Below are 135753 nucleotides of genomic sequence, written 5' to 3' on the forward strand. Positions count from 1 at the left end.
TTTGAGGTTTATGTGACTTTATACTTCTTGTCCACTGCATCCCAGAGGGAAATGTACTTTTTACATAGAATATTTGAGAGCTTACTTTTTTGCTTCAGATTTTACATTGTTAAAAAACCATAACCTTATATGACACAATGCAGAGTTAAAGATTAAACCAACCTTTTTATTGATCTTACAGAAAAGCAGCGTCTAGCTCAGGCCCTTTGCCCCCGTCAGATGTCTGTGAATGGTTTTCATTACTTTCACCTCTAAACTTTACAAACAGGCCAAACTAAAACTCCAATATTTCACAAATATTAGACAAAGCAGAACAAATTTTTCATGTCCACTATCTCACTAATCACCACACAACCCCTCAGATTGACCTGTGACCCTTTGGAGGGAGGCTGTCCCAAGGGTTGAGAGCCGCTGGATTAAACTACCAAACCGTGTATAAAGTAGTTAAAACCATTTTTCTGCAGTATAATCACTTAAACTTTTCTTACTCAAAGTGATTACACTTTTAAGTAGGATTTTGAACACAGGACTTTTACATGTAATGAAGTATTTTTACATAGTTGTACTTTTACTGCCTCCATCAATGATTATGTTAAGATGTGCTCAACACACATATGGTGTAAAATAATGATTAAAACAACAACTGTGCAGCCTAATCCATTGTTCTTGTGATAAATAACAACATTTTGATGGTGAACATTAGATGTCTTTAACTTTCTGTCACAGAGTTAATGCAGCCCTGCGGTAATTCTTGTGTTTCTTCATCATTTGCTTCCAGATCAGACTGAAAAGAGTTGTTTTTCCTTCTGCAAAGTCTCTGTTAACCCACAGTGTGTCCATATTTTCAGTCTGGCGAGGTGGAGGCACCCAGAGCCTCCAACAGATGGCGCTAACCTCTCTCTCCTCATCAGGAGTTGGGTGATAATTCAACAGTTATGTCATTAGGTGTACCGCTACCTCAGCGAGGAAAGCTGTCATCAGCGTGGTGTTCACTGCTGCAGACCCGTCCTCTGCATCATTACCCCCCCACACACACACGTTAGCAGCCTGCTGTTCTCTGACACCAAAATGATTTCATTTGCATCTTTCAGATTGTCTGCGGAAAGAGTTTATTAGCCAGTTGTCACTTTGCTCGCAGTTTCTTATCCGCGTAGGCTGACGAGGAAAAACTCTTCCGTACCTCCAAGATGCACCTGAATAGGTGAGGCGCGCATCCGCGCAGGGGAGGCTTCACCCGAAACTCAAAGAGCGCGTCTTTCTCTCCGGGTGTCCACTCCTTTTTGGGCAGATCACCCTCCGATGCAATTAACCCAGGAAGACGACTCAGTCAAGGGGGACTCAACGCCGACCACCGCAGCTCTCCAGTCCGACGGCAGCGCCGGATCTCCGGCCAAAATGTGCAGTGAATGTTACGTGAATCAGACGTTTGTGAACGACGATGGGACCGTGAACGACCACAAGCCACGGTAAGAGAGGCACGCAGCAGCGGCAGGGGCAAGTAAGGCAAAGTTTAGGTTTCAGACGTGGAGATTATGATGAATAACTTTTGATTATCGCTGCTCACATTTCTCAGTCTTCACATCCACAGTCACTGATGATGAGGGATTTGTTTTGAATAAAAGATATGACATTTTTGAATTGGTGACTATTTTGTTTTGTGTATGCTGTGCGTAAACCAGCTGAGCTCCATCCATCCACTGTCCACCTGTCAGCACTGATGTGTGTTCACCTGCTCCCCAACCAGCTGTCAGCTTTCACCATCACAGCCTGGATGTTATCTGCATCACTAGAACTGATGATAAACACGTTAAATAATGTTAGAATGAACTGCACGGTGCGTCTGCGTGTCCTCTTTGGAGCATCCGTGTAAGTATTTGACCAAAATGTGCTTAAAAAGATGTGTTGACGCACGAGCTCGACGATCAATGAAAGTTCTCACTCTCTGTGTTTTGTTCTCTGCTCTGAGGAGCTCTTTGTGTTTTGTTTGGTTAAGTTAGTTGGATGGATTTCAGACAAACCACATGGGAAATATACCCTTCATCTATTATGCAATAAGTTTGACAAGCTTAATGGAGGAGTACAGCAAACAGACAGAAACAGGAATGGACAGAGCGGGCTGAGAGGTTTAAGGCTCCTCTCACAGAGCTGCTTCTTCAGCCATCTGTTTGCAAGAGGCTGAAAAACAGCAGCCGCCTTCAGTCAAGAGGGTTTCACACCAAACCATTTACACTTCATTTGAATCGTGAAATGCATCTCTTACGTCTGCCTGCAATGACTAATTATAATGGAAGGACGTTGTGTTAACCAGGGAGATAATGTGCTAAAACTTCCAGTATGTGATGCTTTTAATTTCTCAAAAAGACCCAGACCTGCAGTGTGATACCAGAACTGTGTAAAATATCAAAATTTAGGGTTTTAGTCCATCTCATTCTTGTAAGTAACTGACATCAGTTGATCACCCTCTACCCTGTTTCAAACATAACATCCCTGCTCTGTACTCCTCCTTTGCACGCCACTCAGGCTCCCGGGCTGCGATTGAACAAGGCGCGAGCTGGGAGAGGTCACTCAACGTCTGCAGGCATGATGGCAGAAACTGTGCTCTTCATCCAGCTAGCCAGATGTTTCTGTCCTTTTACGTTTTATGATTTGATATCAAGATGAATCTGTGATTATTGGATTGGATTACTGATGTGTGCCTCAAGATGAGTGACGGCAGGAGTTGAAAGCAGAGATTCTCTGATCCTCAATACGAGCCAGCAGGAATCGAAATAAAGAATCGAAATAAAGAATCAAAAGTGCTCATTCTGCAAAAAAAAATGTCTGTTGTGACTGAAAATATTCTTGATTACATTGTTAGATTGTTAATACTCGTGCAACATTGTGTAAGCAGCATTTTATTGCTGTAGCTGGTTAAGGTGGAGCTTCTACAGTTAGATAAATAAGGCTCACACAGGAGATGACATGATTAACAAGGCAGGTGAGAAGAAAAACAAAGTTCAGCTGCGCAAATTAGTACATTTTTTTTTACTTAAGTGAATATACATAATATATATATATATAATATACTGGTTGAAACCTGCCCACACCAAAACAACTGGTGGCGGTTGACTTTAAGTCTGCTCTGAATCCTCTATTTCTGGCAGCTGGAACAGATTTGTTTTTCCATGTTAGAGAAATATCAGCATGCACACAGTGTTCTTCTAAAAAACCAATTAAGTGCTTCTATTAATAAAGTTAATCCCATAAAATGAAGTTGTGGCCTGTCAGACTCGGTTCACTCCATCGTCTTCAGCACATCTAAACTTCACCCGAATGCTTGTGAATCTCTGCTTCTGCTCTTTGTGCTGAGACGACAGATGGATGCTTGCAGCCACAGCAGCCTCGTTCTCGGCCTGCGTCTGCAGGGTGGTGCGGCAGTTAGTGTGCTTGTTGTCTGGCTTTATTGTCTGTGTGATCTCAGGATGCTGTTTGAACAGCTCATCGTACAGAACGAACTGCAAACACACAAAAGAGAGAGAGGCTAAAACATGTAAACGCCAAAGCTCAGAGTGGAGATTTGGACCGAGATACTCTCTATCAATCAGTTTGTGACCGAGTCTTTTTTCTCTCCTTTCTGCATTCCTGTATCAGTCCACCACCTGCACTTTCCATCCCATGTTTCCTTTCCTTGCTTCCTCTCCTCTCCTTGTTGCTTTTCAACACTGCCCGTCCTTCCAGCACTCTTCCTCTCCCTTCATTCCCCTTTACTGTTCTCCTCTCCCTCCTCCAGCTCCTCTCCAGCGCCACTCCAGACCAACACCAACAGCAGCGGGGTTATCTTAGACATCTCCACCCTTAAGATGGAGCAGCAGGAGAGCGAGGTTCCTCCGCTGCCGCCCCGCTTCCGCTTCAGAGACCTGCTGCTCGGGGACCAGAGCTTCCAGAACGACGACAGGTAGGCAGCAGCGTGAAGGAACAGGAAGTAGTTTGAGCAGATTGTTTCGTGTTTATGGCCAAAAGTGGAAAAAAAAGTGTGAAACTGTGAGCGATACCAGATTTTAACCATCAGATAAAGACAACACTACTACTTTAAAGCTGAAAGTCAATAAACTCTGCTCTCTTGCTGACTAGTTGCATGCACTGCCAACATGTGGTGTTCAGGTGTTACACCTAACTCAAATAGTGGATAAAGTTTTTTATTAAAGTTATAATTTGCAGTTTTTGTTTTCACTGTCTTCTGCCAACTATGGACCAAAAGGATTAATTGAGCTAAAGAAGCAGATTCATTGATAATGAAAATGATGGCAGGTTGCAGTTCAAAAACATGTGGAAACAGACAACTTTTCAACCCCCATCCAGCGTTTCCAAGTGGTTTCACTGCTGGCGGCGCTGTTGTAAACACAAGCGGATGGCTTCCTGTTTCCATCAGAGCTGCAGCTGCCGGACACACGGGGCCCACAGCATTTGCTTCCAAATTTCCATGAAGAAACGATCAGCACCGCTTTGAAAATGAGAGAGAAGAAAGAAGCACGTTCACTGAAGAGGTCAAGTGAAATTGTCAGAATGTTATCTGCAGTGAGTTTGATTAGTGCTTCTTGGAAACAAGTAACTACAACAGGTGTTGGTGTCAGGGTGGTAGAAGAAAGCGGGAGAGAAAGCTTGAGTTCATTCATTCAGTTAGTCCATAATGGAGACATCAAAAAGCAAACAAACGGTGCGAATCGACCGGATCGCCAGTCAGCCTTCATTTCCCCCGAAGCGCAGAAAAGGCAGAGAAAGGGAGGCTTATCGGGAACCAAGCTAATGATGTCATTATTCCACAGCCATTACACTGAGCAACATTTACTTCATAATGATAAGTTAAAGCAAAAAATTGCCAGTTTGAAATGACTGAATAAATAAGATATTGTTACAAGGAAGGAACATATTAGGCTGTAAGCAAATTAGTCTGGCAGCCTAGTATTTATCAGCCAAACCTCTTTACTTGTTCATTATGTTCATCCTGATGGATTTCAAGTTATTCTCCATATTTTGATGCTCTTTGTCTGCATCTGCCATATATTCCTAGTTCCTCTTTCATACGTGAAAAGCACTTTTATTCTGGCCAGCGGCTCAGATTATTTGTCCCCATCGCAGCTGTGTTGCAGCTGATTGCCAGGCCTCTTTTTTTGCAGCTGACACATTCTCCTAAATGGCATTCAAACGCCACTTGACACACCTTTGCGGCAGTGTTTGCACTTGTTTTGAAGTTACATCAGTTGTTGCTGTGCATGAAGTGTTTACCTTGTCTACCCCCCACAGTCTGAGCATACACAACAACAGTGCAGTCTGAAGGGGGCTCTGACCCCGTCGGCGAGGGGTGGTTGTGCTTTGGATTTTTGGGGCGCTGTCCGTGGTGCTGAAAAGAAAATGTTTCTGGCTGTTGAGAAGAAGTAGGCTAGGTGTGTGTGTGTGTGTGTGTGTGTGTGTGTGTGTGTGTGTGTGTGTGTGTGTGTGTGTGTGTGTGTGTGTGTGCGTGTTTGATCCGTTCTCCCAAGAATTTATATGAAACTTAAAAGTGCACGACTTGAAACGTGCTTCTTAGCAACAACGCTGTGGCCTAATTCACAAGGAGAATTTTAAAATGAGATCTCACCATCAGTCCCTCTGTTATCTGTCCTCCCTCATCCACACTTTCTCCTCCTTTACCTGCTTGTGCTCTGCTGCAGCATCTGAGCTCGACAGATGAGATCAGTAGCAGCCTTTTTCGCCCCGAGATACAAAACAGTGCTACAGCAAGGATTTAGATAGACTCTGCTTCAAAAGTCTGAAACAAAGAGTCAGAAAATAACTTGAAAAACACGTCCCTTTCTCTGTTATTGCAGCAGGCTTTTAGAGGCCTGAGTTAAACAATCTGGAGCAGGGAGTTAGAAGCTCAGATTTGTAGTTCTTAAAGGTATTTATTCAGCATATATATTCTGGTGTTTGACCTCGAGAGCATGGTGATGAAATGTAATTTCAGATGTGATTACAGCAGCAGTCCTTCCAGACCGCAGTGCTGTTTGTAATATTTGACAAATCCATTTGACGAGCAAAAACAACAAGCTCTGCCAATGCTTTCAGCCAAAGGCGACCTTTCCCCAGCTGTCCTTGCAGCAACCGCTCTTTCCTCCTCAATTAAGCTGTCCACGTTTTCTGCTCCTGTTTAGTCAGTTGGTAGCATTTTTCCTGTTGCTTCCCTGCGAACGAGCCCGTCCTCTGTCCCCGGCAGATAGTGTCGTCAGAGGTGAGTGATGGGAGGCGAGATTTTCAGTGGTCATCCTCCAGGCTCGTGTACAGCAGCTGTCTGTGAACTCCCAAATGTCAGTGGTCGCATCTGCCTGGGGACCATCAATCACTCAAAAGGTTGCTTTCTCAAAGGCAGGCGTGCATGAGAAGACAAGCGCGTACGATGCACAGTATTGTCAAACTATCAGCCTTATTTGTGCTGCCTCTCTTCTGTCTTCTTTCATCTGTTTGTCTGACTTCTGTCTTTTTCAATTTTTAGTTTTTATCAGATTTTTTTGCATTTTAAATGTCATCATCATTCCAACATGAGTGACCTCCTTCTGAGCTAAACTTAGCGACCTTTACATGAAATGCGCGAGTGTATATGTCACATATTTCACAGGTAGGACTCGTGTTAGTGTCTTCTTAACTTGGAAAGCCACAGCGAGTGGCTTTACAGTGACAGTGTGGGCGAAGGGGGTTCAAGTGGAGTGGCCTCTTCTGGTATTTTCAAAAGCAGTGAGTCACGGAGGAGGTCATCTATAAATTACTACTTCAGACTCTTCAAATTAAGAGAAGACAAAAAGGCGGGAGGAGGGACGCAGAAGAGAGAGAGCAGAGCAGAAAGCATCCATCTTTCTGTTGATGTGGCAGTCGTCTGTCACTGATGATGCCCAAACCTCCACATCAGCAGAGCCGAGAGAGCCTCCCCGCCTCGTGCTGCTTTGTCCTGACAGAAGAGCAAAAGCGAGGAGGCAGACGGCGCATGCTTTTGGGCTTTGTTGGCTGTAAGTCATGAGGGCTTCATTCAAAAGCCTTCAAAGACACTCCAGATAGTGGCATGCTGCAGCTGATTATGCCACCTGCGAAAAAGGAGACAAATCAGTGTTTGTCTGCGGCTCCAGCATGTCACGCTGAATGTTTACAGCTTTGTCAGGGGCTGCAGTGCTGCTGGAGAGGAACATGCATCAGTGAGGGTTATTCCAGTCATGGCAACGTTGCTGTGGCAACAGGCCCGCGCACGAGAGAGAGAAAGAGAGAGAGATTGTATACATTTCTAAAAATACTCCAACAAGCACTTCACATTCCTCCAAATAAATGAGTAATCATACACTGCTTTGTCTGATCTTTTTTAGATTCTTTTTGTAATTGGTGTCTTTTATTTATTTATTTATTTTTTGGCCACCAATGCTCAAAAAGAACTACTTTTCCGACAAATAGTGCTGCGTTGTTTTAGAGCTGCGGGGAGGCGCGCTGGTCAAGAGGCTTTTACACTGTAGGGATTAAGACTGAGTGCACGACGCAGCCACAGGTGTTAATGCACAATGGATCCGAATATCGTCTTCCCAGCCTGGCTCAATGCGACCGTGGGCACTTGGAGGTCGGACCCGTTTGGTGATGCCGGGCAGAGGTAGGGCCGCGCGGGGCACGGAGCGCTCCTCTGAAGTGCGCACGGTGTCCAGGTGTCAGCGGAGGCTAGCTGCATGCGCTGAATGGGAAGAGAGGGTAGCACCTTGTGGGACGTTTTTATTTGTATTTGTTATTTTTCAGCCGAGGCAAATTGCAGTCGTGCAGGTGAGCGACGGAGGAGGCGAACAACGTGCGCTCCCTCTCAGCAATTTGATAAGCGCGCCCAAAAACTGCTGAGATGCACAGAAACGCCTGCGCCCTAATGTATTTATTGTCTGAAGACCGTGGAAGTCGAAAAGGCTGTGATGGGAGGCAGAGCTCATCTAACGCTCTTCATCATCCATTCGTTATTTTCTGATCGTTTGATCTTTTTGTGCAACCAATATTTTAAAAAGAACAGCGACTTTTTGGTAGTTTTTGCTTAAGAAGTGACTTAAATGGATTTTTTAAACCGGCGAGTTGCCAATAACTTTTCTATTCGTCAAGATATTCAGTTTATTATCACATAAGGCAAAGAATACCCGGATATACTTGAGAGCCACAGCCGGGGAGTCATTACCGATTACTTTTCTACCAATTGATTAATCGATATTTCAGCTCCAGTATAAAGTTTAAATACCAGGGCTGCAATTAACGATTATTTTCATTATCACATGTGCCAAGTCAATTTAATGCTAAAGTTTGCTCCATGAAATGCCAGTGAAAAAGAATCAAAAGATATTCAGTTCACTTTCACACAATACAAAGAAAACCAGAGGAATATTCATATTTTTGAGCCACAGCTGGTGAAATTTTATCATTTCATTGCTTGTTTTGTCTGACCAACAGCCTAAAGCTCAAATATGTATTAAGTTTACTGCCACTAAAAGCAAAGAACAGCAGCCAAAAGCTCACAATCGAGCAGCTGGAGGTTGGTTACAGCAGGTTTCTTCCGGCAGCTGATCAACACCTTCGGGTGAACTGATTTGATGAAAGCAGGCCTGTTTCAGAGCTCATTGAAACTTGCCGAACTTGCTGAGCCCCAATCAATCGTTTTAAAGGATCAGATTTCTCCCAGAGCTGCACGTCTTATTGCCTGAAACTCAGATGTGACACCGCAGTATGACTAATGTCAGACCACTTCAGCTTGTAATTGTGTGCTCAACAGGAGCTGATTATGGGTCATTACTTGCACCATTGCGTGTGTGTGTGGGGGCTGGGTGGGTGGATGTGTGGGTGTGTGGAGGGGTGAGGCACAGTCAGATAGACAGGGAGCAATCTGGAGGACCCTCATATGCGACAGCAAATTCTCATTTGCCTCAAGAGTCCATCTCTGCCCTGCTGCTGGCCAGATGTGACAGCTGTTCGCAGATCTCATTGCGGAAGACTTCTCTTTTCATTGTTCCGCCTCTGAAAGGTTTTCTCCACTCAGTGGTGCAGTTTCATCTTTGTGCAGACCTGAAATAGCTGTTGCAGAGCACGCCGAAGGGATGTCGGTGCATCCAGCAGCCCACACTGTCTTTTCCTTCCCACTGTGAACCTTTCAGCCACGAGGCAAAATTTGGGATGACTGCAGCAGCACCGCCTCACAAGCTTTCAACCTTCCTCGAACTCTTCTATCTCATCTCTCTGGCTTGCACTCTGTCTTTTCATTTTTCCCCCGTCTGCACTCTCTTCTGTCAGGATTATGCATTAACAGTGTAAACCGTGTGTTGCCAAGTTACCTACAGTATGAGTCGTGCTTATTCTCTCTGACTCGCTCTGTGCTTTGTCTTTGAAATTCACATCCAACGTGTACAAGACAGATGCTCCTGATGGCAGACTAGGACATAAGAAGAGCATCAGCTGCATGTGGTGGAGCATCAGTGGACAGAAAGTCATGATGCATTTATGATGAAACAGTCCCAGGCTGTGGTTAAGATTAAAATTGTTTTATTATGTGACTCAGATTTGAAGTATGACTGCAACACCTCCGTAATGAAAACACACCAGGAACCACCACCTATCTAACCATTTAGAGGCACGAAGAGGCGATCTTAATTTTCTAGCATTTATGGCTTCACAGAGGGAACTGCATGGTGATTTCTGGATTGTGAGGGCACCCATTAGTGCACCGTGTCCCGTCCTCTAATGTTTTATGTACCATAGGGGCATCTGAGAGGTCAATAACTGTAAGTTTTTTCCCAACATGGGGGCATCAGGGGCAGCGATCACCTCCCCTGATGATGTTTCTTAATGAAAACCTATTTTTTCTTTATTCTTTATTCCAACAGTAAAGTTTGCAGTCATAGTTTATATAGTTTTAAATCCAAACCGGAAAATAGGAAAGCTTGGATTGAAAATTGTAACTGGAAAAGGAAAATTGAGACATATATAAGAACGTTTAAAGAGAAAATGAATTACTAAGATATAAAGTAGCTCTGTCTTTTCAAACTGTATGTAAATGAGGCGTGTTGTCTTATATTTAATTTCCTTTTTGTTTCATTTAATTATGGCTGATTATCTTGCGTACTAAAATAATAAGAATATATACTATTTTCTCTTTTAATTTTCCATTTTGCCTTATAATTTTAATTCTTACGGATTCTTCTAATGATCTCCCGTACTGTGACAGCTGCTCTGTGCCTCCTTTTGGATTGAGCTACGTCTCCTAGAGTAACCCTCTCATGTAATTTGGAACAAAATCAGAGACAGATAATTACCAAACCCTCCTCGGGCATATGATTAGAAAAACAACATAATGAATATTCATGCTGTGTGAAATTACATACTTTAAAAACAGCTTTGCAAAACATCTGCGTGGCTCCTGTGTTTGTGCTGCCTTTCTTTGTGTGACAGTTGCTCTCCTCTCTTCCCTGATAGGGTGCAGGTAGAGTTTTATGTGAATGAAAACACATTCAAGGAGCGCCTGAAGCTTTTCTTCATCAAAAACCAAAGATCAAGTAAGTGGACGGTGCGGTCTGTCTTCTCACGCCCTTCAATTGGCATAAATGAGAGGATCCATTAAAGGACAACACAATAACAACAACACCCACAGATTCATGCCTAATGAGACCCAGATGCATATAGAAAAATGTGACAGCACTGGAAACCCCACAAGTTTCTTGTTTAGCAGCCATAGAGCTAAAGGGAATTACCACTGTGCTGCACATACAGTAAATCTACACACACATAAGCACATCTACACACTGCTTATGTTTGTTGCAGTGTTATAGTGTTGTTGTTATAGAGTCCTTCTCTCGCCTTTAGGTCTTAGGATTCGTGTGTTCAACTTCTGCCTGAAGCTGCTCACCTGTCTGCTGTACATCATCCGAGTGGCGACAGACAACCCCGGTCAGGGCGCCGGGGCCAATCACAGCGCAGGACAGCAGAACGCTCCCAGTGGCAACAACAAATGGTTTGTTCTCTCTGAGCATCGTCACATGGAAGCGTCTCAGATCTTTACTTCAGTAAAAGTACTAATACTACACTGGAGAAATACTTTAATACAAGTAAAAGCTCTGAAGTAAACTTTAAAGTATTAAAAGTACTGTTGTACTTATTATTATCACTCTGGATTAATCTGCTGATTATTTCCTCCATAATCAGTTGATTGGCTCATTTATAAAACATCAGAAAATGGATGAAAATATGCCGTCACAGTCATTCAGAGCCCCAAGTGATGCCTTCACAATAATTGATTTTGCATGAAAAAAGACAGAAATTACTGTGAAAGCAGTTGCTAATTAATTTTCTATTGATCGACTAATTGTTTCAGCTGTGTTTTTTATGTTTTTTTGTGAAAAAATATTAGCAACTAATCAGTAAAGCTGTCAAATAATCATGATGAAGTAAAAAGTGAAATATTACAAATAATGAAAAGAAATGGAAGTACTACAGTTACCTCAAATTTGTACTTAATTACAGTCCTTGAGTAAATGTAATTAGTTACATTCCACCACTGATCAATACACAAAGAACTGTGACAACAATAGAAAAACCAACAAACAGTACAAATGTTAGATTATTAAAATAAGAACTATAAAAATTAGAGATACAGCATTGAAACAAAGGCAGCAAAATGCCTACAAACAGGTGTTTTCACCGTTTTGCTCTGAGAAATTACACAACCACCAGCATCAATTCCTTTAAATAAATATGTATCTTTGGTTCTGCAAAAAGCAATTAAGTTTTTTTCTGTATTGAACTTAAAAACATGAGAAGACGGTCTTCATTAAAAACTAATTTGAGACAGGCGGGCGAGCATGAAGATTTAAGACACTGATGGATTCACTGGCGAGTGTAAAATCTAATAAAAAGCTCCGTTTAAAATGCAAATAACCTGCGCAGTCGCATTCATTTTTCATTCTGTATCGTTTTGCTCTCTTTTCCTCACCGTCATCTGCTCTGCAGTGTTGACTGCCAGTGGAACGGATCAGTGCAGGACAGAGAAATTAACTGGTAAGCAGCAGAACGAGTGATTTCTGTTAAGATGGTAAGATTAGTGGGAAATTATTATGTAGCCTGTTGTAAGAGCATTATTCTGTGTGTGCTCTTTCAGCTCATTTACTGCACTCACCTTATTAACCAGGCATGATATCAGTGTTTTTATTGTGAAATCAATGTTGGGCATTGTTAATTGGACAGACTGTCATATCTATATCTCTATTAATACACATCTAAAGAGATAGTATCTGACAGCCTGGTCATCCACAAGTCCTAGTTTCACTGTATTTATCTCACTGATGGCGTAAAAACAGGTAAAAATGCTTTCTGGCTTGGATGTAAAGGATTTTTATTGTTAATTGTTGGTGTGTGCTCCGTCTGACAGGGAGTTGATCTTCTGGGTGGATAGAAAGGTTCCTGTCTGGGCCATTCAAGTGAGTCACAACAAAATATAGACACAGATTTAAATAAGCAAAAGTTTTATGAGCTAAAACACAGGTCTAAAACACAGATGCTTGACCACCTAAACAAATGAGAAACCACCGAACTCCTGGTTTATGTGTTTGTTATTTCCTATTTTGGTTTGCACAGGTGATTGTGGCCATCATTAGCTTCCTGGAGACTATGCTACTGATGTATCTGAGCTACAAGGTAAGACACACACGCACAAAGTACATACAGACAGACTTCAAGCACATCAGTATGATTACAGAATTCAGTCTGTACAATTAGTCACTTACAGTCTGCGAGATTGACAGTACATAAGTGGCGTAATTAGCCCAAGTCATTTGTCACAGCTACATTAAGGATAGACGGTAATTACAGGATCTGGTTGAGGTGAAGGATTAAGTGGTCGTGGAAAGTGACAGACTACAATTAAGGAATGTATCTGTGCAGTGACTCACTGTCTATTGTGTGCTTACAGGTAAAACTGTTAAAAGCGTCTGTGCATGTTTGTGATTTTAGGGGAACATTTGGGAGCAGATCTTCCAGGTGTCTTATCTTCTGGAGATGATCAACACGGTTCCCTTCATCATTACGGTAAAACTATTACCATGAAATGCTCGTTCGCTTAACTCTTCCATTAGTAAGCTACAAGTTTACTACTACTTGCTACAACTTTACTTTTTTGCAATCTTAGCCTTCAAGCATAGAGGCCATATGAATTATTGAGAGTCAAACTTACCTTAATGGACACAGAAAAGGGAATTATACACTTTGAGATAGCTAGAAACCACAGACTCTGCATCTCTCTGCATCACAGTTGTCATAGCAGGTGTTTTTTTTACAGGTGAAACATCGAAGCCACAGCACATATTTCACATTCGTGTAGCAGTTTTAGCCATGCCAGCGCTGTGGCTGCTGGCAGTCTACCATTGTGGTCCAGACTGTCACAACAACTACTGGATGGATTGCCATAAAATTCTGCAAATTTCCAATTAATCCAGTACTTTGGTTTATGACCAAATACCTGCAAAATTGTTGACATTCCCATCAGCCTCAGCTTTTCTGTATGTTAAGTGCTAGTTAGTGAATAATAACATGCTACCATGCTGAAGGTAGACATGCTAAACATTTTACCTGCTAACCAGCATGTTGGTATTGCCAATGTGAGCATGTCACAGTAGCATGCTGACATTAGCATGCAGCTCAAAGTTGTGCCATCACAGATTCATTAGCTTTGCTGATATGATAGCAGCCATATCAGTGTTGTAAGTCAGACTGAGCATTGGGATAGAGCATATAGTGTGGTGTGCAGTTTTTAATGTGTGATGGAAGTGGTTGAAGAAACTCTGCAATGTTATCCATTAATTAATCTAAATGTGCCACTCTCGCCTCAGATTTTCTGGCCCTCAATAAGGAACATCTTCATCCCCGTGTTTCTCAACTGCTGGCTGGCAAAGTGTGCTTTGGAGAACATGATTGTGAGTCAACAAAAGCATTAACTTAATTGTATCTGGTAATGACTTGTTTTTAATCAACATTTTAATGACTTTGTTTAGGCAAGACGCTCTGAGTCACACTATGCTCGGTCATCTGACAGCCAGTCAGTCGCAGCCATTACATTTCGCTGCGTTGATTTGTACAAGACTTCATGTTCACAATAATTTGTACTGTTGCTGCAACAACGGATCTTTCTGCAGCTTTGGTTCTGCTCTGAGTGTACACACCCTGGAGGGCTTCCACTGAGAGATAATTTGCAAACGTGTCTGCATTTTATCATGTTGTCCTGTGTTTCATTCTGTTCAGCTGTACTGCTGCAGCAGGGAGCATCCAAGAGCAGAGCCATAATGTCATCTCCATTTGCAATGAATAGCTAAACTAATGGTGTGAGTGATTCCTGACAGAAGTGACACAGAAGATCAGAGAAAACATTTCATAGATGCAAGTCTACTATATATGAGTAGAGTTGAGTTTTTAGCTTCAAATGTTAAAGCATGCTGTTGTTTTTGGGTAGAACGATGTCCACAGAGCGATCCAGAGGACCAACTCAGCCATGTTCAACCAGGTCCTCATTCTCATCTGCACCCTGCTCTGCCTGGTCTTCACTGGGTGAGGCTGCTTCTTTTTTGGCTCTTTGAAAGGTCCTTCTGCCGTCCTTCAGTGTGAATGACTGATTTCACTGCTCTGTGTGTATAAATGTATATTCCCAATCATGATACTATCACCTGTTACCAATGAACCTGTTTACCTGTGGAACGTTCCAAACAGGTGTTTTTGAAAAATTGTTTCTACAGGCAAACAGTAATTGTAATGTAATGAATAGATATTTATTTGGGTTTGAAAAGAGCAGCTCTAAAGGGAATTGCTCTGAAAATGAATTAGAAACTCAACACAACAAAATGAAATTACTAATATAACAGTCTCAGGACTTTGTCTCTATTTTCCCTGTGATTGGTTCTGAATTATATGGTTCTTTGCAGGAAACTTTCAAGAAACATTAAGTAAATAATGGCCCTCGTAAATGAAAATAGGGAATAGACGAGCCATTTGTGTAATCCAAAAAGAGGAAAACAGTGCAGTTGAGAATATAATTGTCAAGCAAAATAAAAACAATCGTAAAAACAAATCCAGTTTTATTATCAAGCGCTTGTAGATAGATCTTTTAATTTGCTTTTGCAATGAATTTGAACTGTGCAAATCAAACTCATTTATTGACTATATTACTTTTGGCTCATCAGATAGCCGTTTACTGCTTTATCTACGCCGAGTTCATAGGGAATAACTCATGGTCATAATAAATGTTTCTCTAAACTGTCCTACACAGCACATGTGGAATCCAGCACCTGGAGCGAGCAGGCAAAAATCTCTCCCTGTTCAATTCCTTCTACTTCTGCATCGTCACCTTCTCCACCGTGGGCTTTGGAGACGTCACGCCCCGCATATGGCCATCACAGCTGCTGGTGGTCATCATGATCTGTGTGGCTCTGGTGGTGCTGCCGCTGCAGGTAGGAAGATGTTGGAACGATCTTTGTTAACTTCTTAATGTTCCTGTGTGAGCTGTAGTTTCACTCCTCTCTTTGTGTGTCAGTTTGAGGAGCTGATGTACCTGTGGATGGAGAGACAGAAGTCTGGAGGGAATTACAGCCGCCACAGAGCGCAGACAGAGAAACATGTTGTGCTTTGTGTTAGCGCACTGAAGATAGACCTGCTCATGGATTTTCTTAATGAATTCTACGCCCATCCCAGACTGCAGGTACCAAACAACACAAGATAAGCATTTTTATATTGTGGGGTACACATACAGTAGAGGATGTGATAATATTTCTGCATTCCAGTAGACTCCACTAGACACTAAAGTGATTCTTGTGTGATCTTAAAGGATTACTATGTGGTGATCCTGTGCCCAACTGAAATGGACATCCAGGTGCGGAGAGTGCTGCAGATCCCTCTGTGGTCTCAAAGGGTCATATATCTGCAAGGATCTGTTCTCAAAGACCAGGACCTGCTAAGAGCAAAGTAAGTGGCCAATACTGAAACCTCTGAGAGTATATGATGCTTCCATTAAGCACTGAGTACTACAAATTCAGTAAATTCAGGGTCAAATTGATATGAGACCCAATAAAATTTATATAGAAATATATAGCTCTGCACACACTGGCAGGTACATGCACATGTAGAGAGTTTTTAATTTGAAAAAACTAATACTGTAAAAGGAGGAAAAGAGGGGGAAAGAAAATAGTAATAATGAGAAAAGAAAAATATAGAATAAAAATGATAATAAAAACAGGAAAACAAATTGAATTTAAGGTCATGGGGTTATGGCTTCCTTTCATATTTGACTCTTTGTGTATAGTTAAACTGAAGAGACAGTTTTTGCAGGACAGGGAACTAAATCTGATCAAGGCTAGCAACTGTTCCTCACTTCTTTGCTAACCTCACAAAATACAGTACATCCTGAGTCCAGCAAGTGCTAGAGGGGCAGATATATCAGACATCTTGCAATAAAGGAGAGCAATAAGATAGAATTTATGGGTAGAGCTGTTGCCTCAGGGAGCACCCTAAAGAGAGCAGTGATGGTAGAAATATGGATATGATTCAAAAACAGACTTCCAATACAGAGTCACTGAAGGACAGGATCAGAACAGAACATATGGTAAAGGACCACCCGGCCCCAACATACATACAGCCAGGCAAGATGTGACCAGCACTCAGAACATTTGTCAGGGATGCAAACTCCAAAATATGTAATCTCATGCAAATAGTTCTTAAATGGTATTGACTTTGTAAGGTGTATAATGTATAAAAGGAGGTCATCTGCATATAATGAGATTTTCTGGCCAGTTCCACTTCTAGTAATGTAAGATTTTGATTGCTCTTCAGGAGATGGCCAAAAGTTCAATAGCTCCCACAACCAGTAACACAACGTGGGCATCCCTGCCTTGTGCTACGAGAGGGAAATATTTAGAGCAGTTATTAATGTTGGGGCTTGCAAGCATGTGCTGTAGATTAAAAAAGTTTTATTCAAGTCGATAAGTTTTTTTTCTAAATTTGCAAATTTGAAATCTTAAAGCCTGCTCAACTCAATCAAAAAAGTTTTTCGTTTTTTTGGCTAAAAATCTGTGAATTAATCATTAGTTACTGTGTTATAGGGCCAGCTGTTGTACCATTGTACCATTACAGGGAAATGTCCATTGACATCACAGCATGGTCAGAGTTATTTATGAATAAGACGATGTATCCTATTGACTTTTTGATTGATTTTTGACCTCCAGCACCACCAGCAGCAAGTTGTAATTTGTGATTTTGAGGGAGTTTCAATAGCAGTCAGCAGATTGCCATTAAATTGGGTACAGACAGATCGTGTTCCCTGATGATTTGCAATGTGACTTTTCTTTCCCACTCAAATCCAGCTGCTCTGGGAAATTACACTGATTTGTCTAATTGCTATAATTAAAGGTGAAACAAATCATCTAATTTTGATATCACCATTACCAGTAGCCTTGAAGGATGACAGAGCTTAGTAATTGGCCTGGAAAGTGTCTTCATCATTTTTAGGGAGGAACGGGTGTGAGAATTATTTAATTGCATTATGATGATGTCCCTGATGCTATGGGAAAATAAAGACAACTTCAGATCAAATTATCTATAGTGGATGCTAACATTTTATATTTTGCATTTTATATGAGGTGCAAATAATTGCTGCAAACAATCAATGGGATATAAATCTTAATTATTCTTCCCTTCCTTAGTGTCACACAGATATCATCTCAGTCCTTTCTCTATTCTCTCATTACTTTCTCAGTAAATAGACTTGTAAGAGCTGTTGTCTTGCCTCATACTCATTTTTCAGGCTCAGCTGTTACCCTTTTCTCTAATGAAAGCAAACATCGGATCTGTCTCTGTCTCCCATTTTTCAGATAATTGTAAGTCATGAAAGTGTTATGAAGGAGACTACTAGGAAAGTGGCAACAGCATTTTTTAGAAACTGTACATTTTGTACATATACATAGACTCGTGCAATTCAATGCTCTTTTTATGCAACAAGCACAATTTCAACATATGGCATTGGTAGTTTCTCTCATAAGGATATTGGCAATAGTATTTTTATGGGCAGTTGTATTTTTTATGTAAATTAGCCTTTTTATAATCTGTCCATAATGCTCATATACATATTTTTTTTTTATTCTGTAGCCTTTATACTATTTATCTTGACCCTTCTGTGCCACTATTTATGCTGTTTTTGCTGTAAATACGTGCTGGCTGTAACGACTTAATTTCCCCGGCGTGGGATCTTATCTTACATGGAAAATTTTAACACTGATGAAAGGACAGAAAAACCTTCTGTCAATCTGCGTGTCAAGTCAAGTTTATTTTCATAGCCTTAATCACACACATGCAAGTACTGAACAGAGATACAGCAAAGACTAATGGGTAAATCCTACAGATTTTACACATACAGGTCAGTTCATTTGTCACTGGTAGTGGTACGCTGTACATGCCCTGTGGAAATGGTTGATATTGTATGTGGCTCTGGAGAATTCTTCTGTAGTCTAGTGTGAAATACTAAAACATCAAAAAGCGAAGATAAAGACACATGTCAAGAACACATTGTCCTGTGCAACAGTTGCACCATAAAATAAGGAAAACCTTACACCAAACCCCAAAGTATGATTTTGATGAAATAGTCTATAACTTCACTGCGTACATTTGGCAGGGTTCTGATCAGCAATTAGAAGTAGAGGACTGGGTGTGTGTCGAGCTCACATCCTGCATCTGGCACCATTTCAAATCCTCCCACACTTGTTTTGCATTCTCCTGGCTATGTTAATCATATGCAAAAACAGTTCCACATTCACAGCACATATACAGTGTAGAGCTTTTCAGCTTTCTCTTTGTGTGTTTGTCTATATGTTCTGGAGGCAGGCTGTTACATTAAAGTTTGAATCATAAAGGTGTCATCTCCTTCAACTGGTCAGCAGTCATTCCGGTTGAGTTTTGATCGGCTGACTCTTTTGTGGCAGGGTTTGTGATTTTGTCCCCTGCTGTTAGCTTTTCATGTATTTTGACTTTGTTCTATTATTTGTCAACTTGTCTTGGTGCTGCAGAATGGATGACGCAGAGGCTTGTTTCATTTTAAGTAGCCGTAACGAGGTGGATCGCATGGCAGCGGTAAGATAACAGCAGAGATTGAGCTCTCGGTCGTCCATGTCAGTTATGAGCTGTCATTCATTTTGTTTACAGAATCACAAGTCATTAATGCTGTCAATCATGAAGACAATTGCTGATTAATTAAAGGAGATTAATTAGAGAATGAAAGAGTGAAAATGCATCATCTTTGGCTGTTTTCCCTCAGGACCATCAGACCATCCTGAGAGCCTGGGCAGTGAAGGACTTTGCTCCAAATTGCCCCCTTTATGTCCAGATACTCAAACCTGAAAATAAGTTTCATGTAAAATTTGCAGGTGAGAGTGTCTAAACTGTCAGTGAATGCTTATTTACATTGTGGCTGAGAGTTATGTGTTCAGAAGAGCAGCTTAATGATGGATCACATGACTTCCTGTATGTGAAATCAGTCAGTCGGTGACAGTATATCAGTATTGTGTTTCCAGTTTGTTCCACTTCCCCCAGATGGCCAAAAAATCAAGCAGGATTAAATATAAAGCTAGAGCTAGGAGTCAGTTTGGGTTTGTGTGTCTTTTAGTCATTTGATTTTCATTTCAGAAATGGATATAAAAAACAAAAAAAGGAGTGTTTATTTGATTTTAACACAAAATAGAGCAGCAACGACTGCACTAGTAAGTCTAATTTTTAAGTTTGGAGAGAGTTAGTCTAGCATAAAATAATATAAAATGATCTTAAGCTAAGCTAATCAACGCTCAGATCCAGCTAGCTTCATACGTAACAGACGGATTAGAGAGAGGTAGCGACCAGAAAGCAAATAAGCGTATTTCCCCAAATGTTAAAGTAGTTTTTTCACTTATAAATCACCTTTCCAGCGTAACACATATAACGTCTACTTCTCATGGACTCCTTTTCAGATCATGTTGTGTGCGAGGAGGAGTTCAAGTATGCCATGTTGGCTCTAAACTGCGTGTGTCCTGCCACCTCCACCTTGGTCACGCTCCTTGTACACACCTCCCGTGGACGGTCAGTCATCTTGTATAAAAAGGAGCCTCCTCAGGCTCTTTGATTTCTCCTCAGTCTGATTGCAAAGTTCAAATTTGTTCCCGTGTCTGCTGATGTATATATTCTGTGAAACAGGCACAGAGAGGTGAAAGACAAGCAAAGACAAAAGTCTCCATTCGTTGTGTAAAACGGCAGGAAGTCAAGAAAGTGCATTAAAGCAAAAAAATTGATTTTTTAGTGTGAAAAGCTCTGCGGTAGAAAATGATTTTTCACAGCATGCACACAGATCACTTTTAAAAGTTGATGTCAGCGGCTGAGGGAAACCACATTAAAGGGGAATCAATGGGCTGCAGCACTTACTGTGTTCCTGACAACTCTTTTGAAAGTGAAGCTTTGTGTGTTTTTATTCGACAAAGGCGGACAGGCTTTGAGGTTGCACACAATAGCCACAAAGATGTACATCAATGTGTATTCAAGTTGTATGATTGTGTATGAGGGAGTTTGTGTATGCAATTTACGTTTTTGTGTCTATTTGCATTGCATGTGTGGGCGTCTTTGAGTGCACGCGATCAATTTAGAGACATGCAGCTCATCAAGGTGGGAAATAAGTTTAAAATGAACCAGGAGCTATTGATAATTATTCTCTAATCATGGGTAACAGTACGGAAGCCATAAAACGTCAAATATGATTTATAAGTCATCTTATGTAAATATTTATAAGTACTAAGAAACAAGTATGTAAACTGCTACCTTGGGGTTGTTTTGAGCATCTCTCGTTGCCCATTAAACTCCGTCAAGTGCTTGAGCAATTACTGCAATTACAGGAAGTCATTACAAAGGGCAGAGCCAAGCAGATGGATCAAGCTGTCGGCTTTCAACAGAGAAAAATTTACTTTATGATTGATCCTATATAGATGGTTTATCAAGATTTCATCTAAATGAGCATATGTGATGATAAAAAATAGCGATCAGGTTTACTGACCCTCTGTGTTTGATCATGTTTTCCCCGACAGAGAAGGACAGCAGTCTCCGGAGCAGTGGCAGAGGATGTATGGGTGTTGCTCCGGCAACGAGGTCTACCACATCCGACTGTGTGACAGCAAGTTCTTTGGAGAGTATAACGGCAAAAGCTTCACATACGCGTCCTTTCATGCTCACAAGAAGTGAGTTGACATGTAAGCTAAAGCATCTCCTTCGGATGCTGACAAGTTGAACACATACCAAAACATTTACAAGGGTTCTTCCGTATTTTGTTTGGTTGTCTGAACTGGAGCATTAATGCGCTGCTATTTTGTCTAATCCAAGTTTAATATGGATATTATACAGATAAATAGATGGTTTCTACAAAATTTGAATTCCAGAGAACGCTTCTGGTGTTATTCAAAGAAATGGCAGTTCAACATTTCATGCTTAATTGCCTTTTTGCTGAGAGATGAGAAGATTGATTGATTACACACAAAGCTACATGCACCAATCAGTTAGCTAAGCCTATCATTAAGACTGAAAACAGGAGGAAACAGCTAACGTTAAGCTAAGCCTGGCTCTGTCCACATCTCCCTACCAGCACCTGTAGCACTCACTAATTAACACGTCTCTCAAGTTTAAAAATGGCAAGTTGTGTTCTTTTTACCGCTGTAACTATTTTGGAAAAACACTTGTGCTATCTGAGCAAGGGTAAGATCAATACCATTGCAATGCCTGTATGCTATATGCCACAAGCAGCAGTTAGCTTAGCTTAGCTTAATGTAAAGACTGGAAACGGGAGAATAGCTAGGCCGTTTAACAAAATCTTTAAAAGCTAAATTTAAAAGCCCAAAAGACCACCAGCCACAATATTAGTCACTGTCATTATCGTAACGTCAAAAAAAAAAAATGTTATCTATGAAAAATTAACATAGCTAATGTTAGCTATATGCTAGCTTTTCACCTACAGTATGAGTAACCAGTGTGCTTGCAGAGGTTAGAAGAGGAGTTTTTAAAGTGTATAAGGTGTAAACATAAATGTCGTGAAGTAAAAAGTAGATTATTAACTCCAAAATATACTTGATTTAAGAGAAGTACAGTTTAAAAAAGGGGAGCATGAAAAGTATTCGTTCTTTGTTAATTTGTGAGCTTTAGGTGGTGGACAAACCCTGGCTAGCTGTTTCCCTGTCTCCATTCTTTATGCTAAGCTAAACTAAGCTAACTCTAAGCAAGACAATGAGTACTGGTAAACCTGTTACCCAAAATGTCGCACAATTCCTTTAAGCCTCAAGTATAATTTCTTAGCTATGCAGTCAATGACAAGACATAGTATGCTAACAGCAGGTGTGTGACGTACAGGTACGGCGTGTGCCTGATCGGTATAAAGAGGGAAGACAACAAGAGCATTCTGCTGAACCCTGGCCCACATCACATCATGGCTGCCACAGACACCTGCTACTACATCAACATCACCAAGGAGGAGAACTCAGCCTTCATCTTCAACCAGGAGGAGAGGAAGGGCCGCCCTGCCGGGGGGATCTATGACGGACCCTCACAGCTTCCAGTGCACAGCATCATTGCTAGCATGGGTGAGAGAGGATAGAGTGCCATAAACTGCTCTGTCTGGATTGACTGTGGAGACACTGGTTCCTTTTATGTGATTTAAAGCTCAGTTGAATATATTTTACAGGCACTGTTGCCATGGATCTTCAGAATACCAGTCCACCCGACCCCTCAGGTGGTAAACTGGTCCCACCGACAGTAAATGGAACAGGGGGCCGCCGGCCCAGCATCGCTCCAGTTCAGGAGATTGCTGACTCGTCCTCAATTCTGCCGTGTGACCTCCTCAGTGACCAATCAGAAGATGACTCCGTCTTCACAGATGAGAAAGGCCACTCGTCCACTGAGTAAGATTTCTGTTTCTCTGTGTGTACATAAGCTCCCGACTTGAATATTGCTCTGGTTGAAGTTAGATTTCTTGTGCCGAAAACAACATTTTATAAAGTAAAACTTCAATTGTCGTTTGAGTCACTTTCTTCTGGTTTTAATGTGATTCAATCACATCTTGTACTCCTACTTCAGTACATTTCAGAGTAAAATACTGTGGTTTTACTCCACTGCTTTTACTCAACAGCTATAGTTACTTGTTACTTTGCAGTTAAAGATTTTACACACAGCTTTAGATCAGTTTATAAAACATGACTGCAGTAACATCCGTAACATCCTTATTGATGCGTCTTAATTGAACATATAATCATATATCCTTCATAGAGAGCCATTTCTCTGCATAGTTACACTTCTAAGTGAATGTTATTGATAGTACACACATACTGAGTACAGTACTTTTGCATATATAATTGGGTATTTATTTATTCTTTATACAGTTTAAAGTTACAGGGACAGAGCACATTAAAAGACATTCAACAGGCAGGTGTAATGACAGCTATAAAAGCCACATAAAATACAGTAAAACAGGAACAGTAGACTGTACATAAAGCTGAGCACACTTCATGTTAAACCTGCAAAATACAAATAAATACAAATCAAGCAAACAATCACACATTATCCAGTTGAGTCCTCCGACTTTCACAAATATCTGACCAAAGCACAGCAGAACATTTTCCTTACCTGTTAGCATTTTGTGAGTAATTTACCCAGCATGCAGTTGAACCTGAATGTTAATTTCCACGGTAACATGAATACATTAATGAGTTCTGCGTCGTCTGAAGATTGCCTCTAAATGCTCCCTTCGCTTTCAAATGTCTAACATTGGACACCAGCCTCACCTTTTTTGTCAGAACAAGAATGAGAAAACCTGATTTTAGCACAGTACGTTTCCATGAAATGTGTCATTCATGCTTTTTGGATTTGTTGGCAGGTATGTGAAAGGTTATCCCCCTAACTCTCCGTACATTGGGAGCTCGCCCACCTTGTGCCATCTGTTGGCTGAAAAAGCCCCGTTTTGCTGCCTACGACTCGACCAGGTGGGCAGTCGCTGTTCCTCCAACTTAGTCACTCAATTACTTACTGCCTCCATCACTCCTTCCATTCTCTCTCTGTCCTTCACAGCAAACTGAAAATACCTGTCCTTCACAGCTAACCTAGAATATCTCTTCTTCTTTTTTTTTGCTCCCAACGCAGGGTTGCAGGCACAACAGCTTCGAGGATGCTAAGGCTTATGGTTTTAAAAACAAGCTCATCATCGTGTCTGCTGAGACTGCAGGCAACGGTCTCTATAACTTCATTGTGCCTCTCCGAGCTTATTACAGACCCAGGAAAGAGCTCAACCCCATTGTCTTGCTGCTGGATAACCCGTGAGTTCACCTTAACACACACACATAAACACACACGTCCTTCCTCTCCCTCCTCTTCACTCTGTCCTTCACCATGTCACACTGGCAAGCATTATGTATGCTAAATGCTCACGTCACTTGCACTTAGGACAAGGCTGTGGAGGTGGCACTCCATTGTCGGGCTTGATGTTAGGTTCCTGCCGCTGCTCGCAGTGACGGTGTGTTTTGAGCGACAAAGAAAATAAAAAAAACGCCGCACTTGGTAGCTCCAGATGGTAACCATAGCAACTTGCTTCGCCTTGAACCTGAATGATATATATTGCTACAAGGGGAGAAAAAGATGAAGAAAATTATTTCTTTGGAGAACACCAAGCAGGCTTTCATTGACAACCCTGATGTGTCCCTTTTCAGCCCCCACATGCGAGCTCTCAGGACTCTCATAGAAACGCGCACATAACAATAAACTCTCGCTCCGTGCAGCTCTCTCTCCCACCGTTCCTATCGCTGTTGCACACACACAAATACAAACACCCACACACTTGGATACGCAATTCAAGCACTTACGACAGCCTTGGGTCTCTAGTCGGCAGGACTGGGCAGATGCATAGAGCAGTGTTTTGTCAGGGGTTCTGGTGCTGGTGGTGGTGGAGGAGAGGCAGAAATAAAGCAAGTGAATGTCTCTGAGAGCGCTCAGCAGCAGACGGACCAACCCTCAGCCTAAAGACACACTGAGCGAGGACATCAGTCATCACTTTGTATTTACATTTACTGTACATTGCAGGCAGAGTGTGTTTTTGAGCTGAATTTCAAATAACCAAATAGCAGAATAAAGAAAAGAAGCAGGACTAAAATTCAGCTAATACAGCCTCATTAACACCTTTTTTATTCATCCTCGAGGCTTTTCTCCAAGTTAGCGGTTAATTTAAATGTTTCTAGTCACTTTCTGCATCTGTCTAGTTCTTTTTTTTTTTTTTTATTTTGCAAATGTATTGTGTGGTTTTGAGTAAAAAGTGCAACAGAAAACCAAACTGAGTCATCATATGTTTCATGTAGGCCAGATAATCACTTTCTGGAGGCCATCTGCTGTTTTCCTATGGTATACTACATGGCTGGAACCATAGACAAGTAAGCCTGTCATACTGCTCTCCATTATAATCTTATTTTATGTTACATTTATTTTCTCATTAAAATAGACTGAAGAGTGTTAAGTGGATGTGCAGTACGCTCCAGGTAAATTGCTGTCGTCGGCCTCATTGTTCTGTGCATTTCAGTCTGGACAGCCTGCTGCAGTGTGGCATTATCTACGCCGATAATTTGGTTGTTGTGGATAAAGAGAGCACAATGAGTGCCGAGGAGGACTACATGGCTGATGCCAAAACTATTGTCAATGTACAGACGATGTTCAGGTAATTAATCAGATTTTATCAGGATGTTCATCATTCATTATTCACGACATGGGCTTCAATTTAACATCACTTTATCATGAAGTTTTTGAACCTGCATTGGACTCACAGTAGTATTGCCAAAATGAGTCTACCACTCTCTCTAATGGAGCACCCGTCTCTCTTCTTCAGGCTGTTTCCCAGTCTCAGTATTATCACAGAGCTTACTCATCCATCCAACATGAGATTCATGCAGTTCAGAGCAAAGGACTGCTACTCACTGGCCCTTTCCAAGCTGGAGAAGGTAAGATGTAACGGCAGGGCTTACAGTGAAGTGTGTAGTGTGAATTATGAAGATGATTTGTAAAGAGAAGGTGGAGAGTTTGCTCAGTCTTCACGTCGTTCTCATGTGTTTGCCATTCCCATGTGACCGTCTGCCTGGCTCTCCCCCACAGAAAGAGCGTGACAAAGGCTCCAACTTGGCCTTCATGTTTCGCCTACCCTTCGCTGCAGGCAGAGTGTTCAGCATTAGCATGCTGGACACCCTGCTGTATCAGGTTGGTGCACACCTACAGCTAAGAACCTCTGATGACTCTGAAATACCAGGTGACAGAAAGGAATGTGTCTTATGTGACAGCAGAGAAACATATCACCTGAGGAAGCCGAGCAGCACTGCCATCGTAAAGCTAAAGTGCCCTCTTGTGTTCAGTCATTGATAGAAAACTTACTCATCTTTCTTAATGCTTTTAGCTGTAATGATATTTAAGTTATAAAGGTGTTTTTCTGTGTCAGTCTTTCGTGAAGGACTACATGATCCTTATTGCAAGGCTGCTGTTGGGACTGGACACTACTCCAGGATCAGGATACCTCTGTGCTGTGAGTTAGATAAAAGAACGATAAAAGATAGATCTGACAGTGTCACAGTATCAAACTAATAGCATATCGCTTGTTCCAGATGAAAGTAACCGAGGAAGATCTGTGGATTAGTACTTACGGCAGACTGTTCCAGAAACTCTGCTCCTCTAGTGCCGAAATTCCCATTGGGATCTATCGGACAGAATCCCACATTTTCTCAACTTCGGAGGTGAGATCTCAGATACTGTAAGTTTTACCAAGCTAAATTTCTCAATGGCAAGAACACGTTTAGTAAAAATACACTTGTGATTTCTAGTTTGTAGTAGAGTCTTGACACATACTGTCAATAGTGAGTGCTACATTAAAACAAGAGTAAGAGTCTACAGCTATGCAAGTGACTTTGTGAGGTTGTACATAGACACAGCAGTGCTTTGAGCTAAATGCTAACGTGCTAACTTGCCGACATTGACATCTTTATTTATTTTTTATCTTTCTATGAACTTTCGATCAGCCATAATGGTAACTTCCTTTCTCCCCAGTCACAGGTGTCAGTCAGTGTTGATGACTGCGAGGACACCAAAGACAGGGGGGACGAATCTCGCAGCAATGACCAATCAGATCACCCGCTGCTGAGGAAGAAGAGCATGCAGTGGGCACGGCGTCTGAGTAAGAAAAGCGTGAGGTGGCAGTCAGTGAGCCGCGACTCGAGCAAGGACCACGCCCAGCGCATCGCTCAGCAGCGTCTCAACCTCTACCGACGCTCTGAGAGGGAAGAGCTGTCAGAGCTGGTTCGCAACCGCATGAGGCACCTGGGCCTCCCCACCTCCGGATATGGTGAGGACGGACACGTCGTTAACTGATCCAACTGCTCAGGGCTTTACCTTCCCAAACTTTCATGTCTTCCTCTGCTTTAAAGTTGGTCTGTTTCTGCTTCTAACTGCTGTTTGTAGAAGACCTGACTAATCTGACAGCCAGTGATGTGATGAACAGAGTCAATCTGGGATACCTGCAAGGTGAGCATCAAAGCTACAGTCCGACGGCAGGTACACATTAGATCCTAGCGCCATCATGCAGATGTGAGTATCTGCTGACTGGGAGATGTTTTTTGTTTCAGATGAGCAGAATGATCACCAAAACACCCTGTCCTACGTCCTGATTAACCCTTCTCCCGACACCAGGCTGGAGCTCAATGATATTGTGTAAGCATTGCTCATCATGTTGCTCCAGTTCTCCGCGTTTCTTTGTGTGCTGTTTAGAACAAATGGAAATCTGGTTTTGTCTCTCTGATCTGTTTTATAATCAACAGACCTGAAAAACTTCAATCCATTTTTTTGCCTGCATGAAGGTTAATTTGACATGCATCACCGCTGCTGTTTATTTTGCAGCTTTCTCTGAGCAGGTTTTATTTGTGGATGTTTTTGCATGTGTGTTACTGTGAACATTTTGTCCAAAATCAATCCAAGTGATAACCAAAGCAAAACAGTTTGATGCACAAAACAGTAAAACACTGTTTTTTCAAAGTGGATTTTAATAAAATGCCTCAATAGTGAAGTGAAAATGAAAACAAACACGTAGCTTTGTAACTATAAATTTATCTTACACTACCTGCCCAGCACCAAGTTTGCATCCAGCTGTTGAATATAATGAGCATCTGGCAGCTAAAGAGTCAGATATTTCCCTCTGGAGTTGGTGGAGGCCAAAACAGAGCGCGAAGGTTAGAGGTGCTGTGGCCAAACACGACTCCAAATGACAGCAGGGTCGCTCTGTGTTTCCTGGACGTGCAAACAGGAAGTTATTTGATGACACATTCAACACGAGAGCTTTATGGGGTGATAATATGTCAACTTGTTCACAGATTGCTCCGCTTCCCCCTAAACATCACACATTACTGCTTTACAAAAGAACAGATCCCTGCCTGCTCTGTGTTATTTCGTCTTATTTTGGAGATGATATGCAGTTACAGGGAAACATGAATTATAACACAACAGCTGAGCAAACAAGGCACCTATCAGTATCCATGACAACGGCTGTTTCCTGTTCGTGGCGAGTGCATCCCACAGTTTACTTGTTTATTGAGCTCCTCTTTAATGCAGAGTGCCTTTCATGGCTAAGAGTGTGCTCAGGGAGGGCTCAGTTTAAGAAAGTGCCTGAATACCGAGCTCCAGTGTGGCATCAACTGATGCACATGTTTGTCTCATCTGCCCTCTTGCTCTCTCTCTCAGGTACCTGATTCGTTCAGACCCTCTGGCTCACGTCCCAGAGGAGCCTCCGGTCCACAGCAGCAGCCTGAAAGAGAGACGTGAGTCCAGCATAGACACCAGGGAGGACACCCAGCTCTGAGACCATGTTGACTGTCACTGGTACACTCCTTCATAATCACCCCGTTAAGCTCTCATGGGGGTGAGGTTGGCGTCCAATCAGGTCCAATCTGAGGACAATTTGTGCTACAATGTTCCAGCACTGCAGTGTACAACTGTATTACTGTCTATGAGTGCCTACTGTTTGGTAGATGACATTTGTCATCTGTGACATTTTCATCCTCTTGCTACAGACATTGTATGTAAGAATAGTGTAGTCTGTCTGTGGAGGCGCTCTCAGATGAGCAGTCATGGACCAGCTTGTTAACAAATTATTTTAGCTGGCTGAAGGGATCTCAGTTAGGCCCATCACAGCTGCAGCATCTCCTTTGGTTAGACTTAATCTGATTCATCAAACTAACAGGGATCACGGGGCCACTTTATGACTTTTAATGTAACCTCCTGAATTTCAGAGTGAGTTCTAGACTTTGTCTCTGGGTTTTGGCCCCCTCAGGAAAATTGTAAATTGAATATCAAGATCAGATATTTTCAATGCAGTGGTTGGTGGATTTCCTTTTGAAATGACCAAAAATCAAATGCACATATTTGACAATTTCCCTGCGCCTTACGCTTACAACTGTTTACCACCAATGCCATAAAATCAAGCATAACGTTCAGCACCATGTGACTTATATAAAATATGTGGATTAAAGCTTTCCTTTAAGGCTTTCAAGGCTTAATTTTTGTAGCTGAACCATAGAAGTAGTTATTCAGTGGTGTAGAGGTATTAATTAGTAAGTTATGTACAAACAGTGATGTTATTTATATGTTCGCTGCAGTACATTTCTTAGTCTAGATAAGGTTTTTGCACTACAATAGCTTAGGTTAACCCTTTAAACAGGACGTGCCATATATTCAATACATAAAGGATTTATTTGATTTGTACTATATTAGTAATCAGAAAACCTAATTTTACTTTCAGCACTGCTCAATGAAAGAATTTGCTTATTCATTCACATATGTGTGGCTGTTTGGTCAAGGTATTCTAAAATGCTTCATCCTGTACGCAGGACTTTTTGACTCTGACTCTTTGACTTCATACATATTTAAATGTTGAAAATATTTGTACTTGAGTTTCATTTTATCTTAATTTGCACATTAAAGTGCTATATTACGAAAAAAAGTACATTGAAACTGCTGTGAGTTGTCTAATAATTGAGCCTTGGTATTGCTGCGTGTTGAGCCGAGGAACGCCAAATGAAGGGAATAGCTTGACATTTGGGGAATGTGCTGAGATTTAGATAGAAGATCAATATCACTCTGCATACCAAATTAATTTAGGATATTTCTAGTTCAGGGACATTTCCAATGTTTAGAAGTGAAGCAGCTTTCTGGAAACAGTTAAAATACAATGAAAAAGTAAATTTCAATGCCTCACCTCCCACATGTTTGCATGGAGTGATGTGAGCATAAACCATGTGAATTTCCTGCTGTTTAAATGCTAAAAGATTGGAAAAAAGATGAGAAAGATGAGAACTTCCCTCATTTTGGTTTATATAATAATGTCACGTATGAAAATCCTGCTGTTTGCTCAAAATGTGATAGACACTAACTGAAGTGAAGTGAAACTGTACACATTTCAAACAGAACTGATCTGACAGCTTTGTTTTTGCTCTTTCATGTACTGATGTCTGTGGCCTGTGTAAGTCATGACCTACAGTCTATGGTCATGATCGGTCAGCGTATTTTGCCACATAACATAGGAAAGAAAGGCAGTGAGGATTTGTCACAGTTAACAGCTTAAATGGAAAGCAGAACGGGACAAAGGTCTGTATGAAAGACATTTCTGTAGTGAAATACCCTGTATGAAAAATAACAAAATAAATGGTGCAATAATTGATGAAAGAAAAAGTGTTAATGGAAAATGGGAGGGAGAAACAAAGAGGGGAGATGTGATGCAAGGAGGGAGCTGCGCGATTGAAGCAGAGAAGAAGTGTGATCACACAACTCAAAACACCTGAACTGTTTAACTGCGGGTCTCCGGCTTGATTGGATGTGTAGAAATAAATAGCAAGTGGTTTCAGTGTGACCTGAACGAGTAGGCTGCGTCTGAACCAGCCATTTAATATAGTGCACCATTTACAGTCTCCCACTGAGTGTGAAATTTATGCTCTATATTTCTACGTTGGAAGGTTCTTTCTGCTTTCTGCTGTACTTTCTGTTCCACTGAAGTGCTGGGACACTTCGTGGTTAAAGCCACTCAGCTTTATGGAGCTTTACACAATTTCAGCTCACTGCGACTTTACTGTTTTGGTTCACTTTCACCGATCTCAGGCAGCTGTTTTCAGTAAAAAACAACAAAAAAAACTCTGTAATCCACCCTAAACTACCGCCTCAGCACCAAACGGCAGATGTAGTTATCCTCTAATAGTTGGTGGACACAGTGTGCATTTAGCAGTTGCCAGATCTATTCTTTCTTTATTGGGAGTCATGGCAAATTAACCCAACTGCAAATTAACGTTACATCTTAACTGCTTCATGGGCAAATATATGCTGTTTCCCCATATCAATTTAAAATGTGTTTGGTCTTTTGCTGTAACTAAGTGGCCAAAAAAAAAAAAAAAAAAAAAAAAATTCAGTCAAAGATTTAAAGAATCAGGTTTAAAGAAAGAGTTGACATGCTTATCCTTCGTTTTGGAAATTTTCTTGGAATTGTTTTCTACATACAAGCACCAGTGTTACAACCCCAGAGTGGCCTTCAGTGACCAGCCCGAGGCACACCTGTGCAGTAATCATGCTGTTTAATCAGTGTGTGGATGTGCCGCACCTGTCAGGTGGACTCTTGACAAAGGAGAGGTGCTCACTAACATGGATTTTAACACATGCGGGAACAAAATTTGAGAGAAATAAGCGTTTTGTGTGCATGTAAAAGGGTTTCACCTCGGATTTAGTGTAAATTAGTGAGCTCTTGTGGTGATAGGTGATAGTTACACCAGTGCTTTTCCTGAAACAGGCGTATACTGGAGTTAACTGTGTAGTAGAAATGATTTACAGCCCAAACAGAAGAGTGACCGAGTGTGTCATTGTGCAGAACAGTGTACAGTAATTTATATGTGAAAGAAAGCATTGTTTATTCCGTAAACAGCCTTACAGACCTTTCATAAACACCCTCTTCACCTCGACCATATCTGGAAGAGACAAACGAGGAATATCGAGCAGCAGAGAAAAAGAAAGAGACAGGAAGGCAGATGGTCAAGGAAAGGAAATGGGAGCGGGAGGGAACAGATGCAGACTGTATACAATCAAAATGCAGACACATTTCTTCAGAAAACATACCTAGTTACATTTTATTATATCTCTTCAAAATAAATAAAACATAGAACACCACAACATAAGACTCATAACATCTCTGAAAGCCTGTAACAGAATAAACTTCAAAATAGTGCCTGCTTTTTAGTAAACATAACTTGTACATAATGTACAAAAAATACTACTCAAAAATGTACAAAATGCAGCAAACAAATATCAAGTATTGTGCAGTTCCCCCCCACATTGTAGTCAGTCAGTCATTGCAGGGAAATTACTAGTGTTGAGCGCCAGAAGCTACGTTAAAATCGTACATCTCTCCACAATCCTGTGAGCAGATAATGAGCGGCGAAAAAGCTCAGTGGCATAGCTCAGTTCGTTTTGGTTCAGCAATATGAGCCCGTCAGGGATCTCAGGTGGCTCATAAGGGAGGAGGAATATAAGTATGAAGTTAATACAATATAATGCACTACTGAAAGGTATAATGCACTGAGTCTCACAAGCGCTTCCTGTTTGGAATAAATACTAGTACAATTTCCCTCACAGTAAAAACAACATTATTTCTGTCCCACTGTGTCAGCAGCACACAGCTTCCAAACTAACAAAAAAATGTTTTGTTGCTTTGCTCCATTGCTCTGTTGCATGAACAGAAAGTTTAAAGGATAATCAAGAGAGTGAGAAAACACATTCAGAGCTGGACGCTCAGGCAGTGCGCTCAGCTCTCCCCTTCCCCGACACAAAGACTCACACACTTCGCCAAACACACTAAATAGCAAATTACCACTCACTAACATCCATTCCATACATACGTTATAAAAGTTTCTTCAAAGCTCCCTCCTCGTAAAAGCACTGACCAGTAGTAGATACAGGTGAATAACAGGGGCTGTGTATGTGGAGCCTGGATTAATCACAGCGGTAGGGTATTTTTTGCCGTGCTGAAGTAGCTTTAACTTTACGAGACACGATCAAGTGAATGTTCACCTCTGCCTGTCTGTAGGAGCACTTGGTATCAGTAGTATGCTTGCTACTGTAAGTAGATCCAGTGGTGTTCATCTCTTCACTGCTACATAAGAATCAGTCCATCATTAACGGTGCCTAATTAACACAGATGTACCCACAAATGAAAACATAAACGTGTGACATGCAGAATAAAAAGCTAACGAGACAAAAAAAAGGAAATTAGAGCTTTCAGTTGGCAGGTGATTCACTCTCGACCTGCCCCAGGCTGACATCTCCAGTAATAAGAGCATCTAACGCTCCCGTCTAATGACACGTTAGTCACACGATCACATTTCAGTCACCTCAGAGATCATTGGGTCCTGCCCAACAGTAGTAGATAAAACAGAGACTATAACAAGTGTTTTCTTTCCCTCCTCCTCTTCCTCACTTCCTACGTGCGCTCCCTGGTCTCTTGACCTGCCAGAGGTGATTGTGGATGGTCAGGGCGTCCACGCTGACCGACACAGACTTGGCGGGGATGACGGTGAACTGCTTGCGGTCTGAGCTGTATTTGTAGAGCTTGTCGATCATCTTCCGGCTGATGGTCCGCGGTCCTGTGCCCGTGAACTTGACGATCTCCTCGGTGTCCGGCGAGTACGAGTAAATGGCGCGGAACTGGCACCCGCCGTCGCGGAAGAGGATGATCAGGTGATTGGAGTCGCACTTTTCCAGCTCCTGTGTTCAGTGAGACACACACAAAACATTTCTGAATATGGCAATGAGCAAAAAATGGAACTGTGAGAGTAATAAATACAAAAAAACAAACAAACAAACCTACTTTTGGCACAAATGTAACACTGAGCTATACGGACACGGCTACAATAAATAATCACCTTCAATAAATTGATTAAGTGATCATACTGACCTCCAGAATAGCATTCTTCTGGGTCTCATTAACCCTCCCGGCCAGACAGCAGTGAGCGATGGCATTGATGATGATTGGCTTGTTGGACTTGGAGCTCGGCTCTTTGAAGAGTTTAGGACCTTACAGACAGACAAAACATAAAAAGATTAGTAAGTAAGGAGTAAGATAAGTAAGACGAAAGTGTAAAAGTCTTTAATATGTTTTATCTTCAGCCTTGGTTTGAAAATGTTCTGCATTGCTTTGTGATGGTGATGGTTAAATAAATAAATAAATAAATACATACATACATACATAGTCTTGTTTCTGCATTTCTACCCACCATTGTACTCCACTGAAGTGATGGAAGAGGCTATGGAGCCATTCTCCCAGTCCCTCTCCATGTTCCTGCTCGACGCCCTGCTCAGCATGGGGAACGACTCCACAGAGCACACAGATCCAGCCCTTGAAAACACACATAGAGGTCAATCCGATGGGAAGAGATGATCTCCTCCGCATTTAACACACAATTCAGGAAGTCTCACCTCTGTGACTCCGCCCCTCCAGAGATGACACTGTCTGCCTCGGTCGCCAAAGAGAGCGTCGAACCTTGATGACTGCAGCTCAGATCAGCTGAGAATGACAGCGACAGAGGGATTTAGCTACTGCTGTTTGTCCATTCCACACCTGTTTTACTGTATTTTCACACGACAAGCAGTGACCCAAATTACAATGTAATGTTACTCTAAATACTAACAGTTTGTATCCCTGCCATTCAAACAAGGGACAGAAGCTGCATGACAAGCAACTAAATGACAAACAGATCACAAATAAGTCAGAGTTAGCAACTCTAAATGCACAGCTGACTCCCCAAGCGTGGAGTCCGGTGAAGTATTTTAATGGGCTGTGTATGGTTGATGTCACGTCATGCAGAGCAGGTTAGAAGGTTCACCTCCCCTGCAGCCTGCTGCTGAGCCCTTCGCTTTGATCAACATCGACACCTTCAGAGAATTACCTGCATAACACACATGTACACACTCAGAGGATGACGACGAATGTACACAAGTGAACTAGACTGAAACTACACGTGCACAGACGGCCTATCAGATGACACAACAGCATGTAGGCCGACGCATTACTCTGAGCTGACAATGAATAAAACATGGAGCACTAGACAAAAATGAGCGCTGTTTAAGTGCCAAAGGTGTTCTTACGAGTGGTGGATCCTTTGGAGAGGCTGCTGGACTCGTCACGGTGCAGTGATTTAGGCCTATTCCTGCGGGATTTAGTCCGTGGGCGAGGCTTGACCAGGCCCTGCTCTTCCATCAACGCTTGCTGCTTCCTCCGCAGGTATTCCTGCTTAATAAGCTCTCGTCGTGCCTTCTCCTCCTCCTTACGAACACGGTCCTCTTCTGCCTTGCGCCTTGAAGGAAGGAAAGGAGAGTTAAGACGGGCAGGATTTATTTATCTGCACGAAAAAGGTGCACCCCTGCCCACATCCCTGCTGACAGTTCCTGACAGTTCGATTTTTGAGCGTGTGGAATGTAAACTTACCTGGCCTCATCACGTTTGAGCTCACTCTCAGCTTCTTGCTGTAGCTTGCGCAGTCTCGTCTCCTCGGCTTTGCGTTGCTGTTTGAGGAGGAAGGCAGCACGGCGTTTCGCCATTTCATCCTCTGCTTTCTCGTCGTCCTGGAAGATAAAAAATTATGCTTCCTAGGTTGTACTCTTGGTATTCCAAATCACGATTCACACACACGGTGCACACATGAAAATGCAGAAATGCTGAATTACCTTGAAGAAGAAGCCTAGCACATTCTTCTGCTCGCTGTCTGTAGCGCCATCTGCACTTCCATCTTCCAGCGGACCTTTAAGCTCTGATAGGTCGACCTCAACCAGTTGACTCTTGACCCTGGTATTCTCATCTTCACCCACATCCTCTTTTCCTGAGTTGGCAACATTGTTCTCCTCTTGTTCTGCAGCCTGTGAAGGACACACTGATGTACTGGAAAAGACTTCTGGGTCCTTTGCTTGCATTTTGTCCGAGGAGCCGCCCATGCCCTCTCTGCTGCTGTGCTGGTTAGAGTCATCACGGACTCTGAAGGTTGTGTTTCTCTGAAGGCTTTTCTCCTGCCTGGAGCTCTCAGCGATACTCCCTGCCTTCTGGTCTCCACCAGAACTTTCTTTAGGGGACTGAGCATTAGACTTGACAGAAGCCATCTTGCTGTTGTCTTTACTCTGTTTCTGCTCCGAGGCTTTGCTGCGTTGGCTGGAGCTAAGCTTGGGAGGACGGCGAGCAGGGGCAGAGTTGTTGCCACTGATATCTACAAAGTGAAGTGCAAAGCTTTTGGAGTCTGAGGTAGGGGATGTTGATTGTGTCGTGTTCGGGGTTGTGCTGGGGCCTGATTCTACACGTTCTGGAGGTGACACCACACGCTTCATTAGCAGGTCTTGCTGTAAAGAGAGCTGCATCATCTGGTGCTGAATGGAACTAATAGCTTCATTGAGTAGATCTATGGAGTGGGAACACTCATTCAAATCAGGTTCAGCCTCGTTATCCTGGGACAGGGTGTTCAACCTGTTGTCCCTTTTCATCTGTCCTGCCTCCGTTTGACCTGCCTTTGCCTGGACCTTCAGAGCATCGAGACAGGAGTCGTCCTTGCAGGACTGGGTCTTCACCCTACTCCTGGTTAGTTCTGCAGATTCTGAGTGTTTCAGGGGCAGGGGAAGTGTGTCACTCTTCCCTCCACCCTTCTTAACGATGTTCAAGAACGCAGCTTTCCCTAGCTTTAGTCGCTGCCTCGCTGACAGGGTCTCCATCTTCTTCTTCTGAAACTCAATAGCACGTCTTTGCTCTTCAAGCTGCATGTGAAGCTGCAGCAGCTCTGAAGGCACAGGCGGGGGACTCACCACCATATTCTTCCCCAACATAGGGAAAGGCTCCTTCCCTATCCAGCCGGAGGTGCAGTCACTCCTTAGTTGCCAGGGGGGGCAGGGGGTAACCTCAGAGCCATCTGGTGTGGTCTTCTGAGAGCTGCTGGTGCTTGAGAATCCATCACGGAGGCCAAGTTTAAGGAGCTTTCTCTCTGCAAAGCTGGTCATTTTGACACTGGTGCTGCCTGAAGCGCTGCAGCTGCTCGCCCAGGATATGGTGCTGAGGCAAGGGCTTGAGCGTCCACTCAAGTCTTCCTTATCGTCCCGCTCACTAATCTTCAAGTCTTCTCTCAGTTTGGCCGACTCACCATCTCCCTCCACAAATTCACACACTTCTCCCTCCTCTAAGTATTGTCCCTTTCCTCTCCTCATCACCACTTTAGTCAGCTCCAACTGATCGTCGTCCTCCTCATCTTCCTCAAGGTCTGCAATGTCCGAGTCAGAGTCGTGCCCTGCCTCCAGCGCAGTGGAGGAAGGACTGTGGTGCTCTGGCTCTCCTGACAAATGAAGGAAAAAGCCTTGGGGCTGTTTCTTCCCAGCCTGAGAGATGCCTATCGACCCCTCTGTGGGTGGCCTGAGTGAGCCCGGGGCTGATTCCATCACGGGTATGGGTGTGAAGGTACTTCTGCTGGACTCAACCACAGACGCCTTCCTCTGTGAGGTGCTTGGGACACTGGTGGCTGCTTTCCTTGGAGCTGCGGCTGCTCTACAACGACTCTCACCACTCTCCTCCTCCTTGTTCAGGCTGATGCTCTTCTCTTTGGCTGGTTTAGGGACAGCAGGCATCAAAGGCTCCAGATAGTAGCTGTCTGCCTGGTGGTCGGGAGCAAAGGGAGTCATGTCAAGGCGGGGAGAGCAACGAGTATTAGTAACCCTTGAGGTGGGGGTCACGCTCTGGATTTCCAGCTCGTCTTGCTCCATGTCACTCCCAAGTCGATGTCGAGAAAATGCAGAAGGGTGGATTACAGCAACCAGTTCCTCCTCTTCTATTTCCTCCTCCTCATCCTCTATGCGCATGTGACTCAGCAAGCTTTGACCACTGAGCCTGTGTTGAGGCATTTGAGGACCTGACCCGAGCATATGTTTGGGGGTGATGCACATTATATTGGAGGCCAAGCTGTCTTTGCTGATGGAGCGAGCAAGGCTTATACTGTCTGCATCATCCTCCAGGGGACAATGCAGGGCGTAGGGCACCGGCTGGGATAAAGGCCTGGACATGGAGAGAGGGAATAATATGATTAATGTGAGCTTAGGATAATGAATCATGGAGCAACAACTGTCTGTTCTATCTGCACCTTGTGGTACATTAAATTGAATTACTGGTCAGAACAGTAATTGTGAAGGTTGTAATCGCGCTGCTCACCTCGGCCTCCTCTCTGGCCAGGCCAGTATTGAGCCCTGATGCAACCCATCTGTACGTGTCATAGAGTTGGGCCTATTTCTCACCTCTGTACAGAGAAAATGTTATCTATATTACAAAAAGGACTTCTCAAACATGCAACAGTAAGTGTGGATAAACGTTCCAGTGAAATGCTTTAACAGCTAATCAAATACTGTTTGTTTTGTTAGAAGTGGACATTCAAATAAGGAAGGATACAAGAACACAACTTGGGTACATTTCTCCTTCAAAGAACGAAGAAGAACTTTGTGACTCGAGGAGCCTGGGTACGTTTATTTTTGTATTACCTGAAGTGTTCTCCTCAGCCGCTTTGTGCTGTCTCTGTCTCAGCGGCAGTAAAGAGTGAGATGGGCTTAATGAGCTTGGTTTAGTGCTGTAAAGGAAAGACAGAGAGGTTTGGGTTTTCAAGTTAAATCTGGTTTGATTTTAGACAATGAAATGTTTAAAAGTTTATTATATGGAGAAAGCTTTTCTGAAAAAAATCATAGTATCCAAAATAACTCTGATGTAGTGTCTCTTTGTTGTTGATGTGAAAAGCAGAGGCACTTTAAATCTAATTTAATTACAGTTAAAGTGCTGCAGTAATGAACTGTGGGAATGGCCAAAAATCAGAAAATTACCAAAGTACTTCTCCAAATTGAAATGCATGTCACCCATTTTGGTTGTTTATATTTCTGACTTTCACCATACCAGATAATGTGTGCGTAGTAAGAATGTATCATAGAATTCCCTTAAGCGCTGTGTTCAATGGTAAATTTTATATTACAAGCACGCAAATATGCACACATCAAGAAGAAGAAGAGAATAAAGGTTTAGGCATGCGGCCTTTCTCAGAACTCTAACGTGAACACAACTTGAAAGCAGAACTGTATCTGAGTGATGTTACTGGAAAACACAGTTACTGGATAATACCTGAGGTCAGGGCTCGGGGGCGTGGTCAAGGTGTCAGCCGAGTTCGATGATGTCAGGAAACTACGTTTGGTGACGCTGGAGATGGCAACATGGGGTCGTGAACTCTTGGGCTGCAGCAGCAATCTCACTACAAAAATGGTAGAAGGGGATTTCAACCATTAGAACAGATCCTATAAAATAGTGCACCTCTGTTTAAGAGCCATTAGAAGTTCAGTAAATGACAAAAACTACATCGAAGTAGAAGGTGTGTTATACCATCTCTGATCTCCTGAAGGTCCCTGGGCTGTACAAACTCTGGCTTCACACACTCAAACCACCAGAAGAGCTCAGCAATGAAGACCATCACATTATTCTGCAAGACACAATGATCAAGTTTAAGGTCAACAGGACGACATCACAATGTCACTGGAGCCAGTTTGTGCAGTATTTTCTTGTCGTTCAGTACTTTGGGACTGACCTTTAGTACAGGTGGTGAATACAACATGTCCTCGGGCCTCAGATAGAAACATTTGTTCAGGTATTCATTAGAAAACTCCTTCAGTAGCTGGATGTTGTACACGCTGTCTGCTATGGAGGGAACCTCCTTCAGACAGATATCTGCACAGAATAGGAGAGCAGTGGCAGAGCACTTTTTAAACCTATTTCTTGTGGGACACCTTAACAGAATATGTTTACCATTTTGGGAAATAAGTTCCACATTTGTTGTCTTGCTGATAGTTAGATGAGAGGTTAGATAGTTAGATGAGTTAATGTGGTACGCTAAGTATGAGGCAGCAGGCATTATCTTAGCTTAGCATAAACGCCTAAACCTGGGGAAATCAGCTAGTCTGGCCTCTGTCTAAGAGAGGTATACAAAACGCAGCCATTATGTTTTAATGACTGCATTTATAAGTGAACTTTAGAGGTGCTAGTAAGATTATTTGCTTACCTTACCTATCCAGGCTAGCTGCGTTCCCCCTGCTTCCAGTCTTAATGCTAAGCTAAGCTAATACTTTCTTGGCTCTAGCTTCACATATAGCATCCAGACATCAGGGTGGCATCAATCTACTTATCTAACTTCCATCAATAAAGCAAATAAGTGTATTTCCCAAACTGTTAAAAAAGATTATGACATCTTAAACAGAGTGGTGGACTGTGTATCCAGGGCGTGAACAAACTGTAGTATCTTGTACCTTTCAGCTACGGATCTCACAGTCCAGTGTTACCGTACCTTCCAGTCTTATGAGTTCTGGGCAGTAGAAGTGGATCACAGCCAGCAGAGCCGTGCCGTCACACACATCCTTCAACAGGTCGTCCAACAGAGGGAAGTGCTGAAGTGTCCGACCTGCCAGGTGATCTCTGCGGTAACGCACCTGCACAGCAAGAGAGGGAACAAGTTTAAAGAGAGCACACAAATTTATCTGATCTGAACACTGCGTCTCATGCTCACTTGTCACGCACAAACACACCATATCTCACTTTCTCACTAAATTATTATCCGGCTCTCTTAAACACATGTACTGTACAGCAGGTGTCTGTAACTGGCATCCAGTGCTTGATGGTCCTCATTTATCAGATTAGGTCAGGTGAAGTTTTTTAGAGGAGCAACTTGTGTATCTCACCTGTCATGTGGTACAACAACGTGTGCCTTCATTAACAGGCATGTTAACCACTTTCAGGTATAGTAATTTAACCAAGCCTAAGGTGAGTTTAGTAAATGGTTTGTGTGATGAACGATAGAAAGGGCTAAAACAATAAAGGTCAGGGTGAAATTAAGAAAAAGGTCAATGGTGGGTACATTACCACACGAGAGAATTCCACAGGCTCCAATAAGCAGTGTGCCAGAGCATGCAATATATCGGGCTGATGAGGGAAGAAAGACAAGATTTGGTAGGAAGTTAATGAAATGAGGCGAGCAGTGACTGGGTGAGTGGACTTCAGCACTTTAAACACTGGACCCCACACAAGTTGCTTTATGGCAGTAATGAGCTACAGCCCAGGATTTCACTTCAGCTGTGCAGGATAAAAAGAAATGAGAAAGCACAGCGTGTTGACATTTAGGGGAGGGAAGGTGATGAATGTGAAAGCTCGGCTGAAAAGTGAAGGAAGTGCAAAAGGGTTTCATGCAAAGCAAAAGCAAACGAGTAGGGAAGAGTCTCATGTTGCTGCTGTTTCTTCCTTTGCCACCGAGGGGCACTGTGCCACCTGCACGGCACACATCAGTGGTTTTATGTCATGTTGGCCTTTTTTTTCTGTGTATCTCATGAGCTGTTATTTTTAGTTTGGCTTCAGCTGTCTGATCTCACACACACACACACACACACACACACACACACACACACACACACACACACACACACACACACACACACACACACACACACCTCATACAGACACACATACACACTCACACAGGAGAATGCTAGCGGTTGCACTTACAGGTACAAGCTTCCAGTACCATTTGGAGGGAGACTAGTATCCAAGAGGCAGGAGGGGGAGGAAAGTTTGGGGAGACACAAAGAGGAAGAGCAGCAGACAAGTCAAGGGTCGTATACAGTGAATCAGATCCCCTGATTCACAGATCTGATTTTAAAGACAACTGGAAAGGGTTAGGCAGAGAGAGTCAACAACGAGTAGTTTTACAGAGGAGGAAACAGACTGGAGGAGTTTGTGTATATTGTAATTAAAATGTCAATGATTTCACTTTGCGTTGTCACATAATCTCAGACAACCCCATGCAAGCCCATTACCCTCTAAAGAAGCAGCCCAGCAAGTCTTATACCAACATGCCTTCACTGGTTGATAGGAACCAAGGCTGATAAACAAAGTGCAGAGTGTTTCAAACTGTGAGGCGTGCCTCCCCATGGAGGCGTGGGAGAGTTAAAGAGGGAATGAGGAGTCATAACTCAGTCAAACATGAATGCAGAGTGTCCATAAATATGTTCACAAATCATAGAAAAATTATTACTCCAGAACTTAATGGAGAATCATCATGTTTTTAAGCTTTCTTCAGTATTAAAACAATCCAGTGATACTCGTCTGCTCATCCATGCCACAGTGTACACAGGAACTGCTAGTAACTAATTCAGCAAAATGTATACAAATACAGGCCACAACAGTTCAGACACTATCCTCTATCCAGTAATATTTTGCCCTGTGTCTCAACAAGAAGGGGGGAGGGGGCACAGAGTCAGGCCTTGAAAGCTGCTGACGTAGAGTGTGTCTGAATGTGTGATCTGAGGTTGATGTTGGGTGCTCATCAGATCACAGCCAGAAGGACAATAAACAAAGGCAACAACATCTCCAAAGAAAGACGCTATTCAACAGAGAGGAAGTGTTTTTCTGAGGCAGTGAGGGAGAAAGACAAAGTTTGAGACGCAGGAATAACGCAGAGACACACAGGGTTTTACCTTCTGGTGACTGGGTGACTCCAGCAGATGCTGCTTCATTTTCAGCTCTTTTTCGATGATCTCCCTCATCTTTATGTTGACCTGTAGGAACAAAGATGCTGTAGGTCAACGCAGGCTGACCAACGCTCAAGTACAAATGTTAACCCCGTCGTCTGCTTCTCACCTTGTTGATCCAAAAGACCATTGCGTCTTCCAGGTCAAAAGGCAGCTCCTTGGAGGCACTGAAGCTGGAAAACCGCTTGACACTGGTCACCACCTTCTCTATGCTGATCATCTCCACAACATAGGCCATCATCAGGGCATCAATGAGGTGGATGTGGGAGCTCTGGAAGAACACAGATTGTGAGTTGTCTTTGAATGTCACAACAGAAACATAATTATGGATCTAGCATGCATTTAAAAATGGTATTTGTGACATGTTATGATAATCAATCCCTGCATTAAGAAGTATTTCTGATGTGTTCACTGTAAAGCTGTCTGCACTGCATGCCATTGTTGCACTGCATCATTAATGGCACTACAGACAGTTTGTGTGCTTTTCTGTCGACAGTGGAGACAAAGCTGATTTCGTCAAGAGATCCTCCATCACTGAGTTGCCAGGGAAACAGCGCAGAACTTCCTGACTGAAACATGGAGAGTTCAGCAACAGCCTACGTGTGAGACGATCACTGTCATTACTGTATGACTCACACACAGTTTTTATTGGTGCAAGAAGATGCACAAAATGAAAGTTAGAGTTGCTGTGAGCCCAGCACGTGCATTTCTTGTGATTATGAGGGTGATTTCATTATAACAACAGAGACAGATGATGCCAGATCAACTCATTCCCTTTAGTGTCTCCACGTGAGCTTAAAATGACTTTATATAGATTATACTCATATAGTGACACCTAAACACAGCATAAACTGCTGCTTCTTAGCCAGCTTGTTGCCTTTTGTGTTTTCACACTTGCGGGATGTGAATAATACCCCCAAAGTGTGGGTTCACAATAAATGATAAATGCTAAACCTTTGGTTCATTTTGCCTCATGAATATTTTAGCTACGTGCACTAAAACCTGCAAAATGCTCACATCCACTGGTGCATTATTTATTCCAATACTCTTGGCTCATATTTGGCTCTGGAAAGCAAAGTCGCATTAGCTTGTTACCAGATGGCAAGTGTGGGTTGCCAGTTCACTAGGTTAAACTACCGCAGAGCATGTACCCATAGTTACATAGAAGCAATCATTTTGCCACATGGGGCAAGTCAAACAAGCTGTTAACTCAACATATTATCACCTTATCAAGTTGTTACAGTGAATGTGTTATCAAACTTTGCTTGTACACATTCAGCAGAACTACAGTAGCATTTATTGGAATTCTGTTTGATCATGTGATGAATGTTGATTAATATTAGGAGCCAAAGCTTCACTGAACTTCTCACAAAGTGACTGAGGTTCCTCGATTATGTACAGCCTGGTTATATTTAACCATGTTTGTTGATTAACCAATTGTTAACACTGATGCTCATTATCTGAGTGACCTCTTGAAGCACACAAGACTAAATGCAGAAGCTTCGTACATCGATGTGCGTACAGGTCAAATATAGACAGGTAATACACAGATTGCAGGATTCAGAATACACGAGGCTGGGCTCGAGCAAAAGTCTAACATTGGTCTATAAGCAGACATGAAGGTGAGCTACCCACCATCTTGATGGGAGTCGAGCTGAGGTCCAGATCAGACACAGGTGAACTGTCTGTCTGCAGGACATAGATGCCTTTCCTGGACAGGGCCTGGATGACGGACTGGTGGCTTTGGAGTGAGGCGGCCTGCTCAGCGTGCAGGATGAGCCCACACACTCGACAGTAAAGCTCTCCAGACAGCAGCAGGTGGATGATGGGGGGCTTGATGTGCTCCTGCTCATACTGGTCGGTATAGAAGGGGTCCCGCAGGTCTGCAGGGATGTGATCTGAAAAGAATGACAATCATACGTGCATTATTAAATGAACGTGCACTTGATGAGACATTCAGGGTTAAATAGTGAGGTTTTTTTCACTTATCAAGGTTGTATTAAGTCACACATCACGCCACGCATTCACACACAAACTATGTCTGTGGAGACACGTGTCCAACAATGCCACACCATGTTACATAACAGAGAAGCTCCCAGGACGCCGACTGTCAAGGTATTAGGCTGTCTACGAAGAAACCACGGTAAGAGGAGAGCACTGAGACAAAGTCAGTGGTTAAACAGCATGCCAGGCAGCAACCCTGAGGGCCTATAGGTGGACCAGAGGCTTTAAACCAATGAGCTAACAGGATTTAGTGGTGACACTTAAGCTGATGGTGCTGTCCCAGCCTCCCTGGTGTTTTTCTGCTCATGGACACAGACATGGGGCAGCTATTTTTATATGCCTTGCACATGTTAATCCAGAGCTAAGGCCTGGAGCACTCACGAAATTTATCTTCCAGCACTTTCTGGGTAGATTCAGACAGGAATAAACAGGGCTGCCTGATAAAGTAAGAAAGTATGGCTATGCATATGATGAGGAAAAAAGAAAAAAAAATCAGCCTAACCCAGCTGAATTTTCTCCTTTACAGGAGATATAACTATTCATTTGACCACAGAGTGAGCCACATACGAAGCCAGCCATTAGACTGCGTCGTGCTATTCTTTGGCGCTTTGTCACAAGTCTCAAGATCACAGCAATGACGCACATTAATAAAATTATAACTTAAAAGATGCAAATCTGAGAAAATAAGAAACCAGCTGAGGAGCCAAATGCAGATACTTGCATCCAATATTCTACCACTTAAAAATAACACCTTCTCTCATTTTGCATCACATTATAATCCAGCTGACTGAGATGAACTGGCAAAATGAAACATCCATTAGTGGAAAACACACACACACACACACACACACACACACACACACACACACACACACACACACACACACACACACACACACACACACACACACACACACACACACAGCTCAGATGAGAGCTGCAGCACTCTGTGAAAACCTTAGCTGTGTCTTTCATGACAGACTGCTTGCTTGGCACAGTCTATCTACAGTATCTATCTCACTCTCTGCTGGTGTGTGGCACAGCCATATGGGCATGAGGATCCAGATCATGTGACAAACTGCTTGTTATACATCCCTCCAGGTCTGTCTTCATCTGCCTCATTTGTGTTTTTCACTCACACGAACATCCCTCCAGGTCTGTCTTCATCTGCCTCATTTGTGTTTTTCACTCACACGAAAGCGAACCTGGCATATCTTCCTTCGGCAGATTCACAAACACATCACTCTTCACCCCGCCACTTCCTCAGCCTCAGCTGTCCCAGAATGCTCCCACATCCTCCCTGGTTGCCGTGGAGATGGGGATGGGGATGCCAGCATGGCCGGAGGTGGGGGGTGGGTTGCTGTCCCTCTTCCTCACCATGGCCTGCTCGCTGAATCGTTTTATGGTCCCTGACATCAGGAGAGGTGAGTGTGGGTGTATGTGTGAGTGGCGTGGAGAATCAGAGGGGGAAGCAGGAGCTGCTCTCTAATCCCAGATGCTAATACCACTTAGATATTTATTATCCACCTGATCCAAGGGTTAAAGCCCACCCTGCCTGTGTGTGTGTGTGAAATCAAGAGGAGGGGGTGCACAGAAAGCCTTTGTTCCTATTCTATCAGACACAAGGTCAGATTGATCAGCAGAGATCTTGCTGACAGAGGGCAGCGCTGTCAGACTCTGCAGGCTCTGCAGGGGAAAGACACAACTATTCTCTGCAATAAGAAGGCTTAATGGAGAATCATCCACAAGGCAGTATGCTGGGAACACGTAGCCTTTAAGCCGATGCACCCTGTGGCACACATGGAGGTCTGACCCTGCAGAGAGAACGAAAAAGCTGGTGTATGCAACCAATCTGCCAACTGTTTAACGTGTGCTCTTGAACACTCACTGGTTTCACATGGTGTCCACCAACACTAACTGTAAAGAAATATCTCGTAGTGTGTATATGATGTGTGACAATCACTGTACACATGCTCAGTTAACAGTATGTTGAGCAACATCTGCAGTTCTGCAACTATTGTTTAAATCCTATAATATAATTACAGCCAACATCCACCCACAGGCCACTTTATTAAGTACACGTGTTCAACTGCTCTTTAGCACAAATAGCTATTCAGCCAATCACGTGGCAGCAACTCAGTGCATTTATGCATGCAGATGTGGTGAAAACGATGTGCTGAAGTTCAATCCAAGCACCCGAATTTCAGTGACTTTGAGCGTGGCGCAGAAACTGCTGATTCACTGGCATTTTCACACACAAACGTCTGTAGTGTTTACTGTAGAGAGTGGATTGAAAAAGAGAAAATATCCAGTTATTCTAAATGGACTACATTCCTATGGCGGTTTTCTAGTCTTACTGACAACTCACAGTGCTTTACAACACAAGTCAGCATTCACCTATTCACACACAGTCATACATGGGTGGCAGAGACAGCAGCGATGGCCACTCACACACCGACAGCACAGCATCGGGAGCAATATGGGGTTTCTTGCCCAAGAGCACTTGGACATGTAAACTGCAACAGCCTGGGATTGAACAGGTAAATATATGTAGTCAACTAGGAAATATACTGTGTATTACAAAAAATACCGTACATACATTCATCAACCATGACGCAGGTTCACAAAATACTTTCTCAGTACTGTGCATTTCATCCTCCAGTGTTGCTTTATAAATCTCTATGCTTCATATTTTAGCTAATGGTGTGGTTACTATTCCTGCATTAAATAATAATTCTAAAACATAATTTGTGGAAGAGGAAAGATTGGCAATGGCTGGCTGATGGAGCTTGTCAGAAATAAATTAAATAAAAATGTGATGAGCCTGGTTTCCTGTAGTAACATTTCGAAAAGATTTGGAGGTTTCTCCGAAGGCCATCAATGAAACTGTCGTGAGCGCAAACAAACAGGCTGTGTTGGACAACGACAAAGCCTTCAGGTCCAATCCCATTAAACACTTAACCATGTGACTGGCTGTGCTGACTTTCACACCAGCACACTGACTACACAGTCCTCGCAGCACCGCCGTGTTGGTTGCTTTGCGCTCTAATCTGATAAAAGTGTTTTGGTTTGTGTGACCTCCACACTGACTATCAATGGACTGGGACTGTATCACAGAAAACAAACACAGACACACTGCATTAGAGATATGGTTATAAAATGCAATCCGTGATTCGGTGCATTAGGAGGATTTTTCCAAAATGCTGCATGGTTCCAGGTGTTTGCATTACGACTATTACTGCTATTACCACATATTTAAGTGCTCGGATTGGTACTTGCATCAGCAGATATCCTGGGTTGAGGAATTGCATAAGTATTAGGAGACAACAAGCTGGATTACAGCATAGAAAAACAGCATTACAGCCTTACGTATATGTACGGTATATGTACAGTAATATGGTAATTGTCAGATTCATTGATAATAATAACGACTGATAGTCGCATTCTTAGACAACATTGAGCTCAGCAGACAAAAAGCCTGACTCATCACTGGCACCACCAAAGAACATAAGGGTGAACTGAGGACTGTGAATAAATGGGATGTGTGTGAAGCAGGAAGGGTGGTACAGCTGATTGTTTTATTCCCTTCAGTTAAGTGAAAATGTAGAATGTTAATGGTTATCTTATATCTAAACTGTTAAAATGGTTAAGCTACAGTTGAAATGAGCAGAACTACATGTACTGTACCATCTCTACTGTCTGAACTTGTTCAAGTCGTGATAACTGTCATATCACAAACTTGTTCTGTCCATTCTGCGTGAAAGGAGAGTAAAGGGCTCCTAGGTGTCCCTGGCACACTGACGTCAGGAGGAGCCGATCAGATTAAAGGAAGCAGGAAGCTTGACGGTGGAAAGGGTGATTGTTTATTATGGGCATCTGATCTCTGCCCTGGGACAACAGTGTTGGGTAACAGAGAGGTAAATCTTTGACCAGCAGGACGAGAGATTGGCTGGTTGAAGATTCATGTGATATCAATCATGCTGATGTGGTACAAAATGTCTCTGAATGTGTTCACATATTTGGAACGTAATGAAGCATTCCTCACTTTCATTTTTATCCATCTGTACGATCTGCCGCTGTTTACCTCACCACACATCGGGTGCTTTGAATTTTAGGGTTTTGTTCCCCTCTCAGTCAATTTACTGAGTCATCCGCTGCAACACAGGAGACAGCAGTGCAGGGCAGGAAACACTTAAACTACAGTGTGGCTGGATAATAAAATGAATATGATGACAGAGAGTTTTCCTGCGCTGACTGACCGGCTGTGTGTCTTCTTCCAAATGCCTCATTGTCAAACTGATCATAAAATCACAGAGACTAGCAGGCTCGCATGAACAGCACAGCTGACCTCCTGCTCACACTCCCCAGAGAGCCATCAGCGAGTGACACAAAAACCCACATCCAAGGAGTAATTTCCAGACATTTACTTACAGCCTGGCGATGTGGAGCAATCATTTTTAATGTTTTAGTAGACCTCGTCAGAGCGGGCGAGGCTAGTGACCTGTGTATAAAAAGACTGGCTGATCATGAGACATGGCCGAAGTCTTTGCTCACGAGCGTGAAGGTCTGGACTGCTGCTACGCTGTCACCATATAAAATCTTTTTCTCAGGGTATTTCTTCACACTTCTGACAGTGAAAAGAACCAGACAACAAAGCAAACAACCTGAATAATACTCAATGAGTGTGATGCTAAATCTGCAAACAGGAAGGCTGTCAACACATGCATACTTGGGCACTGGAGATCTAGATGTATTCTTATTGTCTTTTTGGACCAAATATTGATCTAAGGACAGCACTTTTTCTAAATCCTTTTATGCATTGTCATGTATTTGACTACATTCATGAATTTCTACTGCAATTTTTTTTCCACTGACACCAAACAGATGTTGATAGCTGCAGTGTTTTATAGCAGTGGTGGGCCACCTCACCTTAACCGCTGCATGAGTGTTCTTTAGCTTTTATGAGAGAGCACAGATGCGCAATTCCACTGAGCAAATTGTATATTTAACGAGTGTGACTATTGTGAGGGCTGTCGTCTACTAACTAAATCGATCTCCAGATGAGACGCTGAGAGATGAGACAGATATGGGTGGCTTACTGCCTTGGCTAAACAATTTCCAGGGTTAAACGCTAGATAGGCCTTTAGTGCATCAGCTAGTAATATCAGCACTCTGCAATAAGGCTGCAAGGATAATTTCCATTATCAATCCATCTGCTGATTGCTTTCTGGATTGATTGATGTTGACATGATTTTGGTCCATGGTCCATAAAATGACAGAAAATGGCAAACAGTCCACTGTAAACTGTCTAATAAAAGCCAGAAAACACAAAACATAAAGATGACGCCATCTCTCTGTCCTCTCATGCACAGATCATTTCAGTACATGTGACTACATTATTAGGTTTAGAGTATATGAGCAGATAATACAAGTACTGTAATATCCTCTTTGACAAACATGTAAAGAGACGTTGTTAAAAACTGTTATTTTGTCCTTGACCTAACCTTATAAAGGTGTGTCGTTTTTGTTGCTCTCCAAGACAGTGTCAGAAAGTGGACATATGCAACTGTTCAGGCTCAATTAACAGGATTTGCATCCAGCAAACTGCCCATGCAGCTACAGTAGAAAGTCTATATTGTACAAATAACATCTGAATTGCATAACATGTGCAGCTGCTAATATGTAAGCAGGAAATACATAATTACCCTGGGCTACAAAGCTGGAATAAACAATCTGCCTGAATTCAGTTCATGCACATTGGATGTATCTCCAACAAATAAACAAGGGAATAAAAACAAACCACTGCATGACGTGATTCAAGGTGTCAACTGTGAGAGGACACAGAGGCAGCCTTACCTATACCATAAGCTTTGGCAAACAGCCAGCGGAGATTTGCGTCTATTTTGGCTCTTGCAGAGTCGTACAGCTCCAGCGGCATGACCTGAGCCTCCATGCCTCCCCCTCCGACATCATCTGCTGCTGCTGCTCTCCTCCAGGTGCTGTCCCTGCCAGCACTCACCTCCACATCCATCCTGCACGGAGAGACACGGACACATCACTGCCAGCCGACTGCATTACATCATCGACGGGAAGAACAACAAGCAGGGCCTGGCTCTGTGACAGCACCTGCTCTGGGGATGATGTGAAAAACTACACATGCGCTCACCTTGTTTAACCTGCTCCTACCGCAGGTGTCTCAGCCGTTAAGTCACTATGGCTCGTATGCTAGGAGCGTATCTTTGAAATCCCGCTAAAACATCGTTTATTTGCGTACTGTTTGAGCTGTCAATCAGATGACGTGTTAGGTTGGAGTGAAACAGAAACGCGGCACTTGTGGACATGAATGAGAGCTGCTCTGGGTTTATTAGAGACCAAAAATTAAACGAAGTACTAGTATCTTTGACAGCTGCTGTTAGCTAGTTTTTAGCTAGTCGGGGCTGGTCATGGTGACCAGTGGATGACCTGACATTAACGCAGCATCATTGAGTTCAGGGTATCGACGTTAGCTGGTTAGCTAGCTAAACTGCCCACACCCCGAAATTTACAAAGACATACGCAACAAATACTGACCTCTAAGAGTGCATTGGGTCCTCTAGCCAGCTTTGTCTTTGAGGTGGACGTGTTGTTAAAACGCCAACATGCTCGCCTGGCTTCGGCTAACGGTGAATAACAGGACTCCTCCCTGCCCGGCGACACAAATCTCCGGCCTCTCAGGATAAAGCTGCGGCTGGCGGCTGATGGCTGATGGTCGTTAATCCAATAATAAAAAAATCTGTTTGGCAGCCATCCGGAAGCCTGTTTTCGAGGAAATTATTAATGTCCAAAAGCCGGACGTTTCATATCGAGGCTGTCATTGCCTCAGAGGCAGACTAACGGTGACCAGGCAGCCCTGTTGTCGGAGCCTGTCTCTATGGGGACGGCTGTTGTCTTCCGCCAGCTCGGCTGCAGCACAGCTGTTCACCTGCTGGGGGCGCTGCGGGCCCGTATATGAGTGGACATGGAGGATGCTGCAACGCTGGTATGAAGGGAACGGATGACTCCCTCAAAGTGTTTTCTATTAAATAAAGAAGACAGTGTGACATCAATAATCAATAATGAAGAGATTATAGAACCAATTGTTATATATATATAAAAAATAAAAATTGAACAATTCAATTTAATTTTAAGAATGTTGACTTCAGAGTCTGTTTTAATTCATAATGGCATTTTTCCAAATAGTTTTTTATAATACCCTAAAGTTTCTTCATCAATTTTATTTTATTTATTGGTAAAGAAAGTAACCAATACCAAAGTACAGGCATTTCATCTGTACAAAACATACAGGAACAAAAGCAAATACAAGAAAAAATAAATCACTAAAACAAACAAACAAACAAACAAACAAACAAACAAACAAAAAACTTACAAAAACAGCATATGGACAAATAGTAATAGAAAAAGCAAAACGAGAGAGCACAGAAAAAAATCGAGGTGTTTACACAAACTATATTACTTCCATATTACTGCTCTTTAATACTATTTGCATTTATTTCATAATGCACAAGTCAAAGGGTAGGCGCCACAGTTTAACAGCACATATAGCACAGAACTCTGCTGTGTGCATGTGCAAGAGGTTTATACACTCTGAAGCCTTGTAGCTCAAATGCTATCTGTCAGGGGAAAAAAGGGAACCTTGTTTTTTTCAGTGTCAAAGGATTTTTGCTCTGAATAGATTCAAGACTGTTCAGTTTCAGCTGAGTACAAACAGGTTTTTCATGCTCATGAGTCAACGTGGCTTTAATCCATTGATAACAATGCAGCCGCAGACAAATTTGAAATGCCTATACACTAGGTATTCCAGGTAATCTAAATGTAGTGTAGCAAAATGATCATGCATGCATATGAAGAATAGCTCACTTCAAGTGCAGAATGAATCCCATTCTAGCATTTATTGTTTTCCAGATTAGTCTGAAATTCTGTCTTTTTCCAAAGATCCAGCACACATCTGCTTTAACAGGTAGATCATGTAGGCAAACAATCGCATAAAGCATCTGTTATTGGTAAACTGCCAAGTTTTTTGTGGTTGCATCCACACACATCAAGTCTAAAATCTTTCAACATCAGCAGTGAAGTTGCCTTTATTGTTGCGCTATCACCACTAGAGGGCGTCAGACACCCACACCTGTGGTAACCTCTGGTATTAATGTAATGGACGCTACATTGAAGAAGTACAGATGAGGCGGCCACATGATGTTTCAGAAAATCAAGTTAAAACAGCAACGGAGGCCATACGTTAACGCTTAACAGCAGCTTTTATTGAATCAAGACAATTTGTACAAAACATTTTTAATCAGGAAATACTTCTTTGCAAACTACAACTTTGCATGAACATTGATTTTGAATTACATCTTTTCTTAAAACATCTTTATCTCTGAATTAGTTTATAAAACATGACATTTAGACACCTTAAACCACACTCCTTTACAAAGTGCAGGTGATGTCGTTCAACACAGAGAGGTCCCATTTCTTTGACAAACAATGTTCTCCACCTTGAAGACACTTTTTTTAGAAGAAATCTCACAAATACGTTGCTTTTCTTAGGAAAAACAAAAATCACACTGGCACTATTTTAAACTGTGTAACATTTCCTACAACAGGTCTGCATTTTAACACTCAACAGGTTAAACATGGTAACCATTATCACTGATTTGCGATAAAATATGAAATGGCAAACAGTCTTTGCATCATAAATGATCACAAATCAATCACTCAGCTCCAGCCCAGATCATTACTCAATAAAAATAGCCTCAGGTTGATTTAGATGCATTTCCACTCATTTAGAAAAGCATCTCTCAACTGATAAGGGATATATGCTCTGTGTTTTAGGTCCCAAATCTCCAAAGTAAATGACATAATCTGTGTTTACTCAGCTTTGTTACTCATTTTGCCAAGAGAGGACAGCGTAGCAAGCAACATTATGAAAGGTGACACTTTGTATATATATTTGATCATCTAACACAGACTCAGTGGTAAGACTTAGTGAAATGTAGTTCAGTAACAAAACCTGTGTCACTTAAAGACAAAGGAGGTTAAAATATAATTAATACTGAAAATTTTAAAATAATCTATAAAAGCTGAAAAAAATCTGTACAGACATAACGCAATGCAAATCCCAAAAATAAATTTTATGAAGGCTGACGCATCAAAAGATTAAAATAAATCCAGTGAATATAGCAACACAAGACACAAATAAATAGCCAGTGTACACATCTAGGAGTCTTTTTTCTGATATACACTCCCTTAAAAATGGATTCTAATCTTCCCATACATAACAGAACAAAAAAAACATAAAAAAGCATAAATATAAAAGCATCTTCTTTATATTTCAGGTCAAAAAAAAAGCACATAAATAAATACAAAATTACTAAAACTGTCCTTATCGTTAGTATAAAAACTGAAAATAAAAAAGGAGCATGTTCAGTCTTGAGACAGGTTTGTCGCTCTCTTTCTGTATCAACTTACTTACGTATATTTTTTTGTCCATTTTACAAGTCTCTACTTAAACTGGTCTGGGATCAGATTCATCTGCGAATGGATACTTGTAGGCGGGCTGGAGATGCCTTCCGACCAGTCGGACATGTTGGAATGTGGGGACGAGCTGGACCACTGGTCAGGGGAGCCAGGGGAGGGAGTTAGAAACGGATGGTCAGGCACCTGCAGCTGGTGGTTAGGTGTGTTGTCCATAGGGCCAGAATAGCTGTGCTGGGAGGGAGGGGTGAGAAACTGGGTGCCGAGGATCTGTGTCTCCTGGGGCATTACAGTGTGGATGGGCATAGAGCGACCCGAGCTGTTGTTTTGCTGCATGTCGGAGCCGTTCAGCTCGATATTTGGGAAGCTCTGGTTGTGGGGCTGCCCGGCTGTGGCAGAGTTGGAGTTTTGGTGTTGGAGCTGCCGCGAGTGAGCCTGCTGCATCATGTGTGCAGATGAGCCGAGGTGGCTCGTCTGCAGATTCTGGTAGCCCATGATCTGAGACAGGGTGGCAGTGCTGACACCTTGCAGAGCACCCATCATATTGTGGGACATGGGTGGTGCCTGGGTGAAGTTTCCTTGCTGGCCTACACCTGGGTGCATCCTGGTGACCCAGTCACACTGGCCTCCTCTGCTGCCACCTATGGATGTTGTGCCCTGACTGTTGGGGCTGGACACAGGCAGGTGGGACAGACGGGGCGGGTTAGGATCAAAAGACATACAGCCCATGTCCTTACCCATGCTCATCTGGCCCATATGGTCTCCGTTGCCTTGTAGGTGATTTAGAGACATAGGTGGGGACTGCTGGAAGGGGGATGTCATGGGAGGAGAGGCCACGTCAGACAGATAGCCATGTGGTGACTCGAGGGAATCAACCGGGGATAGGACAGCTGATGTGTCCAACAAGTTACCCTTCCCATCCAGCGACTTTTTCTTCTTCATTCTACTATCTTTGCCCCCATCCTTCCCTCCTTTTCCACCCGAGCTAAGTTTGCGAACCTTCTTAACTGACACAGTGGGCTTGATGTTGCTAAGGTAGTCGCTGGGGGAGGAGAGAGGTGGCGAGAGGCTGGAGGTGCTTAAGGGGGCACTGTGAAGCCCCGGACTCCTAACCACATTGTACTCATCCAGAAGGCGGACGATGTCATGGTGCATGCGTTCCTGGGCGATATCTCTGGGTAGCTGGTCGAGATGGTCAGTGATCTCACGATTGGCAAAGTGCTCCAGAAGAACTTTGGCTGTCTCGAAGCTGCCTTCACGGGCTGCAAGAAAGAGTGGTGTTTCCTCCTACAAGGCAAACAAAAAAGACAGTTAATACACTTGGTACACTATTATGAATGGAACAGTGTAAATACTTGTCAAATACCTCCATCACAGTCATATCATTTCACTTACCTTGTTGTCTTGCATGTCTTTGTTGGCACCATTCTTCAGCAGCACCATAGCAGCCTCCACATTGTTTACAGCCGCGGCCCAGTGAAGAGCAGATTTACCTGCAGAAAGAGTGAAAGTAGAGAGGGTTGGTAATCATGACAGCCCTGCACATTAAAGGATCTTTATGGCCTGTGGAGGTGATAGGTTGATAAAGCATTAGCTACCAGAGTCATCTGTGGCGTTAGCATCGGCGTGACAGTTGATAAGCTCTTCCACCATGCCATCAACTGCCAATCGGGCTGCCAGAATCAGCGGTGTTGTTCCGTCATGCATGCGGGCGTCAAGATCAGTGGCGCGGTTTCGGATTAAAATCTGCAAGAACACAGACTTGTTTGGTTAAGTGCTTTCGAGCTGCAGGACAAACTTTATCAGAAATCAAAGCCTGGAGAGATATGAGACCCCAGTAGAGGAAGCCATTACCTGGAACACTCCCTGTGCATCTGCAGCTACAGCAGCGTGAAGCGGAGTACGGCCCATGTTGTCCTGAACGTTGGCGTCGGCGCTGGACTCCAGGAGGCGTTTGGCAGCATCAGAACGGGCGTATCGAGCGGCCAGGTGGAGGGCAGTCTCGCCTGTGCGGTCGGTCTGGTTGTGAAGGTTGGCGCCCTGATAAATGAAGTCAGAGATGATTTCTGCTGAAGGATCCTCTTCCTCTTCACTGTTGCCAGTCTCCAAACCTCCACCGCTGCAGGAGGCGATCATCAGGGGAGTAAAACCATCTGAAACAGGAAGGTAGGGGATTATAATGAGTAATGAGTGTTTTCATGCTGACAAATTATTCTGTAAGTCATCCAATGACAAGTGTACACACCTGGTCCTCTGACGTTCACATCCATGCAGTCATTCTCTATCTCTCCCTGAGGAGGGGTCGGAGCAATGGAAGCAATACGCAGGTCAGCTGCATCCAGATGCTGCTGTGTCCATTTCCTGTGGTCAGTATGGTCACTCAAATCCAACATGGCCTGCTCCTCAAACTGAGAGAGACATCACAACGTTAGCATCAGCAGGGCACATGAAAACAGTACAGAATAGAATCAGTTTAGATGTTTATGTAGGCAAGAGGAGACTTATTAGTCTTACCCTGAAGCGCCTGCAGTCTGGATCGTCATCATCCCATTCATTTTGATTGTCATCCATAAGATTTATGTCAGAGTTTTTCATAGGCCTGTTGAAAAGAGGAGGCAGGTTAGACAAGTTACATGACATCATATAGAAAAGTTGCTGCTGACGGTCAAGGCTAAGGCTGCAGGTAGAATTTAAAGCATAGCTGGCTACATATTCCACTTCAAAAGTCTGCTTACTTCAGTCCTACAGAATCCTCTCCCAGTGGCTCTCTGCGTTTCTTTTTGCTGGGCTCTGACACTTTGAATCCCTCTGGAAACCAGAGCTGACCGTGCTCTCTTCGCCGCTTACGGGACACCAGAACACCGAGGCAGATGAAACCCAAAGCAGCCAAACCAAGGAAAACAACGTACATGGGGTAGAGCTCTGAACGGGAGGGAGTCGGTCTCACACCTGGAAAGACAGTCAAAATCACTGAGTGTCACTTTGGATTTCAACTTGATTCCCATTTGTAATATAACACGTTGAATATACTGTAAATACATGAAAGGGGTGCAGATCAGTTACATACTGGTGACAGCTTCAATATAGGGAACGTTGAGGTTCCCACTGGAGGCCAGAGCTCCAAGGAATGCAGCTACATCTGTGGCACTCTGGAAGCATTCAGTAGACTGCTGGTAGCACTGACGGTTGTCAATCTCCAGGTACACCACAGATCTATGAGCAGAAATGGGTAGAAACATTGCTGTTCAACACTTTTCTGTATTCCAAATAGAAATCATTCTGTCATTTAAAATATTGTAGATATGTTCTGTTCATGAAAATACACAAGAGGAGTTGAGATTTCTTTGTGGTGCTTACCCTTTGACCTGCACAGGATCGAGCTCTCTACGTTTCCGAGGGCTGACCATGGCGGACATGCTTTCCTTCACTTGACCTAAAACATTGGCTGGCATGGAAGCCCATTCAGGCCAGCCATCTGCGGAGCGCTTCAACACATTATGCTTCACAAGGTCCTGTTCATTGCCATAGTAAGGGAAGATCATTGGTTCTCCTTTGGCATCACGGCGGAACACCACATTGGTGTGGAGGACGCTGCTGAGGTCTCTGAGGAAAGCTGAAGAATGGTTTTTGAGCTGTTCTGGGGGGATGTGGACCACCAGAACTAAGTGGCCATCTGCCAGTTTCTCTGGCATGTTGTTGGCACAGTCCAAGCCATCCCATTCACATTCTGCATTATTGCAGCCCTGATCACAGTGACCGTCTGCATAGTGGTCTTTGCAGTACTGGTCATAGAGCGGGCTGGAAGAATAAAAGGAGACAGGGTTAGCATTCTCATTAGCATTTCTGCAAGAATGAATGCAAGAAAACAGAAGACAAATACCAAAATGTTTGCTTTGTTTTCTAGACTTACTTGCATTGTCCTTCCTGTCCCTGACAGTCAAAGCCATCATAGAGGCACCCAGGGCTGTTGCACTGGCCATCACACTTCCCATCGTTGAAGTAGCGCCAGCACTGCAGGGCCGCGGAGCAGTTTTGCCAAGGATCGTCAAAATTAAGCGAGCAGTCTCCTCCATCCCAGCCGCAGGCATGGTTGTTGCACAGGGAGTCGCAGATGTGGTTCCCCGCCCACTCGTCACACTGAGGAATCTCGCAGCTCACCTCCACTTCCGGAGGTGGGGTGATGTCCCGGCCAAAGCCTCCTACAAAGGAATAGTCCAGGATGTGGCACAGCAGGCCATTGAAATTGCTGGGGCAGCTGCACTGGAAGAAAGGCACATCTGGGGTGATCTGGCAAGTGCCTCCATTGTAGCAGGGGTTGGAGATGCAGAGGCTGTCGGTGGGGGTCTGGCACTCAGGACCAGTGAAGGTTGCTGGACAGAGGCAGCGTGGGCCGAGGTGACCTGACACACATGTACCTCCATTCCTGCAATTCAGGCTCCCACAGGAGCGAGAATCATACTCGCAGGAAGAGCCAGTGAAGCCCTGCAGGAAAAGAAATGGAGGTTATGATCACTGTGCTACACTTGAGAAAAAAGTCAAAGTATCTTTAAAGAGGCAGTGGTCTATCATAGCTGTACTCACAGGTGGACACTTGCAGATGAAACCATGAGGTGTGTTACTGGCAACAGCACACGTTCCTCCATTCCTGCAGGGTCTTCCTTTGCAGCCATCAAACACTTTGTCACAGCGCTGACCTGGAGAGCAGAAGCAAAATGTCACCACTCATACACCATTTAGACACTGCACTCAGGCACGCTGACGTCTTGTTATGTGCTGCTCGATGCACATCAGTACCTGTATATCCAGTGCGGCATTCACAGCGGTAGCTGTTGGTGAGCTGGATGCAGTTGTAGGACCCTCTGGGGTCACAGGGGTCTGACAAACACTCGTTAACATCACCCTCACAGCGCTCGCCTACGTAGCCTGGTGGGCACATACACTGGTAGCCCCCGATGCGGTCCACACACTTGCCATTGTTGAAGCACTTGGGCTCGTTGGTCAGTGGGTCAGTGGAGGGGGTGCAGTCATCCAAATTAATCTCACAGTGGACACCTATGGCAGACAAAAAACGCTGAGTTAGACAATATCCCTACCCTCATTTATGTGGTCCTAAATGTTTGTCAAATTAGATTTTTGTCAATATATGGATGTAAGTAATGCAAGAACATACCTTGTGTTCCTCTGGGACAGGAGCACTTGTATGTGTTGATGAGGTCGATGCAGGTGCCTCCATTCTGACAGGGCTGTGACTGACATTCATTGATCTCTTTGGAGCAGTTTACACCGTGGTAGCCGGGGACACACTGACAGAGACAAAGAAAAATCATTATGAGAATAATTTGCCATTTATTTTCTATGATAAAATGTTGTACAATAACTCTCAATTGTCCAATTATCTCCATTTGTATCTGTAGCTTTCCATGTTATTTATTTCATTCTAATTTAAATCAACCTACATCACAACTGTAGCCTCCCAGATAATCAGTGCAGGAGGCTCCATTCTGGCAAGGATTTGGCGAGCACTCGTCCACTTGTTCCTGGCAGTAACTCCCAGTGTAGCCGGCCTGGCAGCGGCAGTAATGTGTGTTTCCAGCATCCAGACACTGGCCTGAGTTCCTGCACAGGTGAGCCACCTCCACCCCTGAAATCACAGCAGATGGAGTTAGAATATAACGGTGACACATAAGATTTGTTGATTCGACAAGTTTAATATAAAAGGCTACATCCCATGATGGAATCATCGTACCTTGCTGTTTGGCTGCGACCTCACAAGACACACTGGGGATGTCACAATAGAGACCAGTCCATCCAGTCTGACACTGGCAGGTGTAAGAGGCTCCTTGCTGCCAGCAAGATCCTCCATTTTTACAGGGGAAGGAATCACACCAGCGCACAAGATTCTAACAGGGAAGCAAAGACAGGAAAAACTTAATAAACTGTATGAATGGAGGCAAAGCCTGAAACCACCGCAGAGCCCTCCAAAATTAGCCAGAGAGAAGGTGATTTCACCCTACCTGACAGTTGACCCCTGTGTAGCCATGAGCACAGGTGCACTTGTATGTCCCATAACTGTCAAGGCATGTGCCTCCATTGAGGCACGGCTTGGAGTCACATTCATTGATGTCGTATTGGCAGTAGCTGCCAGTGAATCCAGGTAGACACAGGCAGGTGAACGCATTAATTCCATCCACACAGGTGCCACCGTTGAAGCAAGAGCTGTGGAAACGCAAGAAAATCAAAATGTGAAAACATTGCCAGACTTGCTTTGGGTTGATTATTCAGGAAAGCTTAATGGTTAAATAAATACAGACAAAATTTTGAAAGGTTGACCTACCTGTCAGTGCAGTCGTTGGTGTTGATCTCACAGTTGATGCCACTGAAGCCAGGCGGGCAGGTGCAGGTGTAGCTGTTGACACAATCGGTGCAGTTTGCGCCATTCCTACAGGGGTTACTCTCACACTCGTTTATGTCCTGCTCACATCTGCCACCACGAAACCCGGGCAGACAGGTGCACGTGAAAGTGTTAATGCCATCCCGGCACAGACCACCGTTACTGCAGGGGTCTGAAACACAGAAGAGAGGATTAAAATCACTGTCTGATAGTGATGTTTTGAAATATGAAGATGAAAAAACAAATCTATTCTTTACTTGGTTTGCAGTCATCAGTGTCTGTCTCACACTTCTGGCCAGTGTAACCAGGCTGGCACTTGCACTGGTACCCGCCCATAGTGTTATGGCAAATAGCACCATTGCGACATGGGCTCTTCACACATTCGTTGATATCAATCTCACATGTTTGACCTTGAGGTAAAAGATAGTTGAAGGAAAGTTAATCACATTGTCCAGTGGATAGATAGATTTATGGTCAGGTATGCATGACTAGGTGAAACAGAGATGGACGGATGGATACCTTGCCATCCTTCAGGGCAGATGCAAGAGAAGCTCTGATAGTCTTCAGACTCTTTACATACTCCACCATTTTTGCAGGGTCTGGGGCTGCAGGGTGCCAGCAGAGTCTCACAGTTTTCACCTGGTGGCAGAGAATAGACAACATCAGTTTTTGCATTGCACTGACAATGTGGAGCAACTGCTTTAGACTCCAAACACCAAATCACAAAACAAATATTACATTTCTATATGTTACAAGACTCCTGTGAAATTTTTAAGAGTGACATAAATCCCAGTTTACATCCCACTTCCTTATCCATTTCCATGACGACTTACTCAAACAGGAAGGGCCTTCCTGTTTCCTGCTATTGTGCGATCACAGACAGGAAACAGGAACTGGGAATAGGGCTTGGAGCAGGCTCCAGTCCTCCCCTTATATTAGCTGTTGTGGCATGTTATTCCAAAACACACACATACTGTTATCCCTGCATAGCAGACAGGCAGATCTTTCCACAAAGAGATGCCAAAAACAGACATCCCTGTTAGTGGTCATTGGCTGATGTTTTCTCTAATAACATGAGCCATAGCTGGATAAGCCTTCTGTGTGGAAAGTGGAAGATTATCTTTCTATCTTCAAACCTGAACAAACAGCTGAGTCAGCAGTTAACTAAATTAAACAACCCAGGTAGTAGTCTGATCCTTTGTGTGAAGAAAAAGCAGCTACGTGTCATACCAGTGTAGGGCAGCAAGCAGTTGCACTTGTATCCAGCCACATCATCGATGCAGGTGCCCTGGTTGAGGCAGGGGTTGGAGGCACACTCGTTGATGTTAGTTTGGCAGTTAGGTCCTACATGGCAGGATTAGAGAACACACTTGGGTTAGGAGTAGGCTAACAGGGCACACACCCACTCTCAATGAGCAAAAGAAAAGGAAGGGCGTGATGGGAAGTGATAAGGGTTGTAACTGACCAGTGAAGCCAGCTCTGCACGTGCAGTGGTATCCGCTGGTCATGTCCTTGCAGGTTCCCCCATTCATGCATGGGTTGGACTCACACTCGTTGTTATTGATGTCACAGTTTGGGCCGCTCCAGCCGGAGTCACAGGTGCATTTGTAGCTTCAATGCAAAGGAAATGTCAGTCAGTGGTGTTTTTAAATTTTTATTTAATGAGATTTATTCAGGCCAATTTTTGCTGCTCGTTCATCTTAAAACTGGATCTGTGCTCACCCATTGATGAGGTCCTGGCATCGGCCGTGGATGCAGGGGTTGCTGCCGCACTCATCCACCTGAGACAGACAGGTGGCGTCATTGTAGCCCTCTGGGCACAGGCAGGTGAAGCTGTTGATGCCATCAACGCACGTGCCGCCGTTGTGACAGGGGTTGATGGCACACTCGTCGATGTTGATGTTACACATTGCTCCTGAAAGACAATGGGATGCGATTTAGGACAATGCAGCATATATTCTCTTTGAAACATGTGACATGATAAATAACTACACTAGTCATTATGAATGCCCCACTGCTGGACACTTTGCTCTCTGGTGTGGTATTCTTTGAGCCTTTATAAGCTGCTTGCTGAGTGTAATGTGTGGCTTTTGGACAATAGAGACAGCTAACACTAAAGACTCCCTAAGCATTCAACAGGCAGAAGCTGTAGCAGCTCCAATGTGTGCCTAGCCTGGCGGCCCCTGGAGGCCCCTTTGCCTCTCCTCCATTGATTGAATGGGGTCCTGTTGAATAGGCAGAAGGAGGATTTCAGCTGGATCTGAGAGGGGGAGGTGCTGCCAGGAGAGAGGGGGTGTGGGTGCTGTAGCTACTCTGCCTATTCACACCCACACCACCCCCCCATCCAGGGAGAACTAACCTCACCCAGGGCTGTTTACAGGGACAGAAGGCCAGACCATTTCACACACAGCCGAGTAACAATTAAACCCCCCTCTGATCCCCTACCCGGCTCCCTCCTCCTCTGCTCCTCATCAATCAGGAGGGGAGGGCCCAACTGCCTGATCTTCAGTTACAATAGTCCTCTGTCCCTCTGTGTCTCAGTCCCGCCGTGCCCTCCACACTCACCCCGTCAGCACAAAAAGATGGAGGGGAGGAAGAGGAGGAGGGATGCACAGAAGCCGGCACACACACTTGTTCCTCCCTGCCCCCTTTCTAGCATAATCACACGGCCACCACCAGTCAGAACCGGCTCGGCTGGGCCATGAAAGAGGAGGAAGGAAGACAAGAGTGGTCCACTTGTTGGGATAAGCCTTTGTCATTAAAGTTACTAGAACACTACAGGTGGACAAGTAAATGAAGGGGGAAACGGATCAATTTGAGATGTTTATGGGATTTGTCATACAGTTACACACTAGTAAACATCAGCTATGCCATTAAAGGCCAAGCTGTTTTCCTTTTAAAGTATCATGTTACAGACTCTTTCCAGGCTCAACGTCACAGCCTTTTCAAGTGGCAAACAAAGTTAGTGCATTGTGTGTATATGTGTGTGTGCATGTGTGTGTGTGTGTGTGTGTGTGTGTGTGTGTGTGTGTGTGTGTGTGTGTGTGTGTGTGTGTGTGTGTGTGTGTCAGGTTGGGGACTGTGTTCTTTTCTCTACCCCCTACCCCCACCCCCATCCCACACAGGGAATCTGACACCATTGTTCTGTAGGAGTGGACCCGCCAGCCACCTGTCCTACCTGCCCCTCCCAAAGCTCAGGGGAACAACCCCCTGCACCTGTACACTCCATCCAGCGCTCACCTGTGTAGCCGGGCTCGCATGCGCACTCATAGCCGTTGATTTTGTCGATGCACCTCCCGTAGTCGCACGGTTTGCTCTTACAGTCGTCCAGGTTCACCTCACAATTGAAACCTGTAGATTGGAAGACGTGTAAGCAGGGGAAGTGAGGAAAATCTCCACATGTAAACTGGGAGAATCTGACCTATTTGAATGTTGTTGCAAAGTCTCACCTGCAGTGCCTTTGGGGCAGGCACAAATATATGTGTTCTCCCTGTCCTGACAGGTGCCACCATTCTTGCAGGGCTGGCTTAGACACTCGTTGATGTTGGTCTCACACAGGCGGCCAGTGTAGCCAGGGCGGCAGTAGCAGGTGAAGGAAGCCAGGCCGTCCTTGCAGGTGCCGTAATGGCAGGGGTCAGAGTAGCACTCGTTGATGTCAGTCTCACAGTGCTGCCCTGTGTAACCTGGACAGGATAAAAGGAAGTGTTTAATAGAGTAATGCAAATTTTCATTAAGAGGGAAACTAGACAAAAAAAATGGAAGAATTCAGAAAAAACAATTGGTTTACCTTCAGCACATTCACAGGTGTACTTGTTGGGCCCATCGGTACATTTAGCTCCATTCTTGCATGGGGTGCTGGCACACTCGTCAATATCCACCTGACAGAGACTCCCTGAAAAACCTGCATATGAAATGAGAAAATACAGTATTAAAATTTTCACCAGCTTTTTTGCTTAAATGTGTGAAATTCCAAAAAATCACATTGCTCGTTATAGTCTGTCTATCATGTGCATAATGCAAAAATGGATGAAAGAAAAGCTAATTTGCATCTGAAGTAGGTCTGCAGGACACTGAGGGTCCTAACGGACCGTTCCACAACACTCCTTCCGCCTCCACCCCCCTTCCTCTGCTCTTACTGTGCAGTGAAATCTTTCTTTCAAACCACAACACAATGGCCTCCAGCTTACCATCCATAAACCAGTCCCTGCCCCCTAATTTTGGCGCTAAGCTCCAACACAAACTCTCATGCCCGCCAAATATGCTAATGTGTCTGCAACCTGGTCTGTTCACCGGAAAACCCTTCAGTGATACTACGAGAAGAAGTAAATCATTTATTCAATCTGTGAACCATGAATGGTGTGCTATACTCATTGACAGCTAAAGTAAAGATCCACCTTTTTATAGCCTCCTCTGTGCTCCCATTGCCTGAACAAGAAATGGTTAAAAGACACTCAAAGGAACCGAGAACCTGTTCCTTTCACTCTATTAACTCTTTCACATCCCCTGATATCTTCTCACCTTTGGGGCACTCGCAGTGGAAGGAGTTGATCTTGTCGATGCACTTGCCATTGTTGAGACAGGGTTGGCTGGCACACTCATCTGTGTTGATGTGGCAGAACACACCCTCGTATCCTGAAATCCCACAGAAGAGTTAACACAGATACATACATTTAACTTCCCCTTCTCCCTCTCCATGCATTATAAACCGCTCTTACCTGGCATACAAATGCAGTGGAACCCTCCAATCTGGTCCAGGCAGGTGGCATCATTATGGCAAGGATTAGACATGCATTCGTTGACGTCCATCTCGCAACGAGGTCCTTCATATCCTTGAAGACACTTACACTGGAAAGAGCCTTTGGTGTTGAGGCAGCGACCACCATGTTCACAAGGGTTGGCACCTACAGCATTTAAGATACAAGCTGTCAGGCATATGCAGTAATTTGAGCATAATGACTGTAAAGGATTTCATTTATTGACTACAGCAGAAGAAAGAAACTGTTGACTTACCGAGGGAGCACTCATCAATGTCCAGGTTGCAGGCTGACCCTGTATAACCTGGGGGACAGGTGCAGATTGCCTTGCCATTCACTGGGTTGGTGTCACAGTTGGAACCCTTTTGACATGGGTTGCTGATGCAGGCGTCATCAAGGTGGCACAGCAAACCTGTGAGCACCACAAGAGCAAATGTCATCAAACTGCATTATCACCTTTAATCACTTCATTGAGATCATAACCTATGGGTGCAGTATTTCTGCAACAGCCGCTGAGAGTTGTACCTGTGCGCCCATGAGGACACTCGCAGAAGAAGGAGGCCACGCGGTCGTGGCAGGTGGCCCCGTGGTAACAAGCTGCACTGGCGCAATCGTCAATGTTCTCACTGCAGTCATCACCCGTCCACCCGTTGACGCAGACGCAGTGGTAGCTGCCATGGGTGTCGTGGCACGTTCCTCCATTCTGGCACGCATTGGGCATCAACTCACACTCGTCCACATTTTCAGTGCAGTATTGACCTGAAAGAGTTTATAAAGAAAAATATGGGAGGTTTCTAAATGTTTTCTTTGTTAGACAAAAAAGGTCCATGGTTATTCTTTTAATGAAAGGTCACCTGTGTAATGAGGTGGGCACTGGCAATTGTAGGTGTTCACTCCATCCACACACACACCACCATTCTGGCAGCTGTGGCCTGGACAGTCATCAATGTTGTGCTCACAGTGCTGACCTGTGAATCCTGGTGAACCGGGAGAGAACAAGGCAAAAGAGACAAGATATGAAAAGGCGGGGCGTAACAAAGATACAGAAAAAGGTCTCGCAACATTTGCTTTGAGTTAATAATCACACCTATTTTTCCTCTCGCTATCACTGCGCACTTAAGGGACAGATAAGTTGTCTACTCGTGGCAGACTGTTTTAATGCCCTGCAGATGATAGTGCAACTTGGCTCCCCCTCAAACATCAAAGGCTTGAGTGGGAGTTTTACAGCCACGATAGTTTGATTAACAATCAACCCGCAGCTCCGCAGGTGCCCGTGCAGCTTCGCTATCAAGCTGCATTCCAGCACGGAAACCCACGGGAGACACACAGCATGGGCTAAACTTTAACACACAACCCCACAATATCCCTCATTCATCTGCATATCTAAACAACTTGCTCTGTGGAGGCCAGAGGTGCTTGATCAGGCAATGACACAGCCGGCCAAAAGCTTAAATAATGACCTAATATTGAACCTTTCGGAGACATGTGCTTTGTGTGACTTAGGGAGGAAAAGTTTTTCTTTGTAGCTGCAGTCTTGCCTCTAACAGCACCAAACCACAATTGCCCAAGATTAACCGAAGTTTTACACAATACTGCAACAGCTCTGGGTGCCAAGACAGTAAAGATGCCAAACAGAGTGGTTGTATTTAGCAGAAAAATAAGATTTTTTTTTTTTTGTGTGTGTGTGTGTGTGTGTGTGTGTGTGTGTGTGTGTGTGTGCGTGTGTGTGTGTGTGTGTGTGTGTGTGTGTGACCTCATGAAAAGGGTGTGTATATCTATACGTTTATCCCTGGTGTTGCAGGGGCTCACTGGTGATTATCAGAAGGAAACGTCTGTGTGAGTGCATCCTGCCAGTGGAGGCTGGCAGGGGGAGATGGGGGGGGGGGGGGGTAACCTTAGATTACGCATTCCTCTCAGTCAGATTTTACTACAACAACAAACTGCTTTTAAGGTCAACTGATGTAATAGGAAAACAGAAGTTTATATTTAGTTGCTGCACTCGCCAATCAACTCCGTCAACAGGTAAACTATTGTTGTTCTGCTTATTTATGTGCAGATATATGTTTGTGTATTACCTGGCAGGCAGCTACAATCATAGATGGTGTCTCCCTTCTGGACGCAGGTGCCTCCGTTCTGACATGGCGAGGGGCTGCATGGCATGTAGGGGGTCTCGCAGTGTTGGCCAGTGTACTCTTGGGGGCAGCGGCAGTGGTATGAGCCCACCTCGTTCACACACACGCCACCATTGAGACAGGGAGAGGGACTCTGGGCGCACTCGTTGACGTCTTGCTTGCAGGTTTGACCGTGGAAGGCAGGTGGGCAGGTGCAGATGTAGGTGGAATCGAAGGCTGAGCACTGGCCACCGTTCGCACATGGATTGGATGCACATGGGTTGGCGAGTTGACAGGTTTTACCTTAATAACAAAATAACCATTAATCATGGTGGTTCATGGTGATATGAGGCAATGGAGAGAACAGATAGAGTAAAATCTTATCTACATACCTGACCATCCAGGTGGGCACCGGCAGCGGTAGGCAGCAAGAGTAATGAGATCACATGTTCCTCCATTGTGACATGGGGAGCTCATACAGGCGTGGTTGGTAGGGGTCAGGCATAGCCGGTCAGTGAAACCCAGGCGGCACACGCAGCGGAAATCGAACGTGTTGCCGTGGGAAACAGCCCGGCATTCGCCACCATTGCGGCAGGGTGAAGGGCTGCAGGGACTTGGATACTGGCACCGATTGCCTACATAGTCACTGGGACACCTGGGAGTGAGGCGAAGTAGAGATGATCAGAAAATAAGGATATTTTTGGTAGAAATCATGGGAACAATAATCCTAACAAAAGGGGAATAACGGGAGGGTGGGAGGAGGGAGTACTGGAGGGTTTGCCGCCCAGGAAAGTCCCACTGCAGCGGGACAGGGACGGCATGTTGTTCTAGTGTGTCTCTCTGGATTAGACTCCCTCAGAACCTTGAAAACACATTCTGCTGGGACAACAGACGCCACAAAATAGTCTAGCCGTTCCCATCTACCTTTCACCCCCAGGCTGTCCACACTCATCCTGAATGACCGTAGAGATCAAGGGGACTGTGCCGGCTCTGGATGTCGTATATGAAGCACTGCATTCAGGCCCTAAGCCCCTGGGTGCTTCCCTCCCCTCCTGACTAAGGATGGATGCTGCTACAGTCACATAGCTCAAACTGGCTGATTATGAGGACTGAAGACGTAGAAACCCAGGACATAAGCTTGACAAAGATGAGGACTGGCCTCCCCTTTTGCAGTGTCTGGCTAGTTTTTCACCCCCACCCCCCCCACCCCCTCAAAAAAAAAAACAAAAAAACAAAACAACGAATAAGGAATTCTCTGGTTCTGATTTCCAAACTGCTCAGATCATCATTCGATATGCAGCTTGTACATAATGCTGAAGTCCTATCTGTCCCGTGCAGGAGCATTTTAAGTCAGCAAATAAAGTGTTTATGTTTGAATTGGGGCTTGTGTGAGAGTGTGTAGTTGTGCATTGAGTGTGAGTGTTTATGCGTAAGGGACGGCATCTGTTGGCCTCTGAGTATCTCCACAGGGAGCAGGTGCGCATGTTAATAAGGGCAGCTGTTGGACTGGACTCCTCCTCCTCCTCTCGCCTTATCCCTCCCCCTCCCTCCCCTCTGTCCCCTTGTCAGATGGGGGTGCTGACAAGCCAACCTCTCCTCCAGGGACATAAAGAACCCATGTGAAGTCAGCTGTTGCAACTTCTGTCTCTTCACCCCCCCAACAACCACCGCACTTATTCCTAATTCCGCTCTTATTTACCTGTTCCCCTTTTAATTTCCTTTTAGACTCTTCACCCCCTTTATTCCTGTCCCGGCTGCTTCTTCGCTGCTCTGTTTTCTCACGTCTCTCCTGTGTGGATAACTCCCAGCAGTTTGCCTTTTACAGCATTTCCCTTATGTCACACGGACCTGCTGAAAACTCCCTTGTTGACTTAGTTAGGTGAGAGCAATCAGTGAGTTTTTAACGGTCCCATGTGCCCCATGGGGAGCCCAGACAGTTGCAATTGGCAGAAGATTGTAAAAGCATTTGGGGTGGCTTTGAAGTTCTCCTGCTTCCCATTTCACTTTACCATGAAAACCCACTGAATTATCACTGATCACTGTTTGGGTGTAAAATCCTCACTCCACAGTTTCATGAAACAGATGTTATTAATGGTGTGTGTGTGCACTCGTGAGTGTGTGTGTCCTCCCACGCTAACTAACTGTAATAGATCCTCTTTGTCCTAAAGTCAGCCCAGTCTGAGATAAAGATCCACCCACATGCTGAAAAGCTAAGCAGCACACACCACGGCAACAGGTCTCTCCCAGCGATGCAATGTCCCCTCAGGCCGGAGCAGATGCTTCCCCGACCTCTGACCCCAAACACTTTTGTGACTGTGGGACGGCCTCTTTGCCTTCTCTCCCCTCTCTCCTCTCTCCCTGCTGGGCCTGATCTACCATCTGCCACTCTGGGGCTGACTTTATACTCTGACACCAAACCAGGCCCACTGTATGCTGGAAATACCACCGCTGTGGAAAGTGTTGTGGAAATGGCTGAGGGTGGTATACAGTAATCAAGTGTAAGTATGAGTTTCATCCTCTTGGTTTGTCTGTCATGTTGTTTATGAAAGTATTACGTAACCACCTCTCTTCTTGAGCTTGTCGGCACTCACTCCCCCAGTTTTCTTCTTAAGTGGCTTTTTGTTTCTGCCCTCTCCTCCTCAGTCATTTAGCTGATGTTCAATTGGATTTGTCTAATCATTAGCCAAGGTCTGACCCCCGGGGTCCACATCTGTTAGTAAGACCAAGAACAGAACAGGAAGGTTCTGCAGGAGACAATAAGAAATGCATTCGGCCAGGAAGGCTCTGAACTCCCGACACAATGATTGATCTGTACTTAAATGGGATCAGATCAGGAGGTGAGCACTCTAAATAAAAGCATGCAATGAGAGAATTCTTTTAAATCCTGAAATATCTCCTCTCTCAGGCGTTTTTCTAACCGTCACAAATAAATATTGTGTTTGCTTAGTGGACTAAAAAAATTTCCACAAGTGTCAGAGAAAACAAGAGCCCATAAAGAGATCATTTTGATAGTTATTAAGCTATTTTCTGTCAAGGAGTGAGAGGTGAGAAGATTTACGAGGGCCAATCACAGTGACAAGGACTGAGCACCTGCTGCAGGATCACTTTCATGCACAAAATGCCAGTTAACACACACCAGGGTTGTAACTTCAGCAGTGTCTGTGTGTGAGCGATACACCTTGTTCTGCTGGCAGCAGATTAATTTCAGAGGGCATCCCACCTCACAGTCAGACAAGACACCTGCCTGCCACTCCACCTCTAATGATGCTTATCAGTGACAACGCATCTGCTAAAGTACATGTAGCCTGGAGTCTATTACACAGGTTACAGAACATCTTTCTCACCTCTCATAGCAGATATACCAGTTTGCAATATGGTAATATTCAGGATAATGAGCGCTAACTTTCCTAACTGACAGTGTTTCCTCTCATGCATGTGATTAAGAAACAGATAGAGAGCCATGCACATACATGTATGCATCTTACCCATTTACCCCACTGCCTATGCCCTGTACTGCAGCACTGACCTGCAGAAGAGTTGGTGCTTCTACATTTGACAGCCTGTGCTTGTGCATGTGAACTTTCAGTACCCACTACAGCCAAATAGCCTCTTATCTCTTTGCTCTGACGGCATGGCTTTGATGGTCCCGCTCTGAGGATCTCCAGACTCGCAGGATCATGATCACTGCCCAATCTACTCGGAGACACTAAGTGCGGGGAAGTATCTGTATCGAGATTTTCTCCACAGTAGCTTTATGAAGTTGTTCCCAGGTTCTTAAGAATGAAACTCAAAATCAACATAAAGTTTAAACACAGCGCCCCACCAACCTCATTCACTGCTGTATCAGAGGCGTCCTGGCATCTGGGGAATGGGCCCAACCAGGGGAGTGGCAGCCTTAGAGCTTAAACCCCAATAAAAGCCCAACACCAGCAGGAACACTTGACCCAGTCATGAACTTGTATACTCCCGATTCGCTTAAGCCCACATGGAGCTGAGCCTTAACAGAAACCAGCTCTGTAATCCTATAGGAGGACAAATGAAGAGCGGCATTCCTTGAGGGAGAGTGGAACATCTTTTTAGCGGTGCTGGGCTCGCTCTAGACGGCCTTTACGTGTGAGACATTTTATCATCAATATGCAATACCAGACAGCTCTGTGCAAGGTCACAGAGGTCCGATCACACCAACCATCACAGGCTTTCAGTCAATATTCTGTCTCGAGTCTTGTTCTGTCACTCGTCTTGCACCATTTGAGACACATAGCGAGACAGTTGAGATGTTTCCTGAGTGTATTATTAACAGTCACCTCAGACCAAAACAGTGTCTATTTCGGTAAAGCAGTCAGTCAGTCATGCAAAGGCAGGGTTGAGGGCAGCAACCTTTCAACTTTACTATGCCCTCATCACTATCTCACGAGTGTAAACTAAATTTGACTCACAAAGCTGTGCCCTTACATGTTTTTCAGCTGCCTGCAGCTCTATGGGAAACAGGAAGCAGCAGACCTTCAGATAACCTCTTACTTCACAGAACTACGACCTAGTGTTTCCCTGTTACTGTGGCTTCTTGTTGTTTCCGTGAGTCTACAGGCCCATCACCGCAAACTGAAGTACACTTCGGTCGAGACAAGATTCTGATTTCCCCCAAACTTACGCCTCTGATGAATTAATATGTGGAGCAAATATGCATAGCACAGCAGTCCTAAAATGAATCACAGATTTGCGCAAGCAAGGAGCACAACAATCAGTTGATGTATATGAAAATTTCTCATCCATGTTTGAAAGATTAAAAAAAAAGCTCTCTGTTTGTATAAATGTAAAGCTTCAAAGGAAAAGAAAAGAAAGAAAACACAGCTAAAATGAAACCAGTCAACCACGCAGCTAGCGTAAACTGACACAGCCAGACCATGTTAACGCTAGCTACGGAGGTGGCCACTCTTATTTCTAGATAGATCTAGCTAGCTAACCGTGAAATTCACAATTTGGTGTGATTAAGTTTACTTGTAAATCACATTTAAATGTGTTAAATTGCAAATAAATGGTCTATATTGATTTCAAGGTATAAAGAATGGCGGATTGAAAGCTAGAGCATGTTTTGTTGGTTGTGTTTTTCTCCTCACCCTAACCCTAACCCTAACCCTGACCCTGATAGGCTCTGTCTCATTTAGCCTACTGTGTGGTCTATGCCAATGAGTTTTTCTGCGTGTGAGTGTAAAACAATGAGCCTTTACATTCAGAAAAATTAAGTTTGCTGGACCACCTGAAGACTTTAAACCCATTTTTCTTAACTTAATCTTTTGTAATGCCCTGTCTTTATGACAGATGGCCTCCAGGTAACAAGAGGCCTACCTCAGAACAAAAGTTGAGCCCTGTCAACCTCAGTGAGAGATAAATATACAGCAAGTAAATAAACAGGACACAAGCTTGTTCCTGTTTTAGGGATGATCTGCAGTGAGAAGATTTAAATCAAGGGTGACTAATTTTAGAACCAGGAGGGACAGAAAACATCCTTTCTGCAGGAAGGGCAATGGAGAACCAATTTTGTCTTAATCTCACTAAACCCGTCCATAAGACATCTGATTATCACAGTTTACACCAAGCCTAACCTTGTTCTCTATACCAACATGTGATTTCACTCTCTGTGCTCCCACTCGTGGGAACTGCACTGAAAGAGGATTTAAATCTACCTTACCACTCAAATCTGTGTCACCATATGCTCACACGCCACTGCACAAACCACAGCATGACTCACTGGTAACTACAAGAGCTGCAAGTGTGGGTTTAAAACATTTTAACATTTAAACTTTTGACACTCGCTCTGCACATTTCCCTGGTTCACCACTGCCAGTCCCTTGTTCTTTTGAACCAGCGTGCAAAACATCAGTTTCCCCCGAGTGGACTTTCCACCCATCTCACCAAACATTTCCAAACCGAACTTGCCAGTTAATGTGGCATAAAATTCAAAGTGATGATGAACACATAAGCTGGACCGCTATTGGATACCCCCCCACCCTGTATAGACGCCACACTTTGACCCCTGAGCACTGACGATGAATCTTCCAGAGCACCCGTGACTGATGGCTGCTTGTCTTGGCGGGGATGAATGATTAATGGGAGGACAAGCAAAGAGGAAGAGAGAGCGCGGGTGGGTGAAGTGATGCTCTTATCCTGTCTGTTTTTAATTGGACTGAGCAGAGATGGAGACCACAATAACAGCTTTGTGGAGGAGGAGGAGGGGGGTGGAGGGAGAGTTTCTGTGTGCGAGTGTGTGCACACGTGCGGGGGTCTGTGTGAGGGCCTGTGTGTGTGTGGAGTGTGCAGATTAGATATCGTGAATTGGTAGCCCCGGGCTAGCAGCATGGGCTCCTCAATAGCTCCCCCTTGTCTCCGCAGACCAGAGAAGCGCCTGCCATGACCACATGACCTGAGGGTAAACCAGGCCACCCCTGAGCTCCTTTACAGTTGGATAAAAATTACACCACAACAATAAAAATGTTCTAAATTTAAGCAAAAAAAAAAAAAACCTCCTCTGAGGGATGTGCATGAGGAAAAGGCTGAAGACTGATATCTTCTTTTCACCTCATCTTTTGTAATCTTGCACAAGAACAAGGTGAATCTGCAAATTCACGGATTTTCATGTATGTCAGATTAAAGGCAATCTGTTTGCATATTAAGTGTCTCAGCCACAAACTATTAACATCAATCTGTAGCCTAAACAAATAGTCCACAATCTGCCTCCCTGTCTGTTCCCACTTGTTTGCCTTAAATTTCTGCACTTTATTCCAATTAATCTCACTCTCTTGACATCAAATCCAATTACATTTCACAGCCATCTGGCTTTCTAATGGAGATCATAAGCGGGTAAGGTGGGGGTGGAGGGGGGGTGTATCCATTCAGAAAGCAGGAGACAAGCCTTTTGGAGGGGGTTAGGCTGGAAGGGGGCTGGTGGGGGTTATGGCAGGGGTTTGGTGTGTGTTGTGGTGTTTGGGGTGGCTGTGGCATGATGGGAAGCCCCACTCAGATTAGTCACACAGCATTATTCTGACTGCAGGACAATGGGTGACGGGCGGCGGGCGAGCCCCAGCTGTCGCCCATGAAAGGGCAGAAAAACAAGATTTAGGACTGGACGCGTCCTCTCACTTTGCTGGTGAAGGGTTCTTGCATTCATTAACAGGCCCACTGATGGTGGGGGGGTGGGCTTTTGTCCAGCTACCCCTCTCTCACCTCTCTGGAACCACACTCTTTTTATTTCTTTGCTTCTTAAACCCTTTTCTTTTTAGGGAATGTGTGCTGCCTCACAGAGCAATGTGGCTCCTGGAGGGGCACTGGAGCACACCAGCCCAGAAGAAACTCAAGGGCCTCTGGTTGCTGGGCACAGGGCCCGCTCAAAGGCTGGAATGAAAGAGGGAATATGTGGCCCCTTTTCTTTATAACCACAAAAAGCATTTTCAAGTACCAAAATTACACTACACTGCACTTCTAAGGCTGCACGAATTCCAAAACACCCTAACAAATGACATGCTCACAACACAGAACGATAACAGGAAATGCTAATGTATTGTGGTGGTCCACACCGCAACATCTGGTGCATCACATGTTGCTGTTTTTCAGACTTCTTGTTACTTACTTGCACTCTCCGTTTCCATTTGAAGTGGCTTCACACCTTCCTCCATTCAGGCATGATTCAGTGGGCAGGGAGCATTTTAGACCTGTTGAGCAGTGAAAAGCATTAAAACACACCTTTGACCCGATGTGCATGCAGCATAGATGTGCTGCATGCATACAAGCAACAATGCATGCAGCATAATGTGCAATCCATAAAGAAGATGCCAGGATTAAGGGGGATTAGGCAGAGTTGAAATTGTTGGTGGGAAATTATGCATCAGTCAGATTTTTAATGCATCTGAATTCATATGAATTCATTTTTTAATGCACACGCGCACATGCTGATCTTTAATTGATTTGTTACACAGTTGTCCGTTGGGGATATTGGGAAGCCTGTTGTGGACACCGGTGAGGCCATAGCGCGTGGTGCGTGGCTTTTTTTTTTTCTATTGGCGGGGGGCGAGGGGGGCGCACGCTTTTGCGGGGAAAGCGCAGCAGCTGCGTGGCTCAGATGCGGAACAAAAGAAATCAGAGTCCAGCACGAGCCATAAAACACTCTCCTCGGGCATTGTTTACCGGCAGACGGGAATAACAGCACCTCCTCCACCCCCCACCCTCCGCCCGGCACTCACAACACTCTCCCACACATGCAGACAAAAGGTGCCCTCCCCCCGCCCGGCGTCCCCCTGCCCCAACACACGCACCAGCTTCCATTATTTCATTTAAAACCGGTTCTCAGAACAGTTTAAAAGTTTATCAAGGCCTTCATCAGAATAATTGTTTAATTGAGTGTCACCAATTTAATAAAGTTAAGATAAAAAATAGACACTAAAATGAAGGGGTTTTGGTCCACAGAGTAAGTTTGTTTTTTCTTTTAAAGTAACCTCCTGCACTGGAAGTATAAGGCGGATTACCCTGACTGGTGTGCCTGTGCAGACAAAAACAAACAGTTAACTTGTGTAAAATAACTTTCACACCGCAGCCGAGCAGCGTCTGGCTGCTGCACTTGTAGTGAATTCATTCCCACGACCAAGACAGGCTCTTAAAATAAGCCAGCGTGAGTTTCCAGGAGATTTCCAGGAATTAATCAGATTCAAATCTTCCGATCACGCTTACACACACTGGCTGTTGAACATCACTGACTACTGGTCAAGTAAAAAGGTTACATATATCAATCATTTACTTCCTCACAGCCTAATTGTTTCCTCGCTGGCGCTCAGTCATTGATTCTCCGCACCAAAACTTTCTCAGAGATTTTACCTTGTGAGATGACGATCGCAGGAATCAGAAATGTTAGTTTCACAAAGAAACGATACATTCCTCCTCTTCAACTTCACAAATGTCGTTGACTCCCACGTCGGGTTCGCATAGATGCGCCCTTTGATATACTCCAGATGTTGGCTTGAAATAAATATCCGCACAGAAAGGTAAGTCCAGCTGAGCGAGCGCAAAATCATCAAGAGGACTCACTTCATAGATGTTAACCTGGTGCTTTCCGAGTTCTCAATGAAATCTGCAGGCAACTCTACAAGTTCCTCCCACTCCTCTGCCTCACCCCCCCTCTTCCTCCTCAGGCCTAGTAAAAGCTGCCCCCCTCCCCCCCTCCACACGCTGCAGGAGGAACACTCAGTCCCCACCTCACTGTCCAAAAGGAGGATTATTACCATGAGACAGTGGTGGAAAATAACTGTGCATTTACTCAAGTACTGCACTTAAGTACAATGTAGAGGTACTTGCACTTTCAGATGGAGAATATTGTACTTTTCACTCATTTCATTGCTACTTTTACTTGACAGCTATAAATAGGATACTACTCAGGCTACTTTACTACTTAAATTAATAAAATTGTTGCATTGTTACAGAATAACACTATAATACTGCAAAGCAGCTCCACCCTGACCAACCACAGCAGAAAAATATGCTACTTACACATTAATTTATCATAAAAATACAATAATGATGCAATAATATCACAGTATGTGACTCGCAGGCCACTTTACTGTGTGGAGTACTTTTACTTTTAAGACATTTAACTAATGATACTTGATGTACTGTTACGTACTGTAAGTAGCATTTTCCATTCCAGACTTGATTTCTAAGTCAGCATTTGAAGACTTTTTCACCACTGCAAGTGACAATAAGTACATTTACTCATGTGCTGTAAGTACAATTTCGCAGTACTTTCGGTGAATCCAAAACATATAAACTTACAAAACTTAACCAGCTTCAACTCAATCATCTTATAAAATACGACACATTTTTTACAGATTAAGCTTCCTAATAATATAAAGTTAAAATTAGCTCAACTTTGACTATCAGTAGTGAAAATATAATGTATAATACTATAACTCTAAGGAAAAACACATACTTTTACTTTTGATAATTTAAATACACTTTCCTGATAATAATTCCTTGCTTTTACTTATCGTCAAGCTTTAAATGCAGTATGTTTACTTTGTTGTAATTGTGTGTTCTGCTTTTACATGATTGACAGATTCAAACAGTTTTTCCAGCACTGACATTATATTCTGTGTACCATCAAATACTGATGGTGCAACCAGAGAAGCCAGTCCGTCGTGTTTTGTTCTTCAGTCACGCTCCTGATGTGAGAACCCTAATCGTCATGTATCTGCTTGAAATTTGCTCATCTGGACTCCAAACCACAAAATCTTGATTTAATGAAATAAGGACACATGTCAGTTCCTGTTACAGTTTCATTCTCACATTTTAACCAACTGCGTAGATCCTTGTCCCACAAAATCCTCAAAACGCGTGACAGCTTGTAATCATTCCAGTGAAGTCTTCCCACAAGCGTTTGCATGACATATGATATTTCTGTGCAGTGTACAGTATTGCTAACTGACGGTAAGAAAGCATGTCTGTTCCTATTTTCTTTTTTTTTTCTCTCTCTCAGGGCAAGTGAAACTGTCAGGGAGTAGCTGCAGAGTTTCAGCACCCCAGGGCAAAGATTATTTTATTATGAAGCCCACGCACATGCTGGCCCTTCTGTTGGTGTGACTGCCAAATGGGCCGACGCCAAAAGGGGCTAGGTCTCTTGAGGTGCATGAAGTGTGGGAAACACCGGGAGAACAGAGAGGGAAAGAGGGAGTGTGAGCAATCAGCTACAAATTTATTGCGTAACAGAAAAGCAAATATGAATTGTTGGGAAGGTGTTGGAAGTATGAAATAAAAGAGATGTGCATGGGCTTGCATGGTAGTAGGCAAACACCTGACCCACCGTGAGAAATGTCAAATCTATCAGGCACACACTCAGATCAAGCCAGGCTGTTAACACATGCCCTCCTGCATCCTCGGCGCACGTACTGAGGTGTGGTCTGGTGTTTAAATCAAAAGGTGCTGATTTGAGGTGCTGGCAGAGCTGGTTGTCTTTAATCTGTCATGAAATCTGAACTCCTGTTTCTGCTTGCGAGACTCTCTCTGACTGGAGACACTTATTTGTTTTTTGAGGGGGAAATTTAAGGCCATGAGAAAATGCTCTGTAATGGATTCACAAGGTTGGAGAGGGGAAGACCCAAAGCTCGGAAAACAAACTCTATCAGAGCTTAATATAGAAACAAAACCCAGAGAGGTCAGCGCTAAGTGCAAGAAAACAGAGTTATTTCTTTGAGATTAAATATAAATGCGACTGCCCTCTGCAGAATGAACCCTGGCCGCTCAGACCTGCAGTCTGACCTGCAGCACATCACAATTCCTTTAACTCAGACTCCCTTCCTTCCTTCTCTTGGAGCAGGAATGGAGCCAGGCCAGAGGTGATGATAAAAAGTAGCCCTCCTCGACTACATGATGTCATCCTACTATCAGACCTCCAAGTGTGACCAAAGCTGGAGGAATTGTTCTTGGTTCACACCCAAAAAGTTTCCAAAAAGCACTATGACACAGGGGAGTACATGTGTGGCTGGACAAAGCAGCCATTGGACAGTTTTACTTAGTGCTCAGACAATATTATTTAATTCTCTTAAGAATAACGTGCAAATACGGCTTCCAGTTATATGAATTATTCAACAGGGTTTCCTTCGGTTGTGTATTTTAATCATCTAAAACAAAAGAAAAGATTTGCAGCTAAACAAGGATTAGCAGCTTTACATGTTTTGTGTATTTTGGGTGATTGCAGTGTTCTCTTCTTTTTCTTTCTAGATTTCATTTGCAACTAAACCCATGAATAAAAATTCATTTAAATTCTTTCTGACTGCTTTTTGCTTTTTCAGACAACCTTTTGCATTAAAGTCAACATTTAAGATTTAAAAGTGTCAAATTTTCCAACTTGCATATGATACCTTTAAGGACACGAACATGTAATTCTGAAATAAGAGGCTTCTGTGAGCTTCTATTGGTTTGTGTGTTTACCAACTCAGTATTCAGCAAAGAAGTTAACTGACTGGTCGATCCAGCTCGATCACAGGGATATGAATAATAGATATGACTCAGTTAGAAAGCTGGAACATTATAATCTTTTATATCTTGAATTTAGACCAGAAAGGCAGCATTATGTGAAAGGAATTAGTGGCATTACTCTAAATAGCACAGTCAAAAGCAGCTAATGATGCATAAACACATTAAACATGCATTGGACTGGTTTATGATTTCATATTAATATAAATTCTCCTTATATATCATATTGATAAATGGATTTAATAAAAAAGTAGGTTCCTTTTAGTCACAACTCTTCTGAAAAACACATTTATCTTCATCCAGCCTTTGAATAAAATTGCTCAAATGATGGTTTGGTTGCAAGTTTTCTAGCCGCTTTTCTAAATGAATAATCTCATTTATAAATTCACCAATAATTTAAAAGCCCATTTTATTGATTTACGACTAAAAAAACAATGCCTCTTCTCCAGCTCAGAGAAAAGAAATGTGCCTAATCTCCTTCAGGTACTTCACACCTTTGACTCTCACGGTCTTGACGGCCCAGTATTTGTTTGAGGACCTGGGCTGAATTGGCTGCTGTTTGTTGGAAAACAAACCCTCTGTTGGTCACTTGAAGATAAGTGATTAGAAAAGCACATCGCTTTATCACGAGGAACACTGACCCCCCCTGTGGTGTGGAGCCTCTCTGGAGTCCTGGATCAGAGAACAGAGGTCCGCAGGTGTCCCAATTATCACCCTCCGCTGATGGCCTTCGCATTCGGTTTTTAGACAAGCTTCTCATACGTATGGAAGTCATGCTAATGTCAAACATGCCCAGACACAGAAATGAGAAAAGGGTATGACAGATCAGGCGCTTTGCCACATGTGCATCACATTTAATCCCCAGTGGCGGGACAGCACAGAAGACAGACCCCACTTTTCACAGCGTGTCTGAATGTTATTGAAAATCTAACATGATGTATACAAATCCAATTAAACGATTTAGCATTGCACTTGTTAGACTCATGATGTACAGTTAGAAAAGGGTCAAAAATGCAGGAGAGCAAGACGTGCAATCTTTATTGTTCTGCACACTGATGCCGACATTTCCCATAATGCAACTCAACCACTGCCAGCTGGGTTGGAGATGCATTTGTGTTATGCTGGTAGCTACCAGTGTAGCCTCATGCTGGGGTCCTTGAGCAGATGACTGCCTCAAGTGACATCACTTGAGGCAGCTTAACAGCTTTCATGTAGCTCCCTCTGGAGGCACAAAGGACACTTTGAGAGCTGCTTTGTTAATTTTCTGTCAACTGAGGAGCCAGAGGAGCTTCAAAACAAGCCAATGGACACGCAGCCCATCTATAACATGGACTTGTGTTTCTGACCACCTGCCATATATGTCACAGTTTTCTCTTTAGGGTAGATAAGTTTGACTTGAGATAATTACCTCACTTGAATGTAATGGGAGCTTGTTCTTTTTTGTTGTTGCTGCAGGCTAAAATATGGTTTTAGATATTCACTGGCAACACGTATGTTTTTGAGTGTGTATGTGTATCCGTACGTTCGCTGAAAGACAATAGAATGCAGGAAGGGCCTGGCTCCGTGCTGTCCTAGACAAGGCATACATACCTACACACGCACACACACACACACACACACACACACACACACACACACACACACACACACACACACACACACACACACACACATCGTTATTTTGGGTCCTTCCCCCATCAATATGGCCCAGAGTGAGAACAGTGCAGGAAATGGGCCACCATTCACAACCTTGTGACAGAAAGACAACTGGAGAAACACTGGAGAGAGAGAGAGAGAGAGAGAGAGAGAGAGAGAGAGAGAGAGAGAGAGAGAGAGAGAGAGAGAGAGAGAGTGAGTTGTGTTTCCATCATTTTCTGGGGACATTACGTAGTCTTGCATTCATTTCCTGGAGACTTACCCAACCCTTAACCCAGGCTTTCACTTTCACACTAAATTGTAATGATTTACATTATGGGGACTTACTTTTTGTCCACATGAGGAAGACGAGTCCTCACAATCTGACTTCTAAACAGATTTATGTTAGCCCAGTAATACACGAGTACACGCACACACACACACACACACACACACACACACACACACACACACACACACACACACACACACACACACACCAAATACAGGAACGGACATTATCAGAAAATGACCAAAAACCATAAATCTGATTTGCTGCCCCACTGATCAGAGTTCAAGGCCTGCAGAAGGGGACATTGGCTGGTTTTGGCTGAAGTCTGTAGCAGTGAAGCAGGCCATGCAGTTGGCCTTTACAGACCCACTGAGCCAATCCATAATAGCTGCACGAACGGGTCAGGGTCGAACAGTTGGAGGCCTGTGCTCTGCTTTGTGGCTCACTAGCATACCCATAGCCATCCCTGTCTGTCTGTCTGTCTGTCTGTCCACCCAGCCTTTCACATCCACCTCCCCTTCCCACCCCAAGGTCTCTCTCTGGCTAGTGTGTCGGTGTGTCTCTCCCGCCAGCCAAATGCTGCAACACTGGAACAAAGACACTCGTTATCCCGCTGAACCCACCGCCCCCCACAACCCATCACACCACAGCCTGATCCCCTCTACCGCGACCAGTCTGTAATAACTGAGTCTGACTTGTGTCCTTCAGTTGAGAGATCTGAGGAGAAAGAGAGAGTGAGAGAGCGAAACAAAAGACAAAATGAAAGCAAGAAGTGAGAATGTGACCTCCGCACTAATTTGGTGCTGACATGCTGCTAGTGCACAGCAGAGAGAAGGCACACACCGAAGTCTCAATCTAGCAAAGGGATCAAAAGACACAGCCGGGAAAACTAACTGGAACTGTACGCCTGGAAGCTTTATGTGTGTGTCTACACATGCACAATGTGTGTGTGCATGAACACAAAGAGTGAGAATATTCACTATGAGAGGAGATATTTGTTCAGCCGGGGAATTTACTGATGAGATTAGCTCTGGTTAGGGGGTTTGGGGGTGTGGAATGTAAACAAGAGGCAAGCGGAGAGAAAGACTTTAGGAGAAGATTCAACTCCCCCCCCCACACACACACACACCACCACCACCACCACCTTATTCTTCCTCCCCCTGTGGCTCCAAAGACAAGTGGGGTTCAGGGACCAGCTCCTGTAGCTTATGTTAACTTTATAAACTTGTTTTCTGCAAACAATTGGGTGTGAATTTATGAGTACACACACACACACACACACACACACACACACACACACACACACACACACACACACACACACACGTGAGTTTGTGTAAGTGAGACAGGAAGTACTAAAAACTCCATTCTAGCCTCAGCTGGTTGTGCACAGTAATGTCGGGTTGGTAACCACACAGCTGGACTGTGTATTAGTCTTGAAAGAATTTTGAGTGCAGTCAAGCTTTCCTTTTCTGTCATAACGAACTGAATGTGTTCATTTAGAGAGCAGTGACAGTGAATAATGATCTCCCTCTTTCGTCTACATCACTGATGTTGGTACTAATGGACACTAATGGATGCCAGTACGCTTTCTCTATCTCTTTTTGAGCGCAGGCCAAGTTTTGGGGTACAGAGAGAGGGTTTCTGCAGTGTCAGCCAAATGAGGATGGCAAATTCAATCGTTAGAGGATCATTTTGGCAACTTGAGTATGTATTTTCAGTAATCAATTCTATCAGTTGAGATGGCATTGTACTCGCTGAAATGAAATACACATGAAATGTCAGAAATGTCTCTTTTTGTAACACTGAAACAGGACATCCTGGGTAATGATCTGACTTAATGTTTTATTTGTTTTAACGTTGCCACTTTCTAAAATCACACCAGTTAACTTTAAGAAAGTTTTATTCCAGTAATAGAGAAGAGTAGTAGAGAAGAAGGATGCTCAAAAGTACATCATGAGTGATATTCTGCAGCCTCTGTTTTGAGCTAAATGCTAACATGTTCACAATGACAGTGCTAACATGCCCATATTTAGCAGGGAGGATGTTCACCATGTTCATTGTCTTAATTCAGCATGTTAGCAAACATTTGCTAATTTGCACATGACACAAACTAAAACTGATGTGTCTGTCATTGTCAATGTCAAGACATTGAACTCTTCCAAGAGTAGTCCCAGAGTTTAGCATTGCACTATGACACTGTTGACTTCTTGACCTTTTTATTTCACTCATTCATCGTCCTTCAAAACCTAGGGCCTACATTACCCACAATTCAACTTGACTACCTACAGCTCAATTCAGGTATGTTACCCAGCCTCAAGCAGGGATAAGGAGCAGGCTGCAGAGGTCTTGTAGTCTTCTGCCTCAACTGATGCTGCCACTGTATTATGTCTTATCACCCATTATCATGCAGCTCCATGCTGGCGCTGAAGGTGTGTGTGCAACTTGTTGGGTCCCATTAAGAGCTTGAATAGCTGGTCTTCTGAAAGCCTCATCCCATTTCCCAGCTGCTTATTTTGGGGTCCTCCTGATATGCAGCCTGTCTGTGGTGAAGGAGAGAAACATTCACCAGGGGTCTCTCATCGTGATCTGGGCCCCGGGAGTGCACGGGTGGGGCTGGAGGTATGCTGGAGGTCGATAGACCTTGCCACAATGTATATGATTGAAAGACCTGTGGTCACTGCATGACACAAGAATCTGTCCTGTGGCCTCGAGATGTTGACTGTAATTTGGCGTGTGTGTGTGTAAGTGTGTGAGAGTGAGAAGGGGGAGAAGTAAAGGAGTCTCAGATGCTGAGATTTCCATTTACCCCTGAGCTCCACGTTCATTACAAATCCGTCCAGAGCAGAGCGAATGTTAAGACGCTCCAAATTAACCCTGAGAGTGACAGAAGCAGCGTCAGCTGTCTGTGGTATCACTTTCCATCCAAATGGTATGGATGGGGGTCTGACAACTGTCACCCTGACCTTGCTTCTCTACACCACTCTCCCAAGACTCACTAGACTCTCTGGGGTGGGTGGGATGAGATTACCAACATTCACAATCTCTGCTGTCTCTCCCAACACACAGCCATCTGCCAATCACAGAGATACACTCATGATGAGGTAGTTCAAAGCCTGTGCAGACACTAACACGTTTGGATCTCCAAGTATGTCTTCAAGTGGGTTTATATTTAAAAGACTTGTTCGTGTGTGTTAGTGTGCCTCTCTTGCACGTCACCTTGAATGGCAGAAGGTGACAACTAGTCCGCCAGAATTTGCTGACTGTTTTATTGGCTGATTAGTGAGTCATGTCTGATTTTGCAGCCCTAAATGTCACAGAGATAAGCCACATACTTTCCTCTGTCCACTCGACATTTGCCTAAGTTAGACTGCGTATTACTCTGCTGTCCCCTCTAATCTTCACTGTAGCCTCATTCTCATTTTATCATCTGTCCATGATTTTCACACAACTTTTCAAATGTATTTTATTTTACATTTCTTTATTCTATGGGGCGACAGCCATGCTAGCGGCTCTGTTTTGGTGCAGTTTTGCTGGGAGCTAAATGGTGCATCTGAGTTTAATATGTTTGGATGCTAAGATTTACTAAAATGCTAAATGTTATTGGGACATTTCACCTGGGCACCATCTACACCAAATTTCACATTTCTAGAATGTTTGTATTTCTAAAAAACAAAAACAAAAATGTCAGCTCAACAGGAGTAATCCTCTGAGGACCTTGAATGTTTGTACAAAATGTCATGGCAATCCATCCAGTAGCTGTTATGACTTCAGTCCGACCAACCAGGGAGCAGAATTAAACTGCCATCCCTTGTACCAAGCGGCTGGTATGTCTAAATCAGAGGCCCCCATATGCAATCTTGAAGAGAAACTTCACAAACAGGTTTTTCCTTGAGCCCTGGTGGTCGTTACAGTTGTCAGGCCAATCAGAGATAAGTGACATGGAAAATGCAGCGACAGGGGCCCGTAATCCTACTAATGACAGACATGATATTAGCTGTCATGCTAGAATGCATAAAGTCTGTACATGTCAAAAAGATGCTTGTTAATGCTGAATTTACATTTTCAAGCTCCAGCTACATCGGCTGCAGTCTGTGAGTACCATCCGGGAGCAATCAATTAAAGCCAGAACCCTGTCTTCACATTAAACTGGTATCTGATCCGATTGAGGCTACTGGTTTCAACCAAGGCCAAGCGAAGGGGGCGAGGGAGGCCAGGGTCCTCAGGGGGATGCTGCAGGGTGTGCGAAGCAGTGGCCTGCGTGCCGTCGGCCAGCCGCCTGAGGAGGAGGCACATGGTGCCAACAGCTGCCATCGTGAAACGCTAACCCCTCTAAATGCTCAGTCCAGTAAACAACGCTGGGCTGAACACATGCCAGTGGGGGAGCCTGGGTGAGGAAAGGGTGAAGAGGGTGAATGGGGCGACCCAGCTGACGCCGTGGAGAAAGGAGAATTGACCCCTGTGAAATGGCTTATTAAAGTGTGGTGGTCACCATACTGGGGGGCCAACGCAGGACAAGACAGTGAAGGAAACTCAAAACCCTCTTTGGCAAACTGAGCGTGGTGCAGGCCACAAGCCGCAGACAGGAAGCCCCAGATTCAGGAGATACTTTTATTGGATGCATTTACATAGACAGAACACACCACATGCATGAAGCGCTGATGACAGATGCTTTTATTTTCCTTGCCGTGCCCAAAGACCAAGCATGCAGAGTTTATTTTGTCTCATGACTGGATGGTGGGTGGGAACAGGATTTGAACTCCGCTAAGTATCCATCCTTTACTGCCCCAAATACAATTCATTCAAACCCATGTATGCCTACTTTTACCATTTCAGTTGATAAATGAAGTGCACTCTGCGGCGTCTGTTGCAGCCATTGGAGCTACTGAGGGTTCCCATGCTCTCAGGCCGGCTAGGGAGTGGCAGGAGCAGATGTGACTCCCTCCTACCCTCAGCCTCTCCCTCTTGTAAAACAATCCATCTTCCACTTGTAAAAAAATTACTTTCTACCTCCATCGCCGCTTCCCATGACTCTCGCTTTGATCAACATGAAAACAAAATTATCCCTAATCTTGTAATGCAGTAATTGCACCCAGTCTTAACTGATGGTTAAATGCGATACAGGACCGTGGCAGTAATCTAATAAATCCCCTTCAATCTGTCAATTAATTTCACTCTCACTGCTTCTTTTCCCTGACATACAGCACCAAAAAAAAAAAAAAAACAGGAACTCAACCAGATCAATAAATTAAAAAACTAGCTTTCTTTATTTTCATGCATGTCTGTTGGCAAGTCAGCTGAATTCACCATTGTCTTAGAATAGATCACCTGAGCAACAACTCCCCCATCTGGTAGTTTTTCTGGAGCCTGTAGGTGCCATGTCTTGTAGCCACAGACAGCGTGGCATCCTTTATATGGAATATAAAGCAATGTATTATGGACTATATGAATATAAGGAATGTACAGGAAGCTTTCTCACAGAAAAAACACATGTGTATTTAATTATGTCAAAAACAACTACGTTGTAATTTGCCTGTTACAGCACAGGCATTGTGCATGCTGCTTCACTGGATTCTTTAAATGTTTGTAGTTTTACTGCAGCGCTCACTGAAATAAATCATCTGAATCCTTCTTCACTCACACAAAGTAAACATGTGCTGCGTATCATGTACAAGACGTTTCAGGCCAGTAAGTGTAATACATTCAGTAGCTCTGCCTCCCTCTAAAAGACTGCATCCATGCAAATAATAACGCAGAGCCATGATGGGAGTTGGTTTCTCATGCCAGCAACGAACCCTGGTTTATCATGAAGGGGTGTGAGAGATTCTCTGATAGGAGGTCTTCTCACATCATCCTAATCTTTGCATCCTGTAGTGTAAAACCAGGCCCACGCCTGCCCGTGCAATCTTTCCTATCACTCCATTAACCACAAGTGTGTGTGTGTGTGCATGTGTGTGAGAGACAGAGATAGATTGAGAACGACAAAGAGCATGGCAGCGTAGACCTAAATATTTGTTATTTCCTCCTCTGACTCCTCTGCTGAGCTCCTATCTCAGTCATCACACACCTGCCGAACGTGACAGCTGATTACAAGCATGCGTGCCTCAGCATGGATGAATTCACTCAGGGGGCTATTGTTCACAGACCCTGTACCATTAACAAACCACAGGGCTCAGGTTGATATTCAGGGGCTTATCAGGAGTTTAGACAGTGGTTAACCAAACATTAACCACTCTCCCGGCTTTCCTGTAAACACAACCGTAATGACAGGGTAGGCAGAGTCTCTGAGGACAAACACTGTCAGTGGCACATAAACAGAGTACCCACAGGAAGTGATGTCGGCCACAGATTGGCCTCGTGTGGAAGTGGTGAGTGCCACCTTAGCGGGAGGCAGAGCTGCTGCTTCTCAGTGAAACATGAGAATTGATACGAGTCCTTTAGAAACGCTCAATTCCTTTAAAATGAGGTATTTCTACAGATTAAGTCGGTGAAACTGAATGTATAGCCTGCGGGACAGGGATCAGTGTCTAATTCACAGTGAAAATAAGATGATTCACAGTGGAATTTTTTTTGTTTATACCAATTAGTCAGAGCTGCAGAGAGGGACAGATATGTCAGTTTTGCATGATGGATAAATTAGACTGTTACTAACAGAGAGGAGGCTGATCTCTGCATGATGGCAGTTTCATGAATCATTCCAACACTGGAGTGACTGCATGGTGGAAGAGATTCAAGCAATGTGACTGAATCGTTTACAACAAAGGTGCTTTTAAAATATGTGATTTATCTGTCGTATCTAAGCCTAAGGTCAATCAAGTTAATTTAGCTAATAAGTTAAATTCATAAGTGAATTAATTTGAGAAGAAAGAATTTTAAGGAGAGATGAGTTATGGGTTTTAATGTTTACTCATTTTATCTGATATATATTATTATTCTTTGTTTATTAACTGGCTCCTGGCCCTGCAAAGCAAGCTGAGCATCCCTGGCTCATCGTTGTTTGTCTTTACAAGCCGTTCATACAAACATGGAACTTAGATTTCTTTTAAGCAGCTCAGTCTTATTTCCAAATCCTCTTGTGCTTCATTCTTTACGGCGGCTCTGAAATGGCCTGCTGCAGAGCCAGGAGGAGATGAAACAAGAACGCAGAGCGGTGGGGTGTGTGATTGTGGTGTGTGTGCAGGTGGGGCTGCAGATGAAGTTCACTGTGGTGGGTGGGTTTGAGAGACAGAGTCTGTACAGACTGTATCTGCATACAAAACTTAGCGTAGAGCCAAAGCACCACATCCTGAGTTATGTGGTTCCACTTTTCTTTGTTGAGTACTTAATCACTTGTGTTATTACACTGGTCTATTTAAAATCACATCAACTTTGAGGCAGCAACACCTAAAATAATGTGAAGCAATCAGTTTGATAATGTCTTACATATAAATGGGATTCGTCCAGAAACACGGTCCTCTATTCTGACAAGTCAGTAGCTACAAAGCTTCACACAGACAGGATTACCCAACACACTCATCCTGCACCAAGGGGACCTTACAAGCCAGGGGGTTTTAGGTGCAAACGTGAAGGTCTGTTCCAACCTGCCTGTGGCCCGTAGTCTCCACACACAGTCTAGTGGGAGGGGAGGTTTCGGTTGACAAGTCTGAGCAAAAAGGAAAGGAGGTGCGTGAACAAGATGTAGATCTGCGGGGGTGTTTGAACGCAGTGTGTGTGTGTGTGTGTGTGTGTGTGTGTGTGTGTGTGTGTGTGTGTGTTTCTGTCATTTCTTTTACTTGACCACACGTCACAGGCTAGATTTTTCCATTTCCTTTAAAACAGGGGATGAGTTTCATGAATTTACAAATGTAGACTTCTGTAAGTCTGTGTAACTTGACCATGATGAGGGACTCATGGTTGCATGGAAAGTTAGATAAAGCATCACTGTTACTATTAGCTTATCACAGGAGTATTTAGAAAGATATAAAAAAACTCATGCAAAATGCATATTCTGTGCATAGAAATATTATAATGTATCAGCATACTGAGTGAGATGTTTTATGAATAAATAATATTTTGACACACTGCAAGACTATGTACTAGTATCTACTGTCTAATTTCATGATACTAACTAGCAATGAACCATTAAAAAAAATCAGAAAGAAACAGATTTTCTTCCCCTGATGTGGTTAACGTGCTGCACGTCAGTGAGACAGTGGATAATATGTAGATGGTGCTATAGCGCCCCCTAGTGGACAAATGCACACGTTAGTCTTTGTTTTTCACGTCTTTAGATTATAATGCATTGAATAAGTAGCATATATATGTTGAATTTCTTGACTTTCTAATGTACAATGACGTGACAGTTTCGATTTTGTATATAAATATTTTGAATATAAAGAAACTGCTCTCTTGGTTTCGCACGCATGTTTCAGGATTCAGGATTCCTGAAAGAAAGAAAGAAAGAAAGAAAGAAAGAAAGAAAGAAAGAAAGAAAGAAAGAAAGAAAGAAAGAAAGAAAGAAAGAAAGAAAGAAAGGCAATATAAAAAAAACAGAATATTAATACTAAGAATATATGTAATAACAAATATACAACACAATAAAATGTACAATAATAAACAAATATATAAAATATATATACTGAGAATTGGATGTGCCAAATATATATATATATAATTCATTTATGCAAACTGCTGTAGAATAGTCTACTGTACATAACTTTCTAACTTGATTTATTTTGTATGTACATGTGTTTTGAGCTATTGCAACACAGCTCATTGCGATTAGCAAAGTCCTGCAACAACATAAACAAATACAAAAACAAAGCAGCCTGTTTTTTAAAACTGCTCTGTAGCTCTCAATGGCCAACAGTAATAATACTATAATCAAACAGTATAACTATCATCAGAAATCAGGTTAATTGCAAATTAAGTATTTAGTATTTTGGTGCATAATCATCACAATAAGCATAGTAAAAAAAAAAAAAAAGAAACAAGTACTGCAAATAAGGAAAGTCAATAAAAACACATGTAAACGGGAGTCCAATCAATTAAATAAACTGATTCAGGTGTAAATACACAGAAATGACCTTTAGCAAACCCTGCCCCTTCATGACGCGATCGTTGTTTGGCCCGTGACGCTGCTTGTACACGTAGCCTAGTAGGATGTGTTCATTGAAGATGGTGGCGGTGTGTCAGACTCACTGTCCTGCACATTTGTAAGAATTTATTTATATGTGTACACATTTCCGACATCGGGTAAGGGTAAAGATATAGCATAATTAACGTTGTTTTACACTGAACGTTTTAATCTGGTGTCTACAACAGGCATGAAACTGTTACCCCTGTAGTTAGCATAAGCTAGTTAGCCAGCAATGCTAACTAAGCACCAGTGCTAACGTTAGCTGACCAGGCAGTGAACCTGTTAAATTATGCTCGACGAGCGTCCAGCGACCTGTAACTGCTCGATATGTACCCTTGTTAGTGTTGAATGTGTTCAGAAAGGACAAATCATTCGTGTTTGAACAGTCTTTGAGAGTCTTGGCTGCGGGCAAAATCAGGCGACTTTAGATATCAGTGTGTTGCTGTTATGGCGTTCAGGACATGTAGAGCAATGTAGCGTTACCGTTAGCTGTTGAGCCAAGTACTCTGGACCTTTCCTCGCAGACAGCTTAATGTGTAACATTAACCTGATCTCGTGTCAGACCAAAATGAGTCAGGTACCGATTAGAGGTCATTAATTTCGTGATGGTAATCAGAAGTCGATAGGGCAAGTCTCGATAGGCTAACTTTGGGAGTTTTGTTTCATGTTGACTGTCGGTTAATTGGCACGTCGCCGGCGCTAACGTTAGCTTACGGATTGCTTTCAGTTCCTGGTGAATTTGTAACGGGAGGGTGCTTGAAAGATCCGGTATCACGTTGGTAGTGATCATTTAGCCAAGACTACTGCTTACAAGCTCTTGTTATTGGAAAGATCTGATCTCTTTTTCTAACATTTCAACTGCTCTATGTGAGATTACCCAATGACAGATGCAAAGTGCATGGATAAATAATGTCATCAAGGCACAGTGAGTGGTTTTACGATCCTATGTTTAGTGTTTGTATTAAAACGTTTCGAGAATAACTAACGTTACAAACAGAAGCAATAATGCTGCACAAATGCCACAAGTTAGCAGTTTGAGTTATTTGAAGCTTGTTTGTTAAGACTTAAGTAAGAAAGTTCCTGTTTAGAAAGTTAAGTCGTGAGATCTGCATTGCCTTTACTTGATCACCTGTCATACTGTGCTATTGTGTCAGTAGTTTCTTGAACCCATCAGAATCAAAATTGTCTTCTTGCAAAAGCTATCTGCAATCCAAAAGGAAGTTTGTTTTTATTGTTCTTTTTTTCCCTAAGTTTTTAAGATATTGAAGAATTTCTGATTTTTCTCTGCGGCAAAATGACCTTGCTGCTTTGCACTTGTTTCTGTGATATAAGGACATGATTTTGCATTTTTTACAAGAAGCAATTCAAAATGTTTGCATCTGTTTGTATAATCATGTTTCCTGTAGCTGTTTTTTGAGTAGGATAAACACCAGGCTTTGAAAGTAAAGATTTTGTGATGTAATCAAAGTTGGCATTCATTACAATTATTCACTTGTGTTCTACTTAGTATAGCAGTGTATGTTTTTATTAGTCATTACATTTTAGCGTCCATGTAGAAATTGCCACGTTGTACCCTTCGTTTAAATAGGATCATAGACTATAACACAAATAAAGGTGTGGTAAACTCCGTCAGAGGCATGTGTAGCTTTTTCTAAACCAGTCTCTCTTTCCTTTTCTTTACCCAGCTTCGCCTGACTTCAGTCTCTTCAGTGACATCCACTAGAGTGACCTGGTCCTCGGACCTGTTAGCTCTGCAGCCATGCAACCCCCTCCTCGGACTGGACCTCCAGGGGCCTCAGGCCCTCCTCCATCTGGACCCAATATGTTCCGCAGGACCAGGCCACACAAGCATACAGCAGCAGCTACTGCCACAATGCCACCCGCTACTCAACCCATGACAGACCCTTTTGCTTTCGTTAGAGCACCTCCTCCTATGGCTGCAGGTGGTCTCCCAACAATACCCAACAGCAACCCACCACCAATGCAAGCCCCACCTAACGCCATGTACTCTCAAGCTTGCTCAGGGTTGCCTCCACAACCACATACACTGGAGGATGTCCCAGCTGCTCCCCCTGGCCCCCCACCATCGTCTCTGCCAGGGGTGACCCTGTTCAACCCTCACGGTGCAGCATCCCCTAGTCTTTTCCAAGCACCCAGTCCCACAGGATATGCATCCTCCTCACAGAGTGAACAGGGCTATTTCAATTCAAGAGAACAGACACCATCCATGGCCACAGAGCCACCACTTGTGGCCTCAGCCCCAGCACCATGCCAGACACCTTTTAACCAAGAATTTCAAGGACATCCTCCTCAGCCTGTGCCCTTCCAGCCTGTGCCTCCCAATGCCGCCTCCTCCCAGTGGGCCCCTGATCACGGAAGTCGCCCTCCATCAGTTCAGAACTATTTCCAGCCTACGAGTGACCCTCCACCACAGACTTTTAATTTACCTCAGCAGACTCAGATGTACCCCACCCATACCCCACCACCCCATCACAACACACCCACCCCTCCAACGCAACCTGGACATCCGATCCAGGCCCCTCTTCCTATCCAGAATGCTGTAAAGGCCCCTGGTTCCCAATGGCCTGATCCAAATGCACCACAGCACCAAAATTCCCACTTCCAAACTCAGAGCTACTTCAGTCAGAGCTCTGCGCCCCAGGACTCATGGTTCAACCAACCTCCACAGGATTCTGGCTACCACCAAATGGGGACTGGTCTGGGACATCCTCAACCCCAGCCTGACTCTGCTGGATCTCAACATCTGTCCAACACAGGACCTGGGCCTAGTTCTGCCCCTGCCCCTGCCCCTGCCCCTGCCCCTGCCCCTGCCCCTGCCCCTGCCCCTGCCCCTGCCCCTGCCCCATACTCTCAGGAGTCTGGTACACTCTCAATGTTCTTCAAAAACAATGATGTGGAAAATGAAGAAACACTGGCTGGAGAGAGAAATAAGGCAGTGAATGGTAGTCCTGGATCCTTTCAGCAAAACAGCAACCCACAAGCTTACAGTGGCCATGCAGATGCTCCTTTGGATTACCAAGAACCTTCTCTACAAGATCATTCTCACCTACCGTACATGATTGATGGCAACCATGCAACACAGGGAATTGCCCAGAATCCCCCTGATTCCCAGTATGATCATGTGGAGAATTTGGAGTGTGTCCCAAACCAGGAGGTATTACCCAGTGAAACCCTTGGCAGCCCTGCTACTACTGCAGCCCATTGCGTAGACCAATTTGAAACTGGGCCTAACCTTGAGACTCCAGATTCTGTTCCAAGACCAATGAGATCTGCCAGTGTGTCATCCAACTATAGTAATATGAGCCATGGAAGTGGAAGTGGCACTCGTCGGCCTCAGGGAGTAGTAGGTACCTTTATTCAGCAGGAAAGTCCACGTCTCACTGATGAAGCTAATCTGTCTGCTGCCGCTGGAGGCTACTTTGAGCAGATTGACACTTCTCCAGCGGGAGATGCGGGTGCACAACCGAGCTCCCTGGAGCAGATGTGGCCTCCCACACCGAGCCCTCCTAAACCAACTGGTATCTTTCAGGCTAGTGCTAACAGCTCATTTGAACCTGTGCGTTCGCATGGAGTTGGTGTGCGTCCTCCTGAAGTTGATAGGGCTAAAATGGTAGCAGAAGGGGGTGCAGATTCTACACCTGGAAACCTGGAGCAGCCACCAGATAATATGGAAAATATTTATGGTCCAGGGCACCCCTTACCTCCTGGGGCTGGAGGTGGTGCACCGCATGTAACACACCCTATGGTTCATTCTCACTCTCGACCATCATCCCGAGCTTTTGGGGCCAATCGGCCCTGTGAGAGCCCTGCCACAACTCTGTGGGCTCAGAATGATCCTGCTAGCTTGGGAGCTAACATCCTCTTAGCTCCTGCAGCACCGACAGTTCTTGCCCCTTTACGAGAGCCCAGTGCCGACGTCATCCAGCCTCCAGAGGATGGCCCGCTGGACCTGCAGCCCTCCCAGAGAATCCAGCCAACTTCACAGCAACACTCAGAGAACCTAGAGAACCCACCAAAGGTGAGTGAGGCAGAGCCAACTGATTCTCAAGGCAACCTGGGCTATGCTTCTCTCCTTGTGCCTGACTCTCTCCAACAGCCTGTTTTGATTGCTCCGCCAGTGTCCAATTACAGTGTGATTCCCCCCAGTACCCCTGCTCAAGCAGCCAGTCAAAGTAGCCTTACACAGGGGCAGGGTGTCAGTACCTCTCAACCACCTTCAGTAACCTCTAATCAGAGTCCACTCTTTGCCCCTGGACCAATAAGCTTCGGTTCTTCAGTCTCTAACCAGGGGCCACTGAATCTGACCCGAGACAACACAGAAGCGGAAACATCAGATGTCACAGCTCCACCACAGTCTCAGCCAGTCCGCCCTCCTCTTTCAAGGGGCCAATCATTGGGTGGAGACAGCCACTCTGCTCTCCAAGTTAATCCGCAGGCTTCTCTTGTGACTGCTACTATCTCTAATCATAATCAGCAAGCAAATTATGAACTTCTTGATTTTTCTATGCACCAATCACAATCCCAAAACCAAGCATCTGGCCATCCTTCCTCTTTACATGAGTCTCCACAATCTAGTAATGGATTTTACCTACAGGTCACCAAAGATGCTCAGCAGGGGTTAAGTGCGAAAGGGAATGCCCCTGTCCCGACCCCGGCCTCTTCATCTACTCCACAGGCAGCACCAACACCCTCCCAAGCAGCTGCAAACACCCAGCCGCCACCAGCTGAACCCCCTAAGACATCAGAGTCTCAGGCTGCACTGCAGGGACAAAATACTGCCCCTCCTGTTGCAGTGAGTGGAGCACAACCCTCCCATAGTCAGTATCCAACTCCAGTGCAGGGGCCTGGTGCTGGGAGTGGTCCTCCTCCTGCTGCTACCTTCCCTCCAGGGCCTCGAGGACCAGTACCTCCAGGAGCTTCCCATCAAGCTCCTGCAGAGCCACCTCGACCACCCTCCGCTGCAGGCAGCCAGCAAGGATATGGGCCCCCTGCTCAAGTGCCAGGGCAGATGTATGGTGGCTATTATGGCAATTATGGAGAATATCCGGATGGCAGAGCACCTTATCCTCCTGGCCAGTTCCCTCCTCTGCATGGGGATCCTCGAGCACAGCAATATTATCAAGTATGTGGAAAGTCCTTTTTTTTCCCCTGCTAGCTTCTGACTGTATTCATTGCAAAATGCACAAGAAGCTCACTCATCAGCAACTGCTACTATGAAAATGCCTTATCAGTGCTTTCATCTCTCAGGATGGAGCGTACAGGAACAGAGCAGATTCTTGGTATGGCAGATATGAAGGACAGCCCTCAACTTATCGTGATCCAAACTACCCGTACAGAGAGCCTCAGCCAGACCGACCCAGCTCCAGGACCAGTCAGTACTCAGACAGGCCCTCATCCAGGTCAGTGAAACTGTTTCTCAGCCTCACACCATCATTTAGACAGCATGTGTTTTTTGTCAAGTCAGCACTGTTTTTATTTTAGTTGTTAATTTGTGCATTTTTTAAGTGTCCTATTTAATTAAGAAATTACTGAGAATTTGATAAGAAATCCTCTGTGGTTTTGTTAAGTGTAAACAGCTTTCACATGTATATTTAAGTGGTTCTTCTGCCTGACCTGTAAATCTCCCCCTTTGTTTGCTTTCCCCCACAGGCAAGGCTATCCTGACGATTACCACAGAGCAAACCGAAGTGCCTATAGTGAATATTATGCAGATTACGCCAAGCACTATGATTATGGAGGTATGAGTCACAGAGTTCAAAGCTGTGATTACTTACTGGTATAAATCTGAATGCCCTGTTACCTTCTTGTTCGCTGAATTTGTTGTGCAACAATTAGTTCACAAAACACATTCATCTTCCCGTGTATATGAATGTTTTTTCATATATAGTATTATATTCATCTCCCTCTCTTCCTCTCCATATTTTCTGTGGAAAGGATACAACTATGGACAGTATGACCCGCGATATAGAGGGTACTATGAACAGTCCTACTGGTCTAATTACGATGACAGCTACAGAGGCAACCACTATAATCAACAGATGTATCATCCCAGGTATGCAGAGAAAGCCATTTGCACACTCCAGATGTTGTACATGTGAATTAAATAGTTGCTATTACGTCATTGCATATTTGGTAACAGATGGAGCTGTGTAAGAAGGTGCTGTAGATATTTATCTGCGCAGTGTTTTAAATGGAAAATGGAAGTTTAAGGTCATCTCACTGTAATCTGTCAGAATAGACACTTTTAGCCTTGTTAAAAATGTTAACTTCTGCTTCTTCTACAAGCTATGTTGATTCATAAAGATGTAGCGCTGGTTGATTCACAAACACTGTACGCTCTACTCACAGGAAAGACGGCTATGATGATCAGTGGCGATACTATCCTGGTTATGATGCCAGTTTTGACGATGATTATCGACGTCGTGGAGAAATGTACGGCGACGAGTTTGACCGACGCAGCATCCACAGCGAGCAGTCGGCACACAGTGTGCACAGCTCTCACAGCCAGCACAGCAGACGGAGCAGCTTCAGCTCACGGTCACACCAGGTAAATGTGCAGATTTACTGACCTACTGTTGATGCCGTGCTTCAAACTGCTGACTGACAAAAGATGGGTGCTGCAAAGATCATTTAACACCAACACTTACTAAACTCATAAGTTAAGACACATGCTGTTGTATTGAAAAAGCAAACGCAGGTAGTTTCAGTAACTGTTCCTTATTGGCCTTGAAAACATGTGCAACATATGCTATGCAGATGTTTGCTTTTATGCTTTATTTGACTTTGTATTTGACAGTTGTCTTTGTTTGTCTTTGCACCCGGCAGAGCCAGGTTTACAGAAGCCAGCCTGACTTGGTGTCAGCAGTCTATGACACCACATCATCCACTTTGGCTGTGGACTACTCCTATGGACAGTACCCGAACCAGACTGATGCTTCCCAGAACTACAGCCAGTACCTCTATCCCTCTGAGTATACTGCAGACAGCACCTGGATCGCCCCTGAGCAGCGTAAGTATGCAATCCTTAGTTTGGCGTTTAATGATTAGTGTTTTTAAATGATAATTGAACTTACAGAGTTCAGTAAATCTTTTTTGTCTGTCCCACTCTTAGTCTGACTTGTGTTTTTCCCTCTAGCTCCTCCTCGACCTGCAACCCCAGAGAAGTTCACCATGCCCCACCGTTGTGCCCGCTTTGGACCTGGTGGTCATCTGGTCCAAGTTCTGCCCAATCTGCCCTCAGCTGGACAGCCTGCTCTCGTTGATATCCACAGCATGGAGGTACATTTTTAACCAATTTCAGCACTTTACTGTGGGAAATTTTAGTCCACTGTAGTTATTTCATGAAGATGCAGAGGCAGCAAGAAGGGATTTAGGTTGCATAGGATGGTAATGTTGCTGCTGCACTATTTTTGATATCATAAGTTGTGATTTATCATCAGTGTCTACACAGTGGGATAGTTACAGGGCTGCTATTTCTGTAGTTGAAAATGGGTCCATGTATCATTGAGAAGACTAGTTACTAGGAAACGATAAACACAAACAAATAATGCCCTCAGACGGCAGAAAATGTTTGATTTAACAGTAAATGAGCTGAATACATTCCCTCACTTAAAGACGAGTGCTTTTGTAAAGGGAGTGAGGTACTGTGTGACCTGTAACCTTATTAGTTAAATTAGACCTCTTAACTGCTTCTTTACACTCTTCAGAATACAGTATGTTAGACATGTTGCTCAAAACTTCACCAAAGTCTGAATGTCGTAGCTTTCCTCATCCTTTTTTTTTTTAATACAGAACATGTAATGACTTTAAGGCCGTATTAAGTTGTATTTTGAACCATGTCTGTCTCTGCAGACCATGCTGCAGGACACCCCGGAGCAGGGAGAACTACGAGCTTTCCCGGGACCTCTTGTTAAGTAAGTCTATTCTGCCCTTTTTATCCACCACAAATAGCTTTGCGCTAGCTTTTAAAGGACAAGGCTCGCAATATTGTATATTTTTGTAATTGTCAACAAATTCCATGAAAAGACCAAAATTGAGAGTGTTATCGCTCATTACTGTCTGACTACCTTCACTTCACAAAACAAACAGGAGTATATAGTGTGTTTGATGGGATTTTGGCTACACAGACAAAACTGCAGATAAATTCATTGTTAGTTTTGGTCTTTCCGTGAGATTATGCATAACACTTTCCCAGCACTCTGCATGTTTTGCTCCAGACTGTCTATTTACACCACTGCTAACTTTTCATTCTGCTCGTCTCTCCTGTCCATCAGGGAGGAGACCCATAAGGTGGACGTGATAAAGTTCTCCCAGAACAAAGCACTGGAGTGTTCCCGAGACAACAACCTCTTGGACAGGGACTCTGCCCGCCTGCTCTGGGACTTCATTATGCTGCTCTGCAGACAGAACGGGGTAAGACTGCGCAGACATAACTGTGAATATGTCGCACATAGAACTGAAAGCAGGAAGGTGCCTTTGGATATTAGCCCGACTCGACATTCTCACTGTCAAACTGTGTTTCTCTTCAGACTGTAGTCGGCACGGACATCGCTGACCTCTTGCTGAAGGAGCACCGTTCTGTCTGGCTGCCTGGCAAAAGTCCTAATGAAGCCAACTTGATCGATTTTAACAATGAACCGCTTGCACGGGCCGAGGAGGAGCCGGGAGCTGGACCGCTGTCCCTCCTCTCTGACACATTCATGACTGTCCCGGAGAACATTGGCAAGGAAACAGAACGCTTCAGGGAGCTGCTGCTGTTTGGCCGCAAGAAGGTAAAAGAATACGCCTCAGTGACTGAGTTGTGGTCATTTGACTAGTATATTGTGAAATTTGAGATACATACCACTTTGTCTGTGTAATAGGATGCACTAGAAGCAGCTATGAAAGGAGGTCTGTGGGGCCACGCTCTGCTGTTGGCCAGTAAAATGGACAACAGGACACACGCTCGCGTCATGACGAGGTAAAGTATATAAAGTACTAGTGGGACCTTTATTCTTTTTACAGATTTATGGATATAATAGATCATTTATCTTTGTTGTGTAGGTTTGCCAACAGTTTGCCCATCAATGACCCTCTCCAAACAGTGTACCAGCTCATGTCAGGGAGGATGCCGGCGTCAGCCACTGTAAGTATTGCTTCAGCCTTCTCCTCGCCATTTTTTCACAATTACTCTGAAGAAGTTGCACAGGCAGTGTTTTTCCACTTATGCAGAGTTTTTTTTTTTTTTTGTATTCAAATAGTGCTGCGGAGAGGAGAAGTGGGGTGACTGGCGCCCTCACCTGGCCATGGTGCTGTCTAACCTGACGCACACCCTGGACCTGGATACTCGCACAATCACCACCATGGGTGACACTCTCGGTAGGATTGCATCAAAGAGGCAGTCTCTCACTGCACTGAACTATGAAGAGTTTTCATTCTTCACCACAACAAACACATTATCTTGTTCTGTTTTTTGTCGTGGCAGCTTCCAAGGGGCTGATCGACGCCGCACACTTCTGCTACTTGATGGCTCAAGTTGGTCTGGGAGTTTTCACAAAGAAAAGCACCAAGATGGTTCTGATTGGCTCCAACCACAGGTCAGAGACCGAGGCAGGCGCGCGCAGTTATCAGGGACCTTTTTAGACATCAGTACAGTTTGCACGTAACATGCCACACATGTGACCATATCTTTGTCTCTTCACTTCAGTTTGTCATTTTACCAATTTGCAACCAATGAAGCCATCCAGAGGACTGAGGCCTATGAGTATGCTCAGTCTCTGGGCTCCCAGCCGTGCTCACTGCCCAATTTCCAGGTAAATGTTTTATGAATAAACCAACAAGCACACACATTGTCTCTTATAGGGGTGTCCTAAACCTAGTAATTGATTGCACTGACTGTATTAAATAGGTCTCTACAGACGATGAAAGAAATGTTTACATTCTCCTACCTGTGAAACATAGCACATGATTTTGAGACCATACTACTGAGGAATAACACTGTTCTCTGCTCTTCATTGTCTCGTCTTAGGTGTTCAAGTTGATCTATGCATGCCGCTTGGCTGAAGTAGGCCTGAGTGCTCAGGCTTTCCACTACTGTGAAGTTATCGCGAGGACTGTCCTCATGCAGCCTTCTTACTTCTCTTCTGTTTTCATAAGCCAGATCATACAGGTATGCACTCACTCTCCACCACCTCTACTCAGATTATTATTATATTATTATAATTATTATATACTGTATTTAACCGGGTAATTGTCTCATTGAGATCAAAATCTTATTTTCAGGAGTGATCTGGCCAAGAGGGGAAGCATGAAAATTATTAGAGCTGTTTAGCAGTAGCATGTGGAGTGTGAGATCTGTAAAGATGTGTACCAGGTTTAGCATTCTAAAGTGAGTATTGTGGTTTTTTTGTTTACAGATATCTGAAAAGCTGCGATTCTTTGATCCACAACTGAAGGAGAAGCCGGAGCAGGAGTTGTTCAATGAGCCTGAATGGCTGATCCACCTCAGACAGCTGGATGGACAGATCAGGGTGAGGAGGAGGAGGAAAAATGTTGTTTTATGTGAGTTTTAAATTTCAGATAAATTGTTCCCACATTACAAATGTTTGCTGCTTGTCTTTGTTTAGAAGGGGGTGATTACATACAATGAAGACAGAACGACTCCCACACAGTTCGACTGCAGCAGCCCCAGCTCTGACTTGGACCAGCCAAGTCCACCTGAACCTTACAGCATGCCTGTGGAGGTAGATGGCTCCACACCTGACAACCCCCTAATGAGCTCATTACTGCCCGGGCCTCCTCCACAGGGAGTACAGCTGATGCCTCCAGGTGTGTGTGTGTGTAAATTTATTTGTGTGTTTTAAAAAGTGCTTTTGCAGTCTTCTTTTTACTATGAGCCAGATTCAAAATGTACCTCATCTCTTCTACCGTCTCTCAGCTCCCACCTCCATCCTCCAAGATGGCATGGCCCCGCCTCAGCCGTTACCCTCCAACGATGTGCCCCAGTTCTACCCAGTACCCCCAAGTGGACCACCAGGCCAGATCCCCATCTCAGGCTACCCTCCACAGGATCCTGGCTTCGCCCCTCCACCCTTCCAGCCTCAACCTGAGCAGCAAGAAATGTATCCAGGAGCCCATCAGCAGCAGTTCCCTCCTCCTCATCAAATGGGCCAAATGTCACCCCACATGCCCCTACAGGTGCCACATTCACCTGTACAGATGAACAACCCCCCACCCCAGATGCCTCACCACATGCCGCCGTCTCCCGGGCATATGCCACCTGTAGAGCAGCTGCCCCAGGCGCCATCAGAGATGCACGTTGCTCAACCAATATCATCCTCCCCTCCCAGAAGCTCCTTCACACCGCAGATGGACTTCTACGACCATATGGCTCACATGGTCAGTATCTGGATGTCTGAATATCTAAAACATGATCCTCTTACCCTCTTTCTTTCAGCAACATCACAATTTTCTGTCCACAGGAGCACACTTACCTTTGTGTTGCATAAATTGGATAGAAAATGCTAACTCTGTTGTCTTTTCTGGCACTGCAGGGTCCTGGGAGGAGATCAAGGACTACTTCACAATCTTCAATGCATTTGGTGCGTTTTTGTGTCACGTAGAATCATCTTTCTTTCTGTGGCTCTAACGAAAATATTCTGACCAGTATTTTCTTGTCTTCAGGCTTCAGGACGCCGCTCTCGCACCACCTCTGAATCTTCCACTCACTCTGGCGGACGAGAGCGGAGCAACTCTGCTGTCAAGCAGGCCTCTCCACCGCCGCCTTCAATTCCTGAGCAGCCCCGCAAAGAAGAGGCTAAGAAAGTCAAGAAAGACTCGCCCAAAAAGGTTCATACTCACACATAAGCATTCAGATGTTCAATCTGTGCTCCTACAACGTTCTCTAGTGCAGTTTCTCTTCTTTCACACAGGGTGGTGGTGGTGGTGGCTGGCTGAACTGGCTCTATAGGAAGGGGAAGAATGAGGCTCACTTGCCAGATGACAAAAACAAATCTGTAAGTTACAGCTGTTGCATGTGCAGGCCTTATTTTAGCATTCCTCCGTATTTTCTTTCATTATTTTGCACAGGTTTTGTTTACGTGCTTATGTACCACAAATGACCTGCTGATAAAAGCGCGTTGTTCTTTATTGTCAGATTGTGTGGGATGAAGACAAGCAGAAATGGGTCGACTTGAACGAGCCTGAAGAGGAGGTGTGTGACGTTGTGAAACTGGTCTACAAGACAGAATTGCTTTTTTTTAAACAGAGTGGTTTTTCTTGTCTGACCTGAGCAACTGAAAGCCTTGTAGATCAACCAGTCCTTTTCTTAATAATCCCTCAGAGTAAGCCCCCTCCACCACCCCCCTCTGGCTTCCCTATGATGCCTCACATGCCTGGCCCCGGAGGGCCTGCTGCACCCCCGAGTAGTGGTCCTCCTGTCAACATGTTCTCCAGGAAAGCAGGTGAGATGAGGGTCAAGCGCTCTGGCTTTTGGCTTCACAAAGGCCATGTTCCTTGCATGATACTTTTTACAATTGAATTACAAGTTGTGGAAAAGTCAAAAAGGAGACGCCACGTATTGGGTCGTCTCATAAGTCAGCGCTTACACTTGTTTGCTCTGCTTCTTGCTACTCTGATGTGTTTCTTTCTCCTCAGGCACGAGGAGCAGATATGTGGATGTTCTGAACCCCAGCAGGACCACAAAACCGGCCGGATTAGCTCCTGCTCCTGCAGACATTTTTGCTCCTTTGGCACCGATGCCCATGCCCGCAAACCTATTTGTGCCTAGTTCAGGTGCATTTCATGTGTTAAAGCTAATTCTCTGAATGCTGATTGTAATATAAGGTGGCTTAGTTTATATGTGTCCCAGTGCGGTCACAAGCAAGGTACCCCTGAGGGTCACAGATGTTTTTTGTTTGATTTTGGAAAGAGGGGCCACTTTATAATTGAGGTAATTAAATATTTTTCTGTATCTCTGGTGCAGCTCCTGACGATCAACAACCTCTAGAGGGCTGTGAAGGAGGAAATGTGGAGCAGAATTCACCAAACACCAGCGCTGCTCCACAGGTATCTCTTTCTCTTTATTGGTGAACTTAGTCTGTTTATGTGCTGTGCTGTAGTTTCATATTTCCCACGCAGACCTGAGAGTGGTATCAATGTTGTCATCGAATGAAAGCAAATAAGATCGACTCATCCAGATTATCTTCTGCTGCACTTTAATTATCTGTTTAGATGTTCAACCCCACGTTGCTACCACCTGCCCCAGAGGGTCCTCCAGTGCCTGATGGTTCACAGTCTGGAGAGGTAAGACATTGTTCCTGTCAGCTGCTACTGTAGCTCTCATCATGCCACCACTGATTCATGACGCTCGACACCCTAACAGCCAATGCGTGCAGTTTGCTTATTCGTATGAATGTAAGTTATCGTCAGAGGGTGGATGAAAGAATGCATGCATGTTGACTTAAAATCTGTTCCCATAATCATGCTAAAATGCACAGCCTTGATATAATGTAAAATCCCTGTTCCATTTGCTGATATAATCTAATTCTCTCCATGTCTGTTTTTCAAGAATCATAATTTTCTAACGCTGATTTATTTATTTCCACTCTGAACTGGTGGATAGCGGATACAGATCTAATCCAGTGCATGGGAGATTATTAATACGGGTTTGTGGTTTGTGTTTTTGTTGTCTACTGTTTATTTCCCTCCTGCTGTCTTTAGCTCTCACGTTCTAGCTCAATGAGCTCTTTATCACGCGAAGTGAGTCAGCATTTAAACCAGGTACCTCTGGCTGGGCCTCAAATGGCCCACTCTCACCCCTGCCTCCCACCCACCTCACTCAACACATCACTAGTCGCACGCTCCACCCTTTGCACCTGAAGCTTCAACACCCATCCGACCCAGGATGTCTGCCTGCTCACCTGCCTGCTGTCTCCAGCATTATTACTCAGCTCTGTGTCTGTTATGAACAACCAAACCCAGCAAATGGTCAACAAGTTCCAACTAATCACAGTTACAGTGACTAGAATGTACTTCCTTAGCAACGCTAGCATTGTGACTGTGGACAGTAACGTCAGTCTGGTGTTCTGCCACTTTTGTCCAGACTGAAATATCTCAGCAACTATTGGATGGATTGCCATGAACGTAAGCACAGACATTCATGGTCCTCAGGGGATGAACCCAGATGACTTTAGTGATCCCCTGACCCTCAAGATGAATACTAACAGCAAGAAATGTAATTTGTCCGATACTTTGGTTTCTGACAGACGCCTGTTATACTTTGTTTCGTTCTAAGTAGCACGTCAGCATGCTAACATGCTAAACTAAGATCATGAACATTCCCTCCATTAAATTGTGAACCTGTTAGCATGCTGATGCTAGCATTTAGCTCGAAGCACCACTGTGCCCAAGTACAGCCTCACAGAGCGGCTGGCGTGCGTCTTGTTTAATCTATGGTAGTGAACCATCTACTTGGAAGTAGTTGGGTATCTTTGGGCCACAGATGAGAGTGAAGCATGCTGGGGACGGTTGCAGGACGACTCCCTTGCTTGTTCTCATGTGAACACACAGCTTCAATAACCCATCACAAAGCTTGCATGGTTACTAAAAAAGTGAAACAGTGGTTTGTAATGCTGCCTCACTGTGGATCCATGTCCTCTCTGCCATTACTTTTCCTTGGCTTCTGTTGTATAATGTTGCCAAACCACTGTGTGGCATTGAGAGTGCATCTACCTCCCCGTCTCCACCCAGAGAACTAATGGGACAGCAAACAATGCACATCCTGTAGTAACTCTGTTTGTCCTCTGCAGAGTCATCCTGTCCAGGGCGCTGCACCCACTGGAGGCGTCACCTTTTATAACCCTGCACAGTTTGCACAGGTGTGGATTTAAAAAAAGGCAGTTTGAATATTTTTTTCGCAGATGCATGCTATGTTATGTATTTCACTCCATAACGCTCTTTCCTCGCTGTTGTTTGACTCCTCTTCCCAGACAAGTGCACCATCAGGAGGTGGACACCGCCCTGGTCGTTTGGGCGGTCAGCGCCAGTACCCAGTGTTGAAGTAAACATCTTGCGGAGAGATTGTGTAAACAGACTTGTTGGAAAGAGTGATTGCCTACCTGGAATTAAACGAAGCACATGGACATACTGCTCTCAGTCTAAAGGACCCTTCTCTTTGCCTGCACCTAAGAAGAGCGCAATCACAGTCTCCATAATGTCGATCTTTGTCCAACAGTGTAACCACTCTTTCATCTTTTTCTTTGGTTCATTAATTGTCACTGGTGGTATTTTTAACAGGCACGGTGTTTTCTCGAAGGGCTTTTTTCCCCACATCCAAACAGAAAACAGACAGATGTACAATGGCTTTCCACACACACACACACACACACACACACACACACACACACACACACACACACACACACACACACACACACACGTAAAGGGTTGTCCATGGATCCATTTGTACACAAACTGTATATTCATGGCATCGTTGAGTGTACAATAAGTATGTTACTCTTCTAAGCTGTCGAGCTTCCTCTCACAGAACGATCATCCCAGGTCCCGTTTTAGGTTTCCTAAAGTCCAAATGTCCGCGTTCGATTGACTGTATGTCCTTGTGATGGATGGAATGAAAGTGGCACCTTTTTAATTTCATGTTGTGGACTCATATGTGCATTTGCAGCTCTTCAGTGTTCTTCTGTCAACTGGAGATAGCAGTTTGTGTGAGAATGAATCATGTCAATAGTGCATTGTCTGCTGTGTTGTTTGCTTCTCCTCAGTCGCCCTCCAGTGAAGGAAGGATGTTTGATGACACGGGAAAGAGGCTCGTTCTGGCCTCGCAACCCGGCAGTCGGAGAGAGTCTGCATTGTTGGGACGCTGCTCGTTTCAGATATTTATTTAAATGTCCTCCCTGCCCATCGGCCACTCTTGCTTTTAAAGATGTGTCAGGGTCTTTCGTCCATGTTTGGCCTCAGTTTCTCCTCTGAGAAATTTGACAATGTTGCCGAAACGAGGGGTGTGCTTCAGAGCAGCAGGAATTGGGATTGAAACTGCATTTTAAATGTCGCTAAAAATAAATCTATCCAAATATTTGTATATCAGATTGATTGTATTTATGAGCTGTAGGCATGAAGGTGTGTGCGTGCGTGCGTGTGTGTGGAGAGCAACTAATTTTTTCTGATTAGCTTTGAAGAAATGCATTTATGATTCACCAGAGGTGATGTGGATTCATGTTCTTATTTGTACTGGCCGCTTCTGCAGACAAATAAAACTTAATCTAAATTATGAAATGAGACCTAACTGTACTCTAAATACTTCCCTGTCATTTTAACTTAGTGATTTTTAATTCAGTCATTTGTTGACCTACATGTTTGATTGGTTTTGTAGACACCAGATTCCGATAAAAAAAAGGTCCGCTTTTGTTTCAGACAAGCAATTGTCCTCGATGTTTCCTCACGTAAAATTCTTGGCATAAATCAGTAGATACTAAAGGTGGAAACAGAATAGTAATAAAGTTATTTTTTGCGCTCTGTAGCACTTTGAAAGAGGTGTCTGCTGTTTCATTCATTCCTGAATTTTGTTTTTGAAAATAACGTGACCATTAAATTAAGTATAGACGTGTTCAATCTCCAATGCTTTGAGAGTCGAACTGTTAGTTTGGAGTCATAACAAAACCAGAACTGCCACATTTCTCTGCACATAACTAGTAATGCAGGAAACAGGAAAACTACACAGCTGCAACATGACCAATAACTGAATGATATTAAAGGTGTTTCAAAGTTAACAGAGCTCTAATGACAAACTAATGTTCTATGTGAGGGAGGCAGAAAAGTTGTAATACAGCAGTGTAGAAACACTCAGAAGTAAAAGCCCTGCAGTCAAAAGCACAAAATGCTAATTATGCAGATTTTCCCTTTATTTTCTGACTGAAAATCAACTGTGCAACGTGTGGCTTTACATCAAGTCTGCTCAGTCACTTTATTTTTGCCATCGGCATTTTAAAGAAGTAGGTTAAGGCACTTTTCATTCAAAATACACGTCCATTTTCATTCTAACTATACACAACATATTTACTGCACTGTAACTCTAACAAATAAGACGGACTCACCATGCATAAATTGCGCAGAAACTCATCATGTCAGAGTCACATAACTAAAGTATTTATTTAAAAAAAACAACAACAAAAAAAACAAAACAACAAAAAAAACAAAGCAGGATTGCAGGCGCGAGGCCCCCTAGTGGCGAGGCCCTGTGCGGTTGCACAGTTCGCACAGTCCATGTGAGGGCTCTGCCTAGCAACGGTTGCTAGGCTGAGGTGGCTTTTGGGGGCGGGGCTTAGCGAATCCGTACTCCTGTGATCTGTGAGGTCGGGATATAGATTCATTCCATCTGTGACGCTTTGATCTTTGGTCCCTTTGTAGATTGCTTTGATCTTTGGTCCCTTTGTAGATTGCTTTGATCTTTGGTCCCTTTGTAGATTGCTTTGATCTTTTTTGCCTTAAGACCGCTTCACACCGACAACACAATCATTTCTTTCAACAGCTCCATCGATAGTTCAGACGTGCGTTAGAACAGCTTTTAGCAACACATTCCAAGCGATTGTTTAGATTCATCTACTGATTTAGATATCACACCTGTGAGCGAAAACTTATTCAACAGCGATACAGAAGAATTTCTCAAAGTTGATAAACGAAGGACATGGAGTTAGCAGAGGTTAACGTGGACACTGTTCGCCACCTGGTTGAATCCTTCTTTAGAGGGTTATCAGCCACGCAGTGGCAGCAATTAAAGGAGGGTTCCCCTGATGATGCCACTAAAATAATGATTGCCGAATTTATCATGGAAATTATTATTTTAGTGTGCGGAACCGTCTCGGAGGCTTTTCACAACTTGAAAACAGCCAAATTTGAGGAGCATATGCAGTCCAGTCTGGGCAAGATGCTCAAAGAGAGTTTCACAGAGTCTCTCGGAGTTTCAGATGAAGAGAGTGACAGCTCAGAACATTTCTCATCTCTGGTAAGTAAAGAGGTTGTAGAAAACATCAAGTCTGTTACGTCCACTTCGTCCAGCTCTGCATCGCCTGTGTATCAGCGCATCACTCCCCCGCATAGACTCAATGCTATGGTCCAGAGTGTCTGCTCAATGCTTAAGGCATGCAGCGCCCAGCTGGGCACACTCTGCACATGCGGAGGAGGTCGACAGACGCTGGGAGACCTGGACGTGGAGGATATGGAGCTGGGAGCCTGCGATAAGGAGACAGCGGACGCAAAAGCAGAGTCAAAGGTCCTGCAGACACCGGACAAAGTCTCATCACAGGACAGCTTTGTGAAAGCAACAACTAAAATTGCCCTGAAGATAATTAGGGGGGAGGTGAGCGATGTGGTAGACCCTCTTTTGGTCTGCATGCCAGATGCTGACTATAAATGTGTGCAGTCTCAGTCCTCTCAGGAGAGTGCAGCTGTTGCAGATGACGTCACTCAAATAATCAGTGGAGAGGTTAAGACAGATGCTGTTGAGCCAGTATCATCGCGGAAAAAGAAAGTGCAGAAAAGTGTCAAGACTTTTTTGACCAAGAGCATTTCCACAGCATTGGTTCACCGCACGGCGGCAAAGCTTTCTGCCAAATATCGCTCGGACACTCATGTTGCAGGCAGGGAGCCAGTGGAGTCCTTCGCATCTACTGTTAGCTCTCTGCTTCAGCTGGATGGACAGAAACAGGCTGAAAATCAGGATTTGGCAAGAGTGTCTTTCAAAAAGCTCCCCAAACGTCAGGTCCTGGTGTTCACAGACACATTCAGTAGCATCATGTATAACTACATCACAGGTCGGAAGATGCCTGAGATAGTCCCAGCATCCATTAGGTTAGTAAGTAACAACGCCTTGGCTGTTCCTCGGTCACATTCCTCCATGTTTGCTGACATACGGAAGAAAGCATGGATCTACCTGGCACTGATGAGCTGGTGGCTGAACACTCAGTCTGAATCCTCCAGTCGAAGGATAACGCATTGTCTACTGGAATATGACTCACCACAGCATGCACAGATTGAAGAGCTTGTGGAACTACCCGATCAGTCAGAAAAACCAACAGAGACTGAAGAACTTGTGGAACCAGCCAATCGGTCAGAAGAACCAACAGAGACTGAAGAGCTTGTGGAATCAGCCGATTGGTTAAAAGAAGTCACAGCTGCACAGCCTCCCCCAGCGACACCTGACCCCCTGAAGGCCAAAAGAAGCAAAATGTTTGTGCAGGTCCTCATGGAGAAGCTGCTGACACGTCTTTGCAGAAAAGCAAACATGGACTGGAACACAGAACATCCAGCGGACATCATTGCGCATCTGACTGAATGCATATGGGTCAAATTTGAGGATGAAGATATCACATTAGAAACATTTGAAAAGCTTGATAAGGTGCTTTTCAAGGAACTGCATAAGAGGTGGAGCAGTGCAGAGATGTTGCTGGTTTCTATGAAGACAAAGGACCCAGAAATTGAATCATACATTATCTCCATTCTGGAAAGTCACCTGAGGTCGCCGCCAAAAAAACGCAGCTGCCTCCGCAGGTTCTTTTCATCTGTGGGCAGGGTCTTTTCCAAGCCCTTTACTAGGTGAACTATCAAGTCCTGCTAGCAGGAGGCTACAGGTCTGATGATGGTAAGGTTTTCTCCGGGTGCTCCGGTTTGCCAGTCTTCTTCAAGCCATAAAGCAGTTGGACACAGTCAGTTGTGCCCAAAAGCTAACTGGTTTTGAAAAAACAAAAAAAACACCACCTGGTCTCTGTCAACAGACAGAGGAGGTTATCACGATCTCCAGCAGGACCTGAGCTCCACTTTCTTCAAACCACACAGCAATTGGCACACTCAGTTGTGCCCAAAACCAGTTACCTTTAAAAAAATGTTTTTTTAATCTATATTTACTCTAACAATAAGTATAAATAAACATGTTTAAGAAGTTAAGAAGATTTCAGAGTTTCAAACAACTGTTTCAATGTCAAAGTCTACTTCCGGCGCCGTACGAGCGGTAGTTTGTCTTTTTTTATTCTTTTAGTTCAACGTGTTTGTAAATATCTGGCGCATCAGAGACGCTAAACACGGCAACTCTGGCGCTAATTTGCGACCACTTTTACAACCCGTGCAACTTTCGCCGCGTCCGTGGGTCCGTGAGAGACAATGGCTCCCATTGTTTACAGTAGGGATCAGCTGCTGGCCCTGCGTAACACAGCTGTGCGGCCGGAGGAGCGACCTGATGTCCCCCGCGAGATAAGGGGGAGGATGCGGGGGTGCCGCGCAGGGATTAAACGTCGCGACAGGAGGAGAGCTTATAGACCGACTCTCCCGTCCATCATGATGGGGAACGTAAGATCTCTCCCCAACAAGATGGATGAGCTGGCAGCGCTGACCCGACATGAGCAGGATTACCGACGGTGCAGTTTGCTACTGTTCACAGAGACTTGGCTGGGAACGCAGCACACAGACGCGACTGTAGCGCTGGATGGATTCTCACTCATACGGGCGGACCGGACAGAGAAGAGCGGTGAGAGGAAAGGAGGAGGGCTGGCAGTGTTTGTGAACGATAGATGGTGTAACTCCAGGCACATCACTATCAAAGAGCAGCACTGCTGCCCGGACATTGAGCTGTTGGCTGTTAGTCTGAGGCCATATTATGCCGCAGGAGTTCTCACACGCCATAGTGGTGGCTGTGTATATTCCTCCCTCCGCTAACGCCCAAGCAGCCTGTGATGTCATCAACTCCGTGATCAGCAGGCTGCAGACTCAGAAACCACAGGCCCTCTTGCTGATCTCTGGGGATTTTAATCATGCCTCTCTGTCCTCCACTCTGCCAAAATTCATCCAGTATGTCACACGTGCCACCAGAGACAATAAAACACTGGACTTATTCTATGCCAACACCAAGGAGGCATACCAATCATCAGCCCTCCCTCCTCTGGGAAGAGCTGATCACAACCTGGTTCATCTCCTGCCTGTCTACAAGCCCCTTGTTAACAGGCAACCAGCTGTGTCCCGCAGAGTGAAGAGGTGGTCTGAGGAGGCTGAAGTGGCTCCGAAGGACTGCTTCGAGACAACCGTGTGGGATATATTCAACGACTCTCACGAGGAGGACATCGACAGTTTGCTCAGGCGGCTGAGGTCTTTTGGGGTGCGGGGGGCACTCCTGAAGACCTTCTGTGACTCTGTTGTGGCCTCTGCCTTGTTCCACGGAGTAGTCTGCTGGGGGAGCAGCATCACAGCAGCTGACAGGAAGAGGCTGGACAAACTCATCAGAAAGGCCAGCTCTGTCCTGGGATGCCCTCTGGAACAGGTGGAGGAGGTGGGGGAGAGGAGGATGACAGCCAAGCTGTCCTCCATGACAGACAATGACTCCCACCCCCTCCAACACACACTCACTGCACTGAGGAGCTCCATCAGTGACAGGATGCTACATCCAAAGTGTGTGAAGGAGCGGTATCGCAGGTCATTCCTTCCTGCAGCTGTCAGACTTTACAACAGAAACTGCTCCAAGCAGGGGGTACAATCATTTGTATTACAATCTGTGCAATAACTCAACTGAACATGAACATGTGAGACAATCTGTGCACCTGGGCAACAACCTGTGCAATATTTTCAATACATTTTCTTAGGATGATGTTGTTTCTCTTTCTCTTTCTATTACACCCCTTTGTACCCCTCAATCTCCAATGGATGATTGATTACATGAGGAAATCCAAGCACAGGCGCTGCCCAGACCTGGATATTTTGAGTTGAAATATCACGTAGCAGATGAAATGTGGCTGTGGAGAGGGGATGGAGAGGATTTACAGTTAGGTTTGCATTTCATTTCTACTCAATATACATGCAAAAGCAATATCAATGCACCTGTGTGACCACTCTACAGTGTCTCACTCAGATCTTTTGAAGAAAAAAGTTGTAATACAGCAGTGTAGAAACACTCAGAAGTAAAAGCCCTGCAGTCAAAAGCACAAAATGCTAATTATGCAGATTTTCCCTTTATTTTCTGACTGAAAATCAACTGTGCAACGTGTGGCTTTACATCAAGTCTGCTCGGTCACTTTATTTTTGCCATCGGCATTTTAAAGAAGTAGGTTAAGGCACTTTTCATTCAAAATACACGTCCATTTTCATTCTAACTATACACAACATATTTACTGCACTGTAACTCTAACAAATAAGACGGACTCACCATGCATAAATTGCGCAGAAACTCATCATGTCAGAGTCACATAACTAAAGTATTTATTTAAAAAAAACAACAACAAAAAAAAACAAAACAACAAAAAAAACAAAGCAGGATTGCAGGCGCGAGGCCCCCTAGTGGCGAGGCCCTGTGCGGTTGCACAGTTCGCACAGTCCATGTGAGGGCTCTGCCTAGCAACGGTTGCTAGGCTGAGGTGGCTTTTGGGGGCGGGGCTTAGCGAATCCGTACTCCTGTGATCTGTGAGGTCGGGATATAGATTCATTCCATCTGTGACGCTTTGATCTTTGGTCCCTTTGTAGATTGCTTTGATCTTTGGTCCCTTTGTAGATTGCTTTGATCTTTGGTCCCTTTGTAGATTGCTTTGATCTTTTTTGCCTTAAGACCGCTTCACACCGACAACACAATCATTTCTTTCAACAGCTCCATCGATAGTTCAGACGTGCGTTAGAACAGCTTTTAGCAACACATTCCAAGCGATTGTTTAGATTCATCTACTGATTTAGATATCACACCTGTGAGCGAAAACTTATTCAACAGCGATACAGAAGAATTTCTCAAAGTTGATAAACGAAGGACATGGAGTTAGCAGAGGTTAACGTGGACACTGTTCGCCACCTGGTTGAATCCTTCTTTAGAGGGTTATCAGCCACGCAGTGGCAGCAGTTAAAGGAGGGTTCCCCTGATGATGCCACTAAAATAATGATTGCCGAATTTATCATGGAAATTATTATTTTAGTGTGCGGAACCGTCTCGGAGGCTTTTCACAACTTGAAAACAGCCAAATTTGAGGAGCATATGCAGTCCAGTCTGGGCAAGATGCTCAAAGAGAGTTTCACAGAGTCTCTCGGAGTTTCAGATGAAGAGAGTGACAGCTCAGAACATTTCTCATCTCTGGTAAGTAAAGAGGTTGTAGAAAACATCAAGTCTGTTACGTCCACTTCGTCCAGCTCTGCATCGCCTGTGTATCAGCGCATCACTCCCCCGCATAGACTCAATGCTATGGTCCAGAGTGTCTGCTCAATGCTTAAGGCATGCAGCGCCCAGCTGGGCACACTCTGCACATGCGGAGGAGGTCGACAGACGCTGGGAGACCTGGACGTGGAGGATATGGAGCTGGGAGCCTGCGATAAGGAGACAGCGGACGCAAAAGCAGAGTCAAAGGTCCTGCAGACACCGGACAAAGTCTCATCACAGGACAGCTTTGTGAAAGCAACAACTAAAATTGCCCTGAAGATAATTAGGGGGGAGGTGAGCGATGTGGTAGACCCTCTTTTGGTCTGCATGCCAGATGCTGACTATAAATGTGTGCAGTCTCAGTCCTCTCAGGAGAGTGCAGCTGTTGCAGATGACGTCACTCAAATAATCAGTGGAGAGGTTAAGACAGATGCTGTTGAGCCAATATCATCGCGGAAAAAGAAAGTGCAGAAAAGTGTCAAGACTTTTTTGACCAAGAGCATTTCCACAGCATTGGTTCACCGCACGGCGGCAAAGCTTTCTGCCAAATATCGCTCGGACACTCATGTTGCAGGCAGGGAGCCAGTGGAGTCCTTCGCATCTACTGTTAGCTCTCTGCTTCAGCTGGATGGACAGAAACAGGCTGAAAATCAGGATTTGGCAAGAGTGTCTTTCAAAAAGCTCCCCAAACGTCAGGTCCTGGTGTTCACAGACACATTCAGTAGCATCATGTATAACTACATCACAGGTCGGAAGATGCCTGAGATAGTCCCAGCATCCATTAGGTTAGTAAGTAACAACGCCTTGGCTGTTCCTCGGTCACATTCCTCCATGTTTGCTGACATACGGAAGAAAGCATGGATCTACCTGGCACTGATGAGCTGGTGGCTGAACACTCAGTCTGAATCCTCCAGTCGAAGGATAACGCATTGTCTACTGGAATATGACTCACCACAGCATGCACAGATTGAAGAACTTGTGGAACTACCCGATCAGTCAGAAAAACCAACAGAGACTGAAGAACTTGTGGAACCAGCCAATCGGTCAGAAGAACCAACAGAGACTGAAGAGCTTGTGGAACCAGCCGATTGGTTAAAAGAAGTCACAGCTGCACAGCCTCCCCCAGCGACACCTGACCCCCTGAAGGCCAAAAGAAGCAAAATGTTTGTGCAGGTCCTCATGGAGAAGCTGCTGACACGTCTTTGCAGAAAAGCAAACATGGACTGGAACACAGAACATCCAGCGGACATCATTGCGCATCTGACTGAATGCATATGGGCCAAATTTGAGGATGAAGATATCACACTAGAAACATTTGAAAAGCTTGATAAGGTGCTTTTCAAGGAACTGCGTAAGAGGTGGAGCAGTGCAGAGATGTTGCTGGTTTCTATGAAGACAAAGGACCCAGAAATTGAATCATACATTATCTCCATTCTGGAAAGTCACCTGAGGTCGCCGCCAAAAAAACGCAGCTGCCTCCGCAGGTTCTTTTCATCTGTGGGCAGGGTCTTTTCCAAGCCCTTTACTAGGTGAACTATCAAGTCCTGCTAGCAGGAGGCTACAGGTCTGATGATGGTAAGGTTTTCTCCGGGTGCTCCGGTTTGCCAGTCTTCTTCAAGCCATAAAGCAGTTGGACACAGTCAGTTGTGCCCAAAAGCTAACTGGTTTTGAAAAAACAAAAAAAAACACCACCTGGTCTCTGTCAACAGACAGAGGAGGTTATCACGATCTCCAGCAGGACCTGAGCTCCACTTTCTTCAAACCACACAGCAATTGGCACACTCAGTTGTGCCCAAAACCAGTTACCTTTAAAAAAATGTTTTTTTAATCTATATTTACTCTAACAATAAGTATAAATAAACATGTTTAAGAAGTTAAGAAGATTTCAGAGTTTCAAACAACTGTTTCAATGTCAAAGTCTACTTCCGGCGCCGTACGAGCGGCAGTTTGTCTTTTTTTATTCTTTTAGTTCAACGTGTTTGTAAATATCTGGCGCATCAGAGACGCTAAACACGGCAACTCTGGCGCTAATTTGCGACCACTTTTACAACCCGTGCAACTTTCGCCGCGTCCGTGGGTCCGTGAGAGACAATGGCTCCCATTGTTTACAGTAGGGATCAGCTGCTGGCCCTGCGTAACACAGCTGTGCGGCCGGAGGAGCGACCTGATGTCCCCCGCGAGATAAGGAGGAGGATGCGGGGGTGCCGCGCAGGGATTAAACGTCGCGACAGGAGGAGAGCTTATAGACCGACTCTCCCGTCCATCATGATGGGGAACGTAAGATCTCTCCCCAACAAGATGGATGAGCTGGCAGCGCCGACCCGACATGAGCAGGATTACCGACGGTGCAGTTTGCTACTGTTCACAGAGACTTGGCTGGGAACGCAGCACACAGACGCGACTGTAGCGCTGGATGGATTCTCACTCATACGGGCGGACCGGACAGAGAAGAGCGGTGAGAGGAAAGGGGGGGGGGGGCTGGCAGTGTTTGTGAACGATAGATGGTGTAACTCCAGGCACATCACTATCAAAGAGCAGCACTGCTGCCCGGACATTGAGCTGTTGGCTGTTAGTCTGAGGCCATATTATGCCGCAGGAGTTCTCACACGCCATAGTGGTGGCTGTGTATATTCCTCCCTCCGCTAACGCCCAAGCAGCCTGTGATGTCATCAACTCCGTGATCAGCAGGCTGCAGACTCAGAAACCACAGAACCTCTTGCTGATCTCTGGGGATTTTAATCATGCCTCTCTGTCCTCCGCTCTGCCAAAATTCATCCAGTATGTCACACGTGCCACCAGAGACAATAAAACACTGGACTTATTCTATGCCAACACCAAGGAGGCATGCCAATCATCAGCCCTCCCTCCTCTGGGAAGAGCTGATCACAACCTGGTTCATCTCCTGCCTGTCTACAAGCCCCTTGTTAACAGGCAACCAGCTGTGTCCCGCAGAGTGAAGAGGTGGTCTGAGGAGGCTGAAGTGGCTCCGAAGGACTGCTTCGAGACAACCGTGTGGGATATATTCAACGACTCTCACGAGGAGGACATCGACAGTTTGCTCAGGCGGCTGAGGTCTTTTGGGGTGCGGGGGGCACTCCTGAAGACCTTCTGTGACTCTGTTGTGGCCTCTGCCTTGTTCCACGGAGTAGTCTGCTGGGGGAGCAGCATCACAGCAGCTGACAGGAAGAGGCTGGACAAACTCATCAGAAAGGCCAGCTCTGTCCTGGGATGCCCTCTGGAACAGGTGGAGGAGGTGGGGGAGAGGAGGATGACAGCCAAGCTGTCCTCCATGACAGACAATGACTCCCACCCCCTCCAACACACACTCACTGCACTGAGGAGCTCCATCAGTGATAGGATGCTACATCCAAAGTGTGTGAAGGAGCGGTATCGCAGGTCATTCCTTCCTGCAGCTGTCAGACTTTACAACAGAAACTGCTCCAAGCAGGGGGTACAATCATTTGTATTACAATCTGTGCAATAACTCAACTGAACATGAACATGTGAGACAATCTGTGCACCTGGGCAACAACCTGTGCAATATTTTCAATACATTTTCTTAGGATGATGTTGTTTCTCTTTCTCTTTCTATTACACCCCTTTGTACCCCTCAATCTCCAATGCTTTGAGAGTTGAACTGTTAGTTTGGAGTCATAACAAAACCAGAGCTGCCACATTTCTCTGCACATAACTAGTAATGCAGGAAACAGGAAAACTACACAGCTGCAACATGACCAATAACTGAATGATATTAAAGGTGTTTCAAAGTTAACAGAGCTCTCATGACAAACTACTGTTCTGTGTGAGGGAGGCAGAGCACTCTCTTACGTTGTGCATCTTACATGAGGAAATCCAAGCACAGGCGCTGCCCAGACCTGGATATTTTGAGTTGAAATATCACGTAGCAGATGAAATGTGGCTGTGGAGAGGGGATGGAGAGGATTTACAGTTAGGTTTGCATTTCATTTCTACTCAATATACATGCAAAAGCAATATCAATGCACCTGTGTGACCAATCTACAGTGTCTCACTCAGATCTTTTGAAGAAAAAAGTTGTAATACAGCAGTGTAGAAACACTCAGAAGTAAAAGCCCTGCAGTCAAAAGCACAAAATGCTAATTATGCAGATTTTCCCTTTATTTTCTGACTGAAAATCAACTGTGCAACGTGTGGCTTTACATCAAGTCTGCTCGGTCACTTTATTTTTGCCATCGGCATTTTAAAGAAGTAGGTTAAGGCACTTTTCATTCAAAATACACGTCCATTTTCATTCTAACTATACACAACATATTTACTGCACTGTAACTCTAACAAATAAGACGGACTCACCATGCATAAATTGCGCAGAAACTCATCATGTCAGAGTCACATAACTAAAGTATTTATTTAAAAAAAACAACAACAAAAAAAACAAAACAACAAAAAAAACAAAGCAGGATTGCAGGCGTGAGGCCCCCTAGTGGCGAGGCCCTGTGCGGTTGCACAGTTCGCACAGTCCATGCGAGGGCTCTGCCTAGCAACGGTTGCTAGGCTGAGGTGGCTTTTGGGGGCGGGGCTTAGCGAATCCGTACTCCTGTGATCTGTGAGGTCGGGATATAGATTCATTCCATCTGTGACGCTTTGATCTTTGGTCCCTTTGTAGATTGCTTTGATCTTTTTTGCCTTAAGACCGCTTCACACCGACAACACAATCATTTCTTTCAACAGCTCCATCGATAGTTCAGACGTGCGTTAGAACAGCTTTTAGCAGCACATTCCAAGCGATTGTTTAGATTCATCTACTGATTTAGATATCACACCTGTGAGCGAAAACTTATTCAACAGCGATACAGAAGAATTTCTCAAAGTTGATAAACGAAGGACATGGAGTTAGCAGAGGTTAACGTGGACACTGTTCGCCACCTGGTTGAATCCTTCTTTAGAGGGTTATCAGCCACGCAGTGGCAGCAGTTAAAGGAGGGTTCCCCTGATGATGCCACTAAAATAATGATTGCCGAATTTATCATGGAAATTATTATTTTAGTGTGCGGAACCGTCTCGGAGGCTTTTCACAACTTGAAAACAGCCAAATTTGAGGAGCATATGCAGTCCAGTCTGGGCAAGATGCTCAAAGAGAGTTTCACAGAGTCTCTCGGAGTTTCAGATGAAGAGAGTGACAGCTCAGAACATTTCTCATCTCTGGTAAGTAAAGAGGTTGTAGAAAACATCAAGTCTGTTACGTCCACTTCGTCCAGCTCTGCATCGCCTGTGTATCAGCGCATCACTCCCCCGCATAGACTCAATGCTATGGTCCAGAGTGTCTGCTCAATGCTTAAGGCATGCAGCGCCCAGCTGGGCACACTCTGCACATGCGGAGGAGGTCGACAGACGCTGGGAGACCTGGACGTGGAGGATATGGAGCTGGGAGCCTGCGATAAGGAGACAGCGGACGCAAAAGCAGAGTCAAAGGTCCTGCAGACACCGGACAAAGTCTCATCACAGGACAGCTTTGTGAAAGCAACAACTAAAATTGCCCTGAAGATAATTAGGGGGGAGGTGAGCGATGTGGTAGACCCTCTTTTGGTCTGCATGCCAGATGCTGACTATAAATGTGTGCAGTCTCAGTCCTCTCAGGAGAGTGCAGCTGTTGCAGATGACGTCACTCAAATAATCAGTGGAGAGGTTAAGACAGATGCTGTTGAGCCAATATCATTGCGGAAAAAGAAAGTGCAGAAAAGTGTCAAGACTTTTTTGACCAAGAGCATTTCCACAGCATTGGTTCACCGCACGGCGGCAAAGCTTTCTGCCAAATATCGCTCGGACACTCATGTTGCAGGCAGGGAGCCAGTGGAGTCCTTCGCATCTACTGTTAGCTCTCTGCTTCAGCTGGATGGACAGAAACAGGCTGAAAATCAGGATTTGGCAAGAGTGTCTTTCAAAAAGCTCCCCAAACGTCAGGTCCTGGTGTTCACAGACACATTCAGTAGCATCATGTATAACTACATCACAGGTCGGAAGATGCCTGAGATAGTCCCAGCATCCATTAGGTTAGTAAGTAACAACGCCTTGGCTGTTCCTCGGTCACATTCCTCCATGTTTGCTGACATACGGAAGAAAGCATGGATCTACCTGGCACTGATGAGCTGGTGGCTGAACACTCAGTCTGAATCCTCCAGTCGAAGGATAACGCATTGTCTACTGGAATATGACTCACCACAGCATGCACAGATTGAAGAACTTGTGGAACTACCCGATCAGTCAGAAAAACCAACAGAGACTGAAGAACTTGTGGAACCAGCCAATCGGTCAGAAGAACCAACAGAGACTGAAGAGCTTGTGGAATCAGCCGATTGGTTAAAAGAAGTCACAGCTGCACAGCCTCCCCCAGCGACACCTGACCCCCTGAAGGCCAAAAGAAGCAAAATGTTTGTGCAGGTCCTCATGGAGAAGCTGCTGACACGTCTTTGCAGAAAAGCAAACATGGACTGGAACACAGAACATCCAGCGGACATCATTGCGCATCTGACTGAATGCATATGGGCCAAATTTGAGGATGAAGATATCACATTAGAAACATTTGAAAAGCTTGATAAGGTGCTTTTCAAGGAACTGCGTAAGAGGTGGAGCAGTGCAGAGATGTTGCTGGTTTCTATGAAGACAAAGGACCCAGAAATTGAATCATACATTATCTCCATTCTGGAAAGTCACCTGAGGTCGCCGCCAAAAAAACGCAGCTGCCTCCGCAGGTTCTTTTCATCTGTGGGCAGGGTCTTTTCCAAGCCCTTTACTAGGTGAACTATCAAGTCCTGCTAGCAGGAGGCTACAGGTCTGATGATGGTAAGGTTTTCTCCGGGTGCTCCGGTTTGCCAGTCTTCTTCAAGCCATAAAGCAGTTGGACACAGTCAGTTGTGCCCAAAAGCTAACTGGTTTTGAAAAAACAAAAAAAACACCACCTGGTCTCTGTCAACAGACAGAGGAGGTTATCACGATCTCCAGCAGGACCTGAGCTCGACTTTCTTCAAACCACACAGCAATTGGCACACTCAGTTGTGCCCAAAACCAGTTACCTTTAAAAAAATGTTTTTTTAATCTATATTTACTCTAACAATAAGTATAAATAAACATGTTTAAGAAGTTAAGAAGATTTCAGAGTTTCAAACAACTGTTTCAATGTCAAAGTCTACTTCCGGCGCCGTACGAGCGGCAGTTTGTCTTTTTTTATTCTTTTAGTTCAACGTGTTTGTAAATATCTGGCGCATCAGAGACGCTAAACACGGCAACTCTGGCGCTAATTTGCGACCACTTTTACAACCCGTGCAACTTTCGCCGCGTCCGTGGGTCCGTGAGAGACAATGGCTCCCATTGTTTACAGTAGGGATCAGCTGCTGGCCCTGCGTAACACAGCTGTGCGGCCGGAGGAGCGACCTGATGTCCCCCGCGAGATAAGGAGGAGGATGCGGGGGTGCCGCGCAGGGATTAAACGTCGCGACAGGAGGAGAACTTATAGACCGACTCTCCCGTCCATCATGATGGGGAACGTAAGATCTCTCCCCAACAAGATGGATGAGCTGGCAGCGCCGACCCGACATGAGCAGGATTACCGACGGTGCAGTTTGCTACTGTTCACAGAGACTTGGCTGGGAACGCAGCACACAGACGCGACTGTAGCGCTGGATGGATTCTCACTCATACGGGCGGACCGGACAGAGAAGAGCGGTGAGAGGAAAGGAGGAGGGCTGGCAGTGTTTGTGAACGATAGATGGTGTAACTCCAGGCACATCACTATCAAAGAGCAGCACTGCTGCCCGGACATTGAGCTGTTGGCTGTTAGTCTGAGGCCATATTATGCCGCAGGAGTTCTCACACGCCATAGTGGTGGCTGTGTATATTCCTCCCTCCGCTAACGCCCAAGCAGCCTGTGATGTCATCAACTCCGTGATCAGCAGGCTGCAGACTCAGAAACCACAGAACCTCTTGCTGATCTCTGGGGATTTTAATCATGCCTCTCTGTCCTCCGCTCTGCCAAAATTCATCCAGTATGTCACACGTGCCACCAGAGACAATAAAACACTGGACTTATTCTATGCCAACACCAAGGAGGCACACCAATCATCACCCCTCCCTCCTCTGGGAAGAGCTGATCACAACCTGGTTCATCTCCTGCCTGTCTACAAGCCCCTTGTTAACAGGCAACCAGCTGTGTCCCGCAGAGTGAAGAGGTGGTCTGAGGGGGCTGAAGTGGCTCCGAAGGACTGCTTCGAGACAACCGTGTGGGATATATTCAACGACTCTCACGAGGAGGACATCGACAGTTTGCTCAGGCGGCTGAGGTCTTTTGGGGTGCGGGGGGCACTCCTGAAGACCTTCTGTGACTCTGTTGTGGCCTCTGCCTTGTTCCACGGAGTAGTCTGCTGGGGGAGCAGCATCACAGCAGCTGACAGGAAGAGGCTGGACAAACTCATCAGAAAGGCCAGCTCTGTCCTGGGATGCCCTCTGGAACAGGTGGAGGAGGTGGGGGAGAGGAGGATGACAGCCAAGCTGTCCTCCATGACAGACAATGACTCCCACCCCCTCCAACACACACTCACTGCACTGAGGAGCTCCATCAGTGATAGGATGCTACATCCAAAGTGTGTGAAGGAGCGGTATCGCAGGTCATTCCTTCCTGCAGCTGTCAGACTTTACAACAGAAACTGCTCCAAGCAGGGGGTACAATCATTTGTATTACAATCTGTGCAATAACTCAACTGAACATGAACATGTGAGACAATCTGTGCACCTGGGCAACAACCTGTGCAATATTTTCAATACATTTTCTTAGGATGATGTTGTTTCTCTTTCTCTTTCTATTACACCCCTTTGTACCCCTCAATCTCCAATGCTTTGAGAGTCGAACTGTTAGTTTCGAGTCATAACAAAACCAGAGCTGCCACATTTCTCTGCACATAACTAGTAATGCAGGAAACAGGAAAACTACACAGCTGCAACATGACCAATAACTGAATGATATTAAAGGTGTTTCAAAGTTAACAGAGCTCTCATGACAAACTACTGTTCTGTGTGAGGGAGGCAGAGCACTCTCTTACGTTGTGCATCTTACATGAGGAAATCCAAGCACAGGCGCTGCCCAGACCTGGATATTTTGAGTTGAAATATCACGTAGCAGATGAAATGTGGCTGTGGAGAGGGGATGGAGAGGATTTACAGTTAGGTTTGCGTTTCATTTCTACTCAATATACATGCAAAAGCAATATCAATGCACCTGTGTGACCAATCTACAGTGTCTCACTCAGATCTTTTGAAGAAAAAAGTTGTAATACAGCAGTGTAGAAACACTCAGAAGTAAAAGCCCTGCAGTCAAAAGCACAAAATGCTAATTATGCAGATTTTCCCTTTATTTTCTGACTGAAAATCAACTGTGCAACGTGTGGCTTTACATCAAGTCTGCTCGGTCACTTTATTTTTGCCGTCGGCATTTTAAAGAAGTAGGTTAAGGCACTTTTCATTCAAAATACACGTCCATTTTCATTATAACTATACACAACATATTTACTGCACTGTAACTCTAACAAATAAGACGGACTCACCATGCATAAATTGCGCAGAAACTCATCATGTCAGAGTCACATAACTAAAGTATTTATTTAAAAAAAACAACAACAAAAAAAACAAAACAACAAAAAAAACAAAGCAGGATTGCAGGCGCGAGGCCCCCTAGTGGCGAGGCCCTGTGCGGTTGCACAGTTCGCACAGTCCATGTGAGGGCTCTGCCTAGCAACGGTTGCTAGGCTGAGGTGGCTTTTGGGGGCGGGGCTTAGCGAATCCGTACTCCTGTGATCTGTGAGGTCGGGATATAGATTCATTCCATCTGTGACGCTTTGATCTTTGGTCCCTTTGTAGATTGCTTTGATCTTTTTTGCCTTAAGACCGCTTCACACCGACAACACAATCATTTCTTTCAACAGCTCCATCGATAGTTCAGACGTGCGTTAGAACAGCTTTTAGCAACACATTCCAAGCGATTGTTTAGATTCATCTACTGATTTAGATATCACACCTGTGAGCGAAAACTTATTCAACAGCGATACAGAAGAATTTCTCAAAGTTGATAAACGAAGGACATGGAGTTAGCAGAGGTTAACGTGGACACTGTTCGCCACCTGGTTGAATCCTTCTTCAGAGGGTTATCAGCCACGCAGTGGCAGCAGTTAAAGGAGGGTTCCCCTGATGATGCCACTAAAATAATGATTGCCGAATTTATCATGGAAATTATTATTTTAGTGTGCGGAACCGTCTCGGAGGCTTTTCACAACTTGAAAACAGCCAAATTTGAGGAGCATATGCAGTCCAGTCTGGGCAAGATGCTCAAAGAGAGTTTCACAGAGTCTCTCGGAGTTTCAGATGAAGAGAGTGACAGCTCAGAACATTTCTCATCTCTGGTAAGTAAAGAGGTTGTAGAAAACATCAAGTCTGTTACGTCCACTTCGTCCAGCTCTGCATCGCCTGTGTATCAGCGCATCACTCCCCCGCATAGACTCAATGCTATGGTCCAGAGTGTCTGCTCAATGCTTAAGGCATGCAGCGCCCAGCTGGGCACACTCTGCACATGCGGAGGAGGTCGACAGACGCTGGGAGACCTGGACGTGGAGGATATGGAGCTGGGAGCCTGCGATAAGGAGACAGCGGACGCAAAAGCAGAGTCAAAGGTCCTGCAGACACCGGACAAAGTCTCATCACAGGACAGCTTTGTGAAAGCAACAACTAAAATTGCCCTGAAGATAATTAGGGGGGAGGTGAGCGATGTGGTAGACCCTCTTTTGGTCTGCATGCCAGATGCTGACTATAAATGTGTGCAGTCTCAGTCCTCTCAGGAGAGTGCAGCTGTTGCAGATGACGTCACTCAAATAATCAGTGGAGAGGTTAAGACAGATGCTGTTGAGCCAATATCATTGCGGAAAAAGAAAGTGCAGAAAAGTGTCAAGACTTTTTTGACCAAGAGCATTTCCACAGCATTGGTTCACCGCACGGCGGCAAAGCTTTCTGCCAAATATCGCTCGGACACTCATGTTGCAGGCAGGGAGCCAGTGGAGTCCTTCGCATCTACTGTTAGCTCTCTGCTTCAGCTGGATGGACAGAAACAGGCTGAAAATCAGGATTTGGCAAGAGTGTCTTTCAAAAAGCTCCCCAAACGTCAGGTCCTGGTGTTCACAGACACATTCAGTAGCATCATGTATAACTACATCACAGGTCGGAAGATGCCTGAGATAGTCCCAGCATCCATTAGGTTAGTAAGTAACAACGCCTTGGCTGTTCCTCGGTCACATTCCTCCATGTTTGCTGACATACGGAAGAAAGCATGGATCTACCTGGCACTGATGAGCTGGTGGCTGAACACTCAGTCTGAATCCTCCAGTCGAAGGATAACGCATTGTCTACTGGAATATGACTCACCACAGCATGCACAGATTGAAGAGCTTGTGGAACTACCCGATCAGTCAGAAAAACCAACAGAGACTGAAGAACTTGTGGAACCAGCCAATCGGTCAGAAGAACCAACAGAGACTGAAGAGCTTGTGGAATCAGCCGATTGGTTAAAAGAAGTCACAGCTGCACAGCCTCCCCCAGCGACACCTGACCCCCTGAAGGCCAAAAGAAGCAAAATGTTTGTGCAGGTCCTCATGGAGAAGCTGCTGACACGTCTTTGCAGAAAAGCAAACATGGACTGGAACACAGAACATCCAGCGGACATCATTGCGCATCTGACTGAATGCATATGGGCCAAATTTGAGGATGAAGATATCACACTAGAAACATTTGAAAAGCTTGATAAGGTGCTTTTCAAGGAACTGCGTAAGAGGTGGAGCAGTGCAGAGATGTTGCTGGTTTCTATGAAGACAAAGGACCCAGAAATTGAATCATACATTATCTCCATTCTGGAAAGTCACCTGCGGTCGCCGCCAAAAAAACGCAGCTGCCTCCGCAGGTTCTTTTCATCTGTGGGCAGGGTCTTTTCCAAGCCCTTTACTAGGTGAACTATCAAGTCCTGCTAGCAGGAGGCTACAGGTCTGATGATGGTAAGGTTTTCTCCGGGTGCTCCGGTTTGCCAGTCTTCTTCAAGCCATAAAGCAGTTGGACACAGTCAGTTGTGCCCAAAAGCTAACTGGTTTTGAAAAAACAAAAAAAACACCACCTGGTCTCTGTCAACAGACAGAGGAGGTTATCACGATCTCCAGCAGGACCTGAGCTCGACTTTCTTCAAACCACACAGCAATTGGCACACTCAGTTGTGCCCAAAACCAGTTACCTTTAAAAAAAATGTTTTTTTTAATCTATATTTACTCTAACAATAAGTATAAATAAACATGTTTAAGAAGTTAAGAAGATTTCAGAGTTTCAAACAACTGTTTCAATGTCAAAGTCTACTTCCGGCGCCGTACGAGCGGTAGTTTGTCTTTTTTTATTCTTTTAGTTCAACGTGTTTGTAAATATCTGGCGCATCACAGACACTAAACACGGCAACTCTGGCGCTAATTTGCGACCACTTTTACAACCCGTGCAACTTTCGCCGCGTCCGTGGGTCCGTGAGAGACAATGGCTCCCATTGTTTACAGCACGGATCAGCTGCTGGCCCTGCGTAACACAGCTGTGCGGCCGGAGGAGCGACCTGATGTCCCCCGCGAGATAAGGAGGAGGATGCGGGGGTGCCGCGCAGGGATTAAACGTCGCGACAGGAGGAGAGCTTATAGACCGACTCTCCCGTCCATCATGATGGGGAACGTAAGATCTTTCCCCAACAAGATGGATGAGCTGGCAGCGCTGACCCGACATGAGCAGGATTACCGACGGTGCAGTTTGCTACTGTTCACAGAGACTTGGCTGGGAACGCAGCACACAGACGCGACTGTAGCGCTGGATGGATTCTCACTCATACGGGCGGACCGGACAGAGAAGAGCGGTGAGAGGAAAGGGGGAGGGCTGGCAGTGTTTGTGAACAATAGATGGTGTAACTCCAGGCACATCACTATCAAAGAGCAGCACTGCTGCCCGGACATTGAGCTGTTGGCTGTTAGTCTGAGGCCATATTATGCCGCAGGAGTTCTCACACGCCATAGTGGTGGCTGTGTATATTCCTCCCTCCGCTAACGCCCAAGCAGCCTGTGATGTCATCAACTCCGTGATCAGCAGGCTGCAGACTCAGAAACCACAGGCCCTCTTGCTGATCTCTGGGGATTTTAATCATGCCTCTCTGTCCTCCACTCTGCCAAAATTCATCCAGTATGTCACACGTGCCACCAGAGACAATAAAACACTGGACTTATTCTATGCCAACACCAAGGAGGCATACCAATCATCAGCCCTCCCTCCTCTGGGAAGAGCTGATCACAACCTGGTTCATCTCCTGCCTGTCTACAAGCCCCTTGTTAACAGGCAACCAGCTGTGTCCCGCAGAGTGAAGAGGTGGTCTGAGGAGGCTGAAGTGGCTCCGAAGGACTGCTTCGAGACAACCGTGTGGGATATATTCAACGACTCTCACGAGGAGGACATCGACAGTTTGCTCAGGCGGCTGAGGTCTTTTGGGGTGCGGGGGGCACTCCTGAAGACCTTCTGTGACTCTGTTGTGGCCTCTGCCTTGTTCCACGGAGTAGTCTGCTGGGGGAGCAGCATCACAGCAGCTGACAGGAAGAGGCTGGACAAACTCATCAGAAAGGCCAGCTCTGTCCTGGGATGCCCTCTGGAACAGGTGGAGGAGGTGGGGGAGAGGAGGATGACAGCCAAGCTGTCCTCCATGACAGACAATGACTCCCACCCCCTCCAACACACACTCACTGCACTGAGGAGCTCCATCAGTGATAGGATGCTACATCCAAAGTGTGTGAAGGAGCGGTATCGCAGGTCATTCCTTCCTGCAGCTGTCAGACTTTACAACAGAAACTGCTCCAAGCAGGGGGTACAATCATTTGTATTACAATCTGTGCAATAACTTAACTGAACATGAACATGTGAGACAATCTGTGCACCTGGGCAACAACCTGTGCAATATTTTCAATACATTTTCTTAGGATGATGTTGTTTCTCTTTCTCTTTCTATTACACCCCTTTGTACCCCTCAATCTCCAATGCTTTGAGAGTCGAACTGTTAGTTTGGAGTCATAACAAAACCAGAGCTGCCACATTTCTCTGCACATAACTAGTAATGCAGGAAACAGGAAAACTACACAGCTGCAACATGACCAATAACTGAATGATATTAAAGGTGTTTCAAAGTTAACAGAGCTCTCATGACAAACTACTGTTCTGTGTGAGGGAGGCAGAGCACTCTCTTACGTTGTGCATCTTACATGAGGAAATCCAAGCACAGGCGCTGCCCAGACCTGGATATTTTGAGATGAAATATCACGTAGCAGATGAAATGTGGCTGTGGAGAGGGGATGGAGAGGATTTACAGTTAGGTTTGCATTTCATTTCTACTCAATATACATGCAAAAGCAATATCAATGCACCTGTGTGACCACTCTACAGTGTCTCACTCAGATCTTTTGAAGAAAAAAGTTGTAATACAGCAGTGTAGAAACACTCAGAAGTAAAAGCCCTGCAGTCAAAAGCACAAAATGCTAATTATGCAGATTTTCCCTTTATTTTCTGACTGAAAATCAACTGTGCAACGTGTGGCTTTACATCAAGTCTGCTCGGTCACTTTATTTTTGCCATCGGCATTTTAAAGAAGTAGGTTAAGGCACTTTTCATTCAAAATACACGTCCATTTTCATTATAACTATACACAACATATTTACTGCACTGTAACTCTAACAAATAAGACGGACTCACCATGCATAAATTGCGCAGAAACTCATCATGTCAGAGTCACATAACTAAAGTATTTATTTAAAAAAAACAACAACAAAAAAAACAAAACAACAAAAAAAACAAAGCAGGATTGCAGGCGCGAGGCCCCCTAGTGGCGAGGCCCTGTGCGGTTGCACAGTTCGCACAGTCCATGTGAGGGCTCTGCCTAGCAACGGTTGCTAGGCTGAGGTGGCTTTTGGGGGCGGGGCTTAGCGAATCCGTACTCCTGTGATCTGTGAGGTCGGGATATAGATTCATTCCATCTGTGACGCTTTGATCTTTGGTCCCTTTGTAGATTGCTTTGATCTTTTTTGCCTTAAGACCGCTTCACACCGACAACACAATCATTTCTTTCAACAGCTCCATCGATAGTTCAGACGTGCGTTAGAACAGCTTTTAGCAACACATTCCAAGCGATTGTTTAGATTCATCTACTGATTTAGATATCACACCTGTGAGCGAAAACTTATTCAACAGCGATACAGAAGAATTTCTCAAAGTTGATAAACGAAGGACATGGAGTTAGCAGAGGTTAACGTGGACACTGTTCGCCACCTGGTTGAATCCTTCTTTAGAGGGTTATCAGCCACGCAGTGGCAGCAGTTAAAGGAGGGTTCCCCTGATGATGCCACTAAAATAATGATTGCCGAATTTATCATGGAAATTATTATTTTAGTGTGCGGAACCGTCTCGGAGGCTTTTCACAACTTGAAAACAGCCAAATTTGAGGAGCATATGCAGTCCAGTCTGGGCAAGATGCTCAAAGAGAGTTTCACAGAGTCTCTCGGAGTTTCAGATGAAGAGAGTGACAGCTCAGAACATTTCTCATCTCTGGTAAGTAAAGAGGTTGTAGAAAACATCAAGTCTGTTACGTCCACTTCGTCCAGCTCTGCATCGCCTGTGTATCAGCGCATCACTCCCCCGCATAGACTCAATGCTATGGTCCAGAGTGTCTGCTCAATGCTTAAGGCATGCAGCGCCCAGCTGGGCACACTCTGCACATGCGGAGGAGGTCGACAGACGCTGGGAGACCTGGACGTGGAGGATATGGAGCTGGGAGCCTGCGATAAGGAGACAGCGGACGCAAAAGCAGAGTCAAAGGTCCTGCAGACACCGGACAAAGTCTCATCACAGGACAGCTTTGTGAAAGCAACAACTAAAATTGCCCTGAAGATAATTAGGGGGGAGGTGAGCGATGTGGTAGACCCTCTTTTGGTCTGCATGCCAGATGCTGACTATAAATGTGTGCAGTCTCAGTCCTCTCAGGAGAGTGCAGCTGTTGCAGATGACGTCACTCAAATAATCAGTGGAGAGGTTAAGACAGATGCTGTTGAGCCAATATCATCGCGGAAAAAGAAAGTGCAGAAAAGTGTCAAGACTTTTTTGACCAAGAGCATTTCCACAGCATTGGTTCACCGCACGGCGGCAAAGCTTTCTGCCAAATATCGCTCGGACACTCATGTTGCAGGCAGGGAGCCAGTGGAGTCCTTCGCATCTACTGTTAGCTCTCTGCTTCAGCTGGATGGACAGAAACAGGCTGAAAATCAGGATTTGGCAAGAGTGTCTTTCAAAAAGCTCCCCAAACGTCAGGTCCTGGTGTTCACAGACACATTCAGTAGCATCATGTATAACTACATCACAGGTCGGAAGATGCCTGAGATAGTCCCAGCATCCATTAGGTTAGTAAGTAACAACGCCTTGGCTGTTCCTCGGTCACATTCCTCCATGTTTGCTGACATACGGAAGAAAGCATGGATCTACCTGGCACTGATGAGCTGGTGGCTGAACACTCAGTCTGAATCCTCCAGTCGAAGGATAACGCATTGTCTACTGGAATATGACTCACCACAGCATGCACAGATTGAAGAACTTGTGGAACTACCCGATCAGTCAGAAAAACCAACAGAGACTGAAGAACTTGTGGAACCAGCCAATCGGTCAGAAGAACCAACAGAGACTGAAGAGCTTGTGGAATCAGCCGATTGGTTAAAAGAAGTCACAGCTGCACAGCCTCCCCCAGCGACACCTGACCCCCTGAAGGCCAAAAGAAGCAAAATGTTTGTACAGGTCCTCATGGAGAAGCTGCTGACACGTCTTTGCAGAAAAGCAAACATGGACTGGAACACAGAACATCCAGCGGACATCATTGCGCATCTGACTGAATGCATATGGGCCAAATTTGAGGATGAAGATATCACATTAGAAACATTTGAAAAGCTTGATAAGGTGCTTTTCAAGGAACTGCGTAAGAGGTGGAGCAGCGCAGAGATGTTGCTGGTTTCTATGAAGACAAAGGACCCAGAAATTGAATCATACATTATCTCCATTCTGGAAAGTCACCTGAGGTCGCCGCCAAAAAAACGCAGCTGCCTCCGCAGGTTCTTTTCATCTGTGGGCAGGGTCTTTTCCAAGCCCTTTACTAGGTGAACTATCAAGTCCTGCTAGCAGGAGGCTACAGGTCTGATGATGGTAAGGTTTTCTCCGGGTGCTCCGGTTTGCCAGTCTTCTTCAAGCCATAAAGCAGTTGGACACAGTCAGTTGTGCCCAAAAGCTAACTGGTTTTGAAAAAACAAAAAAAACACCACCTGGTCTCTGTCAACAGACAGAGGAGGTTATCACGATCTCCAGCAGGACCTGAGCTCGACTTTCTTCAAACCACACAGCAATTGGCACACTCAGTTGTGCCCAAAACCAGTTACCTTTAAAAAAATGTTTTTTTAATCTATATTTACTCTAACAATAAGTATAAATAAACATGTTTAAGAAGTTAAGAAGATTTCAGAGTTTCAAACAACTGTTTCAATGTCAAAGTCTACTTCCGGCGCCGTACGAGCGGCAGTTTGTCTTTTTTTATTCTTTTAGTTCAACGTGTTTGTAAATATCTGGCGCATCAGAGACGCTAAACACGGCAACTCTGGCGCTAATTTGCGACCACTTTTACAACCCGTGCAACTTTCGCCGCGTCCGTGGGTCCGTGAGAGACAATGGCTCCCATTGTTTACAGTAGGGATCAGCTGCTGGCCCTGCGTAACACAGCTGTGCGGCCGGAGGAGCGACCTGATGTCCCCCGCGAGATAAGGAGGAGGATGCGGGGGTGCCGCGCAGGGATTAAACGTCGCGACAGGAGGAGAGCTTATAGACCGACTCTCCCGTCCATCATGATGGGGAACGTAAGATCTCTCCCCAACAAGATGGATGAGCTGGCAGCGCCGACCCGACATGAGCAGGATTACCGACGGTGCAGTTTGCTACTGTTCACAGAGACTTGGCTGGGAACGCAGCACACAGACGCGACTGTAGCGCTGGATGGATTCTCACTCATACGGGCGGACCGGACAGAGAAGAGCGGTGAGAGGAAAGGAGGAGGGCTGGCAGTGTTTGTGAACGATAGATGGTGTAACTCCAGGCACATCACTATCAAAGAGCAGCACTGCTGCCCGGACATTGAGCTGTTGGCTGTTAGTCTGAGGCCATATTATGCCGCAGGAGTTCTCACACGCCATAGTGGTGGCTGTGTATATTCCTCCCTCCGCTAACGCCCAAGCAGCCTGTGATGTCATCAACTCCGTGATCAGCAGGCTGCAGACTCAGAAACCACAGGCCCTCTTGCTGATCTCTGGGGATTTTAATCATGCCTCTCTGTCCTCCACTCTGCCAAAATTCATCCAGTATGTCACACGTGCCACCAGAGACAATAAAACACTGGACTTATTCTATGCCAACACCAAGGAGGCATACCAATCATCAGCCCTCCCTCCTCTGGGAAGAGCTGATCACAACCTGGTTCATCTCCTGCCTGTCTACAAGCCCCTTGTTAACAGGCAACCAGCTGTGTCCCGCAGAGTGAAGAGGTGGTCTGAGGGGGCTGAAGTGGCTCCGAAGGACTGCTTCGAGACAACCGTGTGGGATATATTCAACGACTCTCACGAGGAGGACATCGACAGTTTGCTCAGGCGGCTGAGGTCTTTTGGGGTGCGGGGGGCACTCCTGAAGACCTTCTGTGACTCTGTTGTGGCCTCTGCCTTGTTCCACGGAGTAGTCTGCTGGGGGAGCAGCATCACAGCAGCTGACAGGAAGAGGCTGGACAAACTCATCAGAAAGGCCAGCTCTGTCCTGGGATGCCCTCTGGAACAGGTGGAGGAGGTGGGGGAGAGGAGGATGACAGCCAAGCTGTCCTCCATGACAGACAATGACTCCCACCCCCTCCAACACACACTCACTGCACTGAGGAGCTCCATCAGTGATAGGATGCTACATCCAAAGTGTGTGAAGGAGCTGTATCGCAGGTCATTCCTTCCTGCAGCTGTCAGACTTTACAACAGAAACTGCTCCAAGCAGGGGGTACAATCATTTGTATTACAATCTGTGCAATAACTTAACTGAACATGAACATGTGAGACAATCTGTGCACCTGGGCAACAACCTGTGCAATATTTTCAATACATTTTCTTAGGATGATGTTGTTTCTCTTTCTCTTTCTATTACACCCCTTTGTACCCCTCAATCTCCAATGCTTTGAGAGTCGAACTGTTAGTTTGGAGTCATAACAAAACCAGAGCTGCCACATTTCTCTGCACATAACTAGTAATGCAGGAAACAGGAAAACTACACAGCTGCAACATGACCAATAACTGAATGATATTAAAGGTGTTTCAAAGTTAACAGAGCTCTCATGACAAACTACTGTTCTGTGTGAGGGAGGCAGAGCACTCTCTTACGTTGTGCATCTTACATGAGGAAATCCAAGCACAGGCGCTGCCCAGACCTGGATATTTTGAGATGAAATATCACGTAGCAGATGAAATGTGGCTGTGGAGAGGGGATGGAGAGGATTTACAGTTAGGTTTGCATTTCATTTCTACTCAATATACATGCAAAAGCAATATCAATGCACCTGTGTGACCAATCTACAGTGTCTCACTCAGATCTTTTGAAGAAAAAAGTTGTAATACAGCAGTGTAGAAACACTCAGAAGTAAAAGCCCTGCAGTCAAAAGCACAAAATGCTAATTATGCAGATTTTCCCTTTATTTTCTGACTGAAAATCAACTGTGCAACGTGTGGCTTTACATCAAGTCTGCTCGGTCACTTTATTTTTGCCATCTGCATTTTAAAGAAGTAGGTTAAGGCACTTTTCATTCAAAATACACGTCCATTTTCATGATAACTATACACAACATATTTACTGCACTGTAACTCTAACAAATAAGACGGACTCACCATGCATAAATTGCGCAGAAACTCATCATGTCAGAGTCACATAACTAAAGTATTTATTTAAAAAAAACAACAACAAAAAAAACAAAACAACAAAAAAAACAAAGCAGGATTGCAGGCGCGAGGCCCCCTAGTGGCGAGGCCCTGTGCGGTTGCACAGTTCGCACAGTCCATGTGAGGGCTCTGCCTAGCAACGGTTGCTAGGCTGAGGTGGCTTTTGGGGGCGGGGCTTAGCGAATCCGTACTCCTGTGATCTGTGAGGTCGGGATATAGATTCATTCCATCTGTGACGCTTTGATCTTTGGTCCCTTTGTAGATTGCTTTGATCTTTGGTCCCTTTGTAGATTGCTTTGATCTTTGGTCCCTTTGTAGATTGCTTTGATCTTTTTTGCCTTAAGACCGCTTCACACCGACAACACAATCATTTCTTTCAACAGCTCCATCGATAGTTCAGACGTGCGTTAGAACAGCTTTTAGCAACACATTCCAAGCGATTGTTTAGATTCATCTACTGATTTAGATATCACACCTGTGAGCGAAAACTTATTCAACAGCGATACAGAAGAATTTCTCAAAGTTGATAAACGAAGGACATGGAGTTAGCAGAGGTTAACGTGGACACTGTTCGCCACCTGGTTGAATCCTTCTTTAGAGGGTTATCAGCCACGCAGTGGCAGCAGTTAAAGGAGGGTTCCCCTGATGATGCCACTAAAATAATGATTGCCGAATTTATCATGGAAATTATTATTTTAGTGTGCGGAACCGTCTCGGAGGCTTTTCACAACTTGAAAACAGCCAAATTTGAGGAGCATATGCAGTCCAGTCTGGGCAAGATGCTCAAAGAGAGTTTCACAGAGTCTCTCGGAGTTTCAGATGAAGAGAGTGACAGCTCAGAACATTTCTCATCTCTGGTAAGTAAAGAGGTTGTAGAAAACATCAAGTCTGTTACGTCCACTTCGTCCAGCTCTGCATCGCCTGTGTATCAGCGCATCACTCCCCCGCATAGACTCAATGCTATGGTCCAGAGTGTCTGCTCAATGCTTAAGGCATGCAGCGCCCAGCTGGGCACACTCTGCACATGCGGAGGAGGTCGACAGACGCTGGGAGACCTGGACGTGGAGGATATGGAGCTGGGAGCCTGCGATAAGGAGACAGCGGACGCAAAAGCAGAGTCAAAGGTCCTGCAGACACCGGACAAAGTCTCATCACAGGACAGCTTTGTGAAAGCAACAACTAAAATTGCCCTGAAGATAATTAGGGGGGAGGTGAGCGATGTGGTAGACCCTCTTTTGGTCTGCATGCCAGATGCTGACTATAAATGTGTGCAGTCTCAGTCCTCTCAGGAGAGTGCAGCTGTTGCAGATGACGTCACTCAAATAATCAGTGGAGAGGTTAAGACAGATGCTGTTGAGCCAATATCATCGCGGAAAAAGAAAGTGCAGAAAAGTGTCAAGACTTTTTTGACCAAGAGCATTTCCACAGCATTGGTTCACCGCACGGCGGCAAAGCTTTCTGCCAAATATCGCTCGGACACTCATGTTGCAGGCAGGGAGCCAGTGGAGTCCTTCGCATCTACTGTTAGCTCTCTGCTTCAGCTGGATGGACAGAAACAGGCTGAAAATCAGGATTTGGCAAGAGTGTCTTTCAAAAAGCTCCCCAAACGTCAGGTCCTGGTGTTCACAGACACATTCAGTAGCATCATGTATAACTACATCACAGGTCGGAAGATGCCTGAGATAGTCCCAGCATCCATTAGGTTAGTAAGTAACAACGCCTTGGCTGTTCCTCGGTCACATTCCTCCATGTTTGCTGACATACGGAAGAAAGCATGGATCTACCTGGCACTGATGAGCTGGTGGCTGAACACTCAGTCTGAAACCTCCAGTCGAAGGATAACGCATTGTCTACTGGAATATGACTCACCACAGCATGCACAGATTGAAGAACTTGTGGAACTACCCGATCAGTCAGAAAAACCAACAGAGACTGAAGAACTT

The 135753-nt window shown here is 44.7% G+C and overlaps 4 protein-coding genes across 12 annotated transcripts; 2 read left to right on the top strand and 2 right to left on the bottom strand.

Moving 5' to 3' along the window:
- Nucleotides 1-943: 943 nt before the first annotated feature.
- Nucleotides 944-31508, top strand: kcnt1a (potassium sodium-activated channel subfamily T member 1a). 4 transcript variants are annotated; one of them, XM_070988801.1, is made up of 31 exons: nucleotides 944-1466; nucleotides 3631-3934; nucleotides 10477-10556; nucleotides 10864-11011; nucleotides 12007-12054; nucleotides 12425-12473; nucleotides 12631-12690; nucleotides 13006-13080; nucleotides 13881-13964; nucleotides 14498-14592; nucleotides 15308-15488; nucleotides 15572-15736; nucleotides 15863-15999; nucleotides 19089-19152; nucleotides 19337-19445; nucleotides 20022-20130; nucleotides 21123-21272; nucleotides 22432-22661; nucleotides 22763-22979; nucleotides 23951-24056; nucleotides 24214-24386; nucleotides 25419-25490; nucleotides 25637-25771; nucleotides 25940-26051; nucleotides 26203-26304; nucleotides 26540-26623; nucleotides 26703-26831; nucleotides 27142-27436; nucleotides 27553-27615; nucleotides 27717-27801; nucleotides 28825-31508. In XM_070988801.1, the coding sequence occupies exons 2-31, from the start codon at nucleotides 3840-3842 to the stop codon at nucleotides 28940-28942; spliced, it is 3570 nt and encodes a 1189-aa protein (XP_070844902.1). In that variant the 5' UTR covers nucleotides 944-1466; nucleotides 3631-3839; the 3' UTR covers nucleotides 28943-31508. The 4 variants fall into 4 exon arrangements, with proteins under 4 accessions (XP_070844902.1, XP_070844900.1, XP_070844901.1 ...); XM_070988799.1 differs by having other exon boundaries at nucleotides 964-1466; nucleotides 3770-3934; XM_070988800.1 differs by having other exon boundaries at nucleotides 964-1466; nucleotides 3770-3934; nucleotides 27148-27436.
- A 500-nt stretch (nucleotides 31509-32008) lies between these two features.
- On the bottom strand, nucleotides 32009-51648 carry camsap1a (calmodulin regulated spectrin-associated protein 1a). 6 transcript variants are annotated; one of them, XM_070988546.1, is made up of 19 exons: nucleotides 51307-51648; nucleotides 50593-50768; nucleotides 44368-44630; nucleotides 42842-43003; nucleotides 42679-42759; nucleotides 41708-41740; nucleotides 40500-40641; nucleotides 39747-39886; nucleotides 39545-39641; nucleotides 39290-39416; nucleotides 38665-38750; nucleotides 38342-38426; nucleotides 35839-38188; nucleotides 35600-35736; nucleotides 35260-35468; nucleotides 34591-34678; nucleotides 34389-34510; nucleotides 34070-34188; nucleotides 32009-33879 (listed from the first exon to the last, which is right to left on the bottom strand). In XM_070988546.1, exons 2-19 carry the CDS (start codon nucleotides 50765-50767, stop codon nucleotides 33589-33591), a joined length of 4707 nt encoding a protein of 1568 aa, XP_070844647.1. In that variant the 5' UTR covers nucleotide 50768; nucleotides 51307-51648; the 3' UTR covers nucleotides 32009-33588. The 6 variants fall into 6 exon arrangements, with proteins under 6 accessions (XP_070844647.1, XP_070844646.1, XP_070844648.1 ...); XM_070988545.1 differs by lacking the exon at nucleotides 41708-41740 and adding an exon at nucleotides 41072-41131 and having other exon boundaries at nucleotides 51307-51443; XM_070988547.1 differs by lacking the exon at nucleotides 41708-41740 and having other exon boundaries at nucleotides 51307-51443.
- Nucleotides 51649-53015: 1367 nt separating this feature from the next.
- On the bottom strand, nucleotides 53016-76580 carry notch1a (notch receptor 1a). Its single transcript, XM_070988859.1, has 34 exons — nucleotides 76359-76580; nucleotides 75121-75202; nucleotides 67892-68154; nucleotides 67464-67802; nucleotides 66243-66365; nucleotides 65914-66147; nucleotides 65645-65800; nucleotides 65350-65535; nucleotides 65153-65266; nucleotides 64422-64535; nucleotides 64084-64317; nucleotides 63875-63985; nucleotides 62357-62549; nucleotides 62100-62245; nucleotides 61865-61978; nucleotides 61154-61273; nucleotides 60892-61044; nucleotides 60578-60806; nucleotides 60258-60459; nucleotides 59990-60143; nucleotides 59700-59884; nucleotides 59414-59546; nucleotides 59038-59295; nucleotides 58825-58937; nucleotides 58154-58725; nucleotides 57601-58041; nucleotides 57311-57456; nucleotides 56979-57192; nucleotides 56758-56842; nucleotides 56489-56651; nucleotides 56098-56396; nucleotides 55842-55989; nucleotides 55639-55736; nucleotides 53016-55530 (listed from the first exon to the last, which is right to left on the bottom strand). Exons 1-34 carry the CDS (start codon nucleotides 76414-76416, stop codon nucleotides 54271-54273), a joined length of 7440 nt encoding a protein of 2479 aa, XP_070844960.1. The 5' UTR covers nucleotides 76417-76580; the 3' UTR covers nucleotides 53016-54270.
- Nucleotides 76581-90586: 14006 nt separating this feature from the next.
- sec16a (SEC16 homolog A, endoplasmic reticulum export factor) lies at nucleotides 90587-106649 on the top strand. Its single transcript, XM_070988543.1, has 31 exons — nucleotides 90587-90669; nucleotides 92239-95696; nucleotides 95822-95973; nucleotides 96224-96312; nucleotides 96509-96626; nucleotides 96923-97121; nucleotides 97400-97583; nucleotides 97710-97852; nucleotides 98426-98487; nucleotides 98848-98986; nucleotides 99103-99345; nucleotides 99436-99533; nucleotides 99617-99698; nucleotides 99814-99931; nucleotides 100038-100149; nucleotides 100260-100365; nucleotides 100581-100721; nucleotides 100969-101082; nucleotides 101179-101380; nucleotides 101490-101950; nucleotides 102106-102153; nucleotides 102236-102400; nucleotides 102484-102567; nucleotides 102708-102764; nucleotides 102894-103014; nucleotides 103208-103345; nucleotides 103536-103618; nucleotides 103784-103855; nucleotides 104273-104332; nucleotides 105361-105429; nucleotides 105541-106649. Exons 2-31 carry the CDS (start codon nucleotides 92313-92315, stop codon nucleotides 105613-105615), a joined length of 7119 nt encoding a protein of 2372 aa, XP_070844644.1. The 5' UTR covers nucleotides 90587-90669; nucleotides 92239-92312; the 3' UTR covers nucleotides 105616-106649.
- Nucleotides 106650-135753: the final 29104 nt, after the last annotated feature.

Source organism: Chaetodon trifascialis, chromosome 20, assembly GCF_039877785.1.
Source record: "Chaetodon trifascialis isolate fChaTrf1 chromosome 20, fChaTrf1.hap1, whole genome shotgun sequence".
NCBI lineage: Eukaryota > Metazoa > Chordata > Actinopteri > Chaetodontiformes > Chaetodontidae > Chaetodon > Chaetodon trifascialis.

Excerpts from the sequence above, each read along its gene's own strand:
- notch1a (XM_070988859.1), bottom strand. The coding sequence starts at position 76,416 with ATGTATCGTTTCTTTGTGAAACTAACATTTCTGATTCCTGCGATCGTC. Across the intron at positions 62,550-63,874 it reads ATGCGAGCCCGGCTACACAG|GAGCAATGTGTAACATCAAC; the intron begins GTGAGCGCTGGA and ends ATTGTCTTTCAG. Across the intron at positions 60,144-60,257 it reads ACACAGGGGTCAACTGTCAG|AATCTTGTGCGCTGGTGTGA; the intron begins GTAGGGTGAAAT and ends CTTCCCTGTTAG.
- sec16a (XM_070988543.1), top strand. The coding sequence starts at position 92,313 with ATGCAACCCCCTCCTCGGACTGGACCTCCAGGGGCCTCAGGCCCTCCT. Across the intron at positions 98,987-99,102 it reads TGCTCTGCAGACAGAACGGG|ACTGTAGTCGGCACGGACAT; the intron begins GTAAGACTGCGC and ends GTTTCTCTTCAG. Across the intron at positions 103,856-104,272 it reads ATGGTTCACAGTCTGGAGAG|CTCTCACGTTCTAGCTCAAT; the intron begins GTAAGACATTGT and ends TGCTGTCTTTAG.
- camsap1a (XM_070988545.1), bottom strand. The coding sequence starts at position 50,767 with ATGGATGTGGAGGTGAGTGCTGGCAGGGACAGCACCTGGAGGAGAGCA. Across the intron at positions 38,751-39,289 it reads CCCCCGAGCCCTGACCTCAG|CACTAAACCAAGCTCATTAA; the intron begins GTATTATCCAGT and ends TTTCCTTTACAG. Across the intron at positions 38,189-38,341 it reads TGGCCAGAGAGGAGGCCGAG|GCCTTTATCCCAGCCGGTGC; the intron begins GTGAGCAGCGCG and ends CTCCATGTCCAG.
- kcnt1a (XM_070988799.1), top strand. The coding sequence starts at position 1,300 with ATGCAATTAACCCAGGAAGACGACTCAGTCAAGGGGGACTCAACGCCG. Across the intron at positions 25,491-25,636 it reads ATGGCTGGAACCATAGACAA|TCTGGACAGCCTGCTGCAGT; the intron begins GTAAGCCTGTCA and ends TGTGCATTTCAG. Across the intron at positions 25,772-25,939 it reads AATGTACAGACGATGTTCAG|GCTGTTTCCCAGTCTCAGTA; the intron begins GTAATTAATCAG and ends TCTCTTCTTCAG.